This window comes from Ahaetulla prasina, chromosome 2 (genome assembly GCF_028640845.1).
Source record: "Ahaetulla prasina isolate Xishuangbanna chromosome 2, ASM2864084v1, whole genome shotgun sequence".
NCBI lineage: Eukaryota > Metazoa > Chordata > Lepidosauria > Squamata > Colubridae > Ahaetulla > Ahaetulla prasina.
In genome coordinates, this window is record NC_080540.1 from 57,003,539 (window position 1) to 57,147,717 (window position 144,179).

At 40.2% G+C, this 144,179-nt stretch overlaps 1 protein-coding gene across 3 annotated transcripts; it reads left to right on the plus strand.

The window, feature by feature from the left end:
* The first annotated feature begins 46,170 nt into the window (after positions 1-46,170).
* On the plus strand, positions 46,171-76,973 carry KLF15 (KLF transcription factor 15). 3 transcript variants are annotated; one of them, XM_058169367.1, is made up of 4 exons: positions 46,171-46,509; positions 52,309-52,365; positions 59,598-60,695; positions 73,143-76,973. In XM_058169367.1, the coding sequence occupies exons 3-4, from the start codon at positions 59,653-59,655 to the stop codon at positions 73,309-73,311; spliced, it is 1,212 nt and encodes a 403-aa protein (XP_058025350.1). In that variant the 5' UTR covers positions 46,171-46,509; positions 52,309-52,365; positions 59,598-59,652; the 3' UTR covers positions 73,312-76,973. The 3 variants fall into 3 exon arrangements, with proteins under 3 accessions (XP_058025350.1, XP_058025349.1, XP_058025351.1); XM_058169366.1 differs by lacking the exon at positions 52,309-52,365; XM_058169368.1 differs by lacking the exons at positions 46,171-46,509; positions 52,309-52,365 and adding an exon at positions 47,008-47,282.
* The last annotated feature ends 67,206 nt before the right edge of the window (positions 76,974-144,179 follow it).

Below are 144,179 nucleotides of genomic sequence, written 5' to 3' on the forward strand. Positions count from 1 at the left end.
CTGCAGGAGATAGAGATGGACAGCAGATATACAGATTACTGATTAACAGAGTTGGAAGGGACCTTCTAGGTTATCTTGTCCAACCGCCCCCCCCCCCCAAACAGACCCTATACCATTTTTGACAGATGGCAGTTCAATCTGTTCTTGAAAGTCTCAAGTGATAAAACTCTCACAACTTCTGAAGACAAGCTGTTCCATTGGTTGATTGTTCTCAGAAAATTTCTCCTTATTTCCAGGTTGAATCTCTCCTTGTTCAGTTTCCATCCATTATTCCTTGTCTGGCCTTCAGATGCTTTGGAGAATAGGTTGACCCTCTCCTTTCTGTGGCAGCCCCTCAAATATTGGAACATTGCTATCGTGTCTCCCCTTGTCCTCCTCTTTGCTAGACTAGCCATGCCCAGTTCCTGCAACAGTTCCTCACATGTTTTAGTCACCAGTCCCCTAATCATCATGCTTGTTCTTCTAGTTCAACATCTAGAGTCTCAACATCAGAGGTGGGTTTCAGCAGGTTCTGACCAGTTCTGGAGAACCGGTAGCAGAAATTTTGAGTCGTTCGGAGAACCGGTAGTAAAAATTCTGACTGGCCCCACCCGTATCTATTCTCTGCCTCCCAAGTCCCAGCTGATTGAGAGGAAATGGGGATTTTGCAGTATCCTTCCCCTACCATGCCCAGCAAGCCACACCCATCAAGCCACACCCACAGAACCGATAGTAAAAAAAAATTGAAACCCACCACTGCTCAACATCTAGTCCAAACAACAATTTGGATACTGTTGTTTTGTGGGAAATAATTTGATATTTTCTATAATAGATGTCAATGTCCAGAGAAAGGGGAGGGGGCACAGTTTGAGGCACAAGATTTTATTTTTATTTATTATATTTATTATAATTGTATAAGATAGGCTGCCATCCAGCAAAACCCATCCAAATTAATCAGGCCTTCCTGACCACATTTTGAAGTAAATGAAGCACTGCATTTCAGGTCTAAAGAGTTCTCATCGCAACAATACTAATACCATAAGGTGGGACACTTAAAACAGTTAAGTTCAGAATCTAAAATTACTTTGCTTGCCATTATGTGCTTAACAGTTCTTTAATCTCTAGCCATCAGCGGTGTTGGAATAGCACTGAGCACCATCTTATACAAAGTGTGTGTTTGTAATACAGGTAGTCCTCGACTTATGACCACAATTGAGCCCTAAATTTCTTCTTGTCAAGTCTGACATGTGTTAAGTGAGTTTTGCCCCATTTTACAACCTTGCTTGTCATAGTTGTTAAGTGAATCACTGCAGTTTATAAATTAGTAACCTAGTTATTAAATGAACCTGGCTTCCTCCCTGATTTGCTTGTCAGAAGGTTGCAAAAGGGGATCACATGACCTTGGGACACTGCAATGGTCATAAATATGAACCAGTTGCCAAGCATCTGAATTTTGATTTTGGGGATGCAGCAAAGGTAGCAACTGTGAAAAATGGTCATAAATCACATTTTTCAGTGCCATTGTAACTTTGAATGGTCACTAAACAAACTCTTGTAAATTGAGGACTATCTGTCTTTATTAGATGATTTATTTCAACACTGAGACTAGGCATTATTTATAATGCTTGATTATGCTTATTCTTTTACACACACGTTTATTTATGGGTCCAAAAACACTCCTTTTCCCTTAGTGCCAATCATTCCAGTGTTGGAGTCAATAAGAAGCAGTTAATGAAGCAAAGCAAGAAAGAATGAAAGTGTCAGAGGAAAAAAATAAACGGTAACATGCCAAACATCTGTTTGGCTAGAGAAAACTCCATAGTGTTCATCAAGAAGAGATAAATAGATTCTTCCAAGTGTATGTTTTTTGTCATAAATTAGAATTTCCAGAGCAGAAGTTCAAATTATTTTCTCTCTCTCTCTCTCTCACACACACACACACATACACACACACACACATACATATAGGAGACACAGATTTTGAACATGGTATAAGTGTCACTTTTCCCATCCAAAATTTAAGGGAAGGGGGGAAAAGTCTGCTTTTTGCTACATAGTTAAATGAAATTCATTTGACAGATGTGAATAAGTTTACCAGCTCATACAATAAACCTAATTATAGGCAATATGCCTATAAGGAACGATAACAAAATACCAGTAACGTTAACTCCAAACAAACTTAATTGCTGAGTAGGGAATTCTGGGAGAAGAATTCTACACATCTTAAAGTTGCCAAGGTTGAGAGACACTGCCCTAATTTATTTATTCAATTTTTATTTATTCAATTTTTATACCGCCCTTCTCCCAAAGGACTCAGGGCGGTGTACAGCCAAGGTAAAACAAACAATGTAATATACAATTTAAAATACGAATTAAAAAACTTATTACATAATTGGCCTAAAATTTGGAACATAAAAACTAAAACCCATTAAAAATTAATAATAAAAATTTAAAACCAATAAAATTTAAGCCAACCCCGCGCGAATAAATAAATGTGTTTTCAATTCGCGGCGGAAGATCCGAAGGTCAGGTATTTGGCGTAAGCCTGGGGGAAGCTCGTTCCAGAGGGTAGGAGCTCCCACAGAGAAGGATCTTCCCCTGGGGGCCGCCAGCCGACATTGCTTGGCGGACGGCACCCTGAGAAGTCCCTCTCTGTGTGAGCGTACAGGTCGGTGGGAGGCATGAGGTAACAGCAGGCGGTCCCGTAAGTACCCAGGCCCTAAGCCATGGAGCGCTTTAAAGGTAGTAACCAAAACCTTAAAGTGCACCCGAAAGACCACAGGTAGCCAGTGCAGTCTGCGCAGGAGTGGTGTTACGTGGGAGCTACGTGAAGCTCCCTCTATCACCCGCGCAGCTGCATTCTGGACTAACTGGAGTCTCCGGGTGCACCTCAAGGGGAGCCCCATGTAGAGAGCATTACAATAATCCAAGTGGGAGGTAACGAGTGCATGAGTGACTGTGCACAAGGCATCCCGATCAAGGAAGGGGCGCAACTGACGAACCAGGCGAACCTGGTGAAAGGCCCTCCTGGAGACGGCCGTCAAATGATCTTCAAACGACAGCCGTTCATCCAGGAGAACACCCAAGTTGTGCACCCTATCCTTTGGGGCCAATAACTCGCCTCCAACAGTCAGCTGCGGCTGCAGCTGACTGAATCGGGGTGCCGGCATCCACAGCCACTCCGTCTTGGAGGGATTAAGCTTGAGCCTGTTCCTCCCCATCCAGACCCGTACGGCTTCCAAACACTGGGACAGCACTTCAACAGCTTCGTTGGGTTGGCCTGGGGTGGAAAAGTACAGCTGAGTATCGTCAGCGTACAGCTGGTATCTCACCCCGAAGCCACTGATGATTTCACCCAGCGGCTTCATATAGATGTTGAACAGAAGGGGCGAGAGAATCGACCCCTGTGGCACCCCACAAGTGAGGCACCTCGCGGCCGACCTCTGCCCCCCTGTCAACACCGTCTGCGACCGGTCGGAGAGATAGGAGGAGAACCACCGATAAACGGTGCCTTCCACTCCCAATCCCCCCAGCCGGCGCAGCAAGATACCATGGTCGATGGTATCAAAAGCCGCTGAGAGGTCTAATAGGACCAGGGCAGAGGAGTAACCCCTGTCCCTGGCCCTCCAGAGATCATCCACCAACGCGACCAAAGCTGTCTCCGTGCTGTATCCGGGTCGGAAGCCTGACTGGAACAGGTCTAGATAGACATCTTCATCCAGGTATTGGGGTAGCTGCCACGCCACAGCACTCTCTACAACCTTCGCAACGAAGCGAAGGTTGGAGACCGGACGATAATTACCCAAAATAGCTGGGTCCAGGGAGGGCTTCTTGAGGAGGGAACTGAAGGAAACTGAAGGAAACCTACTAGGGAGAAAGGTGTGAAAGTGAGCAGGTAATTCTTAGAGTTGCCAGGCCTCTTGATTTCCCTGTATCAGGCAGGAGATTGGCCTTGATGATGTGCAGTGTGCCCACAGCTGTTCCTTTCACTTGATAATGACTTGGTTAGTTGTTATCTTAGATGAATTTTGGATATCATTTCACCTTAAATGATGAAGAGCCGTGGTGGCGCAGTGGTTAGAGTGCAGTACTGCAAACTACGTCTGCTGAATAGGTTGTAAGAAATGCTTTTAAAAGGTAAAAAAGAGGCTCTAATGATCCCAGCTGAGTTGCCAGATCGTCAGAGGCTTTTTTTTTTACTTTTAAAAGCATTTTTTTTACAACCTATTCGGCCAAATAGGTTGTAAAAAAATGCTTTTAGAAGTAAAAAAAAAAGATTGTGCACCGCAGCTGATCACCCCCCCGCCCGAGCGTGCTGTTCCACTTACCCCATGCCTCTTTTTGGTGTGCACTGCGCACGCGTGCACCTTGCATTCGGTGAGTGGTGCACAGTGCGCATACATGTGTGCAGTGCAAATGCACAGCCAGTGAACCAGTAGTAAACTGGTTCAGATTTCACCACTGCTCCCGGCCCATGGGCTGGAGGTGTCATCCGCTGGCCATGCCCACCCCCGGTTTAGCAAAGGGGAAAAAAGACACGATACGTCAGGTGACAGCACGACACCGTGAGTTTGACACCCCTGGTCTAAGTGATCAACAGCACAGCAACGTATCCCATGTTTTAATCATACCTTATTTTGTAGCTGCAACCATTATACATAGTTGCCTTAATGCTATTGCTTCATACAGACATGGGTGCATATTCACATGTATGTGGCTGATTGCAAAGATCATAGGAGATGTAAGATGACAATTTAAAAAGGAAGGGTAGGTATATTTGACTGAATGGCCTTGTTGTGGTCCTATAGCAGCCTATGGAGCTGGCAATGCAGTCGGACAGTGATGAGGCTGAGGTGAGGCCAGGGCCATCGGGAAGTGAGGTGCAGACTCTAGAGCCTCCAGAGACTGATAGTAGTGAGGCAGAGGAACAGGAGGAGCCTGTTCCTAATGCACGCATGAGAAGAGCTGTCAGAAGGCAAGAGCAGCTCAAGCAGAGAGGACAACTCAGGAGTAGGGCCAAGAGATGATTGGCCCCTCCCATAAGACTTAAAACAGACCAGCACCGGCGTTTCAGCTTTGTCAGAAAACAATGTTGTAGCTGCATCTTCTGCTTCATTTTCTGCTTCATATACGTCTTTGTTTTTGTGGCTTCTGGATGTTTGCCAGGAAGGGCCTTTGGCAGTTTGTCTAATTGGACCAAGTTTTGCAAGATAACTGAGCAATTTGTGTTGGGAGGCATTTGTTTTACTTTGAGTTGAACGATGCTGCTAATGAAGTAATTCCCAGCTGTTTGAATAAAGTTTATTTTTTCATGGACTGAGTTTCTTACTACCTACTTGGGCCTGAGTCACAACAGGCCTTGCTTATGATTGGAATCTTAGACATGGCACCGAATTCACTGATTTTAGCTATTATTTTTATGCAAGTGAGTGCATGCCTCTCTTTAAAGTTCAATATGGCAGTCCCACTATTCTTCAAAAAAAAATATTTTTTTGCATCTATTTAACTTCATCATTAAGAAGAGCCATGGTGGTCTAGTGTTTAGAGTATTGCAGGCTACTTCTGCTGACTGCCAGATGCCTGCAATCTCGCCAGACTCAAAGTCAACTCAGCCTTCCATCCTTCTGAGGTGGGTAAAATGAGGACCCAGATTGTTGGGGGCAATATGCTGACTCTGTAAACCGCTTAGAGAGGGCTGTAAAAGCACTGTAAAGTGTCATTGCCATTTATAAAAGGGCCTGTGGCAGTTCAGCCAAAGAATGAACTGATTTTCAGGGACTAAATGGTATCTATATTATTAAGTTTAATTTTGCCCCAATAACATATTAAGGTAGAAATTATGCAGTGTAAAGCAAGAAGCATGAAAATGGCCATTTCATAAAATCACGAAAATCAGCTGTGATGATGAGAGATTCTATTGGGTCCAAGAAAGGCTTAGAAAATGTGTTACCATATCATTTTCGGCCTGGCATACGATCCTCTAGATTTGTTTTCATTCTATATCCTTAAAATGTGAGCAGCAGTATGATGCAAGAAGGGCTTCTCATTGCAACTCTTTTGTTATGAAAATGTCTAGTAATGGTTTCAGAGAAATTTTCCACCCTTAAGATATGCATTTCCTGGATCTGCCACAGGGTGTCGTTCTACGTTGGGATTCATTTTCTTTCTAGGACCAAAACAGATAAAACATTTTTAACCCTTGGGTTTTTTTTAGAATAGAATAGAATTTTTTTATTGTCCAAGTGTGATTGGACACACAAGGAATTTGTCTTGGTGCATATGCTCTCAGCGTACATAAAAGAAAAAATACGTTCATCAAGAATCATAAGGTACAACACTTGATGTTTTCCTTGTGTGCATGCATGTGACAGGATTCATGGCCAGGATTCTTAGATACCTTTTCAATTATGCATGTACAAGTGAAAGTGAGAAGCTGTTTTACAGCTGATAATTTCCTCTACCTCCTGCTCTGTTGCTTTATAGAAGCCTCAGAAATTTGCTTTCTCTTACTACTCTAAGCTCCCTCTGACCAGAATCCAACTCACAGGATGCTCCCACCAGTGGTCCTACTGGGTAACTTTAGTTGCTCCCTTCTTCCTTTTACAGCTTGTGTCTTCCTAAAATATAATTAAGGAGTAATAAGGCCCTGCTGGATTAATAATGGGACTATAGAGAAGAAGGGAGAAATGTTAAAAATTGCTTCTTTCTTGTGCTGGTGCGATATTATATAATAGAATAGAATGGGCTGGAAGGGACCTTGGAAGTAACATAACATAACATAACATAACATCAGAGTTGGAAGGGACCTTGGAGGCCTTCTAGTCCAACCCCCTGCCCAGGCAGGAAACCCTATACCATCTCAGTCAGATGGTTATCCAACATTTTCTTAAAAATTTCCAGTGTTGGAGCATTCACAACTTCTGAAGGCAAGTCGTTCCACTTATTAATTGTTCTAACTGTCAGGAAATTTCTCCTTAGTTCTAAGTTGCTTCTTTCTTTGACCAGTTTCCACCCATTGCTTCTTGTTCTACCCTCAGGTGCTTTGGTGAACAGCCTGACTCCCTCTTCTTTGTGGCAGCCCCTAAGATATTGGAACACAGCTATCATGTCTCCCCTAGTCCTTCTTTATGTTAAACTAGACATACCCAGTTCCTGCAACCGTTCTTCATATGTTTTATCCTCCAGTCCCCTAATCATCTTTGTTGCTCTTCTCTGCACTCTTTCTGGAGTCTCAACATCTTTTTTACATCGTGGCGACCAAAACTGGATGCAATATTCCAAGTGTGGCCTTACCAAGGCATTATAAAGTGGCACTAACACTTCACGTGGTCTTGATTCTATCCCTCTGTTTATGCAGCCCAGAACTGTGTTGGCTTTTTTAACAGCTGCTGCACACTGCTGGCTCATATCTAAATGGTTATCGACTAGGACTCCAAGATCCCTCTCACAGGTACTACTATTGAGCAAGGTACCACATATACGGTACTGGTGCATTTTGTTTTTTTGGCCTAAATGTAGAACCTTACTTTTTTCACTGTTGAATTTCATTTTGTTAGATAGCGCCCAATGTTCAAGTCTGTCAAGATCTTTCTGTAACTTGAGCCTATCTTCTGGAGTGTTGGCTATTCCTGCCAGCTTGGTGTCATCTGCAAATTTGATGAGTTCCCCATCTATCCCCTCGTCCAAGTCATTGATGAAGATGTTGAAGAGTACTGGGCCTAAAACAGAGCCTTGGGGTACTCCACTGCATACTTCCCTCTAGTATGTCTTCTAGTCCAGTCCCCTGCTCAAGTAGGAGAACCTATACCATTTCAGATAAGTGGCTGTCTAGTCTCTTCTTAAACACCTCCATTGATGGAGCACCCACAATTTCTGAAGGCAAGCTATTCCACTGGTTAATTGTCCTCACTGTTAGGAAGTTTCTCCTTAATTTGCTTCTCTCTTAGATTAGTTTCCAACCATTGTTTTTTGTCTTGGTTGGAAGAAACAGTTCTTCCGTTTACAAATGGAAGATGCACATTTGTCGTAAGCAAGGTTGGGTTTTAAGTCTCTGTTGTATGATCAGTAAATATATAGGGTCGGGTAAATAAATTGGATGGTTTTACATTCAACCTATATATTGAACAGATCCATTGAAATTAATGGGACTTAAAAATGATGAGATCTTGGTAAATGCATATAACAAACGAGTTCCCCTTTTGAGCTAATGAAGTGAGATAAAAATACTAGAAGAGTTAAATAGTACTTGCACATTATGTTCCATTCAAGTATGACTGTTTCTAAATTGTTCATCCTCAGCACTTTGAATTACCCAAGGCACCTCCAATTTTCAGAGTTCTGACCTTCAAGGAATAGTGATTTTAAAGGAACTGGATTCCTTCCATCCTAACACATTACAAAGTGGAAAGGAAGGAAGGAAGGAAGGGAAGGGAAGGGAATGGAATGGAAAGGAAAGAAGGAAGGAAGGAAGGAAGGAAGGAAGGAAGGAAGGAAGAAGGAAGGGAAAGAAAGGAGGTAGGGAGGAAAGGAAGGATAGGATAGAAGGAAAGAAAGAAAAATAGCAGGCAGGAAGCCCTTTGATTATGCCCAAAATACCCTCTTTCAGAACAAATCTGAATCTCTGCACTCCACCACTGCCCACTTTGGTGACTTCACTGCTTTGTCAATTGTGGTCCTTGGCTGTCCATTAAAATAAAACTGCAGCCAAAGGCCACGTGTGTGAGAAATTTGAAAATTGCACCATCGAACAGATCTGAAAGGTATTAAATTGCTGAAGCCTATCTACTATATAACTATTTCACCTTCTTTTTAGCTCTTGTTCTTTATTTCCTTCTTTTCCAAATGGCATTTTTCAGCTGAAAATGACCATTATTAAACTGTACAAGTGAACCTTGCAAAGTTTATTTTTCCTTGGGAGTTAAAATAAGCAGGGAGTAAACTAAGCTGAAAAGGCTACCAACTGCACTCATCTAAACTTAGGTGTCCACTCTGGAGGTTACTCGAAGCTCTTTCATTCCTATGAGGTTCAAGCCAGGTCAAGCTAATTTGAGCTATAAGCTAATTTATTGAAAAGTGCATACCTATACGGGCAACGCTGCCACTGAATGCCATGGTACTTTTATTTACTGCTGTAGAAAGTTCCTTCTTTTGGACAGAGCAGTTGTTGTGGCCTGCCAGGGGCCAGCGGATCTGGCAGCAGATTCGGACAGTGAGGAGGTTGGGGGAAGAACATGGGCCAGTACTGGAGTCTGGGGAAGGCTCTGATGAGGGCTCTGCATTGCAGGCAGAGAGGGGGCCAGAGCCGTATGCCAGTTATCAGCTGCCTTTGGAGTCAGTCATCAGTGAGGCAGATGAACAGCTAGAGCCTGTTCCCAGTGTGCGCATGTGCAGAGTTGCCAGATAAAGGGAACAGCTAAAGAACAAGGGTCGACTTGGGAGTAAGGCCACACATGGATGATGAATGGCCCCTCTTAGAGGGAATAAAAGAAGAGCAAAAGGGGAGTGGAGTTTGCAGGAGACAATTAGTTCATTACTGCATTCTCGCCAAGTATTGCAGCATCTGAAAGATATCGGCCTGGCCACTTTCCAAGCCTGATAAAGGTCGGTAATGGTGAACTATCTTGAAAGACTGTGGGAAAGGAAAGACTTTGCTGGAGAGAAATTCACTGTAAATTAAATAAAAGGGGTTTATCAGTGTTAAGTTTGGGTATTGACGAGGCAGGAGACCAGGTTAGTGACAACAGCTCTTTAATATAGTGTGACCCAGCAAAACTTCTGGAGAAAAACCTCTCCTTATATACACTTCAGCCAGAGGCTGCATCCAATCAGAAGCGAGATACTTCCCGCCTAAAACTCCCGCCAAAACTTACAGTAATACATTACACTCCTTCCCTCCCAGAAGGCACTTTGCCAATATTTACATATTACTTCTCTACGTAGTCCCGCAGGTACGTGGGGCGTCTCCTGACTCTCCCGGACCTGCGCAATTCACTTTCTGGAGTTGAGTCGAGCTTGCCGGAGGGGCTTTTCGTTCCTCTGAGCTCCTCCTCCCGGCCATCCGGCCCTGGATTATTTGCCGGCTCGGACCAGCTGTCCTCTAGAGGGACCGGAGGGTGTCGCTGGACTTCGCCTGACTCAGATAAGTCTCTGTTTGGTTCTACGCTTTCTGTTTGTTCTCGGCTCCAGTCAGCTGTGGTGTTAATTAAATCATAGTCAGGGCTGGTCTCGCCTAATTCTGCCTTATCGCTCAATCTGTTTCTTAATTGATCTATGTGGCGCCTCCAAACTCTGCCATCGTCTATTTCCACTAGGTAAGATTTGGGGCCCGTTTTGTCTATGACTATCCCCCTCTTCCAGCTTGGGCCGTCGCTGTAATTATGTGCCCACACTGAGTCTCCTATGTTTAATTCCCGGATTCTATCTGGTTTTGTTTTGAACCCGTCCTGCACGTAGTTCGGGTGTAGCCGGTCTAGCTGGCACCGTAGCTTCCGCCCCATTAATAGCTCGGCTGGGCTGCGGCCGGTGGCCACACAGGGGGTCCTGTGTTGGACGGTTAGGAATGCGTCGATCTGTGCCTGCCAATTGCCGGGGCCGCTTCGTGATAGCGCTTCTTTCGCACTCCGAACAAAACGTTCAGCAAGGCCGTTCGACGCAGGGTGGAACGGCGCTGAGAGGGCATGTCGGATGCCCTCTTCAGCCAGGTACCCTTCAAATAATGCTGCGGTGAACTGTGGGCCGTTATCGGACACGAGGGTGTCCGGTAGCCCGTGCGTGGCGAAAAGGTGTTTTAGTGCTGCAATGACAGCTCCCGCGGTTGTGGATTTCATTAGGATGATCTCCAGCCATTTGGAGAATGCATCCACCACAATTAGAAATGTTTGGCCGTGGAAGGGGCCGGCAAAATCAATGTGTATGCGGGACCAAGGGCCTTGGGGTTTCTCCCACTCCAACACTGGGGCCGTAGGTGGTAGTGGTCTGGATTCCTGACATACCTGGCATCGGCCAACCCTGTCACCGATTTCCCTGTCCATTAGGGGCCACCAAACATAGCTCCTGGCTAGCCCCTTCATCCTTACAATTCCTGGGTGACCCTCATGCAGTAGTTCCAGGACTTTTTTTCTCAGCTTCTCTGGAACTACCACCCTATCCCCCCAGAGCAGGCACCCCCCTTGCACAGACAATTCCCCCCTTTTCTTTGCAAACTCTCTAAAACGGTCGCCCGGCGCAGCGGGCCATCCCCTTTGAACCCAACCGATTACAGTTCTTAAAACAATGTCCCGGTAGGAGGCCCGAGCCACTTCCTGCGATGTGACTGGGCCAGAGTCCCAAGAGTCAATTAGTAGAACGGGGGTGCCCGGAGTAGGGTCCTCGATTTCCCCGGGCAATGGGCATCTGCTCAATGCGTCCGCATGCCCCAGCTCTTTTCCAGGTCGATGCTGCAGTTTGTAAGAGTAGGCGGCCAGAAAAATAGTCCATCTGGGGAGCCGGGGTGATAGTGCCACTGGCGTGGGGCGGTCGCCAGCCAGTAATCCCAATAGCGGTCTGTGGTCAGTGATAATTTCAAAGTCTCTCCCAAAACGTATTCATGAAATTTTTCACCCTGACACTATTGCGAGCCTCCTATCTAGCTGGCTGTAATTCCTCTCAGCCGGGACATCGCTCGTGAATAGAACGCTATAGGGGCTTCAGTGCCGTTTGGGAGTCTGTGGCTAAGTACAGCTCCTACTCCATAGGGGACGATCACAAACCAATACTAACGGCAGTCTGTTGTTGTATTGTATTAACAGGCTATCGCTTGATAGCAAACTTTTACTGCCTCAAATGCCCTATTCTCTGACTTCCCCACGACCAAGCAGTGTTTTTCCAAGCAACTTATGCAGCGGTTCAGCAACGGTTGCCTTGTCTTTTAAAAACACGGCGTAAAGTTTACCAGACCCAGGAAAGCCTGGAGTTCTGTCTTGTTTTTGGGTGCTGGGGCTCTCTTTATCGCCTTGACTTTGCTCTCAGTGGGTGAATCCTTTTGTCTATTCTATAGCCCAAAATTCAACAGATTCGACCCCTATCTGACACTTGCTTGCTTTGACTTTTAATCCTGCCGCCTAAAATTGCCAAAACTTTCCTTAACCGCTTCCCCAGTTCTCTTAAATCTTCCCTGATACCAACACATCATCGAAATAGGGTACGACTCCGGTAACCCTTGTAGGAGCCGCTCCATCAAATTTTGAATAGCCCGGGCCACACTCACCCGAACTGTAACCGGGTGCACTTAAAGGCACCCTGCGTTACAATGGTCTGGGCTTCAGCTGTGCTAGCATCTACGGGTAGCTGTTGGTACGCTTGTGCCAAGTCTAATTTGGCGAAAACTTGTCCGTGCCCTAGTGAGTGCAATAAGTGTTGCACTACTGGAACTGGGTAGGCGCTTTTGCAATGCTTTGTTCAAGGTAGCCTTGTAATCAGCGCAAATTCTTATGGACCCGTCTGGTTTTATGGGGTGACGATTGGCGTCTCCCATTTGGCATGGTCAACTGGCACTAGTATCCCTGGCTGACTAATTTATCTAACTCTTTGTCGATTTTAGGTTTGAGTGCAAAAGGAACCCTCCTTGCCTTTAACCTAATGGGAGCTATTTGGGGTCTAAATTGAAGGAGATAGGGGTCCCTTGTACTTGCCTAAACGGTCCTCGAATACGCCTGCGAATTCCTCCATTAGGCGTTTTGCAGGTTGCATCCGCTCCGTGGACGCCAGTCACCCCATTCCCAACGCCTGAACCAGTCTAACCCCAGCAAGCTTGGCAAGGTTCCTCGACTAACGTGATGGGCAGGGTCTTTTCGTATGTCCCGTACTTGACCTCGACGGTCGTTGTCCTCGAACAGGGATGCGGTTGCCCTGGTAATCCTGCACCCGGAGCCGTTGTTTCTGTAGCTTGCGCTTTGCGATGTGCGGCAAGGCTTTCACAAAAGTGTCCCAGGACATGATTGTGATAGCTGATCCTGTGTCTACTTCCAGTCGGCACGGTACGCCTTCAATTGTCGGGTTTGTGAAGATCTTTTCTTCGATGCGGGTAGCTGCGTGGTCTATGGTAACAGTCATTCGGTTTGACTTCGCGCTCTTTCTTTCCTGGCCAATCGCGGGTCGCCTCGCCGATCTCGCGACCTGATTGGCTGGTTTGAAATTTCGGCGGGAATGTGGGTTTGCATCTCTGACTCAGAGCCGCTCTGATTGGCCGATTTGAATTTTCGTGGAAGGTTGGGGTGCTCGGCAGACTTGAGCCAGGTGCCCTTCCTTTCACACCGCCGCAAATGGCGCCCTGAACTTACATCTTTGGCGCTGATGTCGCCCGCAACTTCCGCATTCCTCCGGGTCTTCCTTGTCGATTTTCCGTGTAGTGGACTTCTTCCTCCTCTTCGCTGGTTGACTCACGATAGGTTTCTTCGTGGTGGACTGTGCTCGCTTTGCGCCCGCCATCGGCGTGAGTCGCTTTGTAAGGTGTCTGCTGCATGGTTGACATCTCATGGGCTCTGGCTTCGTCCAGAGCGTTTGCCAATGTCAGGTTGCTCTTGGCTAGCAACCGCCTCCTCAAACGGATGTCTCTGACCCCCGTATAAGTTGTTCCAGCAGCTCTTCGTCCAGATCGCGGTACTGCAATGCTTGGAGGCTTGTCTCAGGGCTGCCATGTAGTCGCTGATAGACTCGCCTTCTTGTTGCCTGCGCCCCAAACTCGCATCACGAACGTATTTGGACGGGCTGGTGCGTAGTGATTCTTCAGGAGGGTCTGAAGGGTCTGCCACGACACGGAGTGTAGCGGTGTTGGCTCCGCTAGAGCTTCTGCGACGGCGATGACTGCGGACCCACAGTGGCTTATGAAGTAAGCCCGCTTATGCGGTTGTCGGAGACTCCTGTAGCTCGCTTGCCTCCAGGAAACTTTCAAACGGGTCATATATTCCCCATGTCTCCTGGGCAGGGTCAAACGGAGTGGGTGGCGTGTAGCCGGTCATCGCTGCATTCGCTATCACCTTGCTGGGTTTGATTCTCGTAGTGAGTTCAGCTCTGTTCTGGTGCTCTGCCTCAATATCCCACCCTCGTCGCCAATGTTAAGTTTGGGTATTGACGAGGCAGGAGACCAGGTTAGTGACAACAGCTCTTTAATATAGTGTGACCCAGCAAAACTTCTGGAGAAAAACCTCTCCTTATATACACTTCAGCCAGAGGCTGCATCCAATCAGAAGCGAGATACTTCCCGCCTAAAACTCCCGCCAAAACTTACAGTAATACATTACAATCAGGATGAGGACTTGGCTTCGTGCTGCTGGGGAAGCCTACGTCAGAACAGTAGTAGATATAGAGCCAGAGGCATGTAGTAAGAGTGTAAATTTTCTAATGAGTTCTATGCATCTGTCTTGGTAGGCCTCGAAGTATCAGCCTCAATGCATTGGAAGGCTACAGATTGGCCCACAGACTGGTTTAGAACACAGCTGCTCCTGATATTATTATTCTCTAGGTTACAAATAGCAAGACCAGTTCTGCTATAAGACCCAGCAGCCCCAGAAGAAAAAGACAGAAGTCATCTACAACATGCAGTAGATTGCAACAGCTACTAAGACAAACAGGCAGAAAACTGGCAGAACATGTCCATGAACACCAACTAACAGTCAGAAGACATGATAAAAATTCTTTAATTTCACAACCTATGGACAAACTTAACCATAGTTTCAATTGGGAAACTGTAACCAAACTAGATCAAGCCAGGTCCAAAGACACCAGGCAATTTCTAGAACAGTAGTGAAATTCAGCTGGTTCTAAGGCAGAGGGAGGCTCCGCCACCCATCCGGACGTCATCCAGTCCCATTTTTGACCCTCTGCGCATGTGCAGAAGGCTCTGTGAGTTTGTGGAGTAAGCGTGCACACTCACATTTGAGAACCAGTAGCGAAGATAAGTGGATTTCGCCAGGGTGAAATGTAAAATTTGTTATTACCAGTTCTGTGGGCGTGGCTTGGTGGGGGGGGATAATGTGACTGGGTGGGTATGGCCATTTTTTTTTTTACTTTTAAAAGCATTTTTTCTACAACCTCTTCAGCCAAAGAGGATGTAAAAATGCTTTTAAAAGCCTGTGATGATCAGGCAACTCAGCTGGGATCGCCAGAGGAAAAAAAGCTTTTAAAGGGTTCTGATGATCCCAGCTGAGTTGCCTGATCATCACAAGCTTTTAAAAGCATTTTTTACAACCTCTTTGGCGATCAAGCAACCCAGCTGGATCGCCAGAGGAGCCTTTTAAAAGCTTTTTTTTAATAACCTCTTCAGCTGAAGAGGTTGTAGAAAAATGCTTTTAAAGGGTTCTGACGATTCCAGCTGAGCTGTGCGATCATCAAAGGCTTTTTTTTACTTTTAAAAGCATTTTTTCAGCCAAAGAAAAAATGCTTTTAAATGTAAAAAAACCCCAAAAACCTCTGATGTTCACATGGCTCAGCTGGGGTGGAGGGGGGACGCAGGGATTTTTGCTACCAGTTCTCTGAACCACCCGCTACCATCGCTACTGGATCAGGCAATCCAGTCCGAACTGGGAGCATTTCACCCCTGGATTTCACCCTGTTCTAGAAGCCTGGAACTCTGACAAATTAGCCATCAATAGAAACACAGATGTAAACAGTATCTATATACTATGCAAAAGAGGCAATCAACCTGCCAAAAAGGGACAAAAACACTCAAACACCTTCCCACCAGCAATCAGCACCCAGATTAGCATAGATTCTTTCCAAGATTATCAAACTAACAAGTGAACAATACCCCAATCATAGAACTGCCAAACAAGTCAACAGTAAACAGTCCAACCGTAAACCTCTAAGACCATCCAAGGGCAAGCCACTAGAACAGCCCACTACGGTACCATGGCCTATTTGCAACTGGGCTGTATGAGCGGCAGGGTGATGCACACACCTGTATGTGCAGCTCAACTTCTGCGAGTGGCAGGGCAGCGTGCCTGCAGTACAACTCGTACAAGTTGAGCTGCGTGTGCATGTAAGTTCACATCAGCCTGCTGCTTGTTCAGGTTGAACAGCATGCGCCGGCCCACTGCCCCCCTGACCCAGTTCCACTCTCCCCTCATCTCCTGCCGGGCTGCCAAGCCACAAAGGTTGGGGACCACAGTGCTAGAATATAAACTGAGAGCAAACCCCACTCCTTTCTAGCACTGATGATGTTGCCGAGTTTAGGCAATGAAAACCATCAAGCTCAGAGAACACCAAGACCGTTCATTTCAACACTGAGCTACAAATATTCTCCTTCATTGATCCTGGAATCATAATGCAAACTCAGCCATTTCATATCTGCACAGAATATCACAAGATGGGACAAGATGGTACATTATAGCTTTTAAAGTTTGGCATCTCTACCTTTCTCCTAGCTTATGCCATGCTGAGCCAATCTAAGCTGTTCTCCACATAGATACAGTATAGAAAATTAACTTAAAAAACCCCTAATAAATCCAGTTTAACTGCATATGGCTTGCCAGAATTTTAGGTTTAAAGTATGGAAGCCTCTCTATTGACATAAATTTTCTTATAATAAAGTCAGATTCCTACTTGAATTGATAGGATGAGATGGTTGTCAGACGCCTTCTCCCAAACAACACAAGTACACGAAGCCTCCCAGACATTGTGTCAAGGACTCATTCATTGACAAATTATAATTATTTCAAAAACTAGAAAAGCTATTTTAAAAACCATAAAATGTTAAGTCGTATATGTATTTGTGCATGTTTAGTATTTATATTTTATATTTATGCAAGCCACATTTATAGTAGATGCAAGATTCACTTTTCATATCTCTTCTCTTGCCTGTGAAGTGTAACAGGCTGAGAGCCCCATGCTTCTGGGCAGAAGGAATGGTTGATAATTTTGCATTTACTACTTTAATGGACCAATCTGGTTTCAGAACATTTGCTTCTGACTTTACTGCTTCTGGCCCTAAAGGGCATTAATTCAAGATTAAATGCCCAGGACCACCAATAAAGCAGCAAGCACGATTCAGACCAGCTTAGTTGAAAATTACAGACCAATATCTCTGTGCTGCATCACCTGCAAAGTTATGGAATCAATCATCAACCAATCCATTACCTTCCACTTAGAAACCAACAACCTACTCTCTAATAAACAATTTGGTTTCAGGAAAAAATTATCATGTAACTTACAACTTCTCCACTGTAAAAACATATGGACTACAAATCTTGATCAAGGCAAAACAATAGATACAATCTACATAGACTTCTGCAAAGCTTTTGACTCACTAGTACATGATAAACTTCTCCTAAAACTAAAATCCTATGGCATTTCAGGACCTTCACAAATGGATATCTGCTTTTCTGTCTAACAGACAACAAGTGCCAAAATTGGCAATGCTCTATCAAATCCTGTTCCTGTCAAGAGTGGCGTTCCTCAAGGCAGCGTTCTTGGACCAACATTCTTCATACTATACATAAATGATCTTTGTGACCAGTGGTGGGGTTCAAGTAATTTAACAACCGGTTCTCTGCCCTAATGATTTCTTCCAATAACCAGTTTGCCAAACTGCTTAGAAAGTTAACAACTGGTTCTCCCGAAGTGGTGCGAACTGGCTGAATCCCACCACTGTTTGTGACTATATCTCAAGTAATTGTGTTCTCTTTGCTGATGATGTCAAACTATTCAACACCACCGACAATACATCTACCATTCAAAAAGACCTTGATCATGGGCATTACGGAGACCTGGCTGGGCATGGAGGGGGGGTTCCCCTCACTGAGATGTGCCCGCCGGGTTTCCATGCGTTTCATCAGCCGAGGGCCCAGGGTAGGGGTGGGGGGGTAGCGGTTGTCATTAACGAGAGTCTAGATCCGAGGGAGGTTGCTGTCCCACAGATAGCCAGTTGTGAAACCCTCTTCGTGAGGTGGGGCCGGGGGGTGCAGGTGGGCTTGCTGATCACGTACTTGGCTCCTTGTTACGTGACGGCAGCCCTGCCCGAGCTGCTGGAGATGATAGCCGGGACGGCGGTTGAGACCCCCAGACTTATGGTCATGGGGGATTTCAACTTGCCGTCGGCGGGCGACTCGTCAATGGTAGCTCGGGAGTTCATGGCTTCCATGACGGCCTTGGACCTGACCCAGGTAGTTGCGGTCCCCACCCACGTCGGGGGTAACACACTGGACCTGATTTTCGTCTCGGGACAGTGGCTAAATGATCTGGAGTTAGGGGAATTAATATCTCAACCCTTGTCATGGTCAGATCATTTACTCCTTCAGCTAGACTTTCGGACCGCTACACCTCACCGCAGGGAGACGGAACCGGTTTGATGGTTCTGTCCCAGGCGCCTGATGGACCCCGAGAGGTTTCTGATGGAGCTTGGGCCATTTCCGAGGGAGTTAGGCTGAGGAACTGGCTGCCGCCTGGGATGAGGCGGCCGCTGGCGCCTTAGACCGCGTCGTGCCTTTGCGGCTTCTGACCCAGCGACGAACTCGACCAGCTCCTTGGTATAACGAGGAGCTGAGAGAGATGAAGCGCCGGAAAAGAAGCCTAGAGAGCGCCTGGAGGTCCAGCCGCTCCAAACCTGACCGAACACTAGTAAGGTCATATATTCAGACCTACCTAGTAGCGATCAGGGTGGCGAAACATAACTATTTCTCCGCACTCATCGCATCGGCAGATAATCGCCCAGCCACCCTGTTTAGGGTGACCTGCTCCCTGCTCATGCAGGGGGCTCGGGAGGACCCCTTACAGGGACTCGCTGAGGATTTTGTTCAGTATCTGTCTGATAAAATCACTCAGATTCGGGACGGCTTGGACATTGATTGGATAGATTCAGGTGGGATGGCGGAGACAGGTCTTGAGAATGTTATCTGGGCTGAGTTCGATCCTGTGACTCCTGAGGACATGGACAGGTTGTTGGGCAGGTTGAACTCCACCACATGTTTATTGGACCCGTGTCCCTCCTGGATGGTGCTGGCCACTCGGGAGGTTACACGAGGCTGGCTCCAGGAAGTTACCAACGCTTCTTTGTTGGAGGGTGTCTTCCCCGCCGCTTTGAAAGAGGCGGTGGTGAGGCCCCTCCTCAAGAAGCCCTCCCTGGACCCGGCTGTTTTAGCGAACTATCGTCCAGTCTCCAACCTTCGCTTTTTAGCGAAGGTTGTTGAGAGTGTGGTGGCAAATCAGCTTCCTCAACACCTGGAGGAAACTGTCTATCTGGACCCATTCCAGTCCGGCTTCAGACCCGGTTACAGCACCAAGACGGCTTTGGTCGCGTTGGTGGATGACCTCTGGAGAGCCCGGGACAGGGGTTGTTCCTCTGTCCTGGTTCTATTAGATCTCTCGGCGGCTTTTGATACCATCGACCATGGTATCCTGCTGCGACGGTTGGGGGGATTGGGAGTGGGAGGCACCGTGTATCGGTGGTTCTCCTCCTATCTCTCTGACCGTTCGCAGACGGTGTTGGCAGGGGGACAGAGGTCGACCCCAAGGCACCTCACTTGTGGGGTGCCTCAGGGGTCTGTTCTCTCGCCTCTCCTGTTCAACATCTATATGAAGCCACTGGGTGAGGTTATCCGTGGTTTCGGGGTGGATTATCATCTGTACGCTGATGACACCCAGCTGTACATTTCCACCCCGAACCACCCCAATGAAGCCATTGAGGTGATGGGCCGGTGTCTTGAGGCCGTACGGGTCTGGATGGGGAGGAACAGGCTCCGACTCAACCCTTCCAAGACAGAGTGGCTGTGGGTGCCGGCGTCCCGGTACAGTCAGCTTACACCATCGCTGACTGTGGGGGAGGAAGTACTGACCCCCAGGGAGGGAGTGCGCAACTTAGGTGTTCTCCTGGACGACCGGCTGTCCTTAGAGGATCATTTGACAGCCGTCGCCAGGGGAGCTTTTTATCAGGTCCATCTGATTCGCCAGTTGCGCCCCTTCCTTGACCGGGACGCCTTACGCACGGTCACTCACGCCCTCGTCACTTCCCGCCTGGACTATTGCAATGCTCTCTACATGGGGCTCCCCTTGAAGAGCACCCGGAGGCTCCAGTTAGTCCAGAATGCGGCCGCGCGGGTGATAGAGGGAGCACCGCGTTGCTCCCATATAACACCTATCCTGCGCGGCCTGCACTGGCTACCGGTAGTCTTCCGGGTGCAATTCAAGGTTTTGGTTACCATCTTTAAAGCGCTCCATGGCTTAGGACCGGGATACCTTCGAGACCGCCTTCTGCCGCCGATTGCCTCCCAACGACCCGTGCGCTCCCACAGAGTGGGCCTCCTCAGGGTGCCGTCGACCAAACAATGTAGGTTGGCGACCCCCAGGGGGAGGGCCTTCTCTGTGGCGGCACCAGCCCTGTGGAATGAGCTTCCTCCAGGATTACGACAACTCCCTGACCTCCGGACCTTCAGACGTGAACTGAAGACTCTATTATTTCAGCGTGCGGGACTAGCCTAAAAACAAAATGTTTTAGTTAAATTTTAATGGGGGTTTTATTGGTTTTTACTGTTTTAGTGATCAGGCTATGATAATATTTAGTTTTAATCTGGGTTTTAAGGCTTATTTATTATATTGTTTTTATATTGTTTTAATATGCCTGTGAACCGCCCTGAGTCCTACGGGAGATGGTGCGGTATATAAGTTTGATAAATAAATAAATAATAATCTAACTGCTTGGTCTAAAACCTGGCAACTCCAAATCTCAACCAGCAAATGCTCAGTCTTACATATTGGAAAAAAGAACCCAAACACTAAGTACATACTTGATGGACATTACCTTACAGATGACCCCCACCCTGTTAAAGACCTTGGAGTTTTCATATCAAATGATCTAAGTGCTAAAGCCCACTGCAACTACATAGCAAAAAAGGCTCTAAGAGTTGTAAACCTAATCTTGCGTAGCTTCTTTTCCAAAAACACTACACTACTAACCAGAGCATATAAAACATTTGCTAGACCAATTCTTGAATACAGCTTGCCTGTCAGCAACCCTCACCACATTTCTGACATCAATTCAATTGAACGTGTCCAGAAATATTTTACAAGAAGAATTCTTCACTCCTCTGAAAACAACAAAATACCTTATCCCACCAGACTTGAAATCCTAGGCTTAGAAAACTTAGAACTCCGTCGCCTTCGACAAGACCTAAGTTTAACTCATAAATCATCTATTGTAATGTCCTTCCTGTTAAAGACTACTTCAGCTTTAATTGCAATAATACAAGAGCAACCAATAGATTTAAACTTAATGTTAACTGCTTTAATCTAGATTGCAGAAAATATGACTTCTGTAACAGAATCATCAGTGCTTGGAACACTTTACCTGACTCTGTGGTCTCTTCCCATAATCCCAAAAGCTTTAACCAAAAACTTTCTACTATTGACCTCACCCCATTCCTAAGAGGACCATAAGGGGTATGTATAAGAGCACAAACATGCCAACCGTTCCTGTCCTATTGTTTTTCTTTTTTCTTCATATATACTTATACCTTCTTATATTTCTTCATATATATGTTTATATACTATATAATCTTTTTGTGTGATGCTTATGTATATTGTTGTGACAAAATAAATAAATAAATAAATAAATAAATAAAATAGTATCTCAAAGTGAGAGTCCAGATGTTTTTGGGTGGTATCAATGCTGGGAAGAAAAGAATATAATGTGCTGACATGTGACTAATTCCTAAAAAGTGGAAATAAAAGCTATAGGCTGGCTGTGTTGATATAAATCTTGATTATTAAATTAATCCATCTTCTAAGCTCATTCAATACTTTAAAGCCTACAGTAACCAAATTGGCATGTTATATTCACACATGCAGGTCACAAACACCATAACTAAGCCTAATGTTTTGTGCTATTACGGCCCCTAGATTTTTCCTGTGTTAAATGTGTTGTATGTAATTCTTAAATGTTTGTTGTGTCTGTGCCCCCCGAGCCGGACCTGCTGCCAGAAAGTGACTTGGAGTGTGAGGGGGAAGGGCCGTCAGGACTTACCTTGGGAGCACCGGCTTCCCTGGCTCAGCTCCAGGAGCCAGAAACAGGCCAAGTGGAAGAGATAACGAGGCCTCCATCCCCTGACTCTTCCCCCCCCCCAGGCCACACCTGCAGACCCAGCTGACGGCAATCAGGCTTGGTCTCGTAGGCAGGAGAGGAGGGAACAACAGAAGCAAGGGTGGAGCAGGCCTAGGAAGTGCTGAGTCATGGAGTCACACCCCATAGGATATAAAAGGTAGCCAGAGCTGCTGTGTCTCTTTGTAACAGGCAAATCCACTGATTAAGAGCTGAAGTTTGTTTCTAGGTGACTCACCAGCGTCGTGGAAGATAACGGAGGCGCTTGGCATACGCTGGCTATTCTGCTGCCAGAGCTGATAGTGACGACTAATTAAGCCATCATTCGGACGGAGGTGAGGGAGGACAGAACAATGTTCAGTATCAGGCAGAAGATAGCATAATAGAGTTAGAAAGGACCTTGGAGGTCTTCTAGTCCAACCCCCTGCTCAAGCAGGAAACCGTATACCATTTCAGACAAATGGTTGTCCAATATTTGCTTAAAAACCTCCAGTGTTCAAACATCCATTCATAACATTCTGGAAGCAAGTAATTCCACTGATTGTTTTAACTGGCAGGAAATTTCTCCTTAGTTCTAGGTTGCTTCTCTCCTTGGTTAGGTTTCCACCCATTGCTTCTTGTCCTGACGTCAGGTGCTTTGGAGAATAGCTTGACTCCCTCTTCTTTGTGTTAGCTCCTGAGATATTGGAACACTGTTGTCATGTCACTCCTAGTCCTTCTTTTCATTAGACTACTAGACATACACATCAGGGGTGAAATGTAAAATTTGTTACTACTGGTTCTGTGGGTATGACTTGGTGGGGGGTGGGGGTAATGTGACTGGGTGGCCATGGCCAATTTTTTTTTAACTTTTAAAAGCATTTTTTCTACAACCTCTTCTGCCGATGATCGCGCGGCTCAGCTGGGCATGGGGGGTGGCCAGGGATTTTTACTACTGGTTCTCTGAACCACCCGCCGCCATTGCTACCGGATTGGACAATCCGGTCCGAACCGGGAGCATTTCACCCCTGATACACATGCTGTATGTACTGTGGCCATGTAGAAAGTGGTGCTGCAAAGTGCCATTTCAAAATGGCCATTTAGGGAGGACAAGGAGAAAAATAGCTGAATAATGTATGATTATTTTTCAGGAACACAACATTCCCAGTTACAATTATTCAGTCCTGGATGTCCAAGTATCTGCAGATAATAATACATTTGCATATTGATGCAGCATGTTGCTAATTTTTACAAATCGAGTAGCTATTAAGAGACCTAGAAGTAGAACCTGATCAGACTGTATTTTCTCAGATTATTTGGAAATTCCAATGACAAAAAATAAAACTTTCAGCTTTCTTTCTCTGGAAGTTCTAAGCCAGGGATCCTCAAACTTGGCAGCTTTAAGACTTGTGGACTTCAACTCCAAGAATTCTCCAGCCAGCTATGCTGGCTGGAGAATTCTGGGAGTTGAAGTCCATAAGTCTTAAAGCTGCCAGGTTTGAAGATCTCTGTATCTAAGCTCTTTGGTTTGAATCCAATCAACACTCAAACTGAAAGGATTCAGCTGAACGATCCAATCAATCATTTTATCTCTCCAAGGTCACACCTTCACAGAATTCCAGGAACCAGGATGTCAGCAGATCCTGGAGGCTGTTTTGCAGTTAAAAGGCCACTTGTGTCAATATTGCATCTCATTGCTTTCCCCGAGTTTTCCCACTCACTTTTTGTACCACAGGTCAGTGCCCTGCATAGCGATAAGATTAATTGTTGTTAGGGATGATGACCTCTTTAATATATGGGGTGATAACATAGAGGCCATCTTTTCTGTCTTCTTCCAATTCTAGAAGGGTCCTAAAATAACCCCATTCAGTTTGAGGAGAAAAGGGTTTTGTTTTTGTTTTTGGTCGGAAAGATGTTTTGAAAGAAATCTTTGTTCTTTGTCAAGTTAGGACTTATGAGACTTTATGTTGAGCAGATATATATATATATATATATATATATGTATATATATAAAATAAAAGCAGTTGAATAATGTCTCTCCTAAGGTTCAGAATCAACCTTGAGCATAGCCAAAAAGAATTACAAATCATACTTTGTGTTGTTATCATCCCACTTTTTTTTTTAAAGAAAACATTAAAGAAAAAAAAACACGTTTTTTTAAGAAAACTTTTTTCTGGATCAGAAAAAGGCTTATATTACCTTATTTCCTATAAGGTAAAGGTTCCCCTCACACATATGTGCCAGTCAGTGATGAAATTAAAAATGTTTTACTACTGGTTCTGTGGGCATGGCTTGGTAGGTGTGGCAGGGGAAGGATACTGCAAAATCTCCATTCCCAACCCACTCTGGGGCCAGGCAGAAGTGGCATTTGCCAGTTCTCTGAACTACTCAAAATTTCCGCTACCGGTTCTCCAGTATCTATCAGAACCTGCTGGATTTCACCCCTGGGGCTAGTCGTTCCCGATTCTGGGGGGCGGTGCTCATCTCCGTTTCAAAGCTGAAGAGCCAGCACTGTCTGAAGACGTCTCCGTGGTCATGTGGCCGGCATGACTAAACACCAGAGGCGCACGGAATGCTTTTACCTTCCCACGAAAGAGGTCCCTATTTTTCTACTTGCATTTTTTACATGCTTTCGAACTGCTAGGTTGGCAGAAGCTGGGACAAGTAACGGGAGCTCACTCCATTACGCAGCACTACGGATTCAAACCGCTGAACTGCTGACCTTTCGATTGACAAGCTCAGCATCTTAGCCACTGAGCCACCACATCTCTTTATTTCCTATAGCATTTCATATAGTATAATGTAACGTAACGTAACGTAACATAACATATTTTCCCATAGCAATCAATAGAATGCTAATGGAACCTCCATAGCTAGACATGAAGGCAATAACACTGAATTTTTCTCCACATTGACTGTGATTTTAGAGGAACCATATAATATTTCATTCAGAGTTATTGGAGATCTTATTCTCTACAAACATGTCTATTTAATTTTTAAAGCCCTCAAATGTCATCTCAGTTAGATGAATACAGTCATCCTATGAGCCGTGGTGACACAGTGGTTAGAATGCAGTACTGCAGGCTACTTGTGCTGCCTGCCGGCTGCCTGCAGTCCAGCAGGTTGATTCTCACCAGGCTCAAGGTTGAAGGGGGGCTCAGCCTCCCTTCCTCCCAAGGTCGGTCAAATGAGGTCCCAGATTGTTTGGGGACAATATGCGGACTTTGTAAAGCAGAAGTCTCCAACCTTGGTCCCTTTAAGACTTGTGGACTTCAACTCCCAGAGTCCCTCAGCTGGCTGAGGAACTCTGGGAGTTGAAGTCTACAAGTCTTAAAGGGACCAAGGTTGGAGACCCCTGCTGTAAACCACTTAGAGAGGGCTGTAAAAGCACTATGAAGTGGTATATAGATCTAAGTGCTATTTCTATCCTGACCCAAAACAGGATAGCTGTTCTTTCTTTCCCTACAAATGGTCACCCAGAATAACCAGGACGTAGTAGAATCAAGGGGAGGGGGGAGCAATTAAAGTTGGAATAAGACAGGGATTGGTGGTGGATGGTTCTGAATTTGTTGACACTTGATTTTTATATTGAATCATCAAATTGATGTCAGTTCTTAGCAGCCACATAGATTTTCTCCAGAGCAATCTGTCCACAGCCCAGTTCTTCAGATCTTCCATTTTTGCATGCTGTAACTGAGCCCACCCACCTTGTAGGGGGTATGCAAAGGTTATCCAGACTGGTTTAAAGTTCATGTCCAGCGCTGGGGCAAAAACACTGGATTACTTCAGAAGCAGTGCAATTTACAGGGCTGTTCAGTGCTTCAGATTCAAGGGCTTTGGAGTATGCTGGGGTACGAACATAGCCAGTGTTCACATCATTGCTCACTTCCAAACACATTTTTGCCTTTGGATCTGAAGCATTGCCGAACCCTATAATTGAGCTCTATGTCCAGATTAAGCATGAGGTTTGGAAAAAGAGATCTGTTTTCTCCCATATGTTGAAAACATGAAACAGCTACGATGTTTTTTTTTAGAAGGAAACAAAATTGCATGCTGGATTTCTGCATTGGGTGGGGATGGTTTATGTTAAATTTCATTAAAATTGATGCAGAGATTTTGAGGAACAGTACAGTCCTTTATTTTTTTAAAAAATAAGAGTTATAAAAACCTCCTGAAAAAAATGACCAGCAATAACAGCTTCTACAATGGGGAAGGCCTGTGACATATTTTAGACTGCTTGCTTAAAGGAAGCTTCATGCAGGGAAATCCTATTTGTAAAAACATGAAAAAAATCATTCTTCCTGAATGAATGAGTGGGGAGCGGTTGCTTTGATCAGGAGTGGAGAAAGACAAATAAGAGGGAAATCAACTAAAGCGGATCTGAGAGTGGGTAATCACATAACCACTATGGGCATGTATAGGAGAAAAATAAAACAAAAACTCAGGTCCAAATGATAAAGTTAAGAGGTTTTCACCTCTCTCTGCTTTATCTATCCCATGAAAGCACTAATGCTGACCTGACTGTTTAAAAGCTGGTTGTCATGTCCCACTCCTCCTCTGACGGCCGGGTCGGGGAAGTCCATATCAAGCGTGGCTGCAAAGCCTCTGCAGCTTTGCCAAAGTTCTGTCAGAGTTCTCAGGGCAGGCAGGAGACCAGGATGTGACTTCAGCAATCCAAGTTAGATTTTGCCTGACTCAGAGAATGCCAGAAAGCAGATCCTTTATATAGGCCATGGGTGTGGCTCCATGACTCAGCACTTATCCAGGCCTGCCCCTCCCTTCCTTTTGCTGACATCGCCTCTCTATTCTCCGGAAGCGAGGATCTCTCCAGCCTCCAGCTGTTGGTAATATTAGCTCATGACTGGCTTCACATTCTTCAGGCTCACATGCTGTGGGGGAGGGGTTTAGTTGCTCCGTTTGTCTGGGCATGGTGCCAGGACTGGGGGTTGGAGACACGTCAGGCCATTCGTCTTGCTCGGCCTGTCCGGGCATGGTGCCAGGGCTGGGGGCTGGAGGCATGCCAGGACATTCTTCCGCACTATCAGCATCCGGCAGGAGATAAGAGGGGCCCGGCTGCGGCGGGGGGAGCGAGTGAGGCACAACACTGGTCTTCCCCTTTTACCTTTCTCTGCCATGTAAAATGATGATTTCCCCTGCAATTCCTAAAACTGCTGTGGGCTTGCTATTTTTTTTCTTTTTTTGCGGTAAGCCAGGATTCCAGATGATGATATCAAGATTGGAGATTTGTGGAGATCCAGCATGGAAAGTGCTTTCTTTGCACTTTTTCCAAAGTGCAAAGAAGAGCAAATAAGATGATTAAAGGCCTGGGTCCAGAGGTGGGTTTTAGCAGGTTCTGACCAGTTCTGGAGAACCGGTAGTGGAAATTTTGAGTAGTTAGGAGAACTGGTAGTAGTAAAAATTCTGACTGGCCCTACCCCCATCTATTCTCTGCCTCCCAAGTCCCAACTGATTGGGAGGAAATGGGGATTTTGCACTATCCTTCCCCTGCCATGCCCACCAAGCCACGCCCAGCAAGCCATGTCACGCCCACCAAGCCACACCCACAGAACCAGTAGTAAAAATTTTTGAAACCCACCACTGACTGGGTCCTACTGTTGCAGGATTTGGGTTTGGCTAGTCTAGAGAAAAGAAGGTCTGGGGAACACGATAGCAGTATTCCAGTATTTGATGGGTTGCCACAAAGAGGAGGGAGTCAACTTATTTTGCAAAGCACCAGAGGACAGGTCAAGAAAGAATGGATGAAAACTAATCAAGGAAGGAAGCAACCTGGAATTGAAGAGAAACTTCCTAACAGTGAGGACAATTAACCAGTGGAACGGCTTGCCTTCAGAAGTTGTGGGTGCTTCATCAGTGGAGGTTTTTAAGAAGAGACTGGACAATCACTTGCCTGAAATGGTATAGGATCTCCTGCTTGAGAAGGAGGCTGTTCTAGAAGACCCCCAAGGTCCCTTCTAGCTCACTTCTGATTCTGATTCTGAAACTGGAAAAGATTCGATTTATCTGCTATATAAATCTGAGAAACAAAAATATTTCCTTATTACTCTACTCTGAAATAGGACCTATAATGTGGCTGAGTCCAGTGCATTTATGAAATGGAGATGATGTTACTGTCAAAGCATTAAAAGGAAACATAAGCACCTCATTTCCTCAGTCCATTCATTCTTTCTTTAGAAAAGAAGCAGCTCAGATGAAGTTTTGGGGAATCCAGAGATACAAGCGGCATTGAATAGCAGGAAATTTAGATGCAATGTTAATCAACGGTCAGTTTCTCTTTTGGTTAAACCAGATGTAGCAAGAATGGCACATGGTCGCAACAATAATGGTTAAACAAAATACACAGGTAAAGGAAGATCTGTTTCACTGTCCTTCGGATCTGTTGCCTAATATAGTAGCCCTATTTTTAAAGGGCAATAATCAACTATCTGAAACGTTCCTTGATCTCTAATGGCATTTGCTCAACAATCTGCTTGGCTTCCTGAGAACTAGGCAGAAACTCTGGGCACAGAGCCAGAAGCTGTTCTTTCCCAGGTGTATTCAGTTAGAGGATACTGCTTCATTAAGTTGCACTAATTTGCTCCACCCCTTGTTGTACTTTACAATCCATAGACAGCCCAAACATTTTAGCTGACACCTGATCAGGCTATTAATAGAAGGGCTGTTGCAGCTGTTCTTGTCTTGCAGCTGTACTGATGGAAATAAGTTACCAGCGGAGCTGATTGCTTTGCTGAAGGGAGGCAAATCCTTAAAGATTCCTAGTCTAAAAGAATGATACTTCTAGTTTCACCTGTTTGATTTAGCACTCTTCAACAAGGTCCCAAAATGGGACTTCTTGGTAGAAGGAACACTAAAACTAACCTAACTGACCTTTTCTCAGGTACACAATGTTTCATTTGGAGAATTGGTTATATTTCTAGATATCTGTGGCCAGCAGTGCAATATGTAAGTCATCATTTTGCATCTCCTTTATTGAGGTTGCCAGAACTGTATGTTCAAAATCATTTTATGTCTGATCTAGTCTTCTGTTGTTGTGCAACCATTCTGTTTTTCAAGTAAACTACTTGCAATCCCATTTTAGGCAAACAGCTGAGTTTCATGCTGTTGGAATGACGTCAAAGCCTGCAATCTCCTCCCTGTATATCATTTCAACACCAGCGGTGGTAAGATTTCCAGGTGAGATTGCAGCTACTGTCACTGAATGACCAAAATCACATTAGGAGAGTTCGATATCCACACTGCATAGTTAATGGGTTACCAAAAAGAAACCTGTGTGAGTGACAGAGATGTACCAAAGCTTGCATTGCTACTGCCTCTCTTCTCCTCTCCTCTCCTCTCCTCTCCTCTCCTCTCCTCTTGTCCCCTCCCCTCCCCTCCCCCCTCCCCTCCTCTCCTCTGCTCTCCTCTCCTCCCCTCTCCTCTCCTTTGGCAATAGAATTCAGAAATTTCTGTAAAAATTGCCAAGTGTCTCTAAGAAAAATAGGAACTGATGTACACTCCAACTATTTAAGAGTCTCATCTTTTATTCTTCTGAATAATACAGCATTAGCCTGAAAAATAAAATATAGGTTTAGATCAGGGGTAGTCAACCTTTTTATACCTACTGCCCACTTTTGTATCTCTGTTAGTAGTAAAATTTTCTAACCGCCCACCGGTTCCACAGTAATACACCGTGTATCGTCGTCTGCGCATGCCTCTCACGCATCGTGGATTGGGTTTGGGCGGGGGCGCCAGCTACCAGCTTTGCTTGTCTGTTACAGCTGGGTGGTGTGGGGGGGGAGATGCATGAGCTATTCTGGGACGAGGCTCTTTTGTTTGCGGTCGCACTATAGCACCATTTAGTTTCACTTATGTAACGTGAACTAAACTTATACACGGGTGATACAAATAGTATATTTTCAGAAATTTAAATTGTCACGAGTAATTTTATGAAAACCTAATGAAAATGTTTTTAAATAATGCTATGAAAATTTTTTAAAAAGTCAATTAAATTAAAAAAAAGGAAAGTGCTTCAGTATCGGACAAAACTCCTACCGCCCACCATGAAAGCTGGAACGCCCACTACTGGGCAGTAGGGACCAGGCTGACTACCACTACTTTAGATAGTGCTTGAGATGGATGCTTAAAATGAATGACTCAGTAATTGGATAAAATCAGTGGTGGAATTCAGCTAGTTCGGGCCGGTTCAGGTGAACCGGTTGTTTAATTGCTGGCTGGCTGGCTCTGCCCTTCCCTGCCCCGCCCCTTCCAGGAGTCCCCCCCCCCCGCATCCCACTTTACTTCCAGGTAAGTGCAGGGAGGCCTACTATGCCCAAAATGGGGCACGGGGGGCATGCCCCCCCATGGCCCATTTTTGCTCCCAGGGAGGTGCAGGAGGCCAAGTTCTGCTTGTCACACCCCATGGCCCCGCCCACCATGGCCACGCCCACCCAGCCAGTCATTAGGACAGAGAACTGGTTGTTAAATTATTTGAAACCCACCGCTGGATAAAATGCTAAATGATTCATAATAGTAAATTAAAACAGGTGAATATCAAAAGCAAATTTAAATTAAGTGCCTAGAAACTTTAACAAATAGTATATAACATTTTTGGGATGGTAGAAAATTATTAGAAATGCAATATGCTTTAAGGATGTTAATATTTTTAACTATGTTCTTTTGATTCAGTGATGAAGATAGAAGAAAAACAAGATGTAGGAAAAAGCTACAATTGTGTATTGTTGAGTTTAGGAGAGCTTAATCAAGTGTCTAAGTAACACTGCTAGAAGCCCTCCTTGACATTATTATCACTAAATAAGGTGATAATGGAGGAGAAGGGTTGCTTGGGGTGACAAAGTTTTAGGATATATTGTCTGGGTAGAGATTCCATAAAACAAATCTATGGAAAGGGGCTAGTTCAACCTTCAATCCTTTGCCCAATGCAGGAACCCAATACATCTCTCATATAGTTGCCCAGCCTTTACCTGCATCTATTTAGCACCTCCCTGGTAAATGATCTGTTTGCCTTTGCTCAAGGTAAAGCTTGAATCCAAGTCTTGAACAAAGTAGTTTCCATATATGTTTTACTGCCAGTTTTCATTATCAAGGAGAAAAAGGAAGGCTGGAAGGCTCCCATTTCTGGATGAAGAGAGGTGGTAGAATGAATCATTCTTTATGCAAGCTGGAGCAAGAACAATAGAATTGTCTTGCAGCATAGCTTGCAGTGGTTTTGGTGGGGCAACAATCTTGCTCTTTAATTATGTGTTTATTAGCGGCTTGCAGCAGACTAGCAAGTCTTTTGCAGTATTCACCTATATTCTGGAAGATAGTGACTCATAGGCATTATCCGTCTTGTTCGGGATCCAGGACAATTTCATACTGGGTATATGATTTCCAGGAATGCAATACTACAAGGCATTGTTATTGTTGAAGGGTAAGATTCTTCCAGCCCAGCCTCTTGGCTCTCTCAATCAATTGCAATAAATATTAGTGTCTCAAAATAATAATAAAAAGATTACTCTATGTGCCTCCTTTTTTCAGCTGTTTGGTTTTCCGACAGATTTACCACTTTTGCATGAATTGCAATGAGTTTTGTATGGCATATACCAGGGGTGCTATTCAGGAGGTTCTGACAGGTTCTGGAGAACGGGTAGCAGAAATTTTGAGTAGTTCAGAGAACTGGCAAATACCATCTCTAGCTGGCCCCAGAGTGGGGTGGGAACGGAGATTTTGCAATACCCTTCCCCCAGGAGTGGGGAGGGAATGGAGATTTCGCAGTATCCTTCCCCTGCCACGCCCACCAAGCCATGGCCGCCAATCCACATGACACCCAACAAGCCACGTCCATAGAACTGGCAGTAAAAAAATTTGAATTCCACCACTGGGCATATACCGTACATGCCCCCTATATTTTGTAGAGAAAGAAGGCAATTTTTGAAATTTTTGAGGCCCTTATTAACCAGCCTTTAAACAACCTGCATTGGCTACCTGTCTATTTCAGAATTTGGTATGTAAAATCCTTATTTAGCATCCTCAAACAAATGAAGATCTTGGTTCCTTGAAGAATTGTCCTACCAGAACCTGTTCTGTTCTTGATCCAGTGCCTGACAGTCCAGTGATACTGAACTGTCTTCCATTGCTTTTGGAGTGCTGGTATACTAAGAGTTGGACACCTTGACACTTCCAATTTAATTCCCTACTATGTAATTAACAGAGCATATGGATCAAAATCAGTAAACATGACAGGAAGAGATGTGTCAAAAGTATGGAAAGGCTAGGCCATTATGTGCTTGGGAAATGAAGATAGAAAGCCAGTGAAGGGGGTTAGAACTGCAAGTGAATAAATACTGTAGCAGAGAGGAAGATGGATGTGAGTAAAAGTAATAGCACCTAGCAATAGCACTTAGACTTATATATCACCCCATAGTGCTTTACAGCACTCTCTGGAAAGTTTACTATGTAACAGTGGTGAAATTCAAATTTTTTTCACTCCCGGTTCTGTGGGTGTGGCTTGGTGGGCGTGGCTTGGTGGGTGTGGCAGGGGAAGGATACTGCAAAATCTTCATTCCCTCCCCACTCCAGGGGAAGGATACTGCAAAATCCCCATTCCCTCCCCACTCCTGGGGGAAGGATATTGCAAAATCTCCATTCCCACCCTACTCTGGGACTCATGGTATTTTCTGGTTCTCTGAAGTAGTCAAAATTTCCGCTATTGGTTCTCCAGAACCTGTCAGAACCTGTTGGATTTCACCCTTGCAATGTAAGCATTATTTGCACATTCCCCCTAACAATCTGAGTCCTAATTTTACTGACCTCAGAAGGATTAAAGGTCTAGTCAACCATGAGCCCCATCAGGATTGAACACCAGACTGTGGGCAGAGTTATGCAATACTGCACTCTAACCACTGTGCCACCATGGCTCCTTTCATATCAGTGGCTCCTATCCTCATATCAGTGGAGACATGGAAAACAGAGGAAGAGAGTTTCTATTGAAAGAGTGATTAGCTGGGCAGGAAGAGAACCAACTGAACTATCATATTTAGAGAAGAAAGGATATCAACCCCAAGCTTTCCCACCTTTTGGCTCTGCTAGCTGAAAAGGACATCTGTAAATCTACCAATGACAAGAATAGAATAGAATAGAATAGAATAGAATAGAATAGAATAGAATATTTATAGATTAGAATATTAGAATATTAGAATATTTATAGAATAGAATATTTATTGGCCAAGTGTGATTGGACAAGGAATTTGTCTTGGTGCATACGCTCTCAGTGTACATAAAAGAAAAGATACCTTCATCAAGAATCATATGGTACAACACTTAATGATAGTCATAGGGTACAAATAAGCAACCAGGAAACAATCAATATCAATATAAGTCATAAGGATACAAGCAACAAAGTTACAGTCATACAGTCATAAGTGGAAGGAGATGGGTGATGGAAACGATGAGAAGATTAATAGAAGTGCAGATTTAGTAAATAGTTTGACGGTGTTGAGGGAATTATTTTTTATTGTTTAAGGAAGTCAACCTGGGCAAGACTCATGATTGGTCCAACTGGATTGTTTTCTTCTTTTTGAATAAACTCTGCACCTTAAGGCTGTGATGAACGGGAGCCCAATGGGTTTGTGATGGTGAGCGATGAATAAGTACAAGGAAATTGCAACCAAATAATTATCTTCATTTGTTACAATGCCTTAGGCTCAACCAACAGAGGCACCAGAATACACAGTAGCTGCTTTTTTGAACTACAATCAGTTAAAAATGAGAAACAGCAGAGTTCCCTTAACTCCAGTAACAGACGCATATACATTAATTTAGAAATAGGGTCACAAATTACCTTCCCACTTCCCTAGAATGTTTTTTGATAGTATTCTGTTCTTCATGCTTCAAGTGGCCTTCTGTTCTTGTTTTGAAGTGTTATGGGCTTCGCATGTTTATTTGATTTGCTTATTTGGAAAACTACTGCAAAGAAGGAAAAACTCCATGACTATCTTGCCAGCCAACCAATCACTACTGCAATGAGCCTGTTTTGATGCCAAATTAGAAATAGGAGTGTCATTTGGTTTTGATTGAGATTGGGGTTGTGTCAAATTTTATTTCTATGTGGAGGTGAATTTCCACTGTGAACCATTACGGTGGCTAATTTGCTTTCCATAAAAATTCCGTCTTTCAACTTCTCCTCTCTCTCACGTAGACATAAAGGTGACGAGAGTCTCAAGGATCACATGGTACTGATCCAGCAGATTATCAGCCTTAGAATTTGGTAAGAACTGACTCAGCTAGCAATCAAAAGGAGTGGTTCAGCAGAAGTCAGTTGAGGAGGATCCTGATTGCAGCCAAACCTTTTAGGAAGAGTATTGAGAAAATAGTTAATCTATAGAGTATAGGTTAACATATATATATATATATATATATATATATACTCTATATATAGAGAGAGTATTGAGAAGATGGTTTTTGTCAATGGTTAGATGGGAAGATACCATAAAAAATATTTGAGAAAGGTTATTATAAGGGAAAATTTTGAATTATATTGATTTAAGATGATGGGATGAACGATGTAATAATATAAGATTGGTATAAAGTAAGATTAAATAAATTTATGACATGTATATGTTGAAATTGCACAAAGGATTTGTAATCTGACCACCAACAAACTGTATTTGGATTGAAGATGTTTTTATGTTTGTTTGTTGTAAAAAAATAAAAAAAAACTTTTCAAAAAAAAAAGAGTATTGAGAAGATGGTTAACCTATAGCTATAACCTATAGCTCCAGAAGCAGATTATCTGGACCAGAGGTCTCCAACCTTGGCAACTTTAAGACTTGTGGACTTCAACTCCCAGAATTACTCAGCCAGCAAAGCTGGCTGAGGAATTCTGGAAGTTGAAATCCACAAGTCTTAAAGTTGCCAAGGTTGGAGACCCCTGATCTGGACCACTTCCAGTGAGGATTCAGACCTAGTCATAGTACCAAGAAAAATATTGATCATTCAGATCTATTTGGCAGCCTTGAAATGAGGGTTAGTGTAGGAGATTGGGTGTGGGAGGCACATACTATTGCAGTGGTTCTCCTTTTTCTGGAGCGGATTTCAATCAGTATTGGTGGTGTGGGTATGGAGCCCTGTTTTGTCTTTCCCTTGTGATAGTGAATCAGTTGAGAGGAGTTTTGATATCACAGTGTTTTCCCAAAGAGGCAGTAAATCTCATCAAAGGGAAGCCTAGATTAAGAGACCTCGCTGAATGGGAGAAGAGGGGAAAGATGTTCAGGGTAGCCACATTCCAGAATTTCTCAAGATAGATCTAGTTAGATGATTATAGCCTTAGTTTGGCAAGATTTTGTCCATCAAGTGTAAGCAATAAAGGATTGGACTTAATTGGATTTCTCTGTGCTATTTTGGGGCTTGAGCTTGACATCTCACTCTTATTTAACATCTCGATGAAGCTGCTGGGTTAAGTCATTCATCAACAACAAACTCGATTGCAGATAATACGACTTCAGCAACAGCGTGGTCAATGCCTGGAATAAACTTCCTGACTCTGTGGTTTTTTCCCCAAACCCCCAAAACTTTAACCTTAGATTGTCTACTGTTGAACTCACCCCATTCCTAAGAGGTCTCTAAAGGGCCTGCATAAGCGCACCAATGTGTCTCCCATCCCTGTCCTATTGTCCCCTTTTATTTGTATCCATTTCATGTATTAATAATCATGTTTATATTTATATCTGTAATGTTATATATGCTTGACAAATAAATAAAAAACATATAGTATGGTATCATAAATCTGTTATTTGTTGGGCCACCTTTGTCTAATTATTTCCGCCATCATATAAGTTCAGGGAGGGTAAGCATGATCTAGAACCCACCAATTAAACAGAATCCCAGAGCTGGGCCTTCCCTTTCACTGCTCCCATCTTCTGGAATACTCATCCCTCCTGAAAGGTTGACTGGCTCCGTTCTTGTTCTCCTTTAGAAAAGCACTAAAACCCCATCTTTTCAGACACTTTTAGGAAATGATAATATATCTGTTACCATAAGGAAGGCTGAGTGCCAAAGAATTGAGGCCTTTGAACTCTGGTGCTGGAGAAGACTCCTGCGACTCCCTTGGACTGCAAGGAGATCAAACCAGTTAGTCCTAGGGGAGATCAACCCTGACTGCTCTTTAGAAGGCCAGATCCTGAAGATGAAACTGAAATACTTTGGCCACTTAATGAGAAGGAAGGACTCACTGGAGAAGAACCTAATGTTGGGAACAATTGAGGGCAAAAGAAGAATGGGACGACAGAGAACGAAGTGGCTGGATGGAGTCACTGAAGCAGTAGGCGTGAGCTTAAATGGCCTCCGGGGGATGGTAGAGGACAGGAAGGCCTGGAGGAATGTTGTTTATGGGGTCGCGATGGGTTGGACATGACTTCACAACTAATAACAACCATATATCTGTTATCTTTAACATAGAATTTTAGACTTCTACTCAGTACATTTTACCATGAGCCAGTAATTTGTAATTTCAAAACTGATGAAAATTGAAAACATCACAACCATGTTGGCTGAATGCCCTTGAAAAATATTCTCAGCAATTAATGATGAACTCTTGGTTTGCTGTCACTGTTTCTACCTTGTATTGCAATATAGCAGTAGAGGATAAACATGTTCTTTGTGTCAATACTCCTGTAGCATTAAGAGGACTTGGAGTTCTTATCTGGTAATGTTCAAGGACTGCAAATTAACAAAACAGCCTAGCAGCCTCTGTAGAAATGGGATACAAACACTTTCATTAATAGCCCAAGCTTATGGCTTTGAAGCACTGTGCATTCTTGCTAAATAAAAGGAAAACAATATAAAAAGCATATATGCTTTTAGCTGAAAAAGATTTTGCTGGTAGCTTTTACCTCATCATAGCTCAAATGAATACCGCTGAGGGTGGGGCACTGTGTAGCATTAAAGAGATAAAATCTTTGTATTGCTGATTTTCAATTTGAGCAGAAGTAGAGTTCAAACACTTTTGCAAGGCTGATTTTTCTTATTTAAAGCATCTCACACGAGCCAATGTTGACCTCTATTCACCCTTGCCAACATATGGACCTGACTGTCATGGGATCATTGCAAGAGTCATTGAAACTCATGGGAGTTCTGATTTCCCAATCCCTTTTTTCATCTAGCCTCTTGGAACAATACATATCCACAAAATAACATTGGTAATGCACCCCCTGCCTCAAAGCAAGACATTGATACCAACATTACCAAAAGAATCTTGACATTCAAAAGCAACCTGGGAATGCAATCGCCTCTCTTTCCCCCCCCCCTCCCCAAAAGAGAAACCAGGAACCTTAACTGAATTGCTCAACTGGGAATATTTCTAGAGAAGTTAGTTCCCTCCTTGTGCTTGTCATCTATTTGTTTATGATGCTCTAAAACTAAGTGGTGCTTTCAACTGAAGCTGAACTGTATTCTTCTCTTAGAATGGATTTCAGTGCTTACATTGCTAATGAACTACGCCACTGCCATTGCAACTGATCTATAGGACAGACTCTTCCCTAAAGATAGCCCTACTGACTTTTTGGAGGCCCTACTGGTTTTATCCCAGGTACTGGGGCTGGGATGTTGATTATGGGAGCTCGAGCATATTAGACAGTGTTTGTTTTTCTTTTGTTGGATTTTGTGGAATGCTTTTGTTTTTATTCTGTTTGCTTTGCTACCCAGACTTTTATTGGATAGATGAGGAACCTATAAATTCATTAAATAAATAAATGACCTTTAATTAGAACAATGAGATTTTGCCTGCTTTATTAGCAGAGAGGAACAATTATATTCACTTGCTATCCTTGAAACCCCATTCAGGCTTGAGATGCTGGAATATTTGCTTCTGTGCAGTAATTATTACAATGTTTCCCTAAAAATAAGACCTAACCAGAAAATAAGCCCTAATGCTTTTTTTTGGAGCAAAATTTCTTACATGATAGTAACAACGCCAAATACCTGACCTTCAGACCTTCCGCCGCGAACTGAAGACACATCTTTTCATTCGCGCGGGGCTGGCTTAAATTTTATTGATTTTAAATTATCTATTATTAATTTTAATGGGGTTTTAGTTTTATATATTTTAAAGTTTTTTAGGCCAATTATAAAATAAGTTTTTTAATTTGTATTTTAAATTGTATATTGTATTGTTTGTTTTTATTTTTGGCTGTACACCGCCCTGAGTCCTTCGGGAGAAGGGCGGTATAAAAAATCGAATAAATAAATAAATAAACAAATAAATAAATTTATAGCCAGTACATCTATCTTGCCTTGATGTTTTCTTTCTGATGCACTCACTATGGGAGCATACAGCATACAATCAAACATGGATTTATTATTTATATTATCTGCTTTTATGTTATTTTTAGAACATTTTAATATTCGAAGGCATGTTTTCATCTGCCCAGGGATTTCAATTATTGGATAACTTAAAAAATAAATGAATAAATAGATTAATGAATCAATTGCCTTTGAAGCTGCTAGTCCTAAAAAAATTAGAATAATAAAAATTTTTAGGAATGTACTTCCTTAATCAGCAAACCAAAGACAGAATCAAATTAATACTAAATTGGAGAGCACCAAAATATTACAATAGCAACAGCAACTACAACAACTACAACTTGTGACTTAAAGGTTTTACCCTTTTTATGACATGAGAGATTCACAAGCGAATTATTGGACCTAATTTCCTGTGTTGGGTTTTCCGTGTATACAAGTTACTATATTTTATCTGGATTGGCTAATTCTTCTTGAGGAAGTCTTAAGAAGGCAGAAGATTCCTCAGTATATTTTAAGCAGGGACACTCTAGGGTGAGGCAACATGTTTCCCTTTACATCAGGGTTGTCAAACTTCCGGGCTGAATGTGTCACGCACTGGCCACGCCCACACCTGGTTTAGTGAAGGGGGGAAAAGTCCTGCTACGTCACATGACACTGCTGTGATGACATGAGTTTGACATCCCTGCTTTACGGCAAGAGACTCTGCCACCTCTGCAGGGTTGTCTAAACCAGTGTTGGCAAACCTTTTCGGCACTGAGCGTGTGGGGGAGTGCCGGAACCAGAAGAGCAGTTTCCTGGTGCGTGCTGAGTTTCTGGTTTTTTGGCATGCACATGTGCACCCATCACCTGGTCTTCTGTTTTATGGTGTGCATGAGCGCACAAAGATCAGCTGGCCGGCATGCATGTGCGTGCTGCAAACCGAAAGGTCAGCTTCCTGGCATGTGTACCAGGGAACTACTCTTTTGGTTTCTGGTGCTCCTGCACATGCAAAAACCAGCTGGCCAGCAGGCATGTACACGCTGGAACCCAGAAGAGCAACAGGAGACGGCTAGCATGCCCAGAGAGATGGCTCTGGGTGCCATTTCCGGCAGATGTGCCATAGGGCATAATGGGCCTAAACCAGGGTTGAAATGTAAAATTTGTTACTACCAGTTCTGTGGGTGTGGCTTGGTGGTGGTGGTGTAATGTGACATGGCCAACTTTTTTTTTTTAACTTTTAAAAGCATTTTTTCTACAACCTCTTCGGCCGAAGAGGCTGTAAAAAAAATGCTTTTAAAAACCTGTGTTGATCAGGCAACTCAGCTGGGATCGCCAGAGAAGCCTTTTAAAAGCATGTTTTTACAGCCTCTTTGGCCGAAGGGGTTGTAGAAAAAATGCTTTTAAAGGGTTCTGACGATCCCAGCTGAGCTGTGTGATCATCAGAGGCTTTTTTTTACTTTTAAAAGCATTTTTTCAGCCAAAGAAAAAAATGCTTTTAAAAATAAAAAAAAAACGATCTGATGATCGTGCGGCTCAGTTGGGCATGGGCGGAGGGGGGGGGGCAGTGATTTTTGCTACTGGTTCTCCGAACCACCTGCCACCATTGCTACTGGATTGGGCAATCCGATCTGAACCAGGAGCATTTCACCCCTAAATTCTTGCATATCAGTACATATTGGACATGCAGATTAGCCACTGGTAAGTAATCCTTAATATTAAACATGTTTCTGATTGGTGGTTTACCAGGAAGAAAGAGGAGTTCAAGACTTTGCTGTCTATCAAGGTAGCACACAGGCACAGTTTTACCTTTGCTGAGAGGTAATCGCATTCTGGGAGACTGATCCCGTCTAGGGCTTTAGAAAAGGGACATCTGAAGATTTAAAAAAAAAAACAGGTGAAAAAACTTAAAAGTATTCATGGCTAGCACTTAAATCATGATAGGAAAAAATTAAAACCCTGCCCAAGTTGAAAGTTCTATTTGAAATGGCACTGATTGTAATCTCAGAGAAAACCTTGTAGGACTGACAAAGAACAGCAAAGAGGTTCATATGGAGTAGGGGGAAAAATGAGAAAGTATGATTTAAAATTTTGCGAGATTGAAAATTAAGAGGTGTGCTTAATGGACTTTAAAAAAGATTTTTAAAAATTTGATACAAATGCATTAATTCAGAAGATTTTAAAGATTAAAGTTACAAGTAAAACCAGTTGCTAGTGGACAGACAACTTGAAAAAGGTTTTGGAGCTTTGATTTTGTATATGGCAACTGCACATTATATGCTCAAAAGTGGAAAGATTGGATGCTACCCACAACGGAGGAATGGTGTTGAAAATGATGGACCTTGCATAGATGGCTAAATTAACTGATTTCATTAGAAAAAAGACAATATGTACATTTATGGCTGACTGGGAATCCCTTGTAGACATTTTGCATGAAATGGGAAAACATGCACTTATGATGTGTAATGGCAATGATTAGAAAAAGTGCACTTTTTTATAGAATAGAATAGAATTTTTTATTGGCCAAGTGTGATTGGACACACAAGAGCATATGCTCTCAGTGTACATAAAAAAAAGATACGTTCATCAAGATAATATAAGCATAAGAGAAGGATATAATTGTAATCATACTTTTTTTTAGTTTAGTTTACTTTATTGTCATTGCACCTTGTACAACATAATTAAATGCCATCTTCAGTGTACGTTATAACTGAAAAAATAAAACACAAACACACATCCTTTACATTCTATACAATTGAATTGAAAACCTCTGATATTGTATTAATATTGTACTATACAGTAGAATTCAATATGGTTACTGCCCTGGGATAGAAGTTATTTTTCAACCTATTTGTTTTTATTATCTTGTACCATTTGCCAGATGGTAATAGTTTCAAAAAAAAAAAAAAAAGGGTGCCAGGATGAGATGGATCTTTAAGAATATTTTGAACTTTCTTAAGGCAGCGGGAGCTATAAAGCCCTTCCAAAGAGGGGAGAGGGCAACCAATGATCTTCTGGGCAATGACATTGACCCTCTATAGTGCTATCCTATCTGCCACTGTGCAATTGGCAAACCATACACAGGTGCAGTAAGTTAAAATGCTCTTTATCTTTCTTTGTTCTCTTTATTCTGTATTAGTTTCTGTTAGTTTCTATATGTTCTTTAATACACAGACAGACAGACAGACAGAGTTTTCACTCAGCAGTTGGGCAAGAAAATGGAAAAGAAAGGGAGAACATATTGCTAACAATATTTCCACAATGTTTTTATGTATGCTTTCTTCATGCTCAGTAGTACAGTAGTTTGTTTTTGTGCTAGTCAGCTGTTATTATTCAATGTGGACTTTGCTTTTCCTTTGCATTTCATTATTCTAATAATAAAAGTATATTTTTCTTTATAAAAAATAGAAAAATCTGGAATGGCACAGTTGTCTATTGTTGAAATTTATCCACATAATGCACATTACTTCAGTACGCACACCTATGTTTTCGTATTTATGAACATCTGGCTGGGTTCATAAAATCATGATAAAATCTGTAGTGAGGATAATAAAAGAAAGTTGCTTTCTTTCCCTTCCCCCCCAAATATTACAAATAATCAATCTATATTTGATCTTATCACAATTTGGCAAGTTTAGGTAATATTTCTTTTATGTACACTGAGAGCATATGCACCAAGACAAATTCCTTGTGTGTCCAATCATACTTGGCCAATAAAAAATTCTATTCTATTCTATTCTATTCTATTCTATTCTATTCTATTCTATTCTATTCTATTCTATTCTATTCTATTCTATTCTATTCTATTCAAAGGCAATGCCTGGGCTTCCATATCATCCCAAACCCTGCAAATATCCAGTTATTGAGGACAGCCTGAGTGTTGTGTTTGTAGCGTACAACCCTAAGATTCAGGAAGAGATTGATGGAACAGTCTCCACATTTCCCAAATCAATTCCCAGCCTCTTTTAAGTGCTGACATTTTGAACACTTGTCTAATTTTAAGCTATGCGTAGATGCATGCTGGCTTTTGAGATTAAAGCATCCCCAACAGATGGCAGCCTAACCTCTGCTGAACACCTACAAAGAAATTACCAGCTCTCTGGGTTCCACTCTCAAAAGTTTTTTTCTATCACTCAGTTGGAATTTCTTGTATCTAAATCCTTTACTCCATGTCCTGCATTCTGAAGACAAGAAAGTAAGTTTTGACCTCTCGCGTGACAACTTTTCAGATATTTGAGAAGTGCTACCATTTGCTCCCTCAATCTTCTCAGATGTCATGTGTCAACTCCTTCACGGAACTGTTCGTCAGAGCTATCCCCCATTTTCTCAGCACAGAAAACCATATGGATGTAAAATTTGTTTTCCGTATTGCCAATCCCTTTCCTGCACGAGATTGATGAATTTCAAGGGTTTTGCTTTGCTCTCTTCCTACCAAATGTCACCACTGACAGCAGTCCTATTACTCAGAATAACAGAGTTGGAAGGAACCTTGTAGTCCAACCCCTTGCTGAAGCAGAAGATCCAGAGAAGTGGCTGTCCAGTTTCTTTATTTTATTTATTTATTTATTTAGTCAAGCATATATAAGATAACAGGTAAAAGTATAAACATAATTTGGATACATGAAAAGAGTAAGTAAAAATGAATATTAGGACAGGGACGGTAAGCACACAGGTGCACTTATGCACGCCCCTTACAGACCTCTTAGGAATGGGGTGAGGTCAACAGTAGATAGTTTAAGCATAAAATTTTGGGGGTTTGGGGAAGAAACTACAGAGTCAAGTACTGCATTCCAGGCATTGACCACTCTGTTGCTGAAGTCATATTTTCTGCAATCGAGTTTGGAGCGGTTTACCTTGAGTTTGTATCTATTATTTGCTCATGTATTGTTGTGATTGAAGCTGAAGTAGTCATTGACAGGTAGGACATTGTGGTAGATAATTTTATGTACTATGCTTAAGTCAGACTGATGTCGGCATAGTTGTCTAAGCCCAAAATTTGGAATTAAAATTTAAACTTCTTAAAAGCTTCCAGTGATTTTAAATGTGGGATGGAATTAGGACTGAGGAGAATGTGGGCTTTAAAGAATAGATAGAATGGCAAGTTTATTTTAGACATATGTTGAAACGTCCTTGGGGTTTTTGCCCATTTAACTAAGGGGGGAGGGGGAAGCAGAATAAAATGGAGTAATTATTTCCAATTCTGGGGGAATGTAGCATTTAGGACAGGGGTCTCCAACCTTGGTCCCTTTAAGACTTGTGGACTTCAACTCCCAGAGCTCCTCGGCCAGCTTTGCTTGCTGAGGGACTCTGGGAGTTGAAGTCCACAAGTCTTAAAGGGACCAAGGTTGGAGACCTCTGATTTAGGAAACATTTCTCTTAATGCCTTAGATGGCAATTTCTATCAACTGCAATCTGCATGGCTGAAGCACTAGGTTGCCTAACTCTGGGATATCTCAGTCACATTGTTTGCCATAGCATGCCATGCATGGATTGGTGGAGAGGAGGAGCACTCAGAAATGCTTGAATAAAGGTAGTCCTCGACTTATGACCACAACTGAGCCCAAAATTTCTGTTGTGAACCCTGAGGCACCCCCCATAACAGGTACTGAGGACGGGACTCTCCTACCAATCATCACCAACTGGAATCTGTCCTGAAGAGCCTAGCCAACACAACATTGTACCACCCACCCCCAGTCCTCTAAACTGATCTAGATGGGTACCATGGCTGATAGTGTGAAAGGCCACAAAAGAGGTCTAGTAAGGCAAGGATGGATGCACAGTCCTATCTCATTCATGGGAATCCAAAAGCATGAAGAATGCCATTTCTAGCTCACACCTGGGTCTGAATCCTGACTGAAAAGGAGCCAAATAATCCACTTCAGCCAGGTCCCTTTGAAGCTATTGTTCTCTACCATCTTCCACTAGAAAGAGGGAGGTGAGATTGTTCAGTATGGAAGGATCTAGTGAGGTCTTCTTGAGGAAGGGACAAACCAAGGCCTCCTTAGGAAGTAAAGAAACAACCCCATCACCCAAAAGAATTGCCAGAATACACACACACACACACACACACACACACACACACACACACACACACAAACTCTTTAACAAGCCAGGAGGAATCTAAAGAGTAGGTGGCTGAGGATTTTGTTCTCAGGACTTTGCCCACTTTTTCAGGTTCAAACAATTCCCAAATAACTGGGCAAGGCACAACTGGCTCAATCCACGCATCTCCTCTGGGCCCTTGACAAGCATGGTGTCCATTCTGGAACAAATCTGAGTGACTTTATCCAACACAAGGTGTGCAAATTCCTCTGCACACCTCTGTAAGAGGTTCTCTGTGCCCCCTTTAACCAAGAGGGCATGTGTATCAACCAAAACAGGGCTGTGGAGCAGCAATTTGAGGATGCAATGAGGTCGGAGGTAGGCCTTACTAGTGGTTCTAATCTGTGTTTGGTCAAATTTGCCCTTTGTTGAATGCCCCTTTTTTCTGTTTTATCTCACCCAGTGCCTCCATACCCCATAGGGAGTGCCAGGCTACACCAGAGGAGAGAGATTGCATAAGAACAATTCTATCCAAGGCCTCAGCTATCCACTTATTCCAAGTGGCAACCAAGGTTTCAAAGGTCTGATGCAACAGACCAACAGGGACAACTCCCAGTTCCCCATAGACCTCGTCAAGTCCAGTAGTTGCCAGGGGAAAACCACTCTAATGGGTCCAGCCTTCCCTGGGGTGGACAGTGACTCTAAAGAATCCTATAGAAATCAGGCATGATCCAACCATGATAATGGCTGGAAAGCTCCCCCAATTTTCAATCACTGCTCTTGATTGAAAATTGAGCCATTGCCACTGCTCTTGACAGGAGAGTGACCAGTGTCGCTGAGATAGGCTCTGGATGGTGTGGATTCTCAGCTGTTATGGAAGCCATGAACTCCCAAGCCACTTCACCCTAGTTCATGGGTCAGCCACCTGTGGCTCTGGAGCCGCATGTGGCTCTTTCACCCCTCTGCTATGGCTCCCTGTCACGCAAAATATGCATCACAACCGCCAATGTGCGACACCCGCTAACACGTGATTTATTGAGTTTTTCAACCCCACCCCCTGGTAGGCCAACCATGGATAAATCCAAAAAAAAAAAAAAAAAGTTTCAGAAGAAAACAGAACATTTAATTCAACTACATATGCTAGTTTTATGGACGCTCAAGAAATAGTCAGGCATGGGAAGGGTTTTGTGGCTCCCGGTGTTTTCTTTTCTGTGGGAAATGGGTCCAAATGGCTCTTTGAGTGTTTAAGGTTGCAGAACCCTGCCCTAGTCTTAGGGAAGGCAGAGTAAAGTCCTCCAGAACCATAGAGTTCTAGGGAACTCTACAGCCAGCCCAGAGACGGAGTCAAGGAGTCCAGATAGGGAGGTTGCTCTGCAGCAGGAAGGAAGGCACAAACAGCAACAATCCCAACTAATAGCTTGGGCCCAACTTCCTGAACAGGGTCTCACAACTATTTGTGCTCTTCCAGGAAGGGCATCCTTGGAAAGAGAAAAAAAACCACCCAGGCAAGGACCAAGCATTGTCAGAGCTGCCCACGTGGTTTGTCCATCAAAGGGAAAAACGGGAATCCCGTCTGGAAGGCTGGGAGATTTCCACCTTGCGAGAAGGCAGAAATCTTTTCGTTCGTGGCTGAGAAACGGCAGGGAAAGGAGCCACCGCTGGCTGAGCGGGCTGGCAAAGAGAGCGCCAGCGTGCCAGAGGCTTCCATTGACTACGAAACCTCTGGCCCCGCCCCATGACTTTTCCTTAGCCAATCAGACCGCCAGTTTGGGTCGAGCCTCCTTCAAGCCTTCCCCTGCTTTTACTGTGATAACCTCCCCGGCAGTCATGTGATGGGGATATAGTACTACGCGAGGAGAGCTAAAGGACACATCACCCTCTGGATTGCTGGTCGCACGTCGGAACTCCCTTCGCCTGTTGGCGACTGCCAGGGACGACGTTTGCCATCCTGTCAATCTTCTTGGGGGGGAAACGTTGGGTCTTTTTTTTTTTTTTAATAGCTACATTTTTTTTCTCATCTCCCCCCTCCCCTTAAATGCCAGGAGGAGTGGCTGCCGGTCGGAATCTTTTTTCTCCGTTGCTTTGAGGGGCAATTTAAAGTTTGGCGGGGTGTTTCTCCCCCCCCCTCCACTTTCCAGACTCGCCCGCATTCCGGGGGTCGAGAAACAGAGAAAGTTCAGGTAAGGTGGAAAAGACACGATCCCGCCTCTTCACGCAATGGGAGGGCGCGGCTGAAGAGAGAGAGAGGGGACGGGGCCGGCGGGTGGCGAGGGAGAAGAGGAACCCGCAAGGGGGAAGAAGAAGACGAAGACGCTGAAGAAGGCGAGAAAGAGAGAAGCGGGCGGCTGTAGTAAAGGAATCCGACTCGCGTGCGTGCATGCGTGCTTGCGTGTGTGAGCACACTGTGTGCAAGCCGCCTTGCGCGGGAAGGGAACGAGCTGCTCGCAGATCTCCCGGGTCATTGGAGTGGAGCGGGGCCTATTGGTTAGCCAGCCTCTTGGGCGGGTGGGTGGCGGGGGAGACACTGGTTTTTGGGATGCTAAACAAGTAGACGGAAGAAGGACGGGCGAAAAATCCGCCTTTGCTTCAGGACATGGAGGCCAAGACGGCGTTCTCCGCGCGCGAAGTTGTTTGTCGTAAAGAAGGGGAATGGAGAGGGGGGGGGTAGGTGGGAGAGATTACGGAGCAGATCCCCACTTCTCCACTCGGCTTTGAAGGACACGATCCCGCCATCTAAACGCGCCGATGGCTCTCCGATCGATCGGAGCACCCAAGTTCCGAAGAATGAGCACCAAAAAAAAAAAAAAAAAGGCGATTTCCCACCATATGTTCAGGCACAGCTTTGGATAGAGAAAAAACTCGTTTTCGTCAAGGCGGGAGTAAAACTCTGGGAGTCGCTGTGCCGGAGCTCGGTGCTGTGGCTGTCGCCTCCCCTTAGGCAGCATATAAACAGGCAGGTACTTTTCCATTTCTTCTGTTAACCCAGGACGCGAAAAGGCCGGTTTTCAATGCCACCTGACAAGGTCTCGGATCTGCCACTTGGTGCTGTTGTGTGCAAATGCTCTCTCGCCTTTTGGTTCCCTTTTGGACTTAGAAACAGCGCAGAAGAGGTTCTGCTTGATGTCAGTGCTGGGCTGCTGCCCTTTTTTAAAATATTTTTTAACAACCCCCCTTTCTTCAATATCCCCTGGAGGGCTACAGAATCGCAGGCTGCAGGCTGAGCATAGTAGAGCACAGTAGAGAGAAATTAACTGGTGCTTTTGGTAGCGCTGAATATGGAAGCAGTATGAAGGTGTTTGACTACATCTCCCATCATTCCTGCCAGCACCAGGGCTGCTGGGGGTTGAAAATGATGGGAAGTGAAGATACCTGTTGGGTGTCTTCTTTGAGGAAGGCTGGCCCATGCCAACCATAAAAAACACAAAATTGCTGGGTTAAGTCTTAAGAAGCAACTAACCAGTTGTGACATTTGTAATGTTTAAATGGATGGGTTTGTAGCAATGATAGTAGCACTGCAGAGTTATGGGGAAGGTCTTTTTGAGAAGACCTGCTATGGGATTTGAAAGTTTTCAATCTGCCATCAACACTCTTCACTTGCCCAGGAAAAAAAATCCTCCTTTTTAGGGAGCTAATAATAGAATTCTAATTGTTAGAGCTATGTTTTGAGGACTGGGTATATCCAATAACCCAAAGTTATTCTCCAAAGAGTCTTTTCTTTTCTTTTTTTGGTAAATTTTCTGGAGAAAGTATAGGATTGTTTCCTATTTGGAAGCTATTCATTTTGTGTGTGTGTGTGTGTGTGTGTGCGCGCGCATGAAAGAGAAAGCTGTATATACTATACAATACCATCCAAAAACCACCCATTTATTATTCCTCATGTCAGTGAGGCAGTTTTCAAGAATGTAGGGAAAAACCCAACTCCTATTATTTTTCACAAATGTGGCCAAGGCAAAGTCTTATTTTTGTCCCCCTCTCCGTTGATCTTCTCCAGTCTTGCCCTTCCACATACAGTTTGTATCTTCATCCTGGCCAGTGTGGTCATTGGCCAAGGATTGGAATGAGGTGTAATCCGCGTATTCAGAGGGCAGCAGTTTGGAGAAGGTCTCTTTGCACCTGGCCAGAGAGCACTCAAGGTGTTCTTGTTCTGAATTGCAGGGAGATTTCCCTTCGTCCTTGCAGCATTTTTTTTTTTTTGCTGTGGAAACTTTGTGGCTTACATCATTTTTACCTTTGGAGACACGATGATGTTTCCAATGGCTGCGGCAGAAACATTTAGTATTTTTTCCAGCAGAACTGGAAAAGGTGTGTGTGTGTGTGTGTGTGTGTATACCAGACTCCTTTTGGAAGGTAATGGCGAGAAAGTAACCTAGAGCAGGAACAGGAGGAGGCAGCTGCATGTTTTGTTCTGTTCTGTTTTGGCTGTTGTGATAATGCTGAAAAAGAGATAGTGGGGAGGGAGGGAGGTAGAGAGAGAGAGAGAGAGAGAGAGGGAGAGAAATGGCTGCTAGGTTACTTTCGGTCATTCCAAACTTCAGAGTCCAAAGGAAGGGAGTGGGGAAGAAAGAATAGCACCAGGGAAACTGAGTTCAGTCCCTTCCTTTAATACCTGCTGTGAAAAGCTGAGGCCAGGTTTTAAAAAACATTTGCCTAAACTGCAGCGTAATTTCATACAGCTGTCCTCCATCTCTTTTCCCTTCTTTTCTTCCTCATTGCAAAGAATCTCAGAGCTTTCCTCCATTGCCAGCTGGATAGATGAGCATATAGGCAGATTCAGGACTGCATGTGTGTGTGACCAGCATGAATGACCAAACCTCAGGTAGTTTTGGCCAGAGCTGCAGATTAAAGCTTATACATTTTGGTACCGTAAAGCAAAATCTTCAGAAAAGAATAAAGGAATGGATATATTTTCAAGCCAATTATTTTCAGTACTTCCCAGCCATGTCCCAGTCCTAGCAGACGTATAGATAAAGCTAGGAAATCCTGAAAATTATAAAACAAGCTTGAAAACTGCTTTGAACTTGAATCCGTGTGTCCTAATGGCTCTTTTCATTTAAGAATCGGAACTCCTATCTTACTGCCCATCCAGTCAAGTGTGACAGGTTATGTGCTGTAAATTACAAAGTGCAAAATGATGCAATAAGCTTAGGAAATGACCTATGGTGGGCAGCAAAGGGACTGAAATGGTGCTTGAAGAGGGAGAAAAAAGGGTGGGAACCCATCCTTTAATATGTAAACCTTCTAAGAGGCCTGTAGAACATCCTTGCAATGTTTTCAGTGGCCGTGAGTGAGATATATAAAATAATTCTTCTCCTGGAAAAAAATAAGCAGATGGTATCATATCCAGTTGTTACCATGTTATATAGAGACACAGCCTTATGTAGACATTGTAGAAGAACCACATTAGTCTGTGGTAGTGAAAATTGGGGTCTGGTAGCATTTTTTTTTTCAATTGCAGCAATACATTTTATTAAAAGGCATTTCATGAGTTCACTTCATCGGATGCATGGAGTAATTAATTAATACATAGAAATTATCGTCTGATGCTACTAAATGTTTGCTTTTGTGAAACGGCAGTCCCCAATCTTTTCGGCACCAGAGACAGGTTTTGTGGAAAACAGTTTTTCCACAAACCCGGGAGGGGAGGAGGAGGAGGGCGCAACCTAGATCCCTCGTGTGCATAGTTTCGCTCACCCGCTGCTCACCTCCAGCTGTGCGACCCGGTTCCTAACAGGCCATGGACTGGTATCGATCCAGGGCTTGGGGGTCAGGGACCCCTGCTGTAAAACATGCGACCAGTCAAAATTAATAGTTCCGAAAGACCTGAGTCTTTCCTAAGCTGGAAAGCTTTTCTTGCAGCTATATATTTACACTTCCCTAAGAGGAGAGACAGCAAAGGCGTTTTTTAGGAGATACTACATAGTATACATTTGATTGATTGATTAATTAATTAATTCATTCATTCTTGACCCAACATGAACAGCAGGGCATTCTGTATGATTCAGATTCAAATGCATCTTTTAAAAATGTTCATACGATACTCACCAAGTTGAACAGTGCCCAAGTTTGTTTCTAGAGTGTTGGATCATACAGACTCTTGAGTGTGAAGTCTCTGGTTAACCACAAATTTCAGTGAATGAATTTGAGCCCGTTGCAATTTCTCCATCGCTCTGCCATATAGAGTTATTGATCACACGAGAGCATTCCAGATTTGCTGCCCTGCCTTGGGATACATCACTACTAACACTGAATTATTGTATGCCTTGCTCAAAATACATGTAGTAGAAACTCTAGTTTCATTTTTGTGGATTAGAGCAGAGTTCCTCTTTTATGTTGTATTCTAGATTATCATCTGGGGTTTTTTGTTTTTTGGCAGAGCTATCAAACTTTACAATGTGAGGAGAATCAAGAGCACAGTCCTTCTCGTTGTAAAAGGAAAAGAAATGACACAGGTTTTTGCACATAGTCCTTGACTTATGACCACAATTGAGCCCAAAATTTATGTTGTTAAGTGAGACATTTGTGAAGTGAATGTTGCCCCCATTTTACAACCTTTCTTGCCACAAGTGTTAAGTGAATCACTGCAGTTAAGTTAGTAACATGGTTGTTAAGCAAATCTGGCTTCTCCATTGACTTTGCTTGTCAAAAGGTTGCAAAAAGTAATCACATGACCCTGGGACACTGCAACAGTCGTAAATATGAATCAATTGCCAAGTGTCTGAATCTTGATCAGATGACCATGGGGATGCTGCAACGGTTGTAAGTGTGAAAAATGGTCATAAGTCACTTTTTCAGTGCCATTGTAACTTTAAATGGTCACTAAATGAACTGTTGTAAGCTGAGGACTACCTGTATACTCAAAAAAATCTGAGAAGTGCATTCTGTTCATAAGCTTGGCCTCTATGGTGTGTGCACGTGTATGGATACACCTAGGGAGGGACTTCCAATAGAATCTAAAGCATCAAGGATTAATTGTGGAGAACAATTATTCCCAACGTAATACTTCACTCAGTGTCTCTATATGATAATATATTTTTTTTTTTTTTACATTTATATCCCGCCCTTCTCCGAAGACTCAGGGCGGCTTACAGTGTATAAGGCAATAGTCTCATTCTATTTGTATATTTACAAAGTCAACTTATTGCCCCCCCCCCAACAATCTGGGTCCTCATTTTACCTACCTTAGAAAGGATGGAAGGCTGAGTCAACCTTGGACCTGGTGGGACTAGAACCTGCAGTAATTGCAGGCAGCTGTTTTTTAATAACAGGCTTCTTACAGCCTGAGCCACACCGCAGCCCTAATACTTATTAATAATAAGTATTAATATGCAATTGTGTATGTGTATTGCATTGCTTCTTGCTCCTTTTGATTGCTTTTAAGCATCAAACATAGTTCATCTACCCCAAGAATGCAGAAATCATTGATTGGCCCCTCCATTGGCTCTCCCCTCTGTCACCAGCTAAGTATACAAATAAATTCAGACTGTGCATTCCTGGAGTATTAAAAAGGTATATTCTGACAGATCCAGAATTGTCTCTACAAAGAAATTCCTTATAAGTATACCTCTGTACACGAATAGGACCCATTTTCAAGGCAGCCTAATGTGCAGATGGTTGGGTGCCTGAATGGCACATGTACATCAGTGGCAAAAGGAACACTAATCAATGCTATTTCTTTAACCTAGTGTTGTTTGTGGGACTGGGCCACAGAGCCTATAATCTTGAGTCAGCATCATTGGCTGTTTTGTTTAACAGTCCACTCAACATGGCCAACTCGCCACAGGACAATTTGCTATGGCCAACTCTCCGCGAGACAACTTGCTGTAGGACAAAAGTTACATAATATCGAAGAAATGGTGGGATCATGTCATTAAAGAAAGGATGCAAAATGAGGACAAAAATCAAATGTGCATGACAAAAATTAAAATAATTTTTATTTTTTTTAAAAAATAATTAAATACAATCATTCAATTCTCCCACAGCAAGTCGTCCCATGGCAAGCTGGCCACAGCAAGTTGTCCTGTGGCGAATTGGCAATGGTGAGTTGACTGTGGCAAGTTGTCCCATTCCAGGTTAGAAAGCAGGAGACTGTGACTTCTAGTCCCACTTTAGGCCTGAAAGATAGGTGGGTAACTTAGGGCCAGTCCCTCTCTCTCAATCCAATCCACTTCACAGGATTGTTGTTGTGGGGAAAATAGGAAGAGGAAGGAGTATTAGGTATGTTATCTTCCTTGAGTTATTTATTAAGATAATGAAGATGGGGTTATAAATACATAAAATAAACCTTTTTTTAAATACTTTAAACATGGAGAGAAAATGTGAACCAGGATGGGGAAGGCTACCCTGCAGTTAAGCAGAGCCTAGAGCTCAAATTTCTCCAGTCCGAACAAGTCCAACACTGACTGCTGGAGCATACTAACTTCTGGATTAATGTTTTCCCTATATAAAAACAGTGGCAATGGTATGTTATGTTCTGAGTTTCTTGGAATTTCTGAGCCACAGCATTCCAGTGAATTTGGGCAAAGACCAATATAGAAAGTACATACACTTACGCTCCACTCTGGGTTATACCAAATGTAAACAAGTATCTACACATTATATCTGCGCAATTGGTCCTGTCAGGAAAGCAAAGATTTATGGGATTGTTTTGCATCAAAGAGAAAAGAGATGTTGGCAGCTCTAGAATGCAGTTGTCAGCATATCCACAGCTGCTTAAAAAAACACCAAATAAGCTAATGATGCTTGCAGTGACATAGCATTCCCTTGTAATGCTCTCAGCTCCTCCTAGTATGACAAGCAGATCAGTTTTTGCATAGCTTTCTACATTCTTCTCTGAATGTCGAGTTCAAAATGCAGCCATACAATTCCTGTCCTTTTAATATTTAGTGGCTGACCTAAACTGACAACTGTTCTTTGGAACAGAGGGACGTTTGTCTTCCTAAGCTTGTCTTAAGGTTGGTGAGAAAGCAACATCGAATAACAACCCAGCAGAAACTTCAAGGCTATTATAAGTTGGGAAATGAGTTTTTCCTTAGACATGGCTCTTTTTCAGTGACAGCAAGAGATGAATTTATATTCTCTATTAAACCAGAACTAGTTTCAATTGGCGAGAGAGCAGATTTCAATAAACAAAAATACAGATTCTCTCCTATGCCTAGAATTGCCATATTATCTCTTATTAGGATTGGAGAATTTCTTCAAATCAAAGAAGAAATTTGCTCATTTTAGTAAGAAACTGTAAACATACTCATTGTATTATTCCTTTTTCTAGTAAATATCATGGAAAGTACAATGAAGGAATAAGAAATAATAAGCCAAATATTAAAACCATAGATAAGAAATGGAAAAACAAACAGCTAAATCTATTTTACACCAACACTCTTATGTACTATGGTATCTCTTATGTTTCTATCCATGGAAACCATTTCTGTATCTATGCAGCATTTTGTATATGGCCTTTTGTCTTTTAGTCTCCATACCTCACTGTTTCTGAGGATATCAATTCCATGCAACCACAGTTTTCTTAGTCTCTCTCTTTCTCTCCATTCACTTTTTCTTCATATTTTTCAATTGATCATTTTTTTAAATTTTTTAATTTTTTTAAATTCTCATTTATATCCCGCCCTTCTCCGAAGACTCAGGGCGGCTTACACTATGTTAAGCAATAGTCTTCATCCATTTGTATATTATATACAAAGTCAACTTATTGCCCCCAACAATCTGGGTCCTCATTTTACCTACCTTATAAAGGATGGAAGGCTGAGTCAACCTTGGGCCTGGTGGGACTTGAACTTGCAGTAATTGCAAGCAGCTGTGTTAATAACAGACTGTCTTAGTCCGTTGAGCCACCATTTTTCTTATATGTTCATTTTTCTTATATGACAAACAACTTCAACATACTTCTTTACCATTAGCCACTGATTTCTGGTGTTCACTTATCCCTTCATTCTTGATCCTATGTCTTTCTTTGCTATTCCATTTTTATTGTCTTCAGACTACTTTTAAATTTCTCCTGACATTCTGAATTCTCACTTCCTTCTTACAAACTAAGCAGGAGTACCGCCTTGTTATACAATCGCCTCCATTTTTTTTCAAGAAGCATTTGTGCTTTGCAACAGATCACACATTATTCAGTTTTTCCTTCAGCATTTACATGCCTTAAAATTTGTCTACTTTTTAAAAAAAATTTTAGTAAACATACTACCAAGATATACAAAGTCATCTTTTTACCTTTTCACAGTCTACATACAACTTGCATTTGCATTCCCGCAGTATCCAGAATTGAACCTGCACTGAATGATTGCTTTGATGGGAAAGGGAAGTGGCTTAAAGCCCTGCATCCTTTTACTAAACTGTGCATCATAGAGTAGTATGTTTACCCTAAATTCGTGTTTCTAGAGCAAGATAGTCCTGGGGACTCCTATTGATATGGTAAATGAAAGACGAAGAATAGCTGAGCTTTAATTAGAAAGCATACTTTTCATTCAGAGACTCGGCTAGTATTCCATCTGCCCTCTCGTATATCTTGCTAATATCACATTCTTCAGAAATGCTGAACTTCGCTATCATTCTTGATTCTATTTTAAATGGTAGTGTCCAGCTGAGAGAAAGGAACTCCTTCTCCAGCTAGGATTTCTTCAGATGTGTTGGACATGCCAACCAGTGTAAGAAGATGAAGCCAAAACATCTGGAGGCACCCAGTTGAGAAAGCTTAAAATTTTATAAAGAAACTTTCTATCTTCTTTGCTTTCTCTATTCTTCTGCTGAGCTCTGCATTTTTTATGGGCATAGATACTTCCCTTCTCCAGTGTACATCTCTTCATTAGTTGCATGGCAGTTTGGATGTGCCATTATTTCCTACAGTAGACCCAGTGATCACAATACAAAACAGGGGGCTTAAAGTCACAACCCATTTAACCTTGCTTTTAGCCTTCTAATTCAATCCTTCTATTTAGAAATGGAGAGAATTATGCTGTAGGAGTCTCTAGCTCTGAGTAGAATAGTGTCAGTAAAATATGAAGAAGAAATGCTCCTATGGGCCGCAGTGGTGTAGTGGTTGGAATGCAGTACTGCAGTCTACTTCTGCTGATCACGGCTGCCAGCAGTTTGACAGTTCAAATCCCACCAGGCTCAAGGTTGACTCAGCCTTTCATCCTTCTGAGGTCGGTAAAATGAGGACCCAGATTGTTGGGGGCAATGTGCTGATGCTATAAAACCACTTAGAGAGGGCTGTAAAGCACAGTAAAGCGGTATATAAGTCTAAGTGCTATTGCTATTTAAATATTTGGAGCTGAGGAGGTTAAAGTTGGGAAAATATTGCCCAATTAGACATTCCCTAAACATTTGGGAATTTTGGCTTGGCTTGCCCTATTCCAGTTTTGTCACTACAAATTCTGGTATAACCTAGTCAATGGATAAGCTGAAAAATATATGTGTCACTTCATATGCCCACAAAACGTAAGTAAGGAGTTATCCCAAGGACCCAAGTTAGTTTATTCCCTTGGGTAGAGCTACAGGGAAAAACTTATAAAACTAAAATCCCACCAGTAGCCCATCCTTCCTTGGTAGTGTCAATGCAATTATCATTCTCATCGCTAATAAGCAATTTGTTGTCTTTTCATGACATCAGATCTGCTCCACAAAGAGGCTGAATGGCACTTCTAACCTTGGATGTGAGTGTGCTGCCTAATCCTTAGGTCAGATTGCAGTCTTGGAACTAGGCCAAATGGTGATGCTGTATAATAGTTACTTATTTGTTTATAAATATTGTCTCCCCTGCAGAAAGGGAATTACCGGTAATGTTAATATGAAAAAGGAAGAAATCAAATATATTTTACTGTAGTATATTTTAGACCAGAGGTCTTCAAACTTGGCAGCTTTAAGACTTGCATAGCTGGCTGGAGAATTCTGGGAATTGAAATCCACAAGTCTTAAAGCTGCCAAGTTTGAAGACCTCTGTTTTAGAGTATATTTTCTGTTTAATTATTTTATTTTTGGCTACCCTGTGTAATGTACCACTGGAATGATCAGAAAGAATTTACCCAATAAATAATAATTACGTAATTTTTAAAAGTACAGTCCAAAAGCATCAGGATATTACAAACAGTTCCAGTCCAGAAAATTGCAGCTTCAAAAAAGCAGAAATAAAAATGCTGAACTCCCTCTCCCTGCTGCCCAAGTAAAATAGTTGTACCTTTTCTGAAAGAAAGAGCAAAGCAATTTGATGGGCTATTTGTGGGTGGGCTAAAATAGTTTTCTGGTATGATTTGAACTTAGTCTCTCTGGATTCACTTAAATCAATTTAACTAAAAGCAGAGAACACGTCTCTTCTCAAGTTCTGATTTGTTTGGCTAAATATGTTTCTGGAATAGCCAGTGTGCCCAAAGTATTGGAAGAACTTTGTTTCATCTTGAATTGACCAGAAATGGTCAGAAGAACAACAGTACATAAAACCGAAACCAAATGGGAATGCCTTCCGGTTCTATCATTTGCAATCGTTGTGGCTTTTTTTGGCATTTTACACAAATCAAGCTTTTCCAGAGGGAAAAAGATATTCGTATGTCCAATTTGTGGGCTTGTTCATGGTGTACTGGTTGACCTTTCTTGAGTAAATTCAAGTACCAGTTTTTATAAGCTGACGTAATACTTGCCTACCTAGTCATCTACTTGTCAAAGAATGAATTATTTGATTAAATATAAATTCAACTGTAGATTTTTAAAAAGCATTCAAATTGATTATTACTGGGTACAGTGTTATGGGAATGCCAACGTACCAGCGTCAAACAGCTTGAACAAATATACATATATTCTTCTAGTTACAAACATGCAGATAGAACATTTGCCATAGTAGTGATTTAACTGAAGCTTAGGTTAATTAAATTTACTGAGTACACAGATTAAAGCTGCAATCCAATGTACATATCCTGAGAATGGGTCCCAAAAGACTTCTGTCTGAGTGAGACACATCTAGGATTATGAGATAATGTTTGTGGAACCAAGGAGAACATTTTGAAGTATTCGCTGCCAATGTAACTGGCTTGCTTTGGCTCTAAACATTCAAATCAGTGTTGTGAGGAATTAATTTTGCTGTTCAAACTTTTTCTGGGCTAGTCACACAACATGGGCTCTAACTTTTGCTTGAACTTCCTGCTATTCTATATATGTGAGCACATCATAAATGTTGTCTGTTATAACAAAAGAGAAGCCTGTCATTTGTGTTTAAAGTGTGCAGCGGCAGGCCGATTAGTGCCTTTTCTTCCAAACTCTCCCAACTCCAGATCATTCAAAAAGCTCCTATCTCAGAGAAATGTATTTGTACTCTGTTGGATGTCCTGTGGAATGTTAGCAGATGAGGAAGGAAGGAAGTGAAAAATACCTCTTGCTAAATTACTCATTTATCTTGTATGTGTTTTCTTCAAATGGGATGAAGCAAAGATTGGGAAGTTCAGTACTTCAGCAGAATAAATTGTATCATTTATGTGAATATGATGTCCCTTTCCTTGGACGACATTGTGGCAAAGTGGTCATAGCAGCAATAGCAGATCACGTTCAAAATAACATGAAAATTCAGGTTTGCTGTTTTTTTTAGGGTAGACTACAGGCTTTTTAAGGGGTGCAGTGGCTCAGTGGCTAAGATGCTGAGCTTGTCAATCGAAAGGTCGGCAGTTCAGCAGTTCAAATCCCTAGTGCCACATAACGGGGTGAGCTCCCGTTACTTGTCCCAGCTTCTGCCAACCTAGCAGTTTGAAAGCACGTAAAAAATGCAAGTAGAAAAAATAGGGACCACCTTTGGTGGGAAGTAATAGCATTCTGGCCTTTGGCATTGAGTCATGCCGGCCACATGATCACAGAGACATCTTCAGACAGCGCTGGCTCTTCGGCTTTGATTCGGAGATGAGCACCACCCCCTAGAGTCAGGAACGACTAGCACATAAGTGTGAGGGGAAGCTTTACCTTTACTTTACAGGCTTTTTATTACAACGCAACTTCTCTAACTCTTGTCTGTATCCCTGCATGCCTTGCAAATGCAGACCCAATAACTTGCCTCTGCAACCATCATAACTTCTGTAAAAACATGTATATTCTTCAGTGAGTTCGTAAAATCCTTTGTTCAACCAGTTCAAAGTTGACTAGGATGAAAACCTGGGCAAGGGTTGGTTGGAGATATTTTTCAGCTTAGGCTTCCATCTGAACATAACAAACGCCTGTGTGAATTCTGCTTTGATGAGTAGAATGGATGTCTGTGAGTTATTTTCTCCCTTCCCTTGAATACTGGACTTTGTAGAGATGCTGAAGTTGAATGAATTGATGGATGGCAGCACTCAGCTGACTGGATTGGTTGCAAGGCTTTGAAATCCAAAACCTGAATGAAGGACTAATTCTAAACCAAATTTAGAAATGGAATGTGGTTTTGATCATTCTAAGGCAGTGTTTGCAAATGATAAATATTCAGAAATGCAGGCAGTGAGGCAGCGCTATTTAACAGTGACCTTGTGGTCAGGCCAAATGTTGCAAAGGAGAGTTAAAAAAAAAAGAATGTATTTTTTTTGTCCATAATCTTTACTTATTTATTGGAGAGGGGAGCTGGCATGGCAAAAAAATGGATTCCACCTCTAGAAATATGGTAACTGAGGAATCCTGCTAGGTTCAAAACCTTACAAGAACGAGCACTGAAGATATTAATGCTAAAAGCTGGATTCATTAATCTAAGGAAGGAAAATTGCTGAGGTATATTTGCTGTTGAAGACCAACCAATATTTTTAGCTCCTGTGATTTTGAACCTTGCTTTTACACAGTAATTAGCCTATATTTGTATATGTGAAAGAATGAAAATCTCAATGGATAGAAAACTGCTTCCTAGGGATAAATGCTCTATTTTATAAAGAAATTCAGGGATGGGAGAAATACTCAGTATTCTTTCCCCCCCCTCTGTGTATTCTTTATTTATAGGATTAATGGCTACAAATATAGAACTCTTTATTTTTTTGCCAGAAAACATTTGAAAAGAAAGCTGACTATAAATCTGCAGTTGTCAATGTATAGTTATGAAATGGTTTGGGGAGATAATTCTTTTGTAAGCATGCGGCGCAATCTTGAAGAAAGCTTTCAAGCATTCAAGAAATCCACTTGGGTATACAAACTAGATCAAAACATGTAGCAACCTGTGCTGCACTCCGTAAGCATTCTAAATCAAGCTATAGGGTTTCAGTGTGTTGAGATGAACAATTACTTTTGGTTTCTGACTGTCAATGTTTGTGTTTCCCACATTTAGGTTTTCACTCAATTGGTACATGCTGGTGGGACACGCGTAAAGAGATTATCCAGGAATGGTGGATCACTTGCTTCCTGCGGATGAATCTTTCTCATCCACCAGGCCCTCAATTGGATACTTTGGGGATATGACAGCTATTGGGAGGTCATACCAAATGCTGCCTTCCCCAGTCTCTGAAGATGATAGTGATTCCTCAAGCTTTTGTTCTTGTTCAAGCCCAGATTCACAGGTTCTAGGTTCCAGCTATGGGAGTTCATCAAGTGCTGAGAATCAGGACAGTATCTTGGACTACTTGTTGTCCCAGGCATCTCTGGGGAATGGCCATGCTTCTTGGTGGGATAAAAGGAGATTTCAGCCCATTGTGAAGGAGGAGAATTTTAGAATTCCAGAGTTCACAGTGGAGATGGAAGATTCCGGACCATTCCAGCCTACCCTTGAGGAGATAGAGGAGTTTTTGGAAGAAAACATGGAGACTGATCTCAAAGAAGGACCTAAGAGTGAGACCAAAGACATGAGAGCTTGCAGCCAAATCACTGTAGCTTCCATACAGCAAAAAGACCAGATGGTACCAAGTGTTGCTTTAAAAGACAGTAAAAATGAACAATCAGATGGTGCAATGGAAGGCAGCCATCCATCTAACGGAGGAGTGTCCCTTGATGGAGGGATACCAGTCATGCTCCAGATCCAGCCAGTTCAGGTTAAGCAACCATCGGATGTGAGCCCTAGTTCACAAGGATCAGTGCAAGAAAACATTAAAATTGCACAGCTCTTGGTCAACATCCAAGGGCAAACTTTTGCACTGGTGCCACAACTTGTTCAATCATCCAACTTGAACTCATCTTCCAAATTTGTCCGCATAGCTCCAGTTCCGATAGCTGCAAAACCTATTGGTCCAGGAGGTACAATCCAGGGTCAAAATGGAGTCATCATGGGTCAAAAGTTTCAAAAGAATCCTGCAGCAGAACTCATTAAAATGCACAAATGTACTTTCCCTGGATGTACCAAGATGTACACTAAAAGCAGCCATTTGAAAGCCCATCTAAGAAGGCACACAGGGGAAAAGCCCTTTGCATGTACTTGGCCTGGCTGTGGATGGAGGTTAGTACTGTCAATTTGGTGGCTGAATCTGATTCATAAATTCTACTGCACATCTAATGAACAAAGTATCTTGTTATTTATATAACAAGACGTTGGCCTTTATAAAAATACTCAGTAATATCCCATTTATAAAAGATAAGTCAGACTTGACAGAGAAGTTTGAATGCCATTGAATCAATCTCAGTTTGCTTTTTTTTGTTGTTGTTGCAAACTATTTCAGCAAAGCTTAGATGCACTGTATAGTTCAACAGGAAAAGATAGGAAAAGTAGACAAGGTTCATTCTTGTCTACTCAAGAGGTCTGATAGCAACTGCGGTGGGAGTGATTTGTATTAGAGAGACCATGTTCCTATCTACTGTATCTAGTATCATCAATTCAAAAGACCAGACTTAAGTAGGGATATGCAAAAACACATCAGTTTAGAAGTGATGTAAGTCAGCTTCCTATATTTCACCCATTACAATTTGTAAATAGTTTATTGTGATTCCAAAATCCCTTTTAGCACGCAGATCAAAAGGTAGCTTTATTATGTAAATAGCTTAATTTCCTTCAGAAATAAACACAACACAAATGCAGTTATACATTCTCAGATAAGGAGAAACTTCCTAACAGTAAGGACAATTAACTGCTGGAACAGCTTGCCTTCTGAAATTGTGGGTGCTTCATCACTGGAGGTTTTTAAGAAGAGACTGGACAGCAACCTGTCTGAAATGGTATAGGGTCTTCTGTTTGAGCAGGGGGTTGGACTAGAAGACCGCCAAGGTCCCTTCCAGTTCTACTCTGATTGAAATCTGATCTCTGAAAATAGACTCACTTAAAAATCTAAGATGTAAACGACAAATATTTTCTACTATGGGTAGCCACAAGTGTGATATCCAGTAGTTTCAGATAGTTCGTTTATTATTGTGTGCGTGAGTTTACAAATATATGTTGGCATACAGAGAGATTGATTCAAATTAACATACTTTTTTTCACGATAAGGAAAGGTTAGTTAAAATGTCTTCTAAATCTGTAGATAAACAGAATCTAAACTTCCATGACCCCCAGTTGTTATTGCCAATAGTTAAAAGATAGTAGGAGTTTGAGGTCAAATATTCAGGATTGGTCACTTGTAAAAAGCATGATACCAGGTAAACCCAAGACTTCATTTCTTGAATGTTGAAATGTGGGAGAAAAAAAAATCAGAATTAGTGATATGAATTCCTGCCTTGCATGATATAAAGGTTCTCTCTTCTGATTCTTTTTTTGGGGGTGGGTGGGGTGGATTGGTGTCTATTAATGACAGGGTTTAATATAAACATTTGTAATATTTTATTTTCCATTATGTAAAACATACTGTGACTAATATCTTCCTGGCAAACTGCTTAAAGAGAAAGAGAATAATAATAGAAATGACTTTGCAGCATCGCCAATGGAGCTGCATCCTGCCAGATCTACTTAAGGGGTACGGATGACTTTAGCTAGGTTTGATTTACTAAGCTTGAGTTATTCTGGAATATCACCCTGTATGGTCCTGGGCAACCATTGCCTCTTGAATATCCACACAAGACAGAGGCCTCCTGAATCTTAGATGGCTGAGGGATCTGCTTAAGGTACTAGGCTAGAAGCCAGGAGACTGTGAGTAGCCATGAAAGCCAGTTGGGTGACCTTGGGCCAATCACTCCCTCTCAGCCCAACCCACCTTACAGGGTTGCTGTTTTGGGGAAAATAGGAAGACGGTGTATTAAGTATGTTTGCTACCTTGAGTTATTTGTAAAAATAATAAGGGCAGGATACAAATTTGATAGATAGAAGATAGAAGATGGATGGATGGATGGATTAAACAAAAACAAAAAAACAAACAAATGTAATCTAAGTCCCCAGAAACAAGAATACATGAGGTTACCTTGTCAAAGGTGCTGAAAATTATCTGTTGGGTGTTTCACTTTGTTTTCATTCCTTATGCCAAAGATATTCAGTTGCTGTGGGGCACAACAATCTCCTACCCCGAGGTTGGAGGTTGGGGACTAATTTAAGGTCTCCCTAAATAATATTTGGACATAGGAATTTCCCCCCAAATCTTTTTTTTTGCTCCCAATTCTTTGTATAGCAGGATGTACAAAATATTTAATAATGCTTTAGTAGGCATGGTAGGCTGCTTCCCTGACTCTCAGAACATGACAGTTGAGTACTAAATAGGACTCTTTTTCAGATATTTTGGATGTGTGTTAGAATGTTGGATTAGTGCAGAGTTGGGCAAACTGAGGTCTCGATGCTGAATGTAGGCCTGAGGCCTTTTGGTCTAGCCCTCAATGATTTGTTCACCAAAATTCCAAAAATTGTGCCATAGTGTCCCACCATTTTGAGATGGGAAAGATGGAAAATGATATAAGCCCTACATAGGCTTAATGGTTTAAACAACAGCTACTCCCTTCAATCCTCACTCTCCTCTCAGCTCAAAAATCCAGACTTGTCTTATTTTTCATCTTACCCCAATGTGGTCCTCACTATCCTCCTCCCATTTTAAGTGCAACAACCCCCCTGCCCCATGAGCTACTCTGTGCTCTGAAATTTGCTTGTATATTTGTATTTATGGATATTTGTCTTTGGGCAAATATAGACAGGCTAACCAGAATTCATAAATAGTGCCCTGAATCAACCAGATCAGTGGTCCTTCTTCAAAAACAAAGGGAATATTTAGAATGGCTTGTGGACTAGATATGTCAGAAGGTGTGCAGACCTAAAAAAAAATAGAAGAAAATCAGTGGCAAATGAATCTCAATGCTATAGAACAGTGATGGCTAACCTTTTAGAATAGAATAGAATAGAATAGAATAGAATAGAATAGAATAGAATAGAATAGAATAGAATAGAATAGAATAGAATAGAATAGGATTTTTTTATTGGCCAAGTGTGATTGGACACACAAGGAATTTGTCTTGGTGCATATGCTCTCAGTGTACATAAAAGAAAAGATACATTCATTAAGGTACAACATTTATAACACAATTGATGTACAATTGATTTACAACACAATTTTCTGGACTGAGTGGCCAAAGCGCGTGTGTGCGTGCCCAAACTCCCAAAATGCAATGCGCTCACAGTCCCCACGCATGTGCCCCACCCCATGCATGTGTGCATGGCCCCCACGCATGCGCCCCGCTCCCCCACATGCATGTGTGGCCCCCATGCGCGCACCCTGTACCCCGCACATGCTCAGCAAAGACCAAAGACCAGCTGGCCGCAGGAGGTGCACATGAGCGGCAGAGCTGAACTGACGTGACGGCTCGCATACCACCTCTGGCACATGTGCCATAAATTTGCCATCACGGCTATAGGACTTAGTAATATCATTGCTTCGTATTCCTTTGTGAACTACAGATTCCATGTCTATGGAGATTCTCAATCATCCAGGTCATGGTTGTCCCAAAAGTGCTTTTTCAAGAGGCAACTGGACTTTCTGGTTTTTCTTTGAAGACATTTCACTTCTCATCCAAGAAACGTTTTTAGCTCTCAGAAGAAGCTTCTTGGATGGGAAGTGAAGCATCTTCAGAAAGTCCAGTTGCCTCTTGAAAAAAGCACCTTTGGTATAGATTCCATGTTTCACTTTACTCTTCTGTATCGTTCCCAGGTATTAACTGAGCATATCTCTCCCCTCTTGTTTCAGCAAATATAGCTCAAGTGCATGATTGATATGATGGAAGCCCACCAGAAGGGTAGTGTCATCGCTCCAAGATAGACCAGATCAGGAAGTCAAACTCATGCATGCAAATATTTACTTTTATTATAAGATTATAGTAACAGAATCTTTCAAATCTGAATGGACTTTCCCCCACGCCCTTTATTTTTGTGAGAACGATAGACAGCCTTGTCTGCGATGCTTTCTCACGATTATACTTCTGGCCCAGACTCAGAATTCTTTTATCTGACCATTATCTTGCAGCTCTTCCTTCTGTTCCTCAAGGCTATTCCTTCTTCCCATTACATTTAGTGGTTCAACTTGTTAAATACACAAACCAACCAAGTGATTTAAGAATTGCTTTTAAGTTAAGGATTAAGTCTGGGGTCCCCAACCCCTGGTCTGCGGCATGCCAGAAATTGGGCTGTGCAAACAACAAGGCCCCATCCATGTATGTGCGAGATGCAGGCAGCATGCAAAACCATATTCACCCTACCCCTTCTCTCCACGAAACTGGTGCTCAAAAAATTGAGGGCCACTGGATTAAGTGATACATAGGGTAAAGCTGCCATTGTCAAGAAGCTAATCTTAGATGTTTCTCCAGGTTTTTCCTTCCGGCTGGAGAAATATACTCAAGAAAGTCATATGCCTCCGATCTAATCCCACATGAATTTGAGTATTATTCTGATCCCTATCCATATGTTTGCCACTAGAATTCCTTACTATACAAAAAAAGGGAAGTTGCTGCATTTTTCTTTCAAATGTTCCTCTCTTTGGGGACAGATGTCTGCTTTCTCAACATCAATTGAATCTTCTTCTTGAACATCAAAGTCAGATTGTCAAATTGACTGAGCCAGCTGAGCTTAGAATTACATAGCTTTCTTTTATCAGCAGGTTAGGTTTACTTCTTCGGAGCTTCAAGAGAGAGCGAGACCTTTAAGACTGGAATAAATATATCTGAAGCCTCTGTTTTTTTTCCAGATTTTTAAAAATGCTTCTGGTATTTTTCTTCCTTTCTTTCTTTTTTACATCATTTTTTCCAAGTAAATGCACAAGATTATTGGGAAGCTTAAAAAATGTTACATAAGAATATATATATATACCAGAGGTCCACAAACCATTACTGGTTTCAGTATAGAAGCATTAGCATTATTATCCCCAACTAGAAACTAGCATTTCTGGTTGTGGATAGTAAATGTGGGTTCCAAGGGCAATGATCTGGAGTTCAGAAAAAAAAAGGGAAAATCCAGAGCAGAGCTCTGTATAGAGGCTGGCTATTTACTCAAAGTGTGTATCTTTGAATACAAACAGAACTGCTAAGAAGAATGCAAAGTTTGTGCTTTATTTTTCTTGTTTGAAAATCAAATACATACACAAATGTAGCCAGCTTGTTGATTTTTTTTAATTGTTTGTTTAATTGTTTGGTAATTGTTTCCTGTTATTAATTATCAATGCAGGTAGTCCTTGATCTACAGTTATTCATTTAGTGACCGTTCAAAGTTACAATAGCACAGAAAAAAGTGACTCATAACCGTTTTTCACACTTATGACTGTTGCAGAACTCCCCATGGTCAAAATTCAGATAATTGGCAACTGACTCATATTTCTGATGGTTGCAGTGTCCCAAGGTCATGTGATCACTTTTGGCAACCTTCTGACAAACAAACTCAATGGGGAAGCCAGGTTCATTTAACAAATTTATTACTAAGTTAACAATTGCGGTGATTCACTTAGAAAATGCGGCAAGAAAGTTCGTAAAATGGGCAAAATTCACTTAACAACTGCCTAGCAACAGAGATTTTGGGCTCAGTTGTGGTTGTAAATCAAGGATTACCTGTATCATTGCTCCATTTAGTTCAGCATTGTTTACCGTAGCTTTGCACAACCTGGTTTTCTTTCAATGTGATTGGGCATGTTATAATCAAACATTATAACTAGTAGTGGTTTTCACTTACCTTCGCTACTGGTTCGGAACTGTGAGCGTGCGGCACTTCAGCGAATGACAGGTGGGTGGAGCCTCCTGCTGCCGCCGCTACCGATTCGCCCGAACTGGTGTGAACTGGTAGAAATCCACCACTGAATATAACTGATAACATACCAAGTTATAATATCCTTGTCTGCACTGATTGGCCATATTTCTGAGATTACAAATGACCCCCCCCCCCATACAGTCTTTGGAAACTTAAATTTTAATTGCTCATGATGCACAGCCCTTCTATAAGGATAGTGCACCAGAGTTACATTCTTATTCCCTGTCCCAAGGTTTCTTAAACGAAGTAACTTACTATCTTTTCCAGAATCAGTCATCCATGGGTTCCAGCATCAAGTGAGCCCTTAACCAACTGTAACATAATTTATAGAGAAAAGGGTTGAATATAGCTTGGTAGATGTTAGCATACCTCAGCCTGGCACTGAGTCTCCTCTTGCTTGGTACCCATTTTTTCAGAGGTATGAGGTGAAAAAAACAACAGAGGAGCAAATAGGTAAATGGAAGAGATGAGTTCAATATTTCCCAACCGTAGCAACTTTGGACTTCAACTCCCAGAATTCCCTAGCCAGCACAGCTGGCTGCATTAGATGTTCCTGCTTCTGAAATGAATTTGGACTGTACTACCTCCAATTCTGTTTGTGCCTTACCCTCCATAGAAAAAAATAAATAAAACTGCTCTTGTCACCATTCTCTGGGCTTAATATCAGCCCCACTTTCTTTCTCACCCCCACTAAGCAAGCCCAGGGTAACACAGAGCTGAACAGAAGAATGAAGGAAATCTGAAACAGATAGGTGCGAGATTGATGATCCCATTTCCTGGTGTGTTTTAGAGCTCAGAGTTCTTCTTCAACATCTCATTGGTACTAGAACAAGAAACACTCTGAAAACTACAAAAGTACAAAAGGCCCTTTGTCTCTGCTTTTCTGAAGAGCCTTGCTTTTCTTATTTAAATCTTGAGCCAGGCAAGGCATCTGGTAGCAGCTTTATTAGGGAATGGAAGGATTGATGTGTTTGTGTGTGTGTGTTTTCCTTTTCTTAGCAGCTCCACTCCTGATACTTGCTCACCAGCTCGAAAAACCTGGATGTTTTTTATTTATTTATTAAATTTACATGCTACCCTTTTTGCTGTCTCGAGTGGCTCTGGATGGCCTACAATAGTATAAAAGCACAGATCCAAAAGCATCAAAATTTAAGTTTGGCAACAAATAAATAAAAGATGAAAATCAAGGAAATGGATGGTACCGGGGAAGGGTGGTGGTGATGGGATTTTGTTTCTCATTCAATCAACCATTTCTATCATAGTGGCGGGCCCATCATGGGCCCAAGCCAACCGGCAGAGGCATGTTTTAAGGCCCTTCCAGAAGGCCAGAGGGGTGGGGATGGATCTTGCCTCTGGTGGCAAGACATTCTCATGGCGGGAGGCCATGACAGAGAAGACTGTTCTCCTTGATCCTGTTAGGTGAAATTCCTTGGCCGACAGGATCCAGTAAAGGCCTCTTCTGCTGATGCCAGTGGGGTGGGCTAATCCCATTGGAGCGAGAAAGAGTTCAGGAAACATCAGGAAATCTGATATCAGTCTGTGAGGTCATCTACTACTTTCTTCCACCTTTTTTTGGTCTTCTGTTGTGTGAGCAGGGCCTCTTTTTGCTTTCAGTATTTTGCCTCTGCCAACAGCAGCAACAGGAGCCCTGTTTTGGCAGATTGTAGAGATCTGTCTTGCGATATATATACTCAGGCAGTGGTGGGTTTCAAATTTTTTTACTACCAGTTCTGTGGGTGTGGCTTGGTGGACGTGGCATGGCTTGGTGGGCGTGGCAGGTGAAGGATACTGTAAAATCTCCATTCCCTCCCCAATCCAGGGGAAGGTTACTGCAAAATCCCCATTTCCTCCTGATCAGCTGGTACTTGGGAGGCAGAGAATAGATGGGGAAGGGACCAGTCAGAATTTTTACTGCCGGTTCTCCGAACTACTCAAAATTTCCACTACCGGTTCTCCAGAACTGGTCAGAACCTGCTGAAACCCACCTCTGCACTCAGGTAAAAATCTGTAGAGATTCTCAGTCATCCAGGTCATGGTTGTCCCAAAGGTGCTTTTGCAGACCACAGGAACCAGGAGTACTACTCAGGTGACCCTGAGGGCATAGATAAACCTCCAAGTGCTTCAAGGACCCTCTAAAAGGATGCAAATTATCAGCTATCTGCAAGGAATATAAATCCTTCCATTCCCCACTATCCTGTCAAAGCTGAAGAAGCTTCTTGGATGAGAAGCGAAACGTCTTCAAAAGAAAAAACAAGAAAGTCCACTTGCCTCCTGAAAAAGCACCTTTGGGATATTCAGGTAGCACATCACCTCTTAACCGTATATAGTATTGCAACTCCTCAGCATGAAAATGTCCTACATTCAGGAGCCATTTCTCCAAGTGAAAGGATTAGGAAACTGGGGACTGGAAGAGACAACCCTGAATTGAATAGATAAAATTGCTCTGATCAAATGTAAAACAGCTTCCTCCATCCTTACAGTATATATGCACTCTAGCCCAACCAGATTGGGAAAGCTTACAAGGTAGTATAATGTTGTATGACATGATTACAATTATTCTGGCAAAGCAGTTGTTTAAGCTAACTCCTTTGCTAGCCCTGATTAATTTTTTTAAAAATTAATATAAATAGAAAAAGCAACATGTTCAAAATCCATATAGACAGTGTGTTGTCTGGTTAAAATTCTTTTGAGTAATATTCGTCGTAGTAATAATAATAGTATTCTCTAATAGTAATCTCATAATAACAATGTTTTTCCCTCATAATATTAATACATATTAATTGTTAATACTAATCAAAATTAATCAAAATTACAGTAATCAACTCTAATAATAAAGTTATTCTTTCTCTTGTAATTTTAGAAGTTCTAATTCCTGTTTCTCTTATTTAACCATCGATAAAACAGATCCCATACCTCAAAATATTTAGTGTCTTCCTTTTCTTTAATTTCAAATGTTAGTTTATTCATTTCTGCACATTCTAAAATTTTTGTTATTATCTTTTTTTCTGTGGGGATTTTCTCACCCTTCCAATGTTGTCCAAACATCATTCTGGCTACTGTTAACACATGTATCATTAAATATGCATTTCTTTTACTGTATTTGTGTTGTATGATGGCCACCAGAAATATTTCCAGTTTTAAATCTATATGTTCCTTTATTATTTTTTCTAGCCAGGTGTGTATTTTAGTCCAGTATTTTTTTGCTTTTGGACATGTCCATTACATGTGGTAATACGAGCCTGGGGTTTGGTTGCACTTCCAACACTAATTATTTTTTAATTGCATTGATAGTTTATGTAATCATTGTACGATTATGGGGTTCTTAAACAGCAGTTACATGAAAAATTTCCCTTTCCAGATAAATAATTTCCCATGATTTCTTTCCCAATGTAATTTTTTTAAAAAGATCCAACTGATGTTATTGCCACAGAAAAAGTACTAGGCAAATATAAAATGCAAGAGATAAGTAAAGGGTAAAAGATTGGTGGAAGTACTGAAAGTGATAGAATTAACAATATGTGATTTCCATTTTCAAAAATTCTGCTTGGAATCTGTTGCATTTCACACACCTAAACTCCATTCCATGGATCATATTTCACCTATGAAATTAGTCTTAATTTCACTTTCTTGATATTTGAGGAGCCAGTGCTTGCAAATTTAGAGATGTGACAGTCCTTGGAACTGCAAACATATCAGCAATTTCTTCAGAAGATTAGATGTATGTCTATGAGAGTCCTGTTCAATTTCATAGGAGAGTTTAATTAAAAATACTAAAAATGTGAAACTCGTTCCAAAATTATTCTGGGAGAGATGTTTTTGCGCAGATCCAGCATGGAATCTTGTCCTTCCACTATTTTTTACTACTGCCCTATAAAGATACCTGTGAGGAATGTTAAACATTTTGCTCGTTCAGTTCTTAAATTGTGTTCCTTGGAGAACTGGTGACTTCAGTGGACTTTCTGGCAGTTAACTCTGCCAGTAGCAACTAACATAATGATTAATACTAAGGACTCTTTCTGGAGTAATAGGGTTTTTAATCTACTTTAGACATCAGATTTTTTACTCTAATGCAGCTCTGCTAACTGAATCTCATTAGGAGAAATAATTGACTCTCCAGATCAGTTAAATGCCTTGGAGTTGATCCAAGAGATGCACAAAAACCTTTTTAGATTGATTCACAGATCTGAAATTGATTACTTATTGCTTCCCTATTCCTAGAAAAATGACACCAGCGTCTTCTGAGAAGAGTAGCTCAGAGAAACAAGGCAATTTACAAACTAATCTTCAATTAGCATATTTAATAGCACTAATTCCTTTGCTTGGGACCTCCTGCTGCTACTATTCAAATGCTTGTGCTGCAAAGCTGTCTTTTTATCCTCAACATATACATTTCCTATCAAGAAAAAGGCAAAAGAAGTGGTCAGGAAACACGGGATAGTAAAAATGGAAGATGATAATATCTGGAGTCCCTATAAAAAGGTAAAGGTAAAGGTTCCCCTCGCACATACATGCTAGTCGTTGCCGACTCTAGGGGGCGGTGCTCATCTCCGTTTCAAAGCCGAAGAGCCAGCGCTGTCCGAAGATGTCTCTGTGGTCATGTGGCCATCATGACTCAACGCCAAAGGCGCATGGAACACTGTTACCTTCTCACCAAAGGTGGTCCCTATTTTTTCTACTTGCATTTTTACGTGCTTTCGAAACTGCTAGGTTGGCAGAAGCTGGGACAAGTAACGGGAACTCACCCCTATAAGGTTTCATAAATGAAAGATAATGATTGTGTATTAATACCTAATCAAGCCTAAATGAGGAAAAATCCGTTTATAAAACACATTGTCCATTTCTGACTTCAGAGACCATTATATAATAATTTGAAGGCTTTTACTCGTATCTTATGTTTAATGTTTGGGTGGGTACATGCTGCAAGCACATAAGGAGCTGCAAATTTATTTCTGTAGTTATAGTAAACCGATCTTTTCAAGCAAACTGAATGCCAACATAGCAATGTTGTTACCTGATCAACTGAAGGCTTAGCTATGATACAAAATATATTTTTATCATATTAACTCATGTTTCTTTTCATGGGCCAGGTAGCACATACCCTGAACCTTCTCCCTCCCTTCTCCAAGAGGTTTTGCTCCTAAAGTCAAATTATAAGCATTAAGAAATATTTTGTTCAAACATGCTTAATAAATATTAGAGAAACTATAGACAAGAACTCTATTTAGCAGGGGTAATTTTTTAATTCCCTAAAGAATAGAGATAAAATACAAAAAGTAATAAAAATGTCACATAATTGTTAGTAGTCTTTCCGTTTGGAAAGTCAAGTTCTCTTCTGGGTAGCAAAGAGAAGTTCCATCTTTTTCTTGAAGAAAAAACTAACTTTATCCTCTTAAAACAAAGTTTAAATGATACATTGGAAATGTCTATGCAATTTCTGTGGGGAAAATCCCATTCTTGAAGCAGAGGAAATTTATTTCTTTACCTCAGATTTGTTGCAGGTGACAGCAGCAATTATTTTATCGTAGGAAATGGAAAATTCAAACCATCTTTTTTTGGAGGGGAGAGAAGGAAAAAAAAGTCCTTAGAATTTTTCTTAGCAAAAATGTGGATTTCAAAAGAATTTCTAAGAATTTCTTTTCAGCTTGAAAGTTGACAGCCGGGGTTCGAGACCCAAGAACCACGCAATGGGGTGAGCTCCCATTTTTTGTCTCAGCTCCTGTCCACCTAGCCGTTCAAAAGCATGTAAATGTGAATAGATTAATAGGTACCACTTCAGTGGGAAGGTAACACCATTCCATGTGCTTTTGGCATATAGCCATGCTGGCCACATGACCATGTCTTCGGACAATGCTGACTACCTTGGCCAAGAAATGGAAATGAGCACTGTGCCTAAAGTCAGACATAACTGACAGGGAAGCCTTAACCATATTGCAATAAAACAGATTGGTCTGTTACTGTTTGGGTAGATGGGAACAAATGGATACTAAAAAGCTTGTGGAAAATCGCTGTTTTATAGTCTGCAATGTATGAATAATAGGGGCTTATTAAAACGTGAGTAGCATAATGTTCATTTGAGATTTACCTCTGCCCAGGTAGAGGTACGTTTCATAGCATCCCTTATAATTGCCATTCTCTCTCTCTGTTTTGGTTTTTGTGTGTTTGTGTGTACATAGTATATGTGTATATTGAAAGCAATGGCCATTAAACAGTAGGATGGAAATAATTCAAATTCTGAAATAACTCACTTTGAAATGACAATGTTTCAGATATTGAATGTTTCAGATATTGTTTGCATGACTTTCTTTCCATATATGGATCTTGAGCCAATTGTCTCCCCGAGTACTTTCCAAAAAATGTCCTGATTTGGCAGGATTTTTGAAGTATTCTTCATCTGAGTGGTGTGATAGCCTAGAGATGAAGAGACTTGTTTTATACTCCAGAGACTGAGAGTTTAGTCCTAGGCAGCAACAGACGTTTCTCTATCAGAGTACAAAGAGTAAATATCTGCTGCGAACTCCACATAGGTATCAGGAAGGGCATCTGACCGGTAAATGTTCAGCTCCATTCAGTCACCCCAACTCCACCCCAATACAAGGGATTACAAGGCCATAAAAAGAAAAAAAATATTCTCCAGGAATATTTCTTTGAAAGAACGATCATAATGTTAAATATTCTTGGTTCTGTTTTTATATACTGTACATTGATGACCGCCTAAAGGTGAAGGCATCACACTGATAATCTTTTCTTATTTGCTTCCAGGTTCTCACGATCAGATGAACTTTCTCGACATCGACGTTCCCACTCTGGCGTGAAACCATATCAGTGTCCTGTGTGTGAGAAGAAATTTGCACGGAGTGACCACCTGTCCAAGCATGTCAAAGTCCATCGATTTCCACGAAGCAGCCGCTCAGTGCGTTCAGTCAATTGATGTGTCCGGTCCAGTCCTTTCCACCATGCCTCTAAGAACTTCCACAAGCAGTATTTGTTCCTTTCTTGTGATAATTTATTTCTCTCCCATGTAACCGCTGCCATTAGGACATCACATGTGCCTTCCTCCCACCCTCCCATCATTCACCAACTTTGCTTTTTCCCCCCTAATTCTTGTTGTTGCTGCCGCTGCCGCTTCTTTTTGAGAATTACAGCATTTCATTTTCAGTCAATTGAGCTCCAACATCATGATAATATATGGGCAACTTGCTGCTAGTTAATTACAGTTCTGGCATTCCTGAGCACTTTTGCTCATGTACGGGGCTATTCATCATGAGGTTTTTTGTTTTTTAAAAAAAATGCATTATTAATATTATTAAGTTGGCCTGTTTGTTCGCTTTGGAAAGAGCAATTTCCTTTTGAACTGGAAAAGAAATCCACGTCATTTTCATGAGTTCATTTCTGTTGATACAATAATTTGGTGTTTGGTTCACTAGCTAGAACAGAAGAAACATGTCAGCAATATGTGCACGTGAGTGACTGAGTATGTCTGCATATAGAAAGAAGGGATTGCCAACAGGCGGATCTTTGATTAAACTAAGCAATAAACCAGTGTATGGAATGATTGTCCTAGTCTGAATAAATCCTAGATTTTTCCAGATTGTGTGCACACCATATCTGAGCCTATCAGTTGCTGCCATTTGCAGACTTACCAGCTCTCTCTGTTGTGAAGCTGCTTCACTGGAACTGGCAGAGTTCACTCTCCCTTGTTCTTAGTCCCATGTAAAGATTAGTATGTTTGAAAATGCCTGTAACATTTCACGTGGCTGGAGGAAATAAATAAATTAGGATAAGGCATCCATGCCTTTTCACCCAATCACCTCTATTTCCAAAATATAACCTTTTGTCATTCAGCCCAGAGATAATGGCTTTGCATGGGTTGCCTCACAATTTAGGCACAAGCCTTCTTTAGGTTATATAAAAACTATGATAAATTTCAGAGAAGTATCTTCTTGCTCAATTCTCCATTTTGCACTGTTCAGATTCATAATCTCTGGATTGGATACACAGAAGGAGCTAAAATTGGCTTTCCTCAACTTGGACAAGTGGATAAGTGGATTTGTCTTGCAGAATTCCTCAAACATCACAGTCAAGTTGGAGAAGACCAAGCTAAAGCAATTCTCTCACATTTAGTAACTAGAATCTGATAATATTTTCCCCAAGGTCTTAAACAGTTAAGCTTGCATAATTAAAGATTTATACCAAAGATGAATAGAATTGTCAACCATAGCAGTTAAGAAGGCCAAATATTCATCTATTCAATGTATTAAATCATTTATCTAGGAATTTTATTTTGGTTCTTTACTAGTGGAGCACATCAATCCTGCACTATATGTCACAGTGCCAAAATCCAACCGTAGACAATCTGTTCCTATAAGAAGCCAAGGTAGGCTATTGATTTGATAGGTGTGTGTTTGCATGTGTGCATGTGTATTTGGCTGACCAGTGCTGTGGAGGAAATGAATGAAATTTTTCTATGAAGTTCAAATTATCACACACCTATGGTGCTACTTTCAGAAGTAGGGAATGTGATGGCCATTGCTTCAGACTCTCTACTCAACTTGATATTTTTTTAAAAACAACAACAACATATAACCCCCACCATGGGAAGCCATATGCAAGAATGCCTCATAATCTGATATGAACTTGAAGGTGCTGTTAGAAAAAAATGGATAAGCTGAGGAGGTGGAGAATATTCAGGAGACTTGAGGTAGTGGTAGTGGAAAGCCATTTCCCCAGTCTTGAGTATTGTTAAATGGGTATTTGGTGATTGGCCATCTCCTCTCTTGGCAGCCACTGTATGAACAGGCAAATCTTCCTGCACGATGACCATTTTCTAACTAACATATGGTTCAAAATTACAAAGGTGCTCCTGGCCCTGGAAGGGTGGCCACCTCTACTGCTTTATTGAATAGCGGAAAGGGATCATGCCTCTCTTTTCCAGGAATGATGCTTGTCATTCGTCTTCAATAGATCCTTCAGTGAGATAGTGTCAGGGGTGAAATGCTCCCGGATCGGACCGGATTGTGCGATCTGGTAGTGATTGTGGCTGGTAGTTCGGCGATCTGGTAGTGATGGTGGAGCAAAGCTCTGCCCACCCACCCGGGTGTCATTACTTCCTGGTTTTAACCAGGAAGTAATGCGTTTTACTTTGGAAGTGCGCATGTACACTTCCAAAATGGTAAGAAAGGTAAGTAGATTTCACCCCTGGATAGTGTGTCCTGTCCTGTGCCCCTCATCCCTGTGATTGTGCTGTAGGAGAATGGGATAGTTGCATGAAATCCTGTGTCAATTTCTTGCTCTGCCATTGATTTTGGGTCTGTGGGCAGCCTTAAATCAACTACCATTCCTGCAAAAACATCTATGTGACCTCCTCTGGAATGTTACCCTTAGTTTCTAACTGTGCCAATCCTTTTGCCTCAGCTTATATAGAATCTTCCCAGACTAAGGGTGAAAAAAAACCCCCACCTGCTGAGCCAATTTGCCATTGTTTACAGTACTGAACATAATCCATATTCCTAGTAGCTGAGGAGGAAGGACTTCAGACTTAGTGAATGTTTTATGAAAGCACTTTGAGAGATTTCAGCAGCAAGTGGTACTAAAATGCTCAGTGCCCATATGGGCCACTCACTATTCAGAGAGCAATGCAACTGGAGCATTGGGTGTTCCAGCCAACTAGCATGGTAGCTGTCTTAAGGGCCTTTTTTTTTTTTTAAAGAGAATATACACAACACAGAGAGAATCTGACGAAGCAGAAAAAAAATATCATGTTAGGCAACATTTCCTTTTATATATACAGTATATATTTTTTGTACTCTACTGATTTTAGGATGTTTCTAGAGAACGAGAATGTAGTAAGTAGGGTTGTTGGATATTTTTAAAGAATAGGCTATGATCACACAACATGCATAACAAATCAGTTAAGGGCCTTGTGGCAGTATTTTTGCAACATTTTAATTTGGATTGCTTTTAATGAAGCTTTTTGTTCTGTTTTAGCTTTAGATGATCATTCAAACCCCAATGGGTCAAGTGAAGTCAATTGCAAAACTAAATGTGTTGTATAGTCATAGCTGTCACGTTGACAGCAAATCCGAGCAAACATAGCCATCGTTGAACCTCACTGAAAGCAATGGGACAGGATTAGCTGTGAGCAGTTCTCTGCTTTGAGAGGGGCTCAGTAGCAATGAATTTTAGCATCATGCCCTATCTTTTTATGTTAACCAAATGGGAATTAAAACACCGCAATTCTGGGTTGAGTAGGTCAAAACAGAGACCATGTTGTCATTTAAGAGCAATAGTTCCAGTTCTTTACACTAGGAATGCATTCCTTTGGTCCTCTGGAAATTTGTGTACTATATGTGAATGTCTCTCCTATTGACTGGTTTTTATCTCACATCCTATGAATGTATGTAAATAAAATTGTATATATTGCATATCTATATAAAATATCTTTTAAAAACACAAAGATGATGTAAATTAGAGTCAAAATAATATCTTTAAAAGCCAGTGTACATAAGTTACAATTCTGTATATTTTTCTTTTGTTCTTCATAAAATATATTTACTTTGACAATAAAAAAGAAATTTTAAATTTTACAAATAATGTTCTATTAATTTCTGGTTTCCACTCATACATTGGAAATTCTTAAGCAATCAGTAGTTGGGTGGTAGTAATTTTCTAAGTAATTGGCAAAACTCATATACTATGGTTGGCAGATCCAAGACTAAACTGAACTTATAATACACATGACTTTAATATAATGAGTTTTCATTTTCCTTTCTAATTTCATTTATGCTTGCTTGAGACTTTAATGAGAAACTACTCTAAATGTTACTTCCATGATCATGTTGCTTACTTAATCCTTACTGAGATTCAAAGTTCTTTTTCCCCACAAAATTTCTGCTCATTACCAAATGTTCTTACCTACCTTTTGGCATATTAAAGCTTTCTAAAAGCCTTATAATAAGCAATAATCTTTCAAGAGTCCAGGTAACTTTGAAGACTGTTTGGAAAGTACCACTAGTCCACCTTTTTGGACTAAGTGGTTAGCTGTGAATATCCTGTCCTCAGGCCTGGGGGGCTATAGAAGCTTGGATGGCATGCAATGGGCTTTGTCTCAACCCTAGCAAGACTGAATGTGGTAACTTTGGACATTTTGGCTTTCAGGTGACAAGGTTTTTCCCCAGTAGTCTTGGATGGAGTGGACCTGCCCCAAATAGATCCAGTGCACAATTTGGGGAACTTCCATAGCCACTCATGTATTCATGCCCTCTCATCTGCATTACTACAATGTGCTTTCTATGAGGCTGCCCATGAAGAGCATTTAGAAGCTTCAGCTGATGTAGAATGCAACTGCATGAGTAGTCAATGGTGTTGGATCTTGGACACATGTAATATCACTGCTCTGTGGGTTGCATTTGGTCCTTTGTTTGAGATGGGTGGCCATAGACATTGAATAAAATAAAGCTATAAAGTGTGCTAAAAGTTGATCACATGCCAATTTGGTCAATTTGTTAGTCAGTTTCTGAGCCAAAAGGAGCGTTGAAGAAGCATTAGGTATGTTTGCCACATTGAGTTATTTATACAAATAATAAAGGTGAGATATAAATAAAGTGTTCCTTTTGATTTTTAAAATTGCACATACTTAGCATCGGACTATTTTAAGCAACATCATCTTTCAAAAATATCTATCTGGATTTTTGATATGGAGGCCTTCTCTGGTTGCCTCAGCTAATCAGATGTGTCAGGTACCTACAAAGAAAAAGGTTTTCTTAATTGTGATTCCCCACATAGGATAAGGGAATACATCCCTGGAACCCACACAGATGGCTTTTTGGTGCATTAACTCATTAATATTTTTTCAGCAATATTTTGATAGGTAGTCACCATACTGGGATAAAAGCCTTTCAGAACATTCCATATTTCCTGTGTTACATATTTCCTATGAATATATGATGCATGCTTCCTACATGTATGCTGGATTATTTTTCTGATTTGGTAATTTTATAAACTCCCCAGAGAATGTCAATTATTGGTAGATTAAAAGCAACATTATTACTACTAGAACTATTATTAATACTAATAACTGGATAATGAAATTCGTTTCTAATGTTGATATCACAGTGCTTAAGGTGTTCTTATGAAAAAATGTGATTTTAATCCCATACCAGACTGTGAAAGCCTTAATAAAACACTTGGGCTGGAAGGTGCTTGTAAATTAGTATTGGTTCTGAAAGAAAAGTTTTAAAAATTGCTGAAGCACATGGAAGTCTGAGAGTCACTCCCATTATTCATTGGTCTTGTTTACATGATCTGCTTAATTGGGTCATGGAGAGTAGCGCGTTAGACAAACAAACTCCTTAGCGTAGAGAAATAACTCAGACAACTTCTCCCAAGCGAATTAGTTTTTCCCATGCAGTCTTGAATTCTGAATGGCTTACCAGCAATATAATGCGTCCTTTTTCCATCTGTCTGATAGTCCTAAAGTGGCCATGTGAAAAAGAAGCTTCTCTAGGACTCCTTCGCTGTTACCATTTTAATTTTCTCTTCACTGTAAGCACATTGGACTAACTGAAAAAAAGAACAGGAGAGATAAAGCTGTCCTCCTGTTGGTGCCAGACTTATCACTCCACCTATTCCATTTGTGTAATTTCGGTGGGAATGATGTTCCAGATAATGATGTTCCAAAGGGTGGGGGCCATGGCAGAAAAATCTCTCCCTCTGGACCTTGCCAGTCCACACTACCTAGCCAATGGTACCCGGAGCATGTGCTTCCTGCCAAATCAGTTAAGACGGATAGAAACAATTGGATAGAAACAATAGTAGCAGTCAATGAATAGGGTGCTTTGGTTGTTTGATTTGAATTGTGTTTATTGTTGTTTAAAAATGTAAGATGCCCAGAGCCACATAATTGGAACACATATATTCTCCCCATAAAATGTATATCTTAGCATGTCACAATTGACTGAGAATTGCTGATCCAAGAACATGTTTATGGAAGAAACAGCAGAACAAAAATAAATGGATTTATGAAGAGACCATTTATCTGCATGTATTTAAAAAGTATATTAGATGAATGTTTCTTACACCTGGAGTCAATTAAACCTTCAAACTTCAAATCTCTAGGTTCTACAATGTCACAAGATCTAAAATGGACAGCTAACACCAAAAACGTCATCAAAAAAGCACAACAGTGTTCTTTCTGCACCAACTCAGAAAGCTCAAACTGCCCAAGGAGCTGCTAATCCAGTTCTACAGGGGAATTATTGAGTCTATCATCTGCACCTCTATAACTGTCTGGTTTGGTTCTGCAACCCAACAAGACAGACACAGACGTCAGAGGATAATTAGAACTGCAGAAAAAACAATGGCTACCATCCTGCCTTCCATTGAGGACCTGTATACTGCACGAGTCAAAAAGAGGGCTGTGAAAATATTTACAGATCCCTCACATCCTGGACCTAAACTGTTTCAATTCCTATCCTCAAAACGACACTATAGAGCGCTGCATACCAGAACAACTAGACACAAGAATAGTTTTTCCCCAAACACCATCACTCTGCTAAACAAATAATTCCCTCAACATTGTCAGACTAGTTACTAAGTCTACATTACTATTAATCTTCTCATCATTCCTATCACTCATCCCCTCCCACTTATGACTGTATGACTGTAACCTTGTTGCTGGTATCCTTAAGATTTATATTGACTGTTTCCCTATGACTATCATTAAGTGTTGTACCTTATAATTCTTGATGAACTTATTTTTTTTCTTTTATGTACACTGAGAGCATATGCACCAAGATAAATTCCCTTGTGTGTCCAATCACACTTGGCCAATAAATATTCTATTCTATTCTATTCTATTCTATTCTATTCTATTCTATTCTATTCTATTCTATTCTATTCTATTCTATTCTATTCTATTCTGTCTTTGCAAGAAATTAAACCAAAATCATGGTCACCAACTTTGGAAGTTTCTACCTATAAAAACCTTTCCCAATATAGTGCCATCCACATATGGGATTTTGACTGATTAAAGTAGATCCTTTGATAACATTTTGGTGAGTTCTCACATGATCAGAAGAAAACAGACTGATACTAGATTTTCCAGTTAACAAAATGAGGGACAAATGGAAACCAATCTTTTGGCCAAAAACAAAGGGATGTTCATCCTATTGGGTAGCTTGAACAGCAGGAGGAAGGGACACAAAAATAACAACTTTGATTTCATTATAAATAGGATTTTCATTCCATTCACAGCAGTTATTGGATTTTTTTCAGAATGTTTCACAGTTTTTTTCTGCAATAAATGACTTATCAGAAGTTCCTGATTAATTGATTTCAGTCCAGCCAATTGGGGAGAAGTCTGATAATACAATTTGCAGTGGTTTGGAGCAGGGGTCTCCAACCTTGGTAACTTTCAGACTTGTGGACTTCAGCTCCCAGAATTCCTCAGCCAGCAAAGTAAAGCAAAGCTGGCTGAGAAATTCTGGGAGCTGAAGTCCACAAGTCTTAAAGTTGCCAAGCTTGGAGACTCCTGGTTTGAAGAGTTGTGGATTTTACTGTGACAATCATGATATAATTCTTTAATGTACGAAATAAACATTGTAACTTAACAAAAAGGATGCCACATGGTATGATTAGGGGTTGTTTGAAATAATTAGGAGAATCAAATTCTGTATCCATTCCTGAACTGAATTATGTGTGATTCATAAGCAAAGAGAGGGGACTCACATATTTTAATTCTTCCTTTATGAAAAAAAGATACTGAAGTCATAGAAAAAAAACCCCCCAGCAACATCCCATTAGTTTTGTATCGCCATTGTAATCTTACATGTGCTATGTGCCACCTCCCTTCTCCTTGAAAGGAGATTCAACAAAGATAAATGTATCTTTCATCATAGTCTAGAGATGGCATCTTTCCACTGATGTTATAAATTGGCCATAATTGACACTGACAGGAATTTTCATTGGAAATTAAGACCCATGGCTTGCCTTGAAATATCTTATTTAAATAAGTGTCAACAAGATACCGAGGACATTTCCTTTGTGGATAACCTTTTCCTGTTACATTTTTTTAATTCATTAAGCTGAACCACTTTTAGATGCCTTGCAACCATGACACTTATAGTAGTGAATATATCACTGCATTGCCCTGGGGCTACTTAAATGAAAGATGGTGGAACTTTGTCCTTTTTAAAGCAGCTTTTTCTGGAATAGTTGTCCTCTTGGTCTCCTTCTCTCTTGAATTCCATGCACTATCAAAGAATGCTACAGCTGTGGAATGTTTTTCCTTCTCTAACATCCTGCTATATGTTTAATCCAAGCAAACAGGTGACTTGAGAACAAAGTGAACTGGAAGAGGGCAAAGTTAATGATTACTGTGACCCTTTGCTGAGTTATGTAAGCTGAACCCTTGATGTTTTTTAAGATGGTACACTCCAACATTGTCAGAAGTACACTTGTTTTACGTCAAGTGAGCCAATACTTCATGGTATGATACCAATGACTGAAACTAATACCGCGTATGATTGGTAGATGATTAGATTCAACAAGCCTTTTATATATATATATATAGTGAATGTAAACAGGATGGCATTATCTAGATTTTAATAAATCCATTTGATTTCTGAGACAAGACTCTTGCTGGCTTTTTCAACTGAAAGTTCTACAGGATTGCATTTTCTAGATTACCATATTCTTATTTTTTTCCAACTTTAGGTGCCAAGGGTTATTATTGTGCCATATTAAGCCCATTGTAGGAGTTGAAACACTAAAGTAACCGATAAAATAGCTATAAACGATACTGCTGATACTTGGTGTTCTGCAGTTGAATTTTAGAAGCTCATTTTGTAGGGCACAATGGCTTGCAAAAAAACCAAAGCAGTTTGGGAACTGATTTGTATCTTGGGTTTCAATTTGTCACCATTGCCTTATAGGAGAAATCATGTGCAGGAAAGCCTTTCTTTTACATGAAAGACCATGGAACTTTCCAAACCTTTACTTCTTAGATTCTTAATGACCTAGGGCAGGAGTCACCAACCTTTCAGACATCAGGGACCACTAAAATCATAATTTAAAATCCCACAAATCAGTAATATGATCTGCCTAAATGACCGGCTGGGTGGCCAAGGCCAACTCGATGTCACTCATGTTGAGGGACGACTCGCCGACCTCTACTTGCCTCTCCCCTCCCAGCCACTCTTCGCCTGCCTGCTTAGGCTCCTTAGGGCCCCAACAGGAAGCAGTTGTTGGAGTTAAGCAGCCACCATGAGAAAGAGTTGGCAAAACAGCTGGCTCAGTTCAAATTGGATCTGACCGGGAAGGAGGCTCAGCAGAAGCACCTCATTGAGGATTCCTAGCATAGGCTTTCTAAGCAAATGAAAGACCTGCGGGAGCGCAAGGCCAGGTACCGGTGCCTGGAGGCTCAGCTGGCTGAGATGGTCAGCCAGTTCCAGGTCATGAGGCAGTCCCTGTCGTGTCCCACTCCTCCGCTGACGGCCGGGTCAGGGAAATCCGAATCAGGCTTGCCTCTGCAGCTCTGCCCAAAGTCCTAGCAAAGTCCTCAGAGCAGGCAGGAGACCAGTAAGTGACTTCAGCAAGATAAGTTCGACTCAGAGACTGCCAGAAAGCAGATCCTTTATATAGGCCATGGGGTGTGGCTCCATGACTCAGCACTCATTAAGGCCTGCCCCTCCCTTCCTTCTGTTGCCTCTGCCTATCCAGCCTTCTGATGCGAGGGTCACACCAATCAGCAGCTGTTGGGAATAAACCCTCCTCAGGCTCACCTGCTGTGGAGGAGGGGGAGGGGTCTAGCTGCTCCGTTTGCCTGGGCATGGAGTCAGGGCTGGGGCCGGGAGATGCTCCTTCTTCTGCAGTTTGTGTGGGCATGGAGCCAGGACTTGGGCCGGGAGGCATACATTCCTCAGTGTTCGGGAGCAGGTAAGAAGGCCCCGGCTGCTCTGAGGGCGGGCAAGACACAACAGTCCCACTGGAACAAGGCTCTCCAGCTCTTTGCCGCCAGTGGCGCTTCCCTCCAACCTTCGCCCAAAGCCCCACACCAAGAGCCTGAAGCAGACCCCAAATCAGAATTTCTGCCCCACTCCAACCTGCACAAGGGGGACACTCTCTGTAGCAACACCAAATGTTCATTGAATGTATCCAGCCCAGGGGCCGTAGTTTGAGGACACCTAATTTAGTGCAATATCAAAAATGCAAATAATTTTTATGTGAAACACCAAAATTTTCTTGCCAACCATCAGTGGTCGACGGACCACAAGTTGGTGACCACTGACCTAGTGAGTCTCAGGCAAAATGGCTAAGGGCAATCTGACATCCAATAGCATCAGGAGTAGCTTAATTTTGGTAAGATTTCTGAGTAGACATTTATAGGGTTGAAGCATAAAAAGGAAAGGGAAACCTGTTTGAAAAAAGCACATACTTTGTTATTTCTACCCCAACATCATTTCTTCAGGTGAAACATTAACAGAAATGCATTGATTAGCATAATACACAGTTTTGTCATCTCTGTGAAAGTTACCTTTTCTTTTACTGTGGTTAAGATGCCCTCAAAGCTAGAAAACATTCAGAATAGCTCTTATGTAATGAGTTCTCTGTTCTCATGATCTCAAATTCACCTCACCTCGAGTGACAAAATGTTCCAGCAGCTGTAATTAGTTATTGATCCCAAGCTCAATCTTATGCAAAGTTATTCAGGAATGTGCCTTATTCTCAGCGTTACTTCTTACAGTGTTTAGGATTGCAGCCTAATTAAATGAACATTTATCTAGTTTCTGGTTATGTGTCTGGAGTTTTTGCATTGTTATATTATACTGCTTGGAGTATTTAAACTGGGGTGCTAAATAAATGATGTTTAATCAATCAATCACACAGCTAAAATAAGTTAAATTGCAGTTGTGGGTATTTTGGTGATATATATTTTAGATGTGTCTAAAATGACTGCTGTGACATACTTCACAAATGAAGTAGATGACATGTCAAAGACTGTTCCAAGCTCCCCATTCAACTGCAGCACTTAGGATAGGTTGCCATTATTGAGTTTGTCCTTCTCCCAGGTGTAAGAAGACTCTAAGATGTTTTTTCAGACTGTCCTGTTATCATCTTGTTTTTCACTAGCCAGGTGCTGATGGCAATGCCACTTCATTAAGGCCACTCTGTGTAGCAAACAGCAAACTATTTGCTGTCACCAAGTGGCCATTTGGATTTTTTCACTCCATGTACAATATACAGTGTCTCCACTAGCTTCTCTGGTAGCCATCAAACCAAGGATGAAATCCAGCAGGTTCTGACAGGTTTTGGAGAACTAGCAGTGGAAATTTTGATCAGTTCGGAGAACTAGTAGCGGAAATTTTGAGTAGTTCGGAGAACTGGCAAATACCACCTCTGGCTGGCCCCAGAGTGGGAAGAGAATGGAGATTTTGCAATATCCTTCCCCCAGGAGTGGGGAGGGAATGAGGATTTTGCAGTATCCTTCCCCTGGAGTGAGGTGGGAATGGAGATTTTGCAGTATTCTTCTCCTGCCACACCCACCAAGCCACGCCCACCAAGCCACACCATGCCCAACAAGCCACAGCCACAGAGTAGGCAGTAAAAAAAATTGGATTTCACTACTGCACCAAACTAAGTAGCCACCTTTCAGACTTGGTGCTCAAAAAGTATTCGGTGGTAAGCTGTTACCCAGGACAGACATGGCATTAAATAAGGGCATTCCCGACCGTGTGAGTAATGAACAGAAACTAACCTAATCTGTTGCTCTTTTTTGGGGAGGGCACAGGCACAGTGCCAGGTCATTATTTTAAGATCTTCATCAGTTTCAATAAACAGATTGCCATTACTGCTTTTGAAAATCATTTTATGTAATGAGGCGGTGAACACTTGGCTAAGGCACTGAATAGTAACTACAATATCAGGCAAACATGCGGGAATCAATGCCAGGCATTTAATAAACCATCCTGTAGCAAAATGTAAGAGAGACATAAACACTCAGTGTATGTTGGCTGGTTTCAAGTTGACATTTTTTTTCAGTATCCTATAAAAGGCAGTCAGGTAGTCGCCTTGTTTTGCATCCTGCTCTCTTTAATGAGGGCTATTTTTCCATGGACAGCGTGTCCCAGGGATGGAAAACAGAGAGATGGTTGGGTCCCCAATGGCAGCAAGGGAGGGCAAATGCTCTGCAAATATTATTGTGCCAAGGAGTGGCAAACACAGGTCTACCAATTCAGCCTGCAGAGAGTATGTGTTGTGCACTGGAAACAGAAAAAGACCTGGCAACTGGGATTCATGCCAATTGCTACACTTGGGTTCTCTGTCACTTACAAGTGGAGAAAATACACAAATGGATCTGTATGTGCTGTGGACCAAAATAACCCCTCCACTCAAATGCTAGGCTCAATATAAATCATGCAAATTGACTGCAGTTTCACCTCGGGCCTGGCTTGGCATCGCTTTGGACTGCTTTACAAGATGAGTTTAAAGACTTTTGGACTGGGGAGAGAGAGTGGGGAGTAAAAGGGGAACAGGAAAAGAAGGCATGGGAGGTAAGAATAGGCCAAACATGAGTTGCATGCAAAGAAATGAGGATGTAAAAGAATTCCACCGCAAATACGTCTGGGTTTGAAGTTGTTGTTTTTGCTATTTTTCATTCCCCAGAGGCATATGTGAGGGAACACAAGTCATCATAAACACAGCCTGGATACCATTGGTCTTTCCCTTTCAAAAAAATTGGCTGAGGAATTGCATGGTAAATTATTCAGGAAGCACATCAGGTCAAGGGAAAAGGTTTTCTGTAACAGGCAGCCCTGCTGTTAGTAAATCCAATTTTATAAAAATAAAAAAGCCATCAAAACTACTTGTGATCTGTTAATCACCTAACTCTAGGATAACAATATTACCTCCCTCCCTCCCTCAGCAACCACCACCAACCAAAAACTCTTGAAATTGTTCTGCCAAGCTTAACAAAATATTTTTTTTAATGATCATGTATCCTTAAACAGACAGTTTTTAAGGCTATTGATGACCTTTCCCTGGTCACTTCAAGGTTTGAAAATAATTTCCGTGTGTGAGACTTGAAATGGTCAAATGAGTCACCTTTACATTCTCCCACTTCCCACTTACAATCTGTTGAATTTGCATGTGGTCCCAATCTGCAGAAAAAATGCAGATTCTAGTAGGCAATTTTTACTTAATAGCAATGACTGAATTTAATAGCTACATTTTTTCTAGCAGGTTATATTGTAACGAGGGGCGGGAGGGTGGGGGAAGATATGCTGGTAATTCTAAACAGTACCACCAAGTGAGTTAAATTCAATTTAATCTTTTAACAAGGAAGCATTGAAAGGCTGTGGAAAACTATGAATTTTGTTAATTTTTTTTTATTTATTTACATTTATATCCCGCCCTTCTCCGAAGACTCAGGGCGGCTTACAGTGTATAAGGCAATAGTCTCATTCTATTTGTATATTTACAAAGTCAAATTATTGCCATTGTAATTGTAATTACATGTAATTGTAAAGATATTCATGCATTTTGATAAATTATCATAAAACAAATCAAATAAAATGCTTAACCAATCCTACACTCTACTTACTTCTACAGTAGGAATGTGATGCCACTCTCCTATCAAATCCTTCTTGAAAGCCCATCTTTTCCTGTAATATATGTACATATATTACATTAATTTATACTGTCCATCTGTCCATCTTGCAAATGCAACTCTAGGCATTTGTTAGAACAATAGAAACAATATTAGTAAAAAAATCATCAAGGATAAACCCAGTTAAATAACTGACAGAGCTCTGTCAACAGGCTGTCACTGGTTTATCTATGTTCTCAACACAACCATGCCTAAGAAGACCCAATTGCATTTGCTTAGACTGACCTTTGTGTTTTTCTATTCTCTTCCTTTAAACCCCCTTGTAACCAGGATCTGTTTTCTGTTGATGGGACTTTATAAAGGACCATTCTCTCTTCTCCTCCTCCTCCTCAATTAGTTGTCTGTAGCAGGGGTCTCCAGCCTTGGCAACTTTAAGCCTGGAGGACTTCAACTCCCAGAATTCCCCAGCCAGCTTTGCTTTGCTGGCTGGGGAATTCTGGGAGTTAAAGTCCACCAGGCTTAAAGTTGCCAAGTTTGGAGACCCCTGGTCTGTAGGATGTCTAGAAACCTACTAAACATCACCATTAATTCTTTGTGAAAATGACTAGTTTACATTAAACCCTTAGAATATAAGGTATGTTCAGGGTCTCTCAAGGAAAGTGTAGTCAACTGTATCATTTACCAGGCAGCAATTACAATACTGAATTTGGAATATCTCCTATTTGAGGTTGGATGCTGAGTATAAAATAAAAGCAGGAAGAGCAGGAAAAAGGAAATAAATGTCACCAAAGAGCAGGATTTGTGAAGGCAATGTTTGGTCATCTGAATAAGCTCCCTTCTCCATTTTACCAATCATTTCCAGATTTCTGTCTTTGCAATAAATAATTGGAAATCCTCAAAAACACCTTTTGAAAAGAGAAGAGTAATTCATTCACTACACCTAGCAACTAAGCAGTCATCCATTAATGTAGGCAACCAGGTCTAGATATGATAGGTTTCCCACTTCTAAAACTTGAAAAGCAGTCTTTATTCAGGCAGCACTGGTTCACTTATTCATTTGATTCAGACCTCTCAGATGAAACAAGCTGCTGTGTTAAAATTCACACTGTCCATTCAATGAGTCTGAAGTATTTTGTTTTTCAGCAGGTTTATTGGATCAGTGCATCACTTACCCACTCAGGAGCACTATTTTATTTTATTTAACATAAGCCATGCTTACGTTGAGGATTAATCTTGATTTTTATTGCGGATAACAGAGGAAGATTTATTCATTTATTTTATTTGTTTGTCAAACATGTACAAGAGAACAAGTACAGGTATGAACATAAACATGAACAAAAAAAGTAAATACAGATAAATGGGAATAGTAAAACAGGGACGGTAGGCACGCTGGTGCGCTTATGCATGCCCCCATCACGGAACTCTTAGGAATGGGGTGAGGTCCATGGTAGACAGTTTGAAGTTGAAGCTCATCATTGAAGATGATGGAATATGCTTTACATAAGAGTAGCAGCTGCTGGGATTGGTATCAGGATATCAAGATTATTGTTTTACCACCACCCCCTTATGTGGGAAACCCTTTTTGTTTATTTAGCATAAAATAACTGAAGGAGTCAGAAATTAGCTCTGGCAGCGCAACTGGGACTCTCATTTCTGGGAGCCACCTCACCTAAGGTGTCAGGTAGATGTAAACAGAAATACATTATCTAGCTAAATGTATAGAAAGCAATGTTCCTGAGCTTCTACATCAACTTCTTTGACCCAATTGTTTTGACTATAAATCTTTTCTAGTTGCCATGATTTATGTTGCAACTGAACCAGCTAACTTTCGCCATCCTAAATTGCTAAACCAATATGACATCCACACTTTTTGATAACTGCAATACCACTGCACTGGTAGAATGACCTTTGAACTGTTTTTTAACTTTTGCCTTGCATAGCAGATCAGCGAATCTGACTGTAAAGTTTAGAGATTGCAATCAAGCAACACAGATTTGTTATAATGTAAATTGTGTGTCATTAAAACCCACTTTCTTCGGAGAGATAAGTAATTTAATGACAGAATGCAAATGGCTATAACACTGGCCAAAGTATTTATCTTGTAAGTAAGGAGAAAAGTACAGTCAGAACGCTAAAAATATAAGGTTTAAAATGGGTGTGGAGACGACTAGAATTGGGTTCAATAAGAGTCATTTCAAAGATCAGTGATGCTCTCAAATGCTTGCTACAGGAATAAGTTTGACCTTCATGTTTAAATCCACATGGTGACTTGTATACTTGTATACCTATAATTTAGGTATAGCTTGACAAAAGGTTGAGAGTTGTTGAGGGAACTGACTACCACAAAATATGGTGAAACCATATTTTCAAACTTAGATATTGTTAACACCAGAGACATAAAATAAATGCTTCCTGGTTTGTTGAAAGATTTGAGGTCAAGTTGATCTCAGGGTTCAGGTGTTACAGTTCTGATGTCCTCATTTTTAGCCATCAGAGCGATATCCTCTGATCACATGGTATGTGGAAGCTTACATGATACACTGCAACCCAATACACTGCAACCATCATAAATATGAACAAGTTGCCAAGCATCCGAATTTTGATCATGTGACCATGGGGATGGTGCAACATTCATAATTGTGAAAACAGTCATAAGTCACTTTTTTCAGTGCAGTTGTAACTTTGAATGGACACTAAACAGATGGTTGTAATCAAGGACTACTTGTAAACTGATAGTATATTGAACATTTTAAAAACAAGAAAAAAGTCAAGGAAACAATTGGCCCATTGCTGGAAGAAAGTGGCAAAAAGATGACAAGCAACAGGGAGAAAGCAGATCTACTTAACTCATTTTTTGCATCTGTCTTTACACAAAAGGAAAAAACAATCCAACCTATCAAAAACAGCACCACAAAAAACAGATTAGAAACACAAGTTAAAATAGGGAAGAAAATGGTAAGTGAACACCTGTCTACCCTAGACGAGTTCAAATCACCAGGACCGGATGGATTACACCCCAAGGTTCTGAAGGAACTGGCAGACGTGATCTCAGAACCACTGAACTATATCTTTCAAAGATCCTGGAGCACAGGGGAGCTGCCAGAGGACTGGAAAAGAGCTGATGTAGTTCCCATCTTCAAAAAAGGAAAAAAAACAGATCCAGGAAACTACAGACCTATCAGCCTGACCTCAATACCGGGGAAGATTCTGGAAAAGATAATCAAGCAACGAATCACGAACACCTAGAAGCAAACAAAGTAATAACCAAAAGCCAACATGGGTTTGTCAAAAACAGATCATGCCAGACTAATCTTATTGCATTCTTTGACAAAATGACAAAATTAGTAGACCAGAGGAATGCTGTCGATATAATTTACTTGGACTTCAGTAAAGCATTTGATAAAGTAGACCATAACCTACTACTAGATAAAGTAGAAAAATGTGGGTTAGACAGCACCACCACCAGATGGATTCGTAACTGGCTGACCAACCGCACTCAATGTGTAGTCCTCAACGGAACTACATCCACATGGAGGGAAGTATGCAGTGGAGTACCCCAAGGCTCTGTTTTAGGCCCAGTACTCTTCAACATCTTCATCAATGACTTGGACGAGGGAATAGATGGGGAACTCATCAAATTTGCAGATGACACCAAGCTGGCAGGAATAGCCAACACTCCAGAAGATAGGCTCAAGTTACAGAAAGATCTTGACAGACTTGAACATTGGGCGCTATCTAACAAAATGAAATTCAACAGTGAAAAAAGTAAGGTTCTACATTTAGGCAAAAAAACAAAATGCACAGGTACCGTATATGTGGTACCTTGCTCAATAGTAGTAACTGTGAGAGGGATCTTGGAGTCCTAGTGGATAACCATTTAGATATGAGCCAGCAGTGTGCAGCAGCTGTTAAAAAAGCCAACACAGTTCTGGGCTGCATAAACAGAGGATAGAATCAAGATCACGTGAAGTGTTAGTGCCACTTTATAATGCCTTGGTAAGGCCACACTTGGAATATGGCATCATGTTTGGGTCGCCACGATGTAAAAAGATGTTGAGAGAGTGCAGAGAAGAGCAACAAAGATGATTAGGGGACTGGAGGCTAAAACATATGAAGAACGATTGCAGGAACTGGGTATGTCTAGTTTAATGAAAAGAAGGACTAGGGGAGACATGATAGCAGTGTTCCAATATCTCAGGGGCTGCCACAGAGAAGTGGGAGTTGGGCTGATCTCCAAAGCACCTGAGGGTAGAACAAGAAGCAATGGGTGGAAACTGAACGAGGAAAGAAGCAACTTAGAACTAAGGAGAAATTTCCTGACAGTTAAAACAATTAATAAGTGGAATGACTTGCCTGCAGAAGTTGTGAATGCTCCAACACTGGAAATTTTTAAGAAAATGTTGGATAACCATCTGTCTGAGATGATGTAGGGTTTCCTGCCTGGGCAGGGGGTTGGACTAGAAGGCCTCCAAGGTCCCTTCCAACTCTGTTGTTATTATTATTATTATTATTTAGCTGCTTTGCATTATATTCTAACAAGTATTTCTTAATCATTGCATAAATTCTTCTCTGGGCAAGTGAGGCAGCCTGGTACATCATGCTTTTAAGGGATTTTTGCGGTCAAAAGCTGTACTATAATTAATAAAGTGGAACCAGACATCTTTCTGGGATTCCCTTGTCTTTTGGATGTAACCAATGCGATCCTGGTTACATGTTGGCGTAGTGGTTAGAATGCAGTACTGCATGGCTAACAGACTGCTCATTCCAGCAGTTTGATTCTGAGCGGTTCAAGGTTGAATCAGCCTTCCACCCTTCCGAGGTGGGTAAAATGAGGTCCCAGATTGTTGGGGGCAATATACTGATTATGTAAACCACTTAGAGAGGGCTGTAAAGCACTGTGAAGCGGCAATAAATGCTATTGCTATTCGCCTCTTTGGAATGCAGTTTGCATGTATGGCAGTTCTTGTTGTATCTATCGTTGAAGCTTGAATTGCAAAATCTTGGGCATTATTTTACTGGCATATGAGATGAACATGTGTTCAGTGGTCAGAACATTTTTTTGCATAACTCTTTTAGATCTTGGAATATAAAAATCCCTTGGTGACAGCTGTGTTTTCTATACCAGCTTACAAATAACAAATAACACAATAATACCATAATCTTAAAAAGATTTGAAAGTGTTAGAACGGTATTTTATCAACACCTGCAGCTTTGTTGGCAATTTTTTCTAGGACTCACATTACTTTCCAAAATGCTTGGCCCTACTTCAATAATCAAATCTCTGAATGAATCACTGATTTGGGAATATTTTTCTCTTTCCATATAGTTGTGGTATCCTTCCTTTGTATCTTCTTTCGTCAATATAACATTCAAATTCCTTCTCTTATAGTTTTTCAAAATCATCTTGTCAATTAAATGTTCGTCTTTTGTTCGCCCTGTATTTAGGCAGTTTCCTTTCTATTCAGGTGGAAAGAGTTTGTTTTCAAGCAGATACTGCTAGACTGAATCAGCTACAACATCAATTAGCAATCTGAAAGTCATCAGTAGGCAGGTAGTTGCCTGGTGCTGCCCCTTTTATTGGATCTTTTAGTATAAAATACGTTTTGCCAGACATTAGCTGATCTTCAATTTCAACTACATGTATTCCTCAACTTATGACCATAATTGAGCCCAAAATTTCTGTAAAGTGAGACATTTGTTAAGCGAGTTTTGTTTTACAAAATTTGCTTAATTTTAGGACCTTTCTTGCCACAGTTGTTAAGTGAATCACTGAGGTTGTTAAGTTAGTAACATGGTTGTTAAGTGAATCTGGCTGCCCCACTGACATTTTTTTGTCAAAAGATCACAGAAAGTGATCACATGACCTTGGGACACATCAATGGTCATAAGCAGTGGTGGGATTCAAATAATTTAACAACCGATTCTCTACCCTAATGACTAACTGGGTAGGCATGACTCAGTGGTCATGTGACTGTGTGGGCGTGGCCAACTCAACGTCACTCACGTCAATAGGCGCTTCGCTTTAGCTGTTACAGTTTATTATATACATGGATGGCTCATACTCTAATACCATGTCGCATTTGGTTTTCTTGGCAAAATGTTCTAGTGAGTTGCCATTACCTTGAAATCATATTTAGCCTAACCCTCCCCATCATGGGTGACCTACCTGCAATAAACACAAGGGATATAGAAGCCCTTTAAACAATATAGAGTAATGATCCGCTAAGAGATCTGTAGTCAGTAAAGTTGTGTGACTCCTTTGAAAACTCTCCTTTGCATCCTAGGTAGCAGGATATTACAAAACATCTCTTTTCAAATCAGTAAAACAGCTTCTTCTTTTTCCAGGCTCACAGAGTATGTGGCAACGTTGGGAGCTGTTTCTGCCTGGGACTTTTATTCACTGGAAGACAGGTTCTTTGTATATATTCCTGAGCTTTGTGAAAGAGCTCTTTCAAAGGATTTACCCAGCCCTAGTTGGGATTTTAGGTTGTTCTTGAAAGTAAAATATAACTATCTTTACTAGCTGCTGTCAATATCATTTAAAAAAAAATAATCTCATCCTTTTTTAAGTCCATCAAAATTAATTGCCGTCACCATGAGCTTCGTCAAGGAAGTAAATTTCATAGGTTTATTATGCACTCAACTTTACTAGAGGATCTCTTGTATCCTAAAAGAGCAGGAAAAACATTTATCTACACCCAACTCAGTGTCAATGTTTAAATACCACTTTCCTTTTTTAAAAATAATGAATCATATTTTTAAGCCTTAGGCTTTAGAGCTGAAAAGACTAACACTGATTGGTCTCATTTGAGACAACAATGAATCCGCATACAGACAGGAGGTTGAACAACTAGCCTCGTGGTGCGACTGGAACAATCTGGAACTGAACACACTCAAAACTGTAGAAATGGTGAAACCCTCCTATACTTCCATCTCTTACAAAACTAGACAACACAGTATCAACAGTAGAGACCTTCAAATTTCTAGGTTCTATCATATCTTAAGACCTAAAATGGATACCTAAGATCAAAAACATCATCAAAAAAGCACAACAAAGAATGTTCTTTCTGCACCAACTCAGGAAGCTCAAACTGCCCAAGGAACTGCTGATTCAGTTCTTCAGAGGAATTATTGAGTCTGTCATCTGCACTTCTATAACTGTCTGGTTTGGTTCTGCAACTCAACAAGACAGACACAGACTTCAGAGGATAATTAGAACTGCAGAAAAAAACACTTAATACCAACCTGTCTTCCATTGATGACCTGTATACTGCCTGAGTCAAAAAGAGGGCTGTGAAAATATTTACAGACCCCTCACATCCTGGACATAAACTGTTTCAACTCCTACCCCCAAAATGACACTATAGAGCACTGCACACCAGAACTACTAGACACAAGAACAGTTTTTTCCCAAATGCCATCACTCTAATAAACAAATAACTGTTCAACACTGTCAAACTATTCAAATTAGGCTGCATTACTATAACTATTTGTCTTCTCATTGTTCCTATCATCCATCTCCTCCCACTTATGACTGTATGACTGTAACTTTGTTGCTTGTATCCTTATGATTTATATTGATATTGTTTCCTAGTATGATTTGATTGCTTATTTGTACCCTATGACTATCACTAAGTGTTGTACCTTATAATTCTTGATGAATGTATCTTGTCTTTTTATGTACACTGAGAACATATGCACCAAAGACAATTTTCTTGTGTGTCCAATCACACTTGGCAAATAAAGAATTTTATTCTATTCTAAGAATGAGAAATAGACCAGTTCAGTCTAATGATTAAGACATCAGACTAGAACTGAAAGACCATGAGTTCTAGTCCCTCCTTAGGCATGTCTCAGTCATTGTCACTATCTCTCAACCCCATCTACTTCACAGGGTCATTGTGGAGAAAATAGGCGGAGGAAGGTGCGTTAGCTATGTTTGTTGCCTGGAGTTACTTATGAAAATAATAAAGGCAGGAAATTAATGAATTAATTAATTTCCTGCCTTTATTATTTTAAATAAATAAAGAATTTATAAATAAATAAAAAATAAATATAATTTTAAATAAGAAAGAAAGAAACAAAGGAAGGAAGGAAGGAAGGAAGGAAGGAAGGAAGGTGTACTAGGAGGTATTCAGGGCTTATTTCCTTCAAGCAAACCTTATACAACAAAAGTCTATCTATAGTTATTCATTTTGTTGACTCTAGATTATGGACGTATTGGCCATCTGGGGGACCTGTTTTATGATTTCTCAAAGCATCCAATAAGAAAGAATCTTGAATTGATAGGCTTTGATATAATATTGCAGATTTCTTCTTAATTCTTAACATAGTCTTGGTTATGATGGTACAAAAGGAATAAAACTATTCATATCAATATGAAAAGTTTTGGCTTTATTTTTCTTTTAATGGCAAGCCATAATCCTTACGATTTATATTGATATTGTTTCCTGATTGCTTATTTGTATGCTATGACTATTATTAAGTGTTGTACCTTATGATTCTTGACAAACGTATCTTTTCTTTTATGTACACTGAGAGGACATGCACCAAGACAAATTCCTTGTGTGTCCAATCACACTTGGCCAATAAAGAATTCTATTCTAAAATTCTATTCTATTCTAATCTATAGTCTCCTAATGAAAAATAATGGCTCACCGTTTGGGTGTTATAGGGCACGAGGCATTCCCCCCACTATATTTTTAAACACAAGTTATCTCTATAAGACAGCCTCATTTTAGGGATTCAGCAAAATAGCTTTTAGTCTTCTCAGCTGGAGATATATGCACCAACATGAGAACCCAAACCCAGCTGTTACTCTGACAACTTACAATAACATAAATATTTTTTTTAAATGCAATGATACATAATTCCTTGTTTTCTTGGCTGGTAGGATTATTTGGCTGAAATTCCTTAAATATAGCATGCTTCAATAGCTCAAGAGAAGGCAACAAACAAAGCCTACCATTCAACTTTTCCTTTGCCTCAAAAAGCTGTAGGGATTATTAGGCTAAAAAAAAATCTAACCACAAAGCTACAGATCTGTATAGAACAGGGGTCTCCAACCTTGGTCACTTTAAGACTTGTGGACTTCAACTCCCAGAGTCCCTCAGCCAGCAAAGCTCAGGAAAGCTGGCTGAGGAACTGAGAGTTGAAGTCCACAAGTCTTAAAGGGACCAAGGTTGGAGACCCCTGGTATAGAAGACTGTGGCTAAGGGTCGGGGGGAAAGTCAGGTGAAGGAGTAGCTCTCTATAGTATTGCACTTTGTAAGGTGTCCAGATCATACATATAACTGGCAGTAAGTTACTGTGTATCAAATTGTTTATTTAATTTTTAGTAATTCCAATTAGTATGATGCCAAAATAATCAAGAATGCAGCCTCTTACTTCCCTTAATGTTGAGCATCTGTGTTATCATTTGAAAGTCAAACTGGCTTAAAACATACTTATACAGGATCCTGAATGCACAATCAGACCTTGTCACTGTCACGCTTGGCTTGAGAACATCAGGATGGGATTACTGCTTTAAAAAACTCTCAAAAATCTTCAGTTCCATCTGCGCCAGCTGGTCTAAAATGTAGTCAGTTAACAGGGATCCTTTTTGTGGGTCATACGTATCTGATAGTCTACATTTCACGTTGGTTTGTTTCTGAATCCAGTTCAAAACACTGGCCTATGAAATGTTTAGGACCAATTTTATCTACATTTATTTGCCTATCCATTTTAATCCTTGGTAGAAGTCAAGCTTTGGAGCCCATAACCAAAGTGTGAATAAGTGATAAGTAGAACAGTCATCTGAATTTCACTCCCTGACGTTAAATATTGAGAGAGTCTACTCTGAATCCTTGGATTCTATGCAAAATGACATTGTTTGAGTGACTTTTTAGAGTAATCCAGTCTTACTTTTACAGAAAACATTCTTCTATTTGAAACTCTTTGAAGAGATTTCACACACATTTCTAGCTGACAAGTACAAAATCACAAGAAAGGAGAGATTCTTGAAGCTATCCATCAATATTTACTTCTTAGATAAGCAAGCAGATACTATATTGTGTTATATATAAATCCTGGTAACAATTTCTATATTTGTATCTACTTAGCTACCATACTGTGCATTCCTACCTTCAACCTTCATGCACATATCTTTCCCCTTCCCTCTAGTGCGCTTCCCTTTCCCTTTCTTTCTTAGGCAACGAATAAATGATCACCCTAGCTTAATTCTTGACGCTTAATTGCTTCTCCAATTTTTTTTAAAAATTTTTTTTAATTATTTACATTTATATCCCGCCCTTCTCTGAAGACTCAGGGTGGCTTACAGTGTGTAAGACAATAGTCTCATTCTATTTGTATATTTACAAAGTCAACTTATTGCCCCACCAACAATCTGGGTCCTCATTTTACCTACCTTATAAAGGATGGAAGGCTGAGTCAACCTTGGCCTGGTGGGATTCGAGCCTGCAGTAATTGCAGGCTGCTGTGTTTTAATAACAGGCTATCTTATACAGCCTGAGCCACCACGGCCCATTTTCGTTGGCACATACAGCTTTGTCCCTAACATCTCACTGGTTCTCTGCCTCTTCATTCTTGCTGTGTAACATAGCTCTCCCTACAGTAATACTCATTTTGTGTAATCACAATTAACTGCAATGGCTTAATAAACAGATCCACGGTTTGAGAAAACTCTCTGAAAATGTTATCTCACAATGATGGGACAATGAAGATAAAAGCCAATAAGCTGGATATGGGAGTAGAAAGTCCAAGTATGAGTAACTGAAGGGATGCGGTGGCTCAATGACTAAGACACTGAGCTTGTCGATCGAAAGGTCAGCAGTTCAGCAGTTCGAATCCCTAGTGCTGCATAATGGGGTGAGCTCCCGTTACTTGTCCCAGCTTCTGCCAACCTAGCAGTTTGAAAGCATGTAAAAAATGCAAGTAGAAAAACAGGGACCACTTCAGTGGGAAGGTAACAGAGTTCCATGCACCTTTGGCATTTAGTCATGCCGGCCACATGACCGTGGAGTTGTCTTTGGACAGCGCTGGCTCTTCGGCTTTGAAACGGAGATGAGCAACACTCCCTAGAGTCGGGAACAACTAGAACTTATGTGCAAGGGGAATCTTTACCTTTACCTTTTATGAGTAACTGATTGATTCAAAAACTTCGCCCAAGAGTTTATATACAGTAGGGCCATGAAAAATGTCAGTTGCATGGCTTTTGCAATAGTTGCACAAGTTCTTGCACAATAATAATAATAATATCTTTGGGTTTATTTCACTTTATTTGCACAAATTCTTATGATATGCATGTGTGAATGACTCCTTTCAGGAGTAAAAGAATTGTTTTGCAAATGGAAGAATATGCCGGGGTTTAACCTGGAGGCTTTTTTTTGGTCTGATTATTAGGAAAGAAACAGATAACAAAACAATGAATATATAAGATACATATAAATCACACATATCTGCACTGGATTATTGCTACCCTCACAAGGATTGGTAGATAAAAAAGGAACAGATAGAAATTCTCACTTTTTTTTTTAAAGAACTTATTGTTAGAGAAGCACAGCCTGGTCTAAAATGATTAGGGAATATAAAAACCAACTTCTAGGATGAACACTTCTATGTTCAGTTACTATTTGCAAGAATATTATATGTACTTTGTTCAATAATTCATTATTTAGAATAATATTCCTCTAAGCATTAATAAATTATGGACATGACCCAATTTATGACTGGTGCAACTGTAAAAATATTCTCTCTTTAAAAAACAATATGTACTCCATATATGGTGGACTTGTAAAAAAGTTAAAGCATTTTGGATTAAAGTATGGTGGATCATGCAGAATATTTTGAAAAAGAAGATTAAGTTTACTCCGCAGTTCTTTCTACTAGGAATTATTATGGACTGTACAGCTATAGAGACTAAATTGATTTTGAACTTAATAACAGCCGCAAGACTTTTGATTGCTCAGTATTGGAAGAAAGAAGAATTACCTACAATTGAAGAATGGACACTCAAAGTATCAAATTTGGCAGAGATGGCAAAAATCTCCGCTTACTTGAAAGACTATACACTAGAAAAATATATTTTAGAATGGAAAATGTGGATTGATTATATTCAAAATAAGTATCAGATAAAAAATATCGAATAGCATATGAGTAAATTTAGGAAATATTTTGTACTAGATATATTTTTGAAGGAGAGGGGAATTGAGAGTGTGACTAAGTGTGGTGTGACTAGAGATTATAATTTAGGAATTATTTTAGATTATGATTGTTAGTTTTGATACCCTGCATTTTGTTCTGGGAAGTCGGGGTGGGGGTGGGGGTAAGGGAGGGAATTGGGGGTTTGGCAGAGATGGAGTGATGGTTAATGTACAGGGCTAATTGAAGATGTATAAATATAATTAATGCAGGGTCGAGTCTGCCCAGTTACCATTTTAGAACGGTGGGGAGGGAGAAAAGAGAGAGTAGGAGGTAGGAAAGAGGAGAAGAGGAAGAATGAGGGGTAGAAGAGGGAGAAGGAAGGTGTAGGGTGGAGGGAGGAGAGGGTGGAGGGAGGAGAGGATGTAGACAAGAGAAGGAGAGGAAGGTTTGGAAAGTAGAAGAAGGTAGAAGAGGGAAGAGTGCTAAAAAGGGGGGTGGTGACTGGGCAAGCCCGACTAATTGTATATAACTGTACATTGGATGAATTATTTGATATGATTGTAAAAATAAAACTTTAAAAAAAAAAACAACAATATGTACTATATCAGGATCACCCAACAAAAGTAGCTTAGGCCAGACAAAAAGGTTTTTTTTAATGTAACTCATAATCACCCTTATTATTCTCCTTTAGCAAGGAACTCTGAACGAACTTTAATGTCCCTTACTCAGAGCAATCGCATTTGAAATCTTGCTATTCAGCTTCAGGGAAATTTCCACTGTTCATTTATTTTATTTTATTTTATTTATTAAATTTTTATGTCATTGTTTATTTATTAAATATTTATGTCATTGTTCATTTATTTTACATAGAGTTCAATCTATGAATCTCAAGTATATCCCACATGATTGTTCTACAGGTAGTCCTTGACTTAGACCACAACTGAGCCCAACATTTCTGTTGCAAAGTGAGACATTTGTTAAGTGAACTTTGTCCCATTTTATGACTTTTCTTGCCACAGTTGTTAAGTGGATCAATGCAGTTGTGAAGTTAGTGACAAGCTGTTAACCGAAGCTGGCTTCCTGATGGACTTTGCTTGTTGCAAACGTGATCACATGACCCCCCAGGACACTGCAAGGATCATAAATATGAACCAATTGCCAAGCGTGTGAATTTTGATCACGTGACCATGGGGATACTGCAATGATCCTAAGTGTGAATGATGGTCATAAGTCACTTTTTTTCAGCGCCGTTGTAACTTTGAATGGTCACTAAACAAATGGTAAGTTGAGGACTACCTGTACTTACTGAAGGTTCCTTGGTTCAGCAAAGACTTCAGACCTTTAAGAGGCAACCTGCATATTTCCCCATTTTCTTTTTCCATTTCTCATACCGTTCCTGCATGATTCCAGAGGATACCCAGTCACTCATTTGCAAATAATATAACTATCAATTCTAAGAACAAGCACAGAGTATTGCTTTCTTTTTTGAGAATAAATATGTTTATATGAGTATTTTTTTTTATTTAAAAGTCTTCCATTCCTGGCCATATCCAAGATTAAACATTGGGGAAAAAGTATATTTTGAGAATGTATTTATAGTTACTTCTTTGTGCCTAATAATTATAGCAATGTTAACAGTATAGGTCACATAACTGCCCTGTTCTTATTTTTGAAGCAATGGGGTTCTTTTGCCTTTAGAATGCATATCTAGGTTGTCTGACTATGTTTATAATTTCTTTTCCTGAGGAAATGCAGAACTCTTCTTGCACAATCCACAGCAATTTCAAAATATATGATTCATTAAATAGAATCAATTTTGTTTCTTTTTCTTTTGAAAGTTATGGAAAGTGCTTTCTATTTTTGTTTTTAAGCTAACCTAACTGCGTGTATTTTATCATTGTCGTATTTTTTTTACAATTTTACACAACTCTCATTATGATTGATGGAATAAAAAAAGTACAGTTCTATGTTTCTTGCTAAACACTCTCCTAGGTCAATGGGTAGTAATTTCAGGCTCTACAATATTGGCCTCTAGTCATATTTTGATCGAAGTCAATATTTAAGCCAATGCTATAAAGAAAAATTGTAAAAACACATCTATTCCCTTTGGATTCTTTTTTAAAAAAATCATTTTGGCAACTGTCCTCATCCATCCAAAGCTAGACAAACATTAAAGATAATTTGAATTATGAATAGTAATTGTACAATCATTAGTTAGACAGATATTGCCAGTTTTCTGGATATTATCAATGTCAGCTTCTTGTTCCACTTAAGTTGCTATGGGTACAACAACATGTGGACAGTAAACCATTCAGTCAATAGTCTTTTTTTTTTATAAAAAAACCCTACTTATTACTCCATAATTTTTCCATGGAACCAATCAATCATTGGTTGCTTCTCAACTTTATATATCTAGTATAGGAATCCTAAAGAGCCTTGGAGACAGAATGCAGGACTGAAGGATATTCTGTCTGACTTCTCCTTACGTTAAATCAAGGGAGGTGCTTTGGAGTTCTGTAGTTGCAGAACCTTAACTGTGGCTCTTGAATATTCCATGAAATTTTCATTTTTTATTTTAACTGAATGAGGAAATTGTCAAATATATGAGGACTACTAATATTAACTATACTTAACTGATTGGTTTGCACTAAAATTATGTAATCAAGTTTAGTTTTTTTTTTCTATAGTTCCATTGATTTCTTTGTCCTGGTCCCTCTTTTTAAGGGTGCTCTGTAATGCGCTACTCCAAGGATCATAGAAATTGAATACTTTTGCATGAAATATTCCCCTGAATGAAGTAATTCTGTTTTGTCTGGCTGTATCACAGAAGGCATAAAAGGTGCACAATCTGAAACCTAGTCAAGGTTTCTATTCCTCACTTATAAAATGAATCCAAACAGGAAATGCTTTTATTATCATATGTGGTGGACATGCCCAGAAGCTAAAAATTATTGGAATAAAATAAAGGTTTGATTAGAAGAAATGACCCAACAACACATTGATTTAAAACCTGAGCTGTTCTTATTGGGTATTCTCCCAGAGAAAATCAGTAAAGAAAATATTTATTTGATTATACATGTAATAACAGCAGCAAGAATGGTTTTTGCACAAAATTGGAAAACCCCTGGAAGGAGAAGTTATTAAAAAAAATTAGATTGTGCAGAAATGAATAGATTAACTTTGATGATCAAAGAAAGAGAGGATTCAGAATATTTTAAGATATGGGACCAATTTTGCCACTGGTTAGTAAAAAGATATAGATAAGCAATTGATAATTATGTAAGAAAATGGTATAATTGGAATACTGCATTTGTGAAAAAATGGTAATACATTAAACTGAAATGAAGAAAGAAAAAACAACTAAAAGATGGAGCCATGAAGAAAACATCGAAATGTCACAGGGAAGGAATGACTGATGTATTAAATGTTTGTTTGTTTATAAAATAAAAAAAAACTTTTTTAAAAAACAAAAAAACAAGGAATGCTTGACTCCCCACAAGCAGACACAATGTATGACATTAAGTGACTGAACTCTACAAACACACAAACTACCTCTACAAACAGTTTTCTTTCATTATATGTGCTTATATATAATGTTGTGACAAATAAATAAATAAATAAATCATCAAAATGAGATTCAAGATGAAAAGGTTGTTTGTGGAAGCTTGATCCTCAACAGTCTTATACGCTAGGCTCCTGTGTATATATTGATGGGCAGTGGGCACAAAGATTTACAGGAAAATTGAAAGCAAATTTGACTATGATAGGAGACCCTGGCAGGAATCGATGTAAGAGAACCCGTGTGATTAGGGGCTTGCAAATCCTCAGAATGATAACTCCTTAGCCTCTTTATATGCAAGCTGAGTGACTTCACAGGGTTGGTTTCTCCTATACATTAATAATGTTGATGTGAGTTCTGGAATTGGTATTGTTTGCCCATTGTAGTACAAGGGTGTCCTGATAATATCAAGTGCAAGTAGCTAGCCTCAAGAAGCTCAAAACTAAGAGTTCCCTGTAGAGGGGATAGCTCAGTACTACAACATCTCTGAATCCCTGCCATATAACTTACACTCTGGCTTACACTCTCAATCCCACTAACTCACATGCCATCTTTCCATCCTCTCTAAAAATAAGTGAATAAATCAGCTGAATGAGACAGGGGATTCAAGTATCTCTCCTCTGGCCTTTAATGAATGCCATATATCACTATCTCAGATCCAGGATCTGTTCCTTATGTGGATATAAAAAGAGGGTGGGGGGAAGGGCACAATCTGGCAGGGCACCGAGTGCAATGGCTGCAGTGCAAAGTTTCCACAGTAAACATGATTTCTGTTTGCTGAGTGAGACTTGGTTCAAAGGCGGAGGTGGGGGTAGTGCCTACGCTATGGACCCTTGCTGCTAAGTTAGAGGGTTTCAGTTTAAAAAGTGAATAAGGAAATGACTTCCTTCAAAGTTCAATGAAAGCCTTTAAATGGATCACATTGAAAAAAAAAACATGGGTACAAATACTGGCTGTTTTCAAGCTGCTTTACACAAACAGCTTTTCTTCTTCTTCTTCTTCTCCCATTCTGAAGCAACCATTCCTGAGATTGGCCTGTAACCTGTGGGGATGGATGTCTGAAGGAATTGCAGACCATCTGAGCAAATATTCTCATTTTCATTGGATGGGGGATGGAGACCCCAGTTGATGTAGGGGAGGACAGTAGAAAGCTTGTTCTTCAGAGTCTCAGGGCCCTTTGGAAAAACATCCATTGAGTTTACTCATGTGTGCATTACATGTGGATCACCTGTCTTCACCATGAAGCAATATTCTATTCTGTTCTGTTCTGTCCAGTCCCATCTCCTTCTTGTCCCATCCCATCCCATCCCATCCCATCCCATCCCAGCCCAGCCCTTTAAAATTGTATTTGTTTGTTTATTTCCCTTTATTAGAATAGAATAGAATAGAGTAGAATAGAATAGAATATAATATAATTTTATTGACCAAGTGTGATTGGACACACAAGGAATTTGTCTTGGTGCATACGCTCTCATTGTACATAAAAGAAAAGATATGTTCATCAAGAATCATAAGGTACAAAACTTAACTATAGTCATAGAGTACAAATAAGCAATCAAATCATATTAGGAAACAGTCAATATAAATCTTAAGGATACCAGAAACTAAGTTACAGTCATACAGTCATAAGTGGTAGGAGATGGGTGATAGGAACAATGAGAAGATTAATAGTAATGCAGACTTAGTAACTAGTTTGACAGCGTTGAGGCAATTATTCGTTTAGCAGAGTAATGGCATTCGGGAAAAAACTGTTCTTGTGTCTAGTTGTTCTGGTATGCAGTGCTCTTTAGTGTCGTTTTGAGGATAGGAGTTGAAACAGTTTATGTCCAGGATGTGAGGGGTCTATAAATATTTTCACAGCCCTCTTTTTCACTTGTGCAATATACAGGTCCTCAATGGAAGGCAGGTTGGTATTATATGTGTGTGTGTGTGTGTGTGTGTGTGTGTGTGTGTGTGTGTGTATGTAGGTCTTGGCATATTCAGGTCTTTTCCTGTGTAAGGTTGATAGTATCTTGGTGACGTTTCGATGAGGTCTCACTCGTCATCTTCAGGCTGGTGCTTACAGCTTCGTGCTTGTGCGAGCAAAGCATGGTTGGTGCTGCCGTCTCTCTATAAATACTGGTGGGGAGGTGGGGAGCGTTGGCTTTGTTGCTGTATTGTACCAGTATTTATAGAGAGACGGCAGTGCCGACCAGGCTTTGCTCGCGCAAGCACGAAGCCGTAAGCACCAGCTTGAAGATGACGAGTGAGACCTCATCGAAACGTCACCAAGATACTCTCAACCTTACATGGGAAAAGACGAGATTGTGCTGATGTATGAAAGGAATCCCACAAATGAATGTTGTGTACAAGGAATGGTGGATTCTATAATTGCTGTATCTAACTTCAGATGTTATGAGAAAATGAAAATGAAAACAGATAATGCTGAGGGGCACCTTGAATCACAAGATGGGCAGCGAATGAATTTGATAATAATAAAACATTTAGCAACTTAGAACTAAGGAGAAATTTCCTGACATTTAGAACAATTAATCAGTGGAACCACTTCCCTCCAGAAGTTGTGAATGCTCCAACACTGGAATTTTGTAAGAAGATGTTGGATAACCCTTTGTCTGAAGTGGTGTAGTGTTTCCTGCCTAAGCAGGGGGTTGGATTAGAAGACCTCCAAGGTCCCTTCCAATTCTGTTACTGTTAAAACTGTTACATCTGTTAAATCTGTTTCTGATTGAATACATGTATGAATGAATGAGATTTCAAGTGCATAGTAGGATCCAAGAAATGTATATGGAAAGAACTTTCAGGAAGAAAATGCTGAATTTGCCTACACCAGACATATTCATTAATTTTTTATACTGTCCCATCCCATTATGTGTGTGTGTGTGTGTGTGTGTGTGTGTGTATCCATATATTTAAATAACCAAAAAACCCCAAAGCTAATGAAATACAATTAAAACAGTTAAAAACAGGCTAGTGTATTCTAAATTTAAACACAATACAACCAGTGGTGGGATTCAGCCAGTTCACACCACTTCGGGAGAACTGGTTGTTAACTTTCTGAGCAGTTTGCCAAACTGGTTGTTGGAAGAAATCATCAGGGCAGAGAACCAGTTGTTAAATTACTTGAAACCCACTACTGAATACAACCATTGAATGAGCTCAATATTTCCATGAGATCTCTAGGCTCACTGAGAAAACCAAGTTTTAAGGGCCTTCTGGAAGACTGACAGGATTAGGGCCAAGCTCACCTTGTAGGAAGGAACATTCCAAAGGGTGGGTACCACAACAGAACAGGCTTTCCTCCTGGGTTCTGTCAAAGAAAACTCCTTGGCCAATGGGACTCACAATATTGCCCTTCTGCCAGATCTGATAAAATGGATAGATGTAACAAGAGAGAGATAGTCATTGAAAAAACCGAGCTCCATGCCATGTAGGGCTCTAAAAGTCATTACCAGCACCTTGAATTGAATCAGGAAGCAAACTGGTAATCCATGCTACTAACAGCATAGGTATAATACGTGTGGATCCAGAACTACATATATGTGTAGGGTGGACACCTGAGTTGAAGGCGTCTTCTTAGTTCCTACTTCAATATTTGATCTGTCATATTTGCCTTTGTTTTGATTAGGTTTCTAAACAGTTTCATTATCGCTGCATTGCCCAAAGCAGTGTGTCTTTTTTGGTCCATCAGAAATAGTTAGACTCTGTAGATATTTCCTAATTGTTTTAAAAAAATGTTCTTGATATGAGTAATCAGAGACTTCATATCTATAGTTTTACAAGTTGCATAGGTTTATTTGTGCTATTTAGGTGTAGCACAAAATATTAATGCTTAATTAGAACCTTTTGCAGCAAATTGGTACTAATTTTATATTTTTTGTCATTCATATTTGGTCTTTATAATATGTGACTTAAGACTCTTATTTTCAAGCCAAAAATAAATACCTTTAAAAAGAAGTGTAATGTTTATCTTATCAAAGTTTTTTATATATATATTATATATTATTTATATATATATATACACATACACACACACACACACACACACACACACACACACATATATATATTATACAATGTCCTTCCTGTCGAAGACTACTTCAGCTTCAATCTCAACTATACACGAGCACACAATAGATTTAAACTTAATGTGAACCGCTTCAATCTTGATTGTAGAAAATATGACTTCAGTAACAGAGTTGTTAATGCCTGGAATGCAGTACTAGACTCTGTGGTCTCTTCCCAAAATCCCCAAAGCTTTAACCAAAGACTATCTACTATTGACCTCACCCCATTCCTAAGAGGTCTGTAAGGGGCATGCGTAAGAGCACCAGCATGCCTACCATTCCTGTCCTAATGTTCCCTTTGATTGTATCCAATTCATCTGGTTATTTCATGCTTATACTTATATATACTGGTTTGTTTGACAAATAAATAAATAAAAATAATAAATAAATAAATAAAGTTTTGCTCATTTTTACAAATTGCTTTGAACAAAGCTGGCCGAGGAACTCTTGGAGTTGAAGTCCACAAGTCGTAAAGGGACCAAGGTTGGAGACCCCTGCTCTAGAGAGCAGGGCTATGTTATAGAAAGCACATGTCCAGATCCTTGCCAACTGACATTCTTTGGTTGACAGGACTTGTAGTATGCCCAACCTGTTGGACCAACTGGGAAGAAACAGCTGAGAGAAGATAGTCCCTTGGGTAACCAAGACAAGATGGGCTTTAAAGACAACCAACATCTTGAATTGCACCTGGAAACATACTGGTAACTAACGCAGCTCACATACTGTAGTAGAGATGTTACAGGTGTTGCATATCTGACATCATTTATTCCCCATGCTGCTGCATTGTGCACCAGTTGAAGCTTCCAAATATTCTTAAAGGGCAGCCCCATGCAGAGGATGTTGTAGTAGTCCAAATGAGGGACTACAAGAGCATGGATGATTGTGAGCAAAGCCTCCCAGTCTAGGAATGTGTGCAACTGATGCGTTGTTTGAAAGTATGCAAACCATCTCCTAGCCATGACTGTCAACTGCTCTTTGAGCAAGAGCAGTGAGCCCATGATAGCACCCTAATTCGGCATGGGTCTATCTGTGGCAGTGCTACCCCATCTAGAATAAAAAATGGAAAAGCCTTGTGTCCAAAGGTGCAAATATCCTACAGCTGGCACAGATCTAACACCGAAGTGCCAAACTAACAGGTACAAGAGCCCTTTCTAAACCCAAATATTACTAAATATTAGTTCTTGCATTTCTCAGAAATGTTTGTTTATTTATTAAATTTATAGGTCACTCATCTCTCTAAATTACAATTTTTTGAAAACCATTTGGATTCTGTGGCTTTTGCATAATGCAATGGTCCTTTTCTCAGAAGAGACTTATTTGCATAAACAACTGACCATACAGCAATACCTTAATAGATATTGGGTCCTTGAGTGGCTCAAACTGCTAAGACAGTCTGTTATTAACAGCAGCTGCTTGCAATTACTGCAGGTTCAAGCCCCACCAGGCCCAAGGTTGACTCAGCCTTCCATCCTTTATAAGGTAGGTAAAATGAGGACCCAGATTGTTGGGGGAAATAAGTTGACTTTGTATATAATATACAAATGGATGAAGACTATTACTTGACATAGTGTAAGCCGCCCTGAGTCTTCGGAGAAGGGCGGGATATAAATGCAAAAAAATAATAATAGTACCATCAGTGTTACATTATATTTCCCAAAAGGAAATCCCAAAGTTAATACGATCCTTTGCAAAACCATTAGGGGACAGGAGAGGGGGGAGGGCAAGCACAGGCAAAATCTAGAGAAATGCTCAGCTTTCCCATCAGATGAACCCAGCTAGAATCCTGGGGATTCCGTTTATATAGAATAGTTTTCTCTGGAAGCCCTGAAGCCGTGGAAAAGGATGAATCAGGGACAGCAATGGAAGATGGATAATGTACTAGATTTGCCTTGTCCTTCTAATTATAGAATGGCAACCAGCCCCACATATTGAGAGTCTCTAAGGTGAAGACCTCTGGCTCTTGAATAAACAAGCAAGTCTTGTCTGCTTTCTTTGCCTCTAAGCTCCCATGTGTTCTAGCTTTCCTATTGGTGACTCACTGGTATTACTCTCCTTAATTATACACTGTTACTATAGTTGTCCCTACAACATTCATTCCTGAATGATATCTGCAGGTAATCAACAGACTCTAAAAAGACATATAAACTATGAGAAATATTATCGTTCTCCATACTGCTTTCGTTCCCCGATCCCAAGATAGAGCGTTATGAAATCATAAGCCTGTGGAATAGGACATAGTTCTCATAATTCTCACATTTCATTTTCTAGCATAACAGCTCATTATAACTATTTTTGCACCTTGCCATGCAGTATCTGTTTACTGCCATAGACAAGATACCTGAGTCAAATAAGTCAGTGGTTAGTCATTCATATTTGGTCTTTATAATATGTGACTTAAGACTCTTATTCTCAAGCCAAAAATAAATACCTTTAAAAAGAAGTGTAATGTTTATCTTATCAAAGATATATATATATATATACACACACACACACACATACACACACACACACACACATATATATATTATACAATGTCCTTCCTGTCGAAGACTACTTCAGCTTCAATCTCAACAATACACGAGCACACAATAGATTTAAACTTAATGTGAACCGCTTCAATCTTGATTGTAGAAAATATGACTTCAGTAACAGAGTTGTTAATGCCTGGAATGCAGTACTAGACTCTGTGGTCTCTTCCCAAAATCCCCAAAGCTTTAACCAAAGACTATCTACTATTGACCTCACCCCATTCCTAAGAGGTCTGTAAGGGGCATGCGTAAGAGCACCAGCATGCCTACCATTCCTGTCCTAATGTTCCCTTTGATTGTATCCAATTCGTCTGGTTATTTCATGCTTATACTTATATATACTGGTTTGTTTGACAAATAAATAAATAAAAATAATAAATAAATAAAGTTTTGCTCATTTTTACAAATTGCTTTGAACAAAGCTGGCCGAGGAACTCTTGGAGTTGAAGTCCACAAGTCGTAAAGGGACCAAGGTTGGAAACCCCTGCTCTAGAGAGCAGGGCTATGTTATAGAAAGCACATGTCCAGATCCTTGCCAACTGACATTCTTTGGTTGACAGGACTTGTAGTATGCCCAACCTGTTGGACCAACTGGGAAGAAACAGCTGAGAGAAGATAGTCCCTTGGGTAACTCAGTCCCAAGACAAGATGGGCTTTAAAGACAACCAACATCTTGAATTGCACCTGGAAACATACTTAAGCAAATAGCAGATAGAAGTTAATGTTTAACTTCTGCCCATTTCAAATCTGATAGCTTTGGCATTGGTGTTGCTCATTTAGGGCATGTGCCTTTATGTCGCCATGGCAATCGGGGCCCTGAAAGACCTTGACGTTGAGTCAGAAAATAATAATAGTACCATCAGTGTTACATTATATTTCCCAAAAGGAAATCCCAAAGTTAATACGATCCTTTGCAAAACCATTAGGGGACAGGAGAGGGGGGAGGGCAAGCACAGGCAAAATCTAGAGAAATGCTTAGCTTTCCCATCAGATGAACCCAGCTAGAATCCTGGGGATTCCATTTATATAGAATAGTTTTCTCTGGAAGCCCTGAAGCCGTGGAAAAGGATGAATCAGGGACAGCAATGGAAGATGGATAATGTACTAGATTTGCCTTGTCCTTCTAATTATAGAATGGCAACCAGCCCCACATATTGAGAGTCTCTAAGGTGAAGACCTCTGGCTCTTGAATAAACAAGCAAGTCTTGTCTGCTTTCTTTGCCTCTAAGCTCCCATGTGTTCTAGCTTTCCTATTGGTGACTCACTGGTATTACTCTCCTTAATTATACACTGTTACTATAGCTGTCCCCTACAACATTCATTCCTGAATGATATCTGCAGGTAATCAACAGACTCTAAAAAGACATATAAACTATGAGAAATATTATCGTTCTCCATAGTGCTTTCGTTCCCCGATCCCAAGATAGAGCATTATGAAATCATAAGCTTGTGGAATAGGACATAGTTCTCATAATTCTCACATTTCATTTTCTAGCATAACAGCTCATTATAACTATTTTTTGCACCTTGCCATGCAGTATCTGTTTACTGCCATAGACAAGATACCTGAGTCAAATAAGTCAGTGGTTAGTCATTCATATAAAAATTCCTATGGTCATGTTTTCCGCAGCTCTTTCCAGAGTGGTTGCATCAAGCAATTGATAACTAAATGAAGCTAGATATTATTTTTTTTGAAAAAAATTCTTAAGCAAATAGCAGATAGAAGTTAATGTTTAACTTCTGCCCATTTCAAATCTGATAGCTTTGGCATTGGTGTTGCTCATTTAGGGCATGTGCCTTTATGTCGCCATGGCAATCGGGGCCCTGAAAGACCTTGACGTTGAGTCAGAAAATAATAAATAAATAAAAATAATAAATAAATAAAAATAATAATAGTACCATCAGTGTTACATTATATTTCCCAAAAGGAAATCCCAAAGTTAATACGATCCTTTGCAAAACCATTAGGGGACAGGAGAGGGGGGAGGGCAAGCACAGGCAAAATCTAGAGAAATGCTTAGCTTTCCCATCAGATGAACCCAGCTAGAATCCTGGGGATTCCATTTATATAGAATAGTTTTCTCTGGAAGCCCTGAAGCCGTGGAAAAGGATGAATCAGGGACAGCAATGGAAGATGGATAATGTACTAGATTTGCCTTGTCCTTCTAATTATAGAATGGCAACCAGCCCCACATATTGAGAGTCTCTAAGGTGAAGACCTCTGGCTCTTGAATAAACAAGCAAGTCTTGTCTGCTTTCTTAGCCTCTAAGCTCCCATGTGTTCTAGCTTTCCTATTGGTGACTCACTGGTATTACTCTCCTTAATTATACACTGTTACTATAGCTGTCCCCTACAACATTCATTCCTGAATGATATCTGCAGGTAATCAACAGACTCTAAAAAGACATATAAACTATGAGAAATATTATCGTTCTCCATACTGCTTTCGTTCCCCGATCCCAAGATAGAGCGTTATGAAATCATAAGCCTGTGGAATAGGACATAGTTCTCATAATTCTCACATTTCATTTTCTTGCATAACAGCTCATTATAACTATTTTTTGCACCTTGCCATGCAGTATCTGTTTACTGCCATAGACAAGATACCTGAGTCAAATAAGTCAGTGGTTAGTCATTCATATAAAAATTCCTATGGTCATGTTTTCCGCAGCTCTTTCCAGAGTGGTTGCATCAAGCAATTGATAACTAAATGAAGCTAGATATTTTTTTTTTTGAAAAAAATTCTTAAGCAAATAGCAGATAGAAGTTAATGTTTAACTTCTGCCCATTTCAACTCTGATAGCTTTGGCATTGGTGTTGCTCATTTAGGGCATGTGCCTTTATGTCGCCATGGCAATCGGGGCCCTGAAAGACCTTGACGTTGAGTCAGAAAAATAATAAAGTTAATTTGTTTAGGCCTCTGTCGATAAGTGTCTGTGCTCAGAGTCAATTGTTCAGGCAAACAAGTGTCGGTGTGATCAGAAATGTTCTGCATGTTTTAAAGCAACTGTTGCACAACCTCACCTCCAAAGTTCTTTGGTGCATAGACTGCAGAGCACGTGCAAACAAATAATACATATCCTAAGGTTCATGTCTGATATAAAGGAAGGAATTAAATGGCTTAGCGTTTCTGTGATCGTAAGATAATTAAGTGCCGTGGTCAGTCACTGAGTTTTTAAAGATAATTTACACCTGATCTTCAGCACCCAGTGAAGTGCATCTTAATATTATATTATATTCTTCTTTATTATACTAAAGAGGGTGAGAAAGCCTCAAATTATCAAAGCCATGATGAGCGATGGATGTCAATATCTATGAGCTTATCTGGCGATGATCACAGCATATAAAAGATTGAGATGATGGATGGATGGAGGGAGGGAGGTAGGGAAGGCAGGCAGGAAGCTGAGAAATTAAGAAGCCAGGAGGACAAGAAATCTGTCTGCTTGTGAAATATCCTGATCTTGAAGTGCAGTTAGTTATTAATGCAGGGAAATAGAGGTGTGAGTTTAACTATGAATGAAATGCTAAAATGTAGGCTAGAAAGTATGAATTAATATCACCTAGGTTGTTGTGGCTATTCATAGGCTGTTGATGACTGCATGTTTTCACTCCAGGGAATGGTGATAATAGAAGCATCAGCAGAGATGACAATCTTTATTCTAACTCTATTTGGAAGGGAAAGACATTTCCTCTCTGAATGCATTTGTAGCTAAACTGGTACTTCCCCTTTTTGACAACAAAAGTTTCTGAAAATTCCATATAATTCTGCAACACTGAAACTTGTAATAAAATTATTTCCTTTAACCAGGGGATATTACAGAATAGGGGAGCAACTAGAAACAAAAAAATTAAAATTTGAGTCCAATATTAGAGCTGAACTTTAAAAATCCAATAGTCAAGATTCTTGAGTTGGATCCACTTGGGTTCATTTCCACACAATTCCATAAAAATGAGGGTGGACGGCCATGATGGGAATATATTGCTGGCCATTCTATCCATCTAGAACTTGCACTCCAATCGGATAATAGTAAGAATCAAATAAAAATAAACTTGTATGCTGCCTGACTCCCAATGACAGTTCACAATAATCAAACAAACAAAACATTACAATAAAACTGACAAATGGGAAGAAAAATAGACCAGATGGAGAGAAGCAAGAGGCCCCAATCTCCCTCACCAGAGGCCTGGGTGAAGAAGCAGTTCTTCAGGGCTCTTCTAAACAACAATTTAGGGTGGGAGCCATACGGATCAAGGAGTAACATGATTCAGAGGGCAAGCACTGCTACAGAGAAAGTGTACTTCTAAGGGTCCTCAATAATGACATTGTTTAATCAAAGGAACCCTCAGCATGCCAATTCTGCAAAATTGAATCAGCCAGGCTGATACTATGAGGGATAGATGACCTTCAACTAATCAGGTCCTATGCAAGACCTTGTCCTTCAGGCTTTTATTGTGATTTAGGATCTTCCCTGATCATGATTCTGAAGTACAGAGAATGAACAAGATGAATGGCAGATGGACCCATCTTTTGTCGGCATGGGCAGGAACCTTCAGGGTGATCTTACCATCACACCTTACCAGGGGTGAAATCTGATAGGTTTTGGAGAACCGGTAGCGGAAATTTTGAGTAATTCAGAGAACCGGCAAATACCACCTCTGGCTGGCCCTAGAATGGAGATTTTGCAATATCCTTCCCCCACAAGTGGGGAGGGAATGGGGATTTTGCAATGTCCTTTCCCTGCCACGCCCACCAAGCCACACCCACCAAGCCACATCCAAAGAACCGGTAGTAAAAAAATTTGGATTTCACCACTGGTTCTTACTAGGCTGGGTTGAATGTCACTTTGTGTAGTGATAAGGCTTCTTTCTTTATACATGCTATTTTTTACTCATAATTACATTAATTAATTAATAATCTGTACAAACCTGAGATTCTTGGCTGTGTAATAATCAGTGACTGCGCTCATAAGGTTGGAAGGAATGCAGCAATAAGTTACAAAGTTGCTACCAAGAATAAAAATAGACGAGGGCTATAAAAATAAAGTGAAATAAATGCCAAAGAACAAACTAAACTAGCTCTCTTATGCGATTTGTCCTCTACCATTTAGCGACATTTTCCTAGCCAGTTACTCAATGTTTCAAGTGACCCAGTTCTCTTGGGAAGAAGGAAAGGCTTGACTGCCAAGTTCCTGATTCAAGCAGAACAATGATCTCTAGCCCAAGAACAGAATCCAAACTTTCTGGTGGTGAATTATATAGCTGGTGATACAGAACAAGAGCCACTGTACAATTCTTCTTGTGTTTTTAGAGTTCGTGGCCTAAAAGCTAATTCTGCAGTTGTAGAGAGGCATTGGACACAATGCTCTATTTGATGTAGCAGAGTGACACTCTGCTACTCACCCCTTTTGTTTTCCTAATTGTAGCATTTGGATTATTTAGAAGAAGCTTTCCTGATGTTTCAGGACTGCAACTCTGGCTCCTTGGCAATCAAGCCAAGGGTTAGCCTACAATCTTGGCTCTAGGATTAGAACAGAAATATCTATTTGCTGTTTCCCTCTTTAACCAAAGACTATCTACTATTGACCTCACCCCATTCCTAAGAGGTCTGTAAGGGGCATGCGTAAGAGCACCAGCGTGCCTACCGTTCCTGTCCTAATGTTCCCTTTGATTGTATCCAATTCGTATGGTTATTTCATGCTTATACTTATATATACTGTTGTGTTTGACAAAATAAATAAATAAAAATAAAAATATTTTTGATATATATGTTGTTCTAGGGCAGGGCTGTCAAACTCCTGGCCCATCGGCCGGATGCGTCACATGCTGGCCCTGCCCATGCCCAGTTTAATGAAGGGGGGGAAAAGTCTTGATATATCACATGACGCCGCCATGATGATGTGAGTTTGACACTACTGTCCTAGGGCCTCTCAGACTCTCTTTATTGCATCTTATTTTTTTATCAGTGATCACCAGCTATATTATAGGATAAACTGAAGCTGATTCTGTAGCACTACAGAGCTGTTTATTTTAAAATAGTAATATTTTAAAATAAAGTATACAATAAATAAAAGCAAAAAAAAAAATCTCCATCAGTACAAGTTCAAAATACATATAGAGAGCTGAAGAAGCTTCTTGGATGAGAAATGAAATGTCTTCAAAGAAAAACCAGAAGGTCCAGTTGCCTCTTGAAAAAGCACCTTTGGGACAAATACAGGTGCCAAAAAATCCAATTGCAATAACAGATGTCTGCAGTCAAATAAGTTTGTTTAACACTGTAGTAAGAATTAAACAACAAAGATTGCAAAAGATCTGAAAGGCCAAATAAGTTTTAATCTGACAACAGAGACAAAATCATTATTGTGTCAAATGAATTTCAGTGTTCTGATTTCTTTCCTGCTCCCATTTGAGCAATCAAAAATTTGCCTCCCCTCGCAATCCCTTTGGGGTGATTCATCTCTAAGTAGTGTTCCTTGCTCCTGCCAACTTTCCCCGCAGAGCTGGTTTATAAACTGCTCTGAAACTTTTTTGATATAAAGTGTCAGAAATTTGGATCCTTCTGGCTCCAGTGGAATTCCATCCTTTTGATAAAAGCACCTCTTACATCCAAATGTTGAACGTTTGACAAAAGTCAGACTGTTAACCATTGATGCTGTATGTATTGAGAGTCCCCACTTTGTTTATAATCTTAAAATCTAACGGTGTTTAATTCTGGAATAACAGAGTTGGAAGGGGCCTTGCAGGTCATCTAATTCAACCCCATTATTCCTTGTCTGGCCTTCAGGTGCTTTGGAGAATAGCTTGACCCACTCGTCTCTGTGGCAGCCCCTCAAATATTGAAACACTGCTATCATATCTCCCCTGATCCTTCTCTTCACTAGACTAGCCATGCCCAGTTCCTGCAACTGTTCTTCATATGTTTTAGCCTCCAGCCCACTAATCATCTATGTTGCTCTTCTCTATAATCTAGAGTCTCAAAGTTACTCTTTCTAGAGTAACTTCAGAGCCAACCCCAAGACAGGTTCACATACTTTGGCTACACAAAATTGCTTGCTCTGCCTGTTCTTAGCCACAAGGTTTTGGCTTTGAGATTTGGTCTTGATTGATTTGCAGACATCCAATCAGTTTGTACATTTCTCCTTGGGTCCTAATTTTATTTTTTTCCTCCCTTTCCCCCCAATTGACTTGCCTCTTTTCTGTTAGGGAGGGCAAGACATCCAGAAAAATAAGTATTTCGTAAATGTTTCAATTCTTCTCAACGGTCCAGTAGCAACAGGAATGCCTTATGTCAAATTGTTTATTGACTTTCAGAAAACCAGTGCTGAGCTCATTGACCTGTTCCATTGGCCCAAAACTCTTAATTCTGAAAGAGGATTTGGGTGGGATCGAGTGCTTATGATCATAAAGATAATGCCAGAAGGAAGGCTAAAGAGATCTAATGAAGGTCAAAAAGAAGGTATAGAACACAAAACATAGAATCATAGAGCTGGACGGAACCTCTGAGATCTTCTAATCTAACCCTCTACTCAAGATAGGACCCTTATACCATCCCAGGCAAAACTTTGTCAAGTGGTTTATAACTTTTGGGATTTAAGATCCTGGCCAGGATAGCTCTAATTAAAATAAGAAAATTTGCGTTGCTAGGCATTCTAGCATTTTCAAAAACAGGGCATTTTTGTAATTTTGCATTGTTTTTTTCCACTGGCCATCATTTTTCTTGTCCTTGAACAACATCCATGTTAAGCTAATCCCAGCATCTGAACTCTTGCTCACTGCTGCTGATGAAATACTTAGTCGAGTTGACAAATTGTCTTTCAGTGAAAATTCCCTTGATGCATTGTCACTGCAGACTAAGCTATTTTGCTGGTTTGGATGTATAACAAAGGTTACGATCCTTGCCATGTTCTCAAATAATTGTACTAATAATAGGAAGCAATAGGAACAGGAGTTCCTTCAGGCATATATAGTGCCAAGGGCATCATATATGATGAAGAATAAGACTACACTCTTCTCTATGCTTCCCTAGGCCTTGACTGATGAGCAAACTTCACTGGGGTTAGACTGTAAGGCAGAATTCCTCAGCCAGCAAAGCTGGGAGTTGAAGTCCACAAGTCTTAAAGTTGCCAAGTTCGGACACCACTGCTGTAAGGGATCCACTCTCATCCTCATACTTAAAATGCATGAATCACAACATTTAGAGTCAGAGGAATTCTAGGTATTGGAGTCCCAATTTATCTGGAGGGTACCAGTTTTTTTAAATTTATGTACTGATTTTACCAAATGTGTTGGAAGGCTGCTGGAAGCAACAGACCTAAACAGCATTTTATTATGATTACCTCTTCCTCCTAGTTCTTGATTAATAGCTTAGAACTGTTGGCTGATTCATGAGATTCAATCATTTAATTGTTTTTGACTTTCTTTGCCCAGTGGGCAATTTTTTTTTATTAGGACTGTATGTTGGTATCTTTCTTTGAATGATGACACAGTTATGGCTCATGTGATTGTCATCTATCATGGTACTCATAATTTTGTGTTCGGTGGTCCCTTTTTCAGCTGCCTTTAACCTTTGGCTGAAGGGGTTGTTAAAAAAAGGCTTTTAAAAAGTTCTGACGATCCCAACTGAGTTGCTTGATCGTCAGAGGCTTTTGTTTTCTTTTAAAAGCATTTTTTTGCCTTTAAAAGAAAAAAAAGAGGTTGTAGAAAAAATACCTTTAAAAAGCTATGACGATTCCAGCTGAGCCGTGTCATCAGAGGCCTTTTTTTTAACTTTTTTGGCATTTTTTTGGCCGAAGAAAAAAATGCTTTTAAAAGTTTTTTTTAAAAAAAACCTCTGATGATCGCACGGCTCAGCTGGGCATGGGGTGGGGGCAGGGATTTTTGCTACTGATTCTCTGAATCACCCGCCACCATCGCTACCAGATCGGGCAATCTGGTCCGAACCGGGAGCATTTCACCCCTGATTCATACCCTTCTAATTTTGTATATAAGTCTCTTTTCATTCACATCTTAGCCATAAGTTCCCTATTCACCAGAACAGAATCTAAAAGGGCCTCCAATTTTTTTCCTCACTAGAGTGGTGTAGAATAACACTTCTGCTGAGGGAGGCTCTGTGTTCCTCTACTCCCTTTGATCAAAGGACTTACGTCCATTTTACTTTCTTGAAATTGGCTTTCCTGAAGTCTGGTCAACAGACTTCCGGACCTCCGAACCTTTCGTCGCGAGCTTAAAACACACTTATTTATCTGCGCGGGACTGGATTAGATTTTAAAGTTATGGGTTTTAAGGGGTTTTTATTATTTATACTATTTTAAATTTGGGCAATAGAATAAGTTTTTTAATTGTTGTTTTTTAATCTGTATTTATATGTATTTTAACTGCCTGTGAACCGCCCTGAGTCCTTAGGGAGATAGGGCGGTATATAAATTTGAAAAATAAATAAATAAATAAATAAAACATGTAAGTCTATCTTTTAATTTCTTTTTAAGTAGCATTTTTAAGTCCAAGAAGACATGGTTACTTCCTCTCAAAGTTCCCATTGATTTTGATTCTTCAATCAGCTCTTCCCAATTCACAAAGATGAAAGCTATAGTCTCTTCTTCAATTTCTGGAAAATGAAGTAGTCAGCAACACCATGGAAGAATCTGAGGTAATTTTCAGTCTTGGCTAAGTTGGTTTTATAACAGATGCCAAGATAACTGAAGTCCCCCATTGTTGCTATATGTCTCCTCCTTGAAATCTGTAATCTGTTCCAGAAAGGCATATAATTCAGCACTTCTGGATGGTTTTGTGGTTTGTGTAGCACCCATCACCACAATAATATCTTTCTATTGCTTGTGTTCTTTCTTAAGTGGCTTGGTTGGAGTCTAGTTCTTATCTTCCAAGTCTCAATGCATGGGTTCATTTCCTTCACACATAATGTCACTTTTCTTCCTCTTCAAATATTGTAATCATTGCACACTTGCTTACAACATACCAAAATATAAAGCAGAAATTGCTTTTCTTGAGGTTCTTTTGGTTAAAAAAAAGGTTTAAGTAATTCTGACATTATTAACTCATAATAATTTTTTATTTATACCACCATCAAAGTACCCTCAGATTCAAACCTCCCATTTCCAAGTTTTGGAACTGATGTTGCATGAAATGGTATGGGGTTCCTGCCTGAGCAGAGGGTTGGACTAGAAGACCTCCAAGGTCCCTTCCAACTCTGTTATTCTCTTACTAAGTTAGGAAAGGGACAGAAAAGATGAAACTGATTTGGGCATCCAAGCAAGATGCATGTTTTGAGGATGCTGAGATGGGTTGTTGAAAAGTCAAATGCAGCCAAATACGAGTCAAAGATGGATGTTAAGCAACCAAATGCAGTTGTAGGGTGCATCAACAGAAGTATCACTTACAGTATTTTTTTAAATTTTATTTTTGATTTATATCCTGCTTTATTTTGTCCATACCAATGTGCCCTACATAGCACTCCTTCCCCCAATTCTTCTAACAATAATAACCTCACCAGATGGATTAGCTGAGAGAGGATGATGGGCCTAAAGTTACCCAGCTGGCTTCCATGCCTAAGGGAGGCCTGGAACTCCCAGTCTCCTGGTTTCTAGACCAGCACCTTAACTACTAGCCCTTACTTTCCATACCAAAAAAGTAACAGTTTCATTACATTCCAGACTAATCAGATCCCATTCAAGCCCTGCACTTAGTTCAAGCCATTACATTTTGGAAAAGAGTTGGAGAAAGTAGAACAGGTGCTGAAAAACAGGTTTTCTACAGGTCCCCAAGTCATGAAGATGACTTGGGGGACTACAATTTTTTTAAAGGTAACTAGCTATGTTTAGGTTTGACAAATCTTCAAGTATCTGAAAGGAGTTACCTATGTGAGAGAGAAGAAATATGTTATGGCTAGCTATTGCTGCAACAAGCATACCAGTAGTGGGTTCCACTTACCTTCGCTACTGGTTCAGAATTGGGAGCGCGCGAGCATGTGGCGCTTCTGGACATGCACAGAACCTTCTGTGCATGTGCCGAGCATCCTTGATGACATCCGGGTGGGTGGGCAAAGCCTCCCACCACCACCGCTACCGGTTCACTCAAACCGGGGTGAACCGGTAGAAACCCACCACTGAAGCATACCATCCCACAATGAAAGAGTTGAAAATTATGTATAGTGGAATGAAAAAAGATCCTCCTGTATCTCCAATTTTTACAATAAGAATTTGAGAATAATGAGAAGTAAATTGCTGCACAGAATAACAAAGCTGTGCCAAAGGTACAGGAGGAACTCCGTAAGGCAAAGCAAGGCATGACCTGTGGCCAGAATTAATGCATCTCCTGCTCCATGTCTAAGTCATTGTTCTTTGCTGATGTTTTGCAACTGTGATGGCAATTGAGAAAGCCATTTATTTTGCTCAAGACAGAGTACTACCATATGTTTGGAGAACTGCATTGCTAAATGAGCCTCAAAAGTCAGGGAGAATGTCAAATGAGAAAACACTTATGAAAACTAAGTGGCAAAATATTGCACATGGTCTTGTTGGCTTCTGATTGTCCATGTTACAGTATTTAAACAAAGTCATTTTCCAGCCTGTGGTATGTATTAATGATTGCTATCTGTTGATTTAAAAAAAAAAGGTTTTAGCATTTTTAGTGCAAGACAGCCTGAGTGAGTGAATAGTCAAATGGAAAACATTACCCTTTCTGTTTTTGCTATTTGATATTTTAGATAACTTTATTAGATTTTTTTAAAATTGGAAGGATAAATTTTTATAAGAAAGTTATAAGGTTATAAGAAACCTTCATGAGAGATGGTGTGGCCTGAGAGAAGGTTCAAGACTAAAGTTGTCCCAAATCAGTGTTCCCCTTGATTGAGTGTGGACTTGGGCCTTCCTAGTCTTCATCCAATACTTTAATCACTACAGTCCGTTAACTCTCTACTGTGTCTCCCACACTGCCTTCAGGTCCTAATGTAAACCCATTCAAGATGTTGATCTTGATCACAAGAGACTGGATTATTGTTCAGTGAAATCCTGCAGTCAGTTCTGAATGTCGAGGTGCCATCTGACACACTGTCATTCATTTTTTTTTTTTTGGGAAATATTATGTTTGACTGAATCATCAAATTATTCCTGTAGAAGTCTAATACACTTATAAAACAACAGCAACAGCAAGATTTAAGGCAGATGTTTTTCTGGAAGGGATTTGGACAGTTGAATTGAGTTAAAATTAATAGGAATTGGGCAATTAACTTCGTTAGCCTTGGAAACATCTGAGCAATGTACAGCAAATCCGCTCCTTAGTTCTATTGAATAGTGCATTGTCCTGGAACGGTTGACATGGTTCATTGAATTGGAACACGGACTCTTCATCGTTGTCTTGTTGGACCCCAGAAGTGGTTAGAAAGTCTTTTCATTTTAACCAAGGCGCTCATGCAGTACATCTATGTTTATCTGTTTTCAGCGTTCCTTCCATTTCAGTATTAAAAAACAAGGTTTCTGGGGTCAGGGCCACCACCTTGTATCTAATCTTTTGCTCCAAGATAACAAGCGTGAATGCATAATATCCATCAGATATAATCCTTCTAGAAAAAAACCTTGAGGGGGAAAAAGCTTATGCTTTAGCAAAAAGTGTTGGCTTCCAAAAATAAAAACAAAATGTACCGTTCTGATGGACTGCACAAAACCAGAAAGGTGGTCTAGGATTATTTTTGTTCCATGCACTGCATGCCAGATATAGCAGGTAAAAGAAAACATAAATGTTTCCCCTGTCCAGTCATGTCCAATTTTAGGGGGTGGCTATTTCCTAGCCAAAAGAGCCAGTTTTGTCCAAAGACATTTCTGTGGTCATTTAGCAAGCATGGTTGTAGGCTGAGGAATACAGAGCACTATTTTCCCACCAAAGTGGTACCTATTTATCTACTTGCTATTGTGGCCTTCCACTTGCATTTGCATGCTTTCAAATTACTAGGTGGGGAGAAGCTGAGGCAAGTAACTGGAACTTACCCAATCATGCAGTGCTTAGATCTTGAGCCTGTCCTGTCAGTTTTCCAGCTGACAAGCTCAGGGTCTTCACCTGCTGAACCATCATGCCCCAAATAGCATGTAGATTTTATGATCAAAGATTCCTTTCAAATTTTATGTAAAATTTCTTCCTTCTCCGTTTCTTAGCCTAGGGAGCCAGCGTTATCTGAAACACTTCCATTGTCATGTGATCAGTAGTGTTAAGTTAGGCAGACACAGATATGGTCCCTTTCCCTAGGCTACTATATATTCAGCCTTATCTTTCTCAGAAATTTCAATTGAATGTCTAGAGCCCCATATTTTCCCCATTAAAATTTTACATTTAACCTATGTTCAACCTTTTTTTCTCCCTTTCCCCCACCCCCACCATCCAAAATATAGGCTGTAGCTTGATTACCAAGCACAGATCTATACATATTTGTAAACCTGTATCTGACATTCCATTGAGATAAAGAATGATAAAAAGCATGCTATGCATAACAAAGCTTTTATTACAACAGTATGATCATATCAGGCATGATCCGTGCATTCATTAACTGAGCCCAGGAAATATACTTCTTGCAATGATATCATTTCCTCCCCCTGAGGTTAGACATTGTACCAGATTTTATCTTGCCATTGCTTTATTGGTATGCTAACTAAACAAATTTTTGTTGTCAGTCATTTTACAAGATTATTTTTTACCGCTAAGATCCTATCACCTAACTAGTGTTTTGCAACAGTAATGCACATCAACAGTTCAAAGGTAAAATTTATACAGTCATTGGATTTATACACAGCATAATTTTTCCACAAATAATTGTCTTTGGATTTCTATCAAATCTTTGTAAAATCATCTACAGCTTTACTGTATTTCATGTGTGTGCATGCATGGTTGTTTGTCCGTATGATATGAAGGTATTCCTATGTATATGTATATATGAATTTCATACATATATTCATTCATTTAAATATCAACATCAAAATAATTTAACAAATAATATTCTAACAGATTTTCCTTTCACATTTACAAAGCAAGAATTGCTGCATCATTACTAAATTTAGGTCTCCATAAAAAGGTAAAGGTTCCCCTCGCACATATGTGCTAGTCGTTCCCGACTCTAGGGGGCAGTGCTCATCTCCATTTCAAAGCTGAAGAACCAGTGCTGTCCGAAGATGTCTCCGTGTTCATGTGGCCGGCATGACTAAATGCCAAAGGCACATAGAACACTGTTACCTTCCCACCAAAGGTGGTCGCTATTTTTCTACTTGCATTTTTTTTACGTGCTTTCGAACAGCTAGGTTGGCAGAAGCTGGGACAAGTAATGGGAGCTCATCCCATTACGTGGCACTAGGGATTCAAACCGCTGAGCTGCCAACCTTTCAGTCGACAAGCTCTGCATCACTGAGCCATCGCGTTCCTCCAAGGTCTTCATAGCTTCCTTGTAATTCTTATGTCTTCCGTCTTTATTTTCCACCTTAATTTAACTTTATCTCCATTACTTTCTTCAATCATGGTCATGATCTAATATGTCTTGGATAAAAATATTCTTTGTTAATTTTATTTTCCTGTTCAATTAACTTTTTAAAGGCAGTTAGTTTTAATTTATTGACCCTTTTGCTGCATCCTTTTAAAAAAAAACTCTTTACATATGCTATGGTAAAATTCAAATAGTAATGTGTACTCATGCATGCACACGCACACATACACACAGAGAGAGAGAGACAGACAGAGACAGAGACAGAGAGAATATATGCAGTGCTTGTAACATTCTTTAGAAATGCAGTACACAAGCTAACATTTGGTGCCACCAATATTCCAGATTTGGAGACGAATAGTCGACTTGATTTGGTCATATTCACAATTCTGCTAATTTAACGTGGTTTTTAATAGTCCTTCCCAAATTATGATTAAATTCTTACAAAATTCTTTCTTCCTGAAAAATTTCTAATGTCACATGGTATATAGCTCTTGATAAAGAAATTGTGGCACAGATTTGATGGATGGTATTTAGCTCTATTTAACTCATCTTCAACATTCTGCCCATTGTCCAGATTTCTTGAATGAAAATTCCTGTGTTCAAATGCTTCATTAGTTTTTTGTAACTAGTGCTCTAGTTAATTTAACACTACCTTATGCATGTGCATCCTAATATAAAAATATTAAGAGTTTGGAAAGACAGGCCCATAAAAGCAGATATGCAATACAAATCCTTTAGAGATCTGCAGGAGTGAATGTAGCTTCCAGGGGCAATTATAATTTAAAATGCCACTGTGTAATATACTTTACATTCTTTTCATTATTTCCATATGTTTTTAAAAACCAGGTAAGGCCCTTGTAAGAATGTAGTCTTTCAACTTTCTGCTGCAATGTTTAATACTTTCCATTATATGAAAGGGATTCCTAAAATCCCTTATATTTATAATATTTAAACAAACACAGCTTGCTAGAAAGATCCCCCCCCTGCTTTATTGTCTCAGCCTCTTTTTGTTTCAACTGTCTAATGTATGGTATTTGCAGGGGTAAAATCTAAAAATTTTCCCTACCGGTTCTGTGGGTGTGGCTTAATTGGTGGGCGTGGCTTGGTGGTCAGATGACTGGGTGGGCATGGCCAATAACAATAAATAATAAAAATAATAAACGAAGTATAAAAAACAATAAGAGGTATCAAAAAACAACTTTCACACTTTACACACACACAACACAACACAACACAACTGACTCACACACAATGTAAAAGCAGCTGCACTTCACACTTCACACAGCCACAAAAAGCTCAAAAACCAACTTTCACACTTTACACACACACAACTCTCTCTCTCTCTCTCTCTCACACACACACACACACACACACACACACACAAAATGCCACATACAGCTTTCTGAGATTTTGTGTGTTTGTGTAGTTAGAGTGAAACACTACAGAAACACACCAAATCTCAGAAAGCTGCACAAATATTTTATTTTATTATTTTATTTTATTTTATTGTGGACTTCAAATCCCAGAGTTCCTCAGCCAGCAAAGCAGGAAGTCAAAGCAAGCTTTTTTTCTTCTTCAGTAGCTGAAGAAAGCATGGCGTTGCCAGCCCGAAAGAGCAGTAATTATAGGTAAGTGAGGAGGGGGAATTGGCTGGGCATGGGTGGGGGCTCTTGTAAGTGAGTTTAAAAGCCTGTGAGGATCAGGAAACTCCTCTGGCATCGCCAGAGGAGGCTTTTAAAACCTGGGGTTTTTTTCTTTTTTTTCCTCCCTTCGGCTGAAGAGGGTTTTTTTAAAAAAACTTTTAAAGGATTTTGATGATCTCTGCTCAGCCCCAAGATCATCAGAGGGTGTTTTTTTTTTTACTTTTAAAGGCATGTTTCGGATGAAGAAAAACTTTTAAAAGTAAAAAAAGAAACCTCTGTTGATGGTGTGGCTCAGCAGAGGCAGGGGGGACGGGGCCAGGGATTTTTGCTACTGGACCTCCGAACCGGCAGCTGCCATCGCTACCTAATCGGCCGAGCCGGTGCAAACCAGGAGCATTTCACCCCTGGGTATTTGTTCCTTTACATAGAAATTCCCATGCAGTCATTTGTTTTAGGAAAATATTGTTTTGTATTAATGAATTAGCTATCAAGAAGAGCCTGGACTTTTTAGCGGCCTTTGACCCAGAGCAACAAATGTTGACAAGTTCAGAAACCCTTTCTCACTTTTCCTTAACCTTGAAGTTTTGATCTTCAGCTAAGACAAATGCGTTCAAGAAGCCTCTGTTCAGGACTTCCGTTGACGCCATTGGTGTTGAAGACAATCCTTCAGATCGTCAGCCCTGCAATCATGTTAAAAACCACTTGGACAGCACAAATCAGCTGTCTGATGATTTGGAAACCTTTCCCTCGGGAGAAGAGGGAAAGAGAGCAGCCAGGTGAGGGTAGAGCCCCCCGAAAGCCCCAGGAATAAAGCCAGGGGCTTGAAGGGTGAGAGCTCCCTAGAAGCCTGACAGAGCTCCGGATCCGGGACGCTTCTGCTTAAGCAGAACAAGATGCCGTGACCACTTCTGTGCTGAATATTATTTTTAACCTGATCCAAATGCAGATGGAGCAAAAACAGGAGCGCTGTCAATTGTAACTGCAAGTACCAAACCTTAACTTTGTTTCTACATTGTTTCCTTCTGAATCAACTTAAGAAGAACAAAGGAAATGGCGCCTGTAATGTAATAGGATGTGAAAGAATTGTTTGTTAATGCTCTTAGCGCTGTTTAAGGCTGCTGGATCTTATATTGAAGAGGAGAGGCTTAAAAGTGGAAACTGAAAGCTTCATAGATGACAGAATTGACTTATTTAACTCAATTACTGTGTTTTTGAAGAATCAAGGAGAATTGGATTTATTGGAGTTTTCTAAGTATATTTAAAGCAAGATGGCCTCTAAGCAATTAAAGCCTGGAGTTTCTAAAAGTGCTGGAGGTTCCCCAGCTCATACGGCTAACCCACAAGCATTAAATTTGGAAGCCTTACAAGAATCTTTGAAGGAATTTTTAAAGGAATCAGTAGAGCAAGCTTTAAAGCTCCAAACTGCTATTATGGAAGAAAAACTTAAAGAAATAGCAGATGAGATATCAGCTCGCAATAAAGAAATAAGAGAAGATATAGTGTCTGCATTTCAAGGTATGGTAAATAATATGATCCAGTTGGATGAAAGGGTGGAAGAAATTAATCAATCTAATTTGAATTTGGTATATAAAATGGAGGAGGTTCAAACCAAGGTGGATAGGGCAGATGAAGAAGTGGTTTTGTTACAATATAGATCGATGGAATTTGCCCTGAGAGTAAGAGGATTGAAAGAAAACAAACAAGAGAATTTAAAAGAGATTTTTTTTCAGAGGCCTTCACACAATCGATTGGAGAGCAACCAATAGATCTTTTATTCCAAATTGATAAAATCTATCATGTCAACTCCTGGGCTGCTACACAGAGACAATTACCAAGAGACATTGTCATCTATTTTACAACCAGGAGGATTAGAAATGAAAATTTACAAGCCTCCTACAAAAATAAAATCCAAATAGCAGGACAAGAGTTATTAGTGTTGAAAGAAATTCCTCCTAAAATGTTAAGAAACAGAAAAGAGTTTACTTTCTTAGTGAATGAACTTAGAAATCGACAGATACAATTTAGATGGGATGTTCCAACTGGATTAATATTAATTTACGCAGGAGAAAGATATCGCCTTAATACAGTTTGGAAGGCAAGAGATTTCTATACTAACGTTTTAAAGGCTGGAAGCCCACCATCACCAGATGTCAGGAGGAGAAGAGAAGCAGAGATGGCAAAAAAGTGTGAGAAGGAAGGAAAGCAGATACAAGCACAAGCGGAAGCTGCAGTTACTGAAGAAGATTCATCGCAATCATTGGATACTTCCCAAATTCCAGAATTAATGGAAAAAATAGGAGATGCAAAAGAGCAAAGATTGACTAGAGCAGCTACTAAATGTAAAGAACAAGAAAGGATGCAACAATCTCAAGCAAAAACTCAAGAAATTACTAAAACAGAAACTGTGGGAGGGGCCAGGCCAAAGAGAAAGATGCAGGAAGACTTCCAGCCGATGCTCCAAAAGCTTCAAGGGGCCAAGAATGGCAACTAGATTCTTAACTTGGAATGTTAATGGTCTAAATTCACCACAAAAAAGAAAAAAAAAGATATTTCAATATTTGAAACAATTTAAAAATGTTGCAATCTGCTTGCAGGAAACACGTATTAGAATATCAGATCAAAAATATTTGATAAATTCAAGATTAGGTACACATTTTGTTGCATCGGCCCCAGAGAAGAAGAATGGTATAGTGATATACCTAAAGAAAGAATTAATAGCTAAATTAGTTGAGGCAAATGCTCAAGGAAGATACATTGCAATTGAACTTTTAATAGAGGGGAAGAGAACATTTCTAATTGGAGTATATGCACCTAATCAACAGCATGAAAAATTTTATAAATTTTTGCATACCATAATAATACAGTGGAATTATAAATCGTTTATATTAATGGGAGATTGGAATGGAGTATTGGATACGCGAAAAGATAAAAAAAGTATTTCTCGAAATATTTCAAGTCGCGCGAAATTGCCTAAAGCTTTTTTTGATATGATGGAAGATCTGGAGCTGAGAGATAATTGGCGAGAATGGAATGCTGAAGAAAAAGACTTCACTTTTTTTTCTGACAGACATCAATCCTTTTCTAGGATTGATTTTATATTAATTTCTACTGATTTTCTTTTCAGGGTAAAGAAGACGAAAATATGTTCAAGAACTTTGACTGATCATAGCACGGTATGGGTGGAATTTGATCAGGAAAAGGGAGTTAGGAGATCCTGGAGGTTAAATGAAAACTTGTTTAGATATGAAGAAAATGTAAAGGAATGTAAAAGACAAATGAAAGAGTTTTTTGTTATGAAATATGAATAAGGGTACACCGATAGAAATGGTTTGGGATGCAAGTAAAGCATATATGAGGGGAATTTTAATATATATGAATAATAAACATAGACTTAAACAGCAGAAGAAGCATAGGGATTTAGAAGAGGAAATAAAAAAGAAAGAACAATTACTCATACTTAATCCAGAAGATAAAAAAGTTAAAGAGACAATAAACATATTACGAGGGCAATTTAATATGCTGATAGCAGACCAGGTAGCAATTAATCTACAATATGTTAAGCATAATACATTTTGTAATGCTAACAAACCAGGTAGGTGGCTAGCATATGCAATAAGAAAAAAACAGAAATCACATATTATTGGAAAGATAGAATACAAAGGTAAAGAAGTATGATTAAAAAAGCTTTTTTAGCATTTTATACAAAATTATATGCTAGCGACTCAATTCAAGATATAGATATAGATAAATATTTACAGAAAGAGAATATTTCTGAATTTACGCCAGAACAAAGGGAAGGATTGAATCAATCTATAACCTCTGAAGAAATTATCTTAGCTATTAAGCAGTTAAAAACAGGTAAAGCTCCAGGAATAGATGGGCTAACTGCTGTTTATTATAAAAATTTACAGCTTAAAATGGTGGATCCACTTAAGGAGTTATTTAATAAAATTCAACTTGGAGGAGATGTACCTCCATCCTGGAGATCAGCTTTTATTTCACTGATATCAAAGGAAGATCAAGATTGTACTAAACCAGAAAATTATAGGCCAATATCACTTTTGAATACTGATTACAAGATTTTTGCTAAAATACTAGCAAATAGATTAATGTTAGTTATACAACAAAAGATTCACAATGATCAATCAGGCTTTATAAGAGGGAGACAAATGAGAAATAATGTTAGACAAATTGTGAATTTATTGGAATATCTGGAGAGAAACAACCAGGTCCCTGCAGCGCTCTTTTTCTTGGATGCAGAGAAGGCATTTGATAGATTGAATAAGAAATTCTTATTTAAAATAATAGAAAAGATGCAGTTTGGGGAATGTTTTGCACAAACAATTAGGGCAATATATCAGGGACAAACAGCACAAATAATAGTTAATGGTAGTTTAACAGAAGTTTTTAGAATTGAAAAAGGGACAAGGCAAGGATGCCTTTTGTCCCCACTATTGTTTATTTTAACGTTAGAACGTTTACTGAATAAAATACGCGGGTCAAATAAAATAAAGGGAATTAAAATTAGACATCAAGATTATAGATTAAGGGCATTTGCAGATGACCTGGTTGTTATTTTACCCCAACCAATACAATCGGTTGTACACTTGATGGATATAATTAGTCAATATGGAAAGGTATCTGGATTTAAAGTAAATCAACAAAAGACAAAAATAATAACTAAAAATATGACTATACAGCAAAAAATAGAATTAGAGAGAATAATGGGATTTGAAATAGTAAAAAAGGTTAAATACCTAGGAGTGTATATTGCAGCTTCAAATGTGAAATTATATAAAAATAATTATGAAGTTTTATGGCAAAAAGTGCAGAAGGAAATGGAGAATTGGAAAAAGTTGCAGTTATCTTTATTGTGAAGAATAGCAGTAATAAAAATGAATGTTTTGCCCAGGTTTTTATTTTTGTTTCAAATGATACCAATACTTTAAAAAGATGCAAATTTGAAGGAATGGCAGAATGGAATTAATAAATTTATATGGGTCGGTAAAAGACCGAGAATAAAACTGAATACACGTGAAAGAGGGGGTCTTAAAATGCCTAATTTAAGATTATATTATGAAGCAGCTGCCCTATCACTAATTAGTGATTGGTTTAACTTAACAGAAGAAAGAATATTGAATATAGAGGGTTATGATTTGTTATATGAATGGCATGCTTATTTACTGTATGATAAAAAAGTGGATAAAGTTTTTAAAGCTCATATACTTAGAAATGCTCGTTGCAGGTTTGGAAAAAGTATCAATATAAGTTAAACTACAAAATACTTATATGGCAAGTCCCAGGCATGCAATAGAGAATATAAATACAAAACAAAAACAGGAGGTGATTACTTATAAAGAGCTTCTCTCTATGGAGAAGGGTAAATTATAATTGAAATCTCTAAATATAATGAAAGAAGAAAGGATAGTTCACACTTGGTTTCAGTATGGACAGCTGCAAGCTAGATGGAAAGAGGACCAGAAAATCGGTATCATGCAAAATGAGGAAAAATTGGTAAAACAGATTAGAGACCAAAGTCAATCGCATATTAAAAGGTTGTATAATGCATTGCTAGAAATAGATTCAGAAACGGAACTAGTTAAGGACTGTATGATAAAATGGGCACAAAATACACAGGAACCTATAATGATGGAAACTTGGGAGAAAATTTGGGTTAGAAATGTTAAATTTACACAAGCACAAAATTTAATAGAAAATTTCTACAAAATGTTTTATAGATGGCATTTAGATCCTAAAAAATTAGCCTGTATGTATCCAAATTTGCAAGCTAAATGTTGGAGATGTGACTGTGATGATGCTACTTATTATCATATATGGTGGACTTGTAAAAAAATCAAAACATTTTGGATAAGAATTTGATGGCTCATGCAAAATATTTTGAAAAAGAAGATAAAGTTTACTTCACAATTGTTTTTACTGGGTATAATCTCGGATTGTACGATAATAGAGAGTAAATTGATTTTAAATTTAACATCAGCAGCCAGGCTATTGGTAGTGCAATATTGGAAGAAGGAACATCTGCCTACGATTGAAGAATGGATATTAAAAGTTGCAAATTTATCAGACATGGCAAAAATTTCAGCATATTTGAACGACTGTTCATAAGAAAGATATATAGTGGAATGGAGAAGATGGATTGACAATATTCAAAATAAATATCAGACCAAGAAATATCAAATAGCTTTTGAATGAACAGACTGCAAGAATTATATTTATATTTCTCTTTATGTAAAAGGAGAGTTAAGGTCCTAGGGGAGGATGAGAGTTTATAGATAGTTAGCATAAGTTTAGCTTAAGATTGTTAGATGTTTGCTATACCCTATATTTTGCTCTGGGAAGTCTGGGGGCGGGTGGGGGTGGGAAAAGGGGGGAGGGGGAAAGGGGGAGTTTGGGGGAGGGGGGAGGGGAAAGGAAGGGAGATATTTGTTAAAATTTTGCAAAACTTTTTTAATAATAATAAAAAAAAGAAGCCTCTGTTCAACATCACTCGCCACCATCTTTTGACATTGGATCTTAAACTTCTTAGACGTTCTATTTTAATTTTCCCAAATATAGATAAGAAAGCATAATATGCATCTCTGATTACGTTGGTGAATAATTTCATAAAAGATGGGCGCTGCAAATGTTCATTTGATTTGCATTTTTATGTCTTATTAGATCATATTTACAGATCTTATAGGCAAATTAGAACATACTAGTATGCCAAAATCCATGCTTTTCTCCTATATCTACAAGAGAAAGTCCATTCATAAATAAGTATTTCGGGGAAAACTGCTTCAAAAAAGTGAGCTTATTAAGGAAACAGCACATAGATATTTACATTAAAAAAAAACTTTTTACAACCCTGTAATTCCTTAATTCGGGGTAGAGTCAGGGTGACTGAATGGGACTGAGCATTTACTAGCTGGATGCCCTTCCTGATGCCACACAGAGTTCAAAGCAAATATTTTCTCTTTGCACCTAGGAGAGAAACATCTGCTGCTACCTAGGATTAAACTCTCAACCTTCCAAGTAGGAGGCAAGCGTCTTCATCACCAGGCCACCAGGCCACTCCATACAGATATTTACATATTCATGTGAAATTTTGAATGGAAAGAGCAAATTCTCATACTAATCCAGAAAGGAGCTAAAATAAAATTAAGGTTAAAGAAATGAGAGCCAATAGAACAAGATATAATGATTAGCTTATCTCTCAATTGAAAGTGAACATTAGATTATTCAATTAGCAAGTTTATAAGGAGCTTGGTATTAATTAATGAAATAAATACAGGTCTTGGCTATAAATTAAATGATCTCTGTTACTTCAGTGCATGTTACTTATTTCTTTTGTTTGTTTATTTAAGACATTAAAGAAAAAGCATAGAGATTTACATTTTCAGTAATGCAATTGTTTATTGTTGAGTTTTCCCTTCATGATAATTCATTTGGCTCTTCTTGTTGATATTTATAAGAGAAAAATCCAATTAAGAACAAATTTTGGGGAGATTATATTATTCACTAGATTGGTTGCATATTAGTGAAGTAAAAATGAATCGAATAACCAAGAATTTAGAGCAGAGAGAATTAAATTATTTTTTAATTTCCTTCATAATATGAAGATTCTTTTCTGTTGCATAATTCCTTTCTCTCTGTCTCCCACTCCCTCTCTCCCTCTCCCTCTCCCTCTCCCGTTCCCTCTCCCTCTCCCTCTCCCCCCCTCTCTTTCTCTCTCTCTCTCACACACACAAAAGATAGCAATGTGGGACTTGCTTTTTTATGATACGATTCTCTCATTCCAAGGCATACAAAAATTGGCAAATGTGATGGGTGCCAACCATCCAAATTGCTTCTCACAAGGAAAGAAAAACTTGGCTGGGAAAGTGCTATGAGAAGTATACAATATATGTACATATAGCCCCTTGTAACTATGTTTGTGAATATGTTGGGTTGGGAAGTGGGGAGCAGGCAGAAACCTACTGCATTGAGTAGTAGATTGGCACAATTTTAAAAATTTAGATGGTCACTCAGAGTAGGACAGTCTGCTGGCTGCCACATACTCCTTTCTTTCCTGTAAGGCAAAGCAGTATCAGCTGCTTGGCAAATAGAAGTCTCTAGGTCAGTTCTGCATCTAAATATTTCTTGAAACTCCCCCATCAGGTGAAAACCTGAGAATTAGGTTTGGAGCTCCTGCTAAGAAGGGAGGATTAGTCATTTTGGATTTAGCATTATCTCCCATAGCTGCTCTGCTAAAAAGAGTCTTCTCCTTCAGGCAGATCCAGATCCAGATTTCTTGTCCTCCCTATAGGCACAAGAAGGTCGGTTTTTGTACTCCAGTCACAAAAGTACTCCAGTCACTGTCCTTGTATATATACTGTATATATACCTTGTATATTATATCTTGTATATATACACTGCAAAAACATATGGACTACAAATCTCGATCAGGGCAAAGCAATAGACGCAATTTACATAGACTTCTGTAAAGCCTTTGATTCAGTGGTACATGACAAATTACTTCAAAAACTAAAATCTTATGGCATCTCCGGACCGCTGCATAATTGGATTGCTGTGCTCCTGTCAAACGGACAACAAGTGGTCAAAATAGGGAATGCTCTATCAAATCCTGCACCTGTTAAAAGCAGTGTCCCCCAAGGCAGCATTCTACGATCAACACTCTTCATACTATACATGAATGGCCTTTGTGATCATATTTTAAACAATTGTGTTCTCTTCGCCGATGATGTAAAAATATTTAACACCACTGACAGTGCTGCTACCCTTCAAAAATACCTTGACTTTGTGTTGGAATAATCAAACAATTGGGAACTCCAAATCTCAACCAACAAATGCTCTTTTCTTACACATTGGCAAAAAGAACCAGAACACAAAATATAAACTGAGTAGATATGACCTTGTAGATGGCCCTCACTCTGTCAGAGACCTTGGACTAGTCATATCAAATGATCTAAGTGCCAAAGCCCACTGTAACAACATTGCCAAAAAAGAATTAAGGTTTGTAAACCTAATCTTGTGTAGCTTCTTCTCCGGTAATATCACACTACTAGCCAGAGCATACAAAACATTTGCTAGACCAATGCTTGAATACAACTCATCAGTCTGGAACCCGCACTGCATATCGGACATTAATACAATTGAATGTGTACAGAAATATTTCACAAGAAGAGTCCTCCACTCCTCTGCTCACACCAAAATACCTTATGCCACCAGACTTGAAATTCTGAACTTAGAAAACTTAGAACTACGCTGCCTTCGGTATGATCTAAGCATAGTTCATAAAATTATCTGCTACAATGCCCTACCTGTCAATGACTACTTCAGCTTCAACCACAACAATACACGAGCACACAATAGATACAAACTTAAAGTGAACCGCTCCAAACTCGATTGCAGAAAATATGACTTCAGCAACAGAGTGGTCAATGCTGGAATGCACTACCTGACTTTCTGGTTTCATCCCCCAAACTCCAAAATTTTAACCTTAGCCTGTAGAACCTGACTACTGTTGACCTCACCCCATTCCTAAGAGGTCCGTAAAGGGCGTGCATAAGAGCACCAGCGTGGCTACCATCCCTGTCCTAATGTTTCTTCTATTTGTATCTGTTTTATGTATTCAATTCATGCTTATACTTACATATATTTCCTAATACATTCTTGACAAAATAAATAAATAAATAAATAAAAATATGTTCCAGTCTGGGTCCTCCTTCTCCTGGATGGGCAAAATCTTGAGCTATCTCTGTCACCCTCTTCATCAATAACATTTGTGGGTCTTCAGTATTTTAATCCTGGACTCAGCACACCAGACTATGTTTCAGAATGCTTCCCCCCTCCTTTTTTTATTTTTATTCAGCCGACAAAGCAACACCAGCCTTTGGTTTCAATCCTATGCAACATTCCTTGAGTTTCCCTCAGTTAGCCTCTTTCTTCCTGGCACAGAATAGAACAGCAATAAAACAATCAGCAGCTGCTTCAGTTAGATACAATTGCCCAGGCATTTCTAAGTGAATTCTTTCCCTCCTAGAAAAGTGAAGCTTCCTGACCAATGACGTTATCTGTGTAGTCTGAATATGAACATTGTTACCACAATATTCTACCACATCTCCAATTTTAGAGAAAAATGCACTAGTTGTCATTCTTGTTCTCTTTTGGGCTGGTGGTCACCCTTTCACTCCTGACAGGACATGGACACTCCTCTCTTCAATCCTTTCCACAAAGACCATCTGCACAGGATAGAGTGGACTCAGGAGGGCCCCTCCTGTTCTACTGTGCACTTTTATGAGTGCGCAACAGCTCCACTTCTAAGAATCCTGCCATGACGTCTTCTTGAACCAATTACCAGCATCTAGATCCCTCTTGATTTGCCCCCTATTTCTTTATTTCTCCTCCTCCAGGATTCCTTAGGTTTTAAGGCTCCATCTGTGTCCTCCCTAAGCCACCTCAGCAATAGTTGCACCTTTCTTATGGAAGAAAAAATACACCGTCTCTTCTACTGTCAGGATTCTACTATCAGCTAGAGGAATAACAGGTCTTCTTGGGTATTTGATGGTAACAGCGTTCCATGCACCTTTGGCATTGAGTCATGCCAGCCACATGACCAAGGAGACGTCTTTGGACAGCGCTGGCTCTTCGGCTTTGAAACAGCGATGAGCACCGCCCCCTAGAGTCGGCAACGACTAGCACGTATGTGCGAGGGGAACCTTTACCTTTATATGTGACAGGATGCTAGAAAGCATCCCTGAGGATATCTGCCCATTCCACCAGGTCCATGCTCCAGATCCTTTTAAAGGGGCCTCTGGTGGCTCAACAGACTAAGACAGTCTGTTATTAACACAGCTGCTTGCAATTACTGCAAGTTCAAGTCCCACCAGGCCCAAGGTTGACTCAGCCTTCCATCCTTTATAAGGTAGGTAAAATGAGGACCCAGAATGTTGGGGGCAATAAAAGTTGACATTGTATATAATATACAAATGGATGAAGACTATTGCTTAACATTGTGTAAGCCGCCCTGAGTCTTCGGAGAAGGGTGGGATATAATTTTTTTTTAAAAAAAGTTGCATAAAACCTAGGAAGGTTGTCTTTTTGGTAGCAGCCTCTGTCCTTTGGAATGCTCTTCCTTTGAGATCTGGCAAACTGCATGCTTCTTAGCTTTCTGGAAACCTCTGAAGAATTTCTCTTCCTCTGGAACACTGGAATAGGGTAGGGCTGAAGCTGCAAGGTAGTACTGCTGGTTGCCTCAAGAATGATTGTGGTGCCAGGGTTTTTGGTTTCTGTTTTTAGCCTTATATTTTTTATAAAGCTTGGTTTTGTATAATTGTTGTCAGCTGTCCAAGTTGTATTTCTAAGAGAGGAAGCTATAAAAATCTTTTAAACTGGCCAAAAAGAATTAGTAGAAGAACCAGCATTTCAGTTAATGCCCCTTCTTATTTCCTCATTAAGTTTACATTCACAGCAAGGAAACAAACAAGCTTGTGATGAAGATGAAACTGCAAAGTAGAAATTGCTTTGAAGTTGCAGATCATTTTATATATATAAGTGAGGCATTGTATTTTCTTTTGCTTTATTGAGCAATTCGTCAATTAATCTTCCATAATCCAGCATTGGGACAGCTTTCTTCAATCGTTCCTCAACAGTTTTACTCACTATAGGTTCATTTTGCTAACTTAAGCAGGCAAACCTAACTAAGTTTATTCTGCTGCCATTTCATGTACCATATTTTTAATTCTAGCTTTTATGAATAATTAGTTTTTAACATTTTGATTGTACATTTTGTAATTTTAAGTAATAACTTCCTTTATGAAGGTTTATACCTTGAGAAGCGGGCTATAATTACAGACATAATTATGTTGCAGTGCATCCAAAGGTTGGTGAATCTGATCTAGGGAGCTCAAGATTTTATGGAAATGGATGGGGATTGAATTAAACTCTAAATGTATAAAAGAAATACGTTTTCTAGCTTCAGAATACTTTTGATTACAAGAATTAGATTCTTCCTGTGGATGGATTGTAAAACACTTCCACAAGCTTCTTATGTATCCAATCCTGACTTACAGGTGTTTGCACATGGATAAGTGAAAATGATACCCTTTCCAAATAAAAGAGCATGTTTATGTGTGTATCTTAACAGTATTACAGACACGAGCAAAGAGACACATGGTTTATTTTAAGTGCCTTTAACAATAAGCTCTGTCTTCTGTTTTAAAACTGATTTTCCCAATTTCTCCTCTTTTTTCCTCCCTTTCTCTCCCCCTTTCTCTTTCCAAAGCATTTAGCAATGCTATGTACAAAATGATGGTATATACAAATACAAAGCAGTGTGACATTTGAATTCACTCCAGCATCTTTCTATGGACATCTTGTTCTCTCTGTGTTTACGTCCTTGTGGGATCAGGTTTCTTGTTTACAATCTATCCAAAGTAGGAACTGGAATTCTTGAAGAGCAGCAAAACAAGGACATGTGTTTAAAGGATTATTTCTAGGAAAAGAGGAAGAGGTTCCTGAAAAGGAAAGCAGGGCTTCATCTTCCTCTTCCTCTTGTTCTAAAAAGGGGAAGGAGTGGGTTGGTCATTAAAAAAAACCATGCAATTTTAGAGTTCCTTAAAGCAGAAAAGCAAATAGTGAAATGCAGTTTTTAAACTTTGAGAAGTCATTCTACCACAACAGAGCATTGTTTTGCCACAAATTCAAGGGATTAAACAAGTCAAAAAGCAACACTTACATTTTCATACCAAAGGCAAAATGGTCAAAACAGCTAATAATGCTATCGAAACCAAAGAAAGTAACCACAAGTTTCAACTGATCCCTGTGCAGAAATTCCAGACATAGTTTTCAAAATAAGGACAATTCCTACCAATGCATCAAATTTTGTGTTAGACTCTGGAACCAGGTCATTTATTGCAGTGGTAGGGTTGCCCCCGGTTCAGACCGATTCTATAGAACCGGTAGTAAAACCGGTGGGAGGCTCCACCCAATGACCTGAATGTCATCAAAAGCGATCTGTGCATGCGCAGAAGAGCATGCGCGCGTGTGCGTGGAGCACATGCGCACGCACGGGCACGATGCGAACCGGTAGTAAAGGTAAGTAGAATCCACCCCTGATTTATTGTGACCAGACCTAAACTGAAAATCCCAAAATTTAGTTGTCCCAGCAGAAGACACCTAAAAGAATTTTGTTCAGAACCCCTTAACAATACATTGAACTACCATGCTCCCTTCTGTTCTTTGTCATAAGTATTTTGTTTCTCCAGTTGTTTCTTCCCACTTCATATTTTTTGACAGAGTGGATGTGTTCCAGGTCCCTTCAATTAAATGTTGCCATCTTCTATGGTTGTGGAAGTGTGCTTTGTCATGGCCCCTGCCTTCTGGAGGAGGAATGGATCACTCCAAGAGATACGGATGATTCCCATACTCCTGGGCTTCTAGAAGGCCCATGAGATCTGGCTCTTTTCCCAGGCTGGAGTTAATGTGATTGCTATGTATTAGTGGGGGCCCTGTCTTATTTTTATACTATTTATTGTTTTAGCAATAAATTTATTATTTTTATACTATTTATTATTTTATCTGCTTGTTCACCGCCCTGAGTCCTTCGGGAGAAGGGCGGTATAAAAATTAAATAATAATAATAATAATAATAATAATAATAATATTATTATTATTATTATTATTATTATTATTATTATTATTATTATTATTAGCCGCCTTAGCCTGGGCTGCCTATTAATTGACTTTTAACTGCTTGTTTTTATTGTTCTTTTCTGAATTCTGTAATCTGCCCAGGCTATTATGGAATAGGTGGCCATGACAAACCTAATGAATGAAATGAAATTATTATTATTTTTATATGTGACTGCATATGAAAAAATGTGCAATCTTCTGGGAAATATACGCTGACATTTAAAAAGGAGAATAGTTTCATTAATTGTGAAATAAAGCTTCGCTACATTATGAGGCATTGCGAGCAGAAATTATACTGAATATTTCTACTCTTCTTTTTTAATCCAGATAAAATGCAGAAACTGAATACCGCCCTACCATAATGGAGAGGAATTTTTGAGATTTCCATTCCACTTCTGAAGGACATTTGGCTTTTTCAGTCTATAGTTCTCTGGGCAGTCCACATAAGAAATCCCCCCCCCCAAAAAAATGAAATAAAAAAAATCATATTAAAAAGAAATCAAGTTCTGCCTAGCATAAAATACCATCCCTCTTTTAGCATCAGTACCTGCCTGGTTAGTTTGGCTTTTAATTGAATGCCAAAAGTTCACCTTTGGAGAAAGAAATCTCTCCATTGAGATTAGTATCTTCTCTTTCAGAAAAGAGTTACCATATTCTTGATGCTAGCCAGACAAACAGAAAACTAAAAGTTAAATGGTTAGTAGTTGAAGAAACATCTTGCCCATATCCCTAGCCTTAAATAACTGAATCTATAGTTCTCAATGATTATTTATGCCCAGACACCCTGAATGCAGGTGCAGAACTGTCCACTTGCCCATATTTTTCGGAGTATAAAACACTCCGGACTATAGGACACACCTACTTTTTTTGGTGAGGAAAACAAGAAAAAGAAATCTGCCTCTGCTTCCCAGCAATTTTGCCTCGTTGCAGCAAACAGCAAATAGCCTGCTTTACTTTCATTTTTGTTTTCAGCATAGCTTGATTACCACAAGAAAAAAAATCTGCTCCCAGCAATTTACCTCCTTGCAGCAAGCAGCAGAGGCTCATACAGCAATAGGCAATGGCAATCCTTGCAGCCTGAAACAACTGAGAGGCCGATCCAACGGACAATCAACTTGTGCTAATTAGGCTGTGCTGAAGCTGAAATGGTCTGCTTCTTTTTGCTGCTTGCTGCAAGGAGGTAAATTGCTGGGAGGCAGAGGCCAAAGGGTGGGGGCCAATGGGTGGGAGGGGCTACATTTGGTGTATAAGACGCACCCAAATTTTCACACCCTTTTAGAGGGGAAAAAGGTGCGTCTTATACTCCAAAAAATATGGTAGTTGCTTTCCTGCCATTTAGAATTAAGAATAAAAGAGTTGGAAGGGACCTTGGAGGTCTTCTAGTCCAACCCCCTGCTCAGGAAACCCTATACCATTTCAGACAATTATTTAATATCAGACAAATTATTTAAATAAGCATGTTGATGACATATTCAAACCATTATATTCAGAATGTTCAATGAATTTGACAGTGTATCTCCTTCCCAAGACCAAGTTACAATAGATTTCCAATAATTAGATTATGTAGGGATCTCTGAGAATATCTTTAAGAGGCAGGAGGAGAAAGAGCTGTAGACTAGGCCAGGGGTCTCCAACCTTGGTCCCTTTAAGACTTGTGGACTTCAACTCCCAGAGCTCCAGTCCATAAGTCTTAAAGGGACCAAGGTTGGAGACCCTGGACTAGGCAACTATCAAATAAGAAGCAGATGAGCAGAAGAAATGGGGGGTGGGTGAGGCAAATATCTCAGAAGGGATCCTCTCTAGTTTATTGGTTTATAAAGGCAAGGGATGGGTGGGTGGGATGTACTTTCAGACTTGCAAGATTGATGTCAGCCCTTTGAGGAAGCTTAGACAAGAAGCACCAAACCATGAATACTAATACTACCTTTGTTGTAAAGTTACAGTAAAAGAATCATAGAAGTCTGAAAGTTAATCTCAGTTGATGGACCCAGTTGACTTCCAGAGAGAGTTTAAGGTCCTGGGATCTGGTTTGGCTGAGATCCTACTCATTGCCTGAAATGGGCAGGTTGGTGAGGCCTTAGTTCAGGGGTCTCCGATCTTAGCAAGTTTAAGACTTGTGAACTTCAACTTGAAGTCCACAAGTCTTAAAGTTGCCAAGATTGGAGACCCCTGCCTTAGATTATATTACTCCTATCTAGCCTCTTCCTGTGTTCTGATCCTGGGTGCAACTTTGACATGAAGTTTCATACACCAAGATCTGAATGCCCCTACCTTGCTAATGTTTGAAACAGTCCTAAAAACTTGGCTCTTTATCCAGTCCTTTGTGGGAATATCTAAAGCCTCCTTTTAATTTATGTTGTTTTCTCTTTTTTCTACTCGCACTTACAAATTTAATAAATCATCATAACAACAACTGCAGTGCACGTTTTACATACTCTTTTACTGAAAATATTTGTTTGTATCTTTTAGAATGGCAAACCTAGATGTTTCAAAATATTTATAACAATTTATAACATCATAATGAATGTAACAAGGTTTTGTTCTAGCAACAGACATTCTAGATATGATCTACAGGAATGATTTAAATCAGGGGTCTCCAACCTTAGTAACTTTAAGGTTTGTGGACTTCAACTCCAGAGTTCCTCAGCCAGCAAAGCTTCAACTCTGGGAATTGAAGTTCACAAGCCTTAAAGTTTAAGCCTTAAAGCCTTAAAGTTACTAAGGTTAGAGACCCCTGATTTAAATAATGTTGAAGCAGCGGTGTATGAATAACTCAGGATTCTTGAAAGTTGTGCTCACACAGTCAGGAATAGAGCTAGGAAGCCCATGGATAAAGTACTTCAGCATACTCAGTTATTGTAAGCATAGATTATATATGTTGCTAGTATCCTTACGATTTATATTGACTGTTTCCTAATATGATTCGATTGTTCATTGGTACCCTATTACTATCATTATGTGTTGTACCTTATGAATCTTGACGAATGTATCTTTTCCTTTATGTACACTGAGAGCATATGCGCCAAGACAAATTCCATCACATTTGACCAATAAAGAATTCTATTCTAGATAAACAGAGATGACCATCTGGCTTAGGGCAGATCACTTTGTCAGTATTTTAAGGGTCATTGATGGAATTGCAGGACAAAAAAAAAGTATCAGCAAAAAATATGCAGTGAGCACACTGGAGTTTTATTGTTGTAAAGTGGGAACTTTTAGTACTGAATGCTTCACTGCACACTTTGACAGTAAGTGATTTCTTGATTATGGAGAAAGTCCAGATTCCTGAAATGTCCTAAGGAAAAGTATTTACTCTCTTTGTAATCATTAGAGACATTTTGTACCAATTCTGTTTTCTAATATGTGATTAATTCTACATTGATATAAGGAAGTTATAGACTCTATAGCATTAAAAAAAACACCTTACAGGCTGAATGTGCTATACTGGAGAGAGCATATAAAGCAATTAGCATCTAGGGCAGAAAATCTGCAATAGTTGTGTGTGTGTGTGTGTGTGTATGTGTGTGTGCTTTGACTTAGAACTTAGAACTTAGAACTATGGACTTTTATTTCATAACATTCCTTTATATAATAAAAAGAATGCTGAGAACTGTTTCCTTGAGGAAAATATTCTAAAATTGCAGGCTCATGCCATCTTGCACCTGTCCTAAAGATTCATATCAATTATATGAAGTACACATGGGCCCACAGCTGGCTACTAACCCAGAATCGTATGAATATGCTCAAAAAACAATGTGTCAAAGCTATACCCCAATTCTTTATGGAAGATATTTTAATGTTTAAACTCCACATTGGGAAAATTGTACTCCAAGGTGTTAATCTTGTTCTAACAGTCCAATGTATCTGGGGCACCAGAGTTATTTGAAATTGTGCTGAACAGTGGAACAGACAGAAATATCAAGTTATAGTCAACTGCTGTTATAAACGAAAATAGTTCAGGATGTCATAAAAAGCTTTGCAAAATGTTGAAAAACCTGCTTTGAAGAGTTCTGTTTTGATAATTAATCAAACTGGATCTACTTGGACAGTTTCATCTTGTATGGATTCTAGAGTCACTCTGTGAGCCCTCACTGCCCAGTCACAGTAAGTCAGATTCCTTATTATTCCAAGGCAAATTTCAGTCACAATGTCTATTAACTTTCATTTATTTTCATTTATAACAGCAATGAACTATAACTTGGTATTTTGGAACCTCATGTTTGTGACCCAGGCCCAAGTAGGTATTAGGAAACTCAGTCAGTGTAAAAACAAACACACTTTATTCAAACAGCTGAGAATTATTTAAAGCAAATTCCTCCCAACACAATTCCTCAGTCCTATCACCAACCTTGGGCCAATTAGGCAAACTGCCAAAGGCCTTTCTTGGCAAAAGTTCAAAAGACACAGATATAAAATAAATACAAGAAGACAAAGTTACCACTTCCGGTGGCTCCACCTCTTCGCTGAGCCCCTAATTAAAGGGGCTCTGCACTGAACATCGTAAAAGCCAGGAAAAGCCGGCTTTAATCTCTTTCCCTGGATGAAAGGGAAAAGATAAGAGCAGCAGGGAAATGTTGGTAGACCTCCCCAGAGGCTTTGTTTTAATTAAGCAGAGCCCCGAAGGGTCGACGGGTCCCATAAATATTCCTGCCATGCTCCGACTTCAGTGCATGCCTGCAAAAGCAGGAAAAGAAGAAAGTGTCCATCTCTGCTAATTGTCTTATCTTCATGGATTTCTTTAAGCAGACGGAATGAGTGCCAGCGGACAATTATTGGATTGCAAGTATTTTTGATTTCCTGACTTCCACCTTTTAAAAAAGAGAAAAATTTTTTTCCTTTGTTTTAATTGACTCTTAAAGATGGCGCCTGAACGGGAGTGAAAGTGACGAATGGAATTTCAAACAGTCTGTGCAACTAAGAAGATAAGAAATGTTATGTGTGTTAAGAAATACCAGATTCAATTTAGATGGGAGGTTCCAGTTGGCTTGACAGTGTATTATCAAGGAAGGAGATATCGTATTGACACAGTGCTTAAGGCCAAAGATTTTCTTTCTACAGTGCTGAAACTTGAAATAGAAATAATAGAAAAAAGAATT

Coding starts and splice junctions, on each gene's coding strand:
- KLF15 (XM_058169367.1), top strand. CDS start 59,653: ATGGTGGATCACTTGCTTCCTGCGGATGAATCTTTCTCATCCACCAGG. Junction 60,696..73,142: donor TGGCCTGGCTGTGGATGGAG/GTTAGTACTGTC, acceptor ATTTGCTTCCAG/GTTCTCACGATCAGATGAAC.